A 124,940-nucleotide genomic window follows, 5' to 3' on the forward strand; every position below is an offset into this window, starting at 1 on the left:
CCCCTTCAGATCACTACGTTTGTATCTTTAGGGTAAATACCCAGTAGTGCGATTGCTGGGTTGTAGGGTAGCTCTACTTTTAACCTTTTTTTTTTTTTTTTAGGATTATATTTATTTATTTGACACAGAGAAAGAGAGATACACAGCGAGAGAGGGAACACAAGCAGGGTGAGTGAGAGAGGAAGAAGCAGACTCCCTGCTGAGCAGCGAGCCCGATGTGGGGCTTGATCCCAGGACCCTGGGATCATGACCTGAGCTGAAGGCAGAGGCTTAATGACTGAGCCACCCAGGTGCCCCTATTTTTAACTTTTGGAAGAACATCCATGCTGTTTTCCAGAGTGGCTATACCGGCTTGCATCCCGACCAAAGGAGTAAGAGGGTTCCTCTATCTCTGAATCCTCGCCAACATCTGTCATTTCCTGACTTGTTAATTTTAGCTATTCTGACTGGTGTGAGGTGGTATCTCACTGTGATTTTGATTTGTATTTCACTGATGCTGAGTGATGTGGAGCATTTTTTCATGTGTCTATTGGCCATTTGTGTATCTTCTTTGGAAAAATGTCTGTTCATGTCTTCTGCCCATTTCTTAACTGGATTTTTTTGTTGTTTTGTTGTTGTCCAGTTTGATAAGTTCTTTATAGATTCTGGATACAAGCCCTTTATCTGATAACTCATTTGCAAATATCTTCTCCCATTCAGTAGTTGTCTTTTGGTTTTGTTGACTGTATCCTTTGCTGTGCAAAAGCTTTTTATCTTGATGATATTTCCAATAGTTCATTTTTGCTTTTGTTTCCCTTGCTTTTGGAGATGTGTCTAGCAAGAAGTTGCTATGGCTGGGGTCAAAGAGGTTGCTGCCTGTGTTCTCCTGTAAGATTTTGATGGATTCCTGTCTCCTGTTTAGGTCTTTCATCTCTTTTGAGTTTATTTTTGTGTATGGTGTAGGAAAATGGTCCAGTTTCATTCTTCTGCATGTGGCTGTCCAATTTTTCCAACACCTATTGTTGAAGAGACTGTCTTTTTCCCATTGGATATTCTTTCCTGCTTCGTTGAAGATTAGTTGACCATAGAGTTGAGGGTACATTTCGGGGTCTCTGTTCTGTTCCACTGATCTATGTGTTTGTTTTTGTGCCAGTGCCATACTGTCTTGATGATTACAGCTTTGTAATAGAGCTTAAAGTCTAGAATTGTGATAGAGCTTAAAGTCTAGAATTGTGATGCCATCAGCTTTGATTTCTTTCAACATTCCTTTGGCTATTCAGGGTCTTTTCTGGTTCCATACAAATTTTAGGATTATTTGTTGCAACTCTGTGAAAAAAGGTGATAGTATTTTGATAGGAATTGTATTGAATGTGTAGATTGCTCTGGGTAGAATACACATTTTAACTATTTGTTCTTCCAATCCATGAGCATGGAATATTTTATTTATTTTTAAAGACTTTATTTATTTATTTGAGATAGAGAGAGAACACAAGCAGGGGGCAGAGGGAGAGGGAGAAGCAGACTCCCCACTGAGCAGGGAGCCCAATGCTGGACTTGACCCCAGGGCCCCGGGATCATAACTTGAGCTTAAGGTAGATGCTTAATTGACTAAGCTACCCAGACTGACTAAGCCACCCAATGATTTTATTTTATTTTTATTTATTTTTATTTTTTATAAACATATATTTTTATCCCCAGGGGTACAGGTCTGTGAATCACCAGGTTTACACACTTCACAGCACTCACCAAAGCACATACCCTCCCCAATGTCCATAATCCCACCCCCTTCTCCCAAACCCCCTCCCCCCGGCAACCCTCAGTTTGTTTTGTGAAATTAAGAGTCACTTATGGTTTGTCTCCCTTCCAATCCCATCTTGTTTCATTTATTCTTCTCCTACCCACTTAAGCCCCCATGTTGCATCACCACTTCCTCATATCAGGGAGATCATATGATAGTTGTCTTTCTCTGCTTGACTTATTTCGCTAAGCATGATACGCTCTAGTTCCATCCATGTTGTTGCAAATGGCAAGATTTCATTTCTTTTGATGGCTGCATAGTATTCCATTGTGTATATATACCACATCTTCTTGATCCATTCATCTGTTGATGGACATCTAGGTTCTTTCCATAGTTTGGCTATTGTGGACATTGCTGCTATAAACATTCGGGTGCACGTGCCCCTTTGGATCACTACGTTTGTATCTTTAGGGTAAATACCCAATAGTGCAATTGCTGGGTCATAGGGCAGTTCTATTTTCAACATTTTGAGGAACCTCCATGCTGTTTTCCAGAGTGGCTGCACCAGCTTGCATTCCCACCAACAGTGTAGGAGGGTTCCCCTTTCTCCGCATCCTCGCCAGCATCTGTCATTTCCTGACTTGTTGATTTTAGCCATTCTGACTGGTGTGAGGTGATATCTCATTGTGGTTTTGATTTGTATTTCCCTGACGCCGAGTGATATGGAGCACTTTTTCATGTGTCTGTTGGCCATCTGGATGTCTTCTTTGCAGAAATGTCTGTTCATGTCCTCTGCCCATTTCTTGATTGGATTATTTCTTCTTTGGGTGTTGAGCTTGCTAAGTTCTTTATAGATTCTGGACACTAGTCCTTTATCTGATATGTCGTTTGCAAATATCTTCTCCCATTCTGTCAGTTGTCTTTTGATTTTGTTAACTGTTTCCTTTGCTGTGCAAAAGCTTTTGATCTTGATGAAATCCCAATAGTTCATTTTTGCCCTTGCTTCCCTTGCCTTTGGCGTTGTTCCTAGGAAGGTGTTGCTGCGGCTGAGGTCGAAGAGGTTGCTGCCTGTGTTCTCCTCAAGGATTTTGATGGATTCCTTTCGCACATTGAGGTCCTTCATCCATTTTGAGTCTATTTTTGTGTGTAGTGTAAGGAAATGGTCCAATTTCATTTTTCTGCATGTGGCTGTCCAATTTTCCCAGCACCATTTATTGAAGAGGCTGTCTTTTTTCCATTGGACATTCTTTCCTGCTTTGTCGAAGATTAGTTGACCATAGAGTTGAGGGTCTATTTCTGGGCTCTCTATTCTGTTCCATTGATCTATGTGTCTGTTTTTGTGCCAGTACCATGCTGTCTTGATGATGACAGCTTTGTAATAGAGCTTGAAGTCCGGAATTGTGATGCCACCAACGTTGGCTTTCTTTTTCAATATCCCTTTGGCTATTCGAGGTCTTTTCTGGTTCCATATAAATTTTAGAATTATTTGTTCCATTTCTTTGAAAAAGATGGATGGTACTTTGATAGGAATTGCATTAAATGTGTAGATTGCTTTAGGTAGCATAGACATTTTCACAATATTTATTCTTCCAATCCAGGAGCATGGAACATTTTTCCATTTCTTTGTGTCTTCCTCAATTTCTTTCATGAGTACTTTATAGTTTTCTGAGTATAGATTCTGTGTCTCTTTGGTTAGGTTTATTCCTAGGTATCTTATGGTTTTGGATGCAATTGTAAATGGGATTGACTCCTTAATATCTCTTTCTTCTGTCTTGCTGTTGGTGTAGAGAAATGCAACTGATTTCTGTGCATTGATTTTATATCCTGACACTTTACTGAATTCCTGTATAAGTTCTAGCAGTTTTGGAGTGGAGTCTTTTGGGTTTTCCACATATAGTATCATATCATCTGCGAAGAGTGATAATTTGACTTCTTCTTTGCCGATTTGGATGCCTTTAATTTTCTTTTGTTGTCTGATTGCTGAGGCTAGGACCTCTAGTACTATGTTGAATAGCAGTGGTGATAATGGACATCCCTGCCGTGTTCCTGACCTTAGCGGAAAAGCTTTCAGTTTTTCTCCATTGAGAATGATATTTGCGGTGGGTTTTTCATAGATGGCTTTGATGATATTGAGGTATGTGTCCTCTATCCCTACACTTTGAAGAGTTTTGATCAGGAAGGGATGCTGTACTTTGTCAAATGCTTTTTCAGCATCTATTGAGAGTATCATATGGTTCTTGTTCTTTCTTTTATTGATGTGTTGTATCACATTGACTGATTTGCGGATGTTGAACCAACCTTGCAGCCCTGGAATAAATCCCACTTGGTCGTGGTGAATAATCCTTTTAATGTACTGTTGAATCCTATTGGCTAGTATTTTGTTGAGTATTTTCGCATCTGTGTTCATCAAGGATATTGGTCTATAGCTCTCTTTTTTGATGGGATCCTTGTCTGGTTTTGGGATCAAGGTGATGCTGGCCTCATAAAATGAGTTTGGAAGTTTTCCTTCCATTTCTATTTTTTGGAACAGTTTCAGGAGAATAGGCATTAGCTCTTCTTTAAATGTTTGGTAGAATTCCCCCAGGAAGCCGTCTGGCCCTGGGCTTTTGTTTGTTTGGAGATTTTTAATGACTGTTTCAATCTCCTTGCTGGTTATGGGTCTGTTCAGGCTTTCTATTTCTTCCTGGTTCAGTTGTGGTAGTTTATATGTTTCTAGGAATGCATCCATTTCTTCCAGATTGTCAAATTTATTGCCGTAGAGTTGCTCATAGTATGTTCTTATAATAGTTTGTATTTCTTTGGTGTTAGTTGTGATCTCTCCTCTTTCATTCATGATTTTATTTATTTGGGTCCTTTCTCTTTTCTTTTTGATAAGTCGGGCCAGGGGTTTATCAATTTTATTAATTCTTTCAAAGAACCAGCTCCTAGTTTCGTTGATTTGTTCTATTGTTTTTTTGGTTTCTATTTCATTGATTTCTGCTCTGATCTTTATGATTTCTCTTCTCCTGCTGGGCTTAGGGTTTCTTTCTTGTTCTTTCTCCAGCTCCTTTAGGTGTAGGGTTAGGTTGTGTACCTGAGACCTTTCTTGTTTCTTGAGAAAGGCTTGTACCGCTATATATTTTCCTCTCAGGACTGCCTTTGTTGTGTCCCACAGATTTTGAACCGTTGTGTTTTCATTATCATTTGTTTCCATGATTTTTTTCAATTCTTCTTTAATTTCCCGGTTGACCCATTCATTCTTTAGAAGGATACTGTTTAGTCTCCATGTATTTGGGTTCTTTCCAAACTTCCTTTTGTGGTTGAGTTCTAGCTTTAGAGCATTGTGGTCTGAAAATATGCAGGGAATGATCCCAATCTTTTGATACCGGTTGAGTCCTGATTTAGGACCGAGGATGTGATCTATTCTGGAGAATGTTCCATGTGCACTAGAGAAGAATGTGTATTCTGTTGCTTTGGGATGAAATATTCTGAATATATCTGTGATGTCCATCTGGTCCAGTGTGTCGTTTAAGGCCTTTATTTCCTTGCTGATATTTTGCTTGGATGATCTGTCCATTTCAGTGAGGGGAGTGTTAAAGTCCCCTACTATTATTGTATTATTGTTGATGTGTTTCTTTGATTTTGTTATTAATTGGTTTATATAGTTGGCTGCTCCCACGTTGGGGGCATAGATATTTAAAATTGTTAAATCTTCTTGTTGGACAGACCCTTTGAGTATGATATAGTGTCCTTCCTCATCTCTTATTATAGTCTTTGGCTTAAAATCTAATTGATCTGATATAAGGATTGCCACTCCTGCTTTCTTCTGATGTCCATTAGCATGGTAAATTCTTTTCCACCCCCTCACTTTAAATCTGGAGGTGTCTTCGGGCTTAAAATGAGTTTCTTGGAGGCAACATATAGATGGGTTTTGTTTTTTTATCCATTCTGATACCCTGTGTCTTTTGACAGGGGCATTTAGCCCATTCACATTCAGGGTAACTATTGAGAGATATGAATTTAGTGCCATTGTATTGCCTGTAAGGTGACTGTTACTGTATATGGTCTCTGTTCCTTTCTGTTCTACCACTTGTAGGCTCTCTCTTTGCTTAGAGGACCCCTTTCAATATTTCCTGTAGAGCTGGTTTGGTGTTTGCAAATTCTTTCAGTTTTTGTTTGTCCTGGAAGCTTTTAATCTCTCCTTCTATTTTCAATGATAGCCTAGCTGGATATAGTATTCTTGGCTGCATGTTTTTCTCGTTTAGTGCTCTGAAAATATCATGCCAGCTCTTTCTGGCCTGCCAGGTCTCTGTGGATAAGTCAGCTGCCAATCTAATATTTTTACCATTGTATGTTACAGACTTCTTTTCCCGGGCTGCTCTCAGGATTTTCTCTTTGTCACTGAGACTTGTAAATTTTACTATTAGGTGACGGGGTGTGGGCCTATTCTTATTGATTTTGAGGGGCATTCTCTGAACCTCCTGAATTTTGATGCTCGTTCCCTTTGCCATATTGGGGAAATTCTCCCCAATAATTCTCTCCAGTATACCTTCTGCTCCCCTCTCTCTTTCTTCTTCTTCTGGAATCCCAATTATTCTAATGTTGTTTTGTCTTATGGTGTCACTTATCTCTCGAATTCTCCCCTCGTGGTCCAGTAACTGTTTGTCCCTCTTTTTCACAGCTTCTTTATTCTCTGTCATTTGGTCTTCTATATCACTAATTCTTTCTTCTGCCTCTTTTATCCTAGCAGTGAGAGCCTCCATTTTTGATTGCACCTCATTAATAGCTTTTTTTATTTCAACTTGGTTAGATTTTAGTTCTTTTATTTCTCCAGAAAGGGCTTTTATATCTCTCGAGAGGGTTTCTCTAATATCTTCTATGCCTTTTTCAAGCCCGGCTAGAACCTTGAGAATTCATTCTGAACTCTAGATCTGACATATTACCAATGTCTGTATTGATTAGGTCCCTAGCCTTCGGTACTGCCTCTTGTTCTTTTTTTTGTGTTGAATTTTTCCGTCTTGTCATTTTGTCCAGATAAGAGTATATGAAGGAGCAAGGAAAATACTAAAAGGGTGGCAACAACCCCAGGAAAATATGCTTTAACCAAATTAGAAGAGATCCCAAATCGTGAGGGGGGAGAAAGGGGATAAAAAGAGGTTCAAAAAGGAAGAAAGAAAAAAAAAAGAAAAAAGAAAAAAAAAGAAAAGAATTTTAAAAAAGAAAACTAATAAGAAAAATATAAAAAAAGAAAATATATATATATTAGATAAACTAGTTAAAAAACATTAAAAAAGAAAAAGGTAAAAGTTAAAAAAAATTTTACCAGAAGGCGAGAAAAAAAACAAAAAATGAAAAAGAAAAAAATTAAATTAACTGCAAGACTAAAAAAAATCACAGGGTAAAAGCCATGAGTTCCGTGCTTTGCTTTCTCCTCCTCTGGAATTCTGCTGCTCTCCTTGGTATTGAAACCACACTCCTTGGTAGGTGAACTTGGTCTCGGCTGGATTTCTTGTTGATCTTCTTTCAGAAAGTGGTTGTTTTTCTGTTTCCAGAATTGCTGTTCTTCTTCTCTTCGATCTGCCGATGGATTTTCAGGTGTTTGCAATCTTTAGATAAGCTATCTAGCTGATCTCCAGCTAGCTGAAGTAGTCTCAGCCTGCTACTTCTCCGCCATCTTGACTCCTCCCCCAATGATTTTATTTTTAAGTAGTCTCCATATGAGACATGGGGCTCAATCTCACAACCCAGAGATCAAGAGTCGCATGCTCTACCGCCCAGCCAGCCAGGTGCCCTCGTGAAGTACTGTAAATCATCAGCTAAATCTGTAGGTTCTTCTTCAGACCTGTTCAACACAAAGACTTAGAAACCACCTTGGATTACAGAAGGACTCATTCTGCAGTCATTAGAGCCTGTCCCCTTCTGGTTTTGGGAAGCACCACCTCACTCATAAACACTCATTCGAAGACAGTGTCCTTGCCAGGAGTTTGTCACCTGACATAAGATGATGCCAACATCTCTTACTCATGCTCTCTCTTTGTTCTCTCAAGACACTTCCTCAGGAGCAAGGTTTTCTTTGAGTCAAGTTATCATCATCCTAATAACCCTGCTCTACACTGTGTCTGAATGAACATATCGGCCAAAACACTCTGCTGAAATACCAAAATTCCCACTCTTAGGAGAAGAGAAGGAAAGACACCAAGACTGAATGCAAGTTTTTGGTGCTTTCTTGATGCTCTAAAGTAGCACCATCCAATAGAAACATAATGTGACCCACATATGTAATCTAAAATTTTCTAGCAACATATTAAAAATTAAAAAGAAACAGGTGAAATTAATAATGTATATAATGCAATTCATTTGGCTTTTGAACAATATGGGTGTAAACTGCATGGGTGCACTTAAATGTGACATTTTTTCAATCAGTATAGTTCAGTATTTTCTCTTCTTCTATATTCTTCAGTATAGTTTCAGTATTTTCTCTTCCTTATGATTTTCTTTTCTCGGGGTGCCCAGGTGGCTTAGTCGGTTAAGTAGCTGCCTTTGGCTCAGGTCATGATCCTGGGGTCCCGGGAATGGAGTCCCACAGCAGGCTCCCTGTTCAGCGGAGAACCTGCTTCTCCCTCTCATTCTGGCTGCTGCTCTGCCTACTTGTACTCTCTATATGTGTGTCAAATAAATAAAACCTTTAAAAAAATCTTCTTTTAGGCTTACCCTATTATAAGAATATAGTATATAACGTACAACGCATAACATACAAAATATGTGTTAATTGATTGTTTATGTTATCACTGAGGCTTCCAGTCAACAGTATGTTATTAGTAATTAAGTTTTAGGCAGTGAAAAGATATACTTGGATTTGTGATGGCGTGGTTGGTGGGGGAGTGTCTGTGCCTCTGACCTCCATGTTGTTCAAGGGTCAGGTGTATCATTTCAACAGTCAATATAAAAAACAGAAAATGAGATACTTTACATTCTTTTTGCTTTTTGGTCCTAAGTCCTTGAAATCCTGTAGCATTTGATACAAACAGCAAACCTGGATGTTGACCAGCTACATTTCAGGTACTGAATACCCACATGGGACTAGTGGCTACTGTACGGGACAGCCCAGTCCTTGAGGCACACACTATAGTGAGGTTTGGGATGGATAAGAGAGGTCTTCTGTTTTTGTAAAGACTATTTTGAACAGAAGAAGTGTCTTGAAAGGAAAACAAGGCTCTCCATGCCCTATTTTTGACCCTGGGCTTTTGCAGTATAACTGTACAAAGGGGCCTTCGTATATTCCAGGAAATGGAGGTACCTCAGTTTGAAGACCCTCTTTTAAGATAGATTCTAGCTGCTGAAGTTTTGGGGAATGATGCAAAGATGATGAAATTATACATCCCGTATCTTCTGAAGAAGGCCTAGTCAACTATCCTAAAATGCTGGGCCGAGTAAAAAGAAAAAATCATGAGACAAAATATTAGCCACAAGATCCAGAAAGTCCTTGTTACTTTGTCAGCAATAGGCTGATATGATTTTTAGGGTAAGGTTGACAAGCTACCTTATCACAAGCAGAGGGTTTTGGGTAATGGTAGGGTGATGTTTTCCTCTCTTAACGTGATGGAGGTAAGATAAGATGTGAATCATCAACCTAACATCAGACTACTTGAGGAGGGGAAGCTATCCAACATATGCTATGGCACAGAAGTGACAAAGAATCTCTTCTTTGCCTTAATTTTCTTGGGAAACCACTACAGTTTGCCCCTTTGGGTTTTTTAAAAGTTCGAGTGTGCCACATGAATGATGGGCTTCCTTGCCAAAGGAACCCATAGGCTTGTCCTAAAAGACAAGTACAAGGAAGTAGTTTATGATACCATCTCTGTTTGCTTAAGGCTAAGGCTTAGGATGCGTAGGCTGCCAGGAGAAAATCCCACAGACTGGGTGGCATAAACAGCGGAAATTTCTTTCTCACAGTTCTGGCGGCTGAAGGTCAGGGATCAGGGTGCCAGTATGGTCAGGTTCTGCGGAGAGCTCTCTTCTGGTTTGCATACTGCTGACTTCTTGTATCCTCATCTGGCAGAGAGCAGAGAGGGGAAAGCAGACTCTTTCATGACTCTTTGAAAGGCCCGAATCTCATTCAGGAGGGCTCCAGCTTCCTGACCTCATTTGATTCATCTTATTACCTCCCAAAGTCCTGCCTCCTAATACCATCCTATTGTGAAGCAGGATTTCGACATAGGTAGGGGAATGGTGGTGTGGAGCACAAACGTTTAGTCGAGAACACCAGATATAGTCACTTTGGGGGTTTAAGTTTCAACATATGAATTTATGGGGGATACATTTCAGTCCAAAACAGATATTAAGGTTTGGAAGAGTATGGAATTTCATTTCAGAAGCTCTCTAAATAAAGTGAGATTCTCATCTGCCTGGATGATTTCTTTAGGATGAAATTCTATTTAGCTAGAGGCCAATGACTAGTCTAACATTTTCCAGAATCCCCCGTCTTTGTATAACATCACTCTGTCTGTCATCTCCTTATAAGTTTAATTTTCATGACAAAATAAATTTCATTATGACCCATGCTTCTCCCAAGAAAAACTCTTGGGGACAGTTTTGGGGTTTTCTAGGTAAATTAATACTGTTGCAAGATATTTTTTCTAATGAACTATTTCCCCTATTTTTTTTTTCTATTTAAAGTTATTCCTTTGAGTTTCAGAACTGCCAAAACATGGTAGGCCCCTCTGACCCCAATTCTGTTTAAAGTAATGAGCATGCCACAATCCAGGGGTATGCTGGAAAAGTGAATTAGAAGTTGGCTATTCCTGGAGTAGTTAATTTCTAAGTGAAACTTATAATATTTCCTTTCAAGCTTGAGAGGTACATAACCTATGAGATAAGAATAAACTAAAAAGTAATTTTCCTGTTAGTACTTTTGAAATTGATGTACATTATATACTTGAAGTCTTTTTTTTTTTTTTTTATTGCTATGACATTGGGAAATTCCATAGAGTAAAAATGGAAGGTGTTTTGACTTCGCTGTAAAATGTGTTTGTAGTACTGAAATTTTACTATGGATCCAAGTTGGCTACTCAACCAACTTGTACAAAATTCCTTACAGAGAATTCATCAAACAAGAAACACCCTGAATAGAGGGTTTGGCCCTGCTCCTCGTGAAGATATTATAAATAAGGGTTGCTGTTTTCCAAGAAAAGGAACTCAGTCTTTCATGAATTAACCATTTTAGGCAAGGCAACTGAAGGTAGTTACCTTAATCCAGGGCGATTCAAAATCTAAGTTGCCAAGTGTAAGGACTTACAAATTACAATGGCATCATGTAACTTTTAGTTATCGAATGAGGAATAAATCAAAGGAGAAGCCGGAAACTAATTGGGATTGTTCTGGTGATGTCATTACATAGGCTTTTCCATCTGTTTATGGACTTTTACAAAGTCCATACAACTTTTTACAAAAGTTTATGGACTTTTATTTTTATTTATTCATCTTGACATAAGAATAGGCTAGTTATAATTATTTCACAGTTCTTAGGTTTATCTCTCACAATTTCCTCTAAGAAACTCTATTTTTTAATTAGTTTAACACACTTGCTCTCTAATAATTTAGTCCTGTAATGTCAGTAAAAATTTACCACATCCCCAATGTGCATATATTAAAAATGTATGTGTACTTCTGTTTATTATGTATACTATAAAACATATACAAAATAGGAAGTTCAAAAAGGTTAAAGATGAAACATCGACATTAAAAATTTTCTATCTAAGAGCAAAATAAGAACAATGTAGGTAGATATTCATCATTATTTTGGAAAGTCTTGGTTTAACAGTTTGTGATGTGGTGATTTGATTTTTGCTATATAATAGACTTTATTTTTTGGAATAGTTTATGTTTACAGAAAAATGGAGAAGCTAGTACAGAGTTTCTATATACTCTACACCCAATCTCCCCTGCTGATAACATCTTACTTTTGTATGGTACATTTATTACAGTTAATGAATCAGTACTGATACATTATCTTTTTAAAGATTTATTTATTTATTTGAGAGAGAGAGCACAAAAGGGGTAATGGGAAGAGAGAGAGGGAGAGAATCTCAAGCAGACTCTGTGCTGAGTACAGAGCCTGACCTGGGGCTCAATCCTACAACCCTGAGATCATGAACTAAGCAGAAACCAAGAGTTGGACACTCAACTGACTGAGCCACCCAGTACATTATTATTAACGAAGGTTATAGTTTACTTAACTTTTTTTTTAAGGAAGGATTTTTTTGCTTCAGGATCCCGACCAGGACACCACATTACATTTACTGTCAGTCCATCTCCTTGGGCTCCTCTTGACTGTGTTAAAGTTTCTCAGACTCTTGGTGTTTTTGATGACCTTGACAGTTTTGAATAATACTGGTCAAGTATTTTGTAGGATGCCCCTCTAATGGAAATTGTAATCTGTCCAGTTTTTCTCATGACTGGACTGGGGTTATGGGTTTTTGGAAGATCACAGAAGCACAGAGCCATTTTCATCAGATCCCATCTATCATGGTTCCAATCGACTGACATGATTTATTGCTGAGCCCAGGTTACATGGTGACTTGTGACTCACAGAGAAGCATTCTTCCTCTAATAAGGTCCAGTACAGGCCAAATCTGTTTCTCAAAGGGAGAGTAACTTCCACAGAGGGTAGCAGGGCTTTAGTCCCAAATCCTAAGATTTGCCGTGTGATTCACTTATAAATGTTTGCCAAGGACTCTAAATAGTGTCTCTATCTGCCACTCCAAGCTCCACTGGGTCTACTGGGTCCTGTGACCCAAATGGCAGAGCCACTTGCACAATAGCCTGGACCCATGGCAGAGATTTCTCTTTTCTCACTAGGTGTTGGGCCTCTTCCTATAGTAGTTACTTCCTTTAGTAACAACTTGTCCTTCACCTTTAAAGTGCTATCTTGATGAATCCCATACTACTGGACCCCTAGTAATTGCCGTGAGGAAGAAGGCCCTTGAGTCTTGGAGGACTTATTTTTCCATCCTCTGATATACAAATATCTTACCAATATGTGTACAGTAATTGCTACATCCTACCTACCAGGGCCAATCAGCATATCATCTTCAATGGAACGGACTAGTGTGATTTTCTGTGGAAGGGATAGGAGGTCTTTGCAGACTAAATCATGACACAGGGCCGAAGAGTTGATATATCTTGTGGTGGGACAGTGAAGGTGAATCGCTGGCCTTGTCAGCTGAAAGTTAATTCCTTTCTGGTAGACTTTTTCTTTCAACAGGCATAAAGGGAAAAAGCATTTGCCAGATCAACAGCCAGGTCTTACATGATAAATCCACTCTAACATGTCAACTCCCTTTACCCCCAAGCCTTTGGATACCTTTCTCAATAGTATCCCAGGCAGTTCTGGCACTTCATTTAGTGTAGGCACTTTGGGGAGGATAGAAGTCAAGTGATCAGTAGAGTTTCACTCAAGTCCTTCTCATAGTGGGTCCAGGGGGTCCCTAAGCCCATCTTATGATTATGTTCCCAGATTTACATGCATAATAGAAAAAGACATACTCAGCAACCATTCAAACAAACTGTTAAACTTTTTCTAACCATTGGAGGTAACATGTTGTATCTAAAATATCTGATTGGTGGGCCCTTATCAGTAAATGCAGCCTGATAGAAATTTTGTAAGTCTTCATCTTGATATGTTAGTTTCCTATGGCTGCTACAGCAAAGGACCACAAACTGAGGGCTTAAAGAAACAGAAATCTATTCTCTCACAGTTCTGGAGGACAGATGCCTGAAATCATGTTATTAGCAGGGCCACACTTCTTCTTTGGGATCATCTTTCCTTGCCTTTTTCTAGCTCTGTGTATTGTTACAACACTCTAATCTCTGTCTCTGTCTTCATATGTTCATATATATATATATATATATATATATATATATACTTATATATATATATATATTTCTGCATCCTCTCCTATTATAAGCACACTAGTCATTTGATTTCTGGCCCACCCTAAGGCATTATGACCTCCCCTTAACCTCATCTACAAAAACCCTATTTTCAAATAGGTCACGTTGAGGTTCCAAGTGGACAAGAATTTTGGGAGACACTATTCAACCCACTATAATCCCACATCCTTAATAGCCACTGGGAATATAACTCCTGTACTCTTTTGCATGCTCTGAATATTTTTAGCATGTGTATTTTTCACAATTAAAGGAAAAAACCCACTCCATTGTTCTTTGCCTCAAAATGCAAATATTTTACCCCTATTTTTCCAGTTTTATTGAGAAATAACTGATACACATCACTGTATGAATTTAAGGTATGCAGCACGATGGTTTGATTTACATAGGTTGTGAAATGATTACCACAACTGGTTTAATTAACAACCATCATTTCATATAGATAAAACAAATTCTCCTGTTATTAGAATCCCTAGGATCTACTCTTAACAGCTTGGCTATGTATCATACAGCAGCGTTAGACACAGTCATCACACTGTACATTACATCCCTAGTATTATTTATCTTACAACCGGAAGTTTGTGTCTTTGGACCACTTTCCTCCAATATTCTTGGAGAAGAAATAGTCTTTCCATCCAATTTCTTCCTTTGATGCCCACTACTATCTAGTCTCCTCAAACTGGACTCCCCGTCTTGCCCTCTCCCAATCTCTTCTCTAACAAAGTCACCTTGTCAAATAGTCGCCACCTTCCAACTTTTAGCGAAGATCACGCAGAAGCTGCCTTCCCAGGCTAAGGAAGCTTTTCTCCACCTGGTCTCCAGCATCCTCCTTCCAGTAACACCCCCCGCACCCCCGACCGCTCCTCATCTTTCTCCCCGGAGATGAAACAGTTCGGTGTCTCCCGATCTCTGAGGTCTCTACGCACCTGCCCTTTGCTCGTGCTCCCCTTACATCCACTTTCCCTTCGGAGACCACGGCCCACACTGGACGCGCGGAGCCTGCGCAGCTGCACAGAACCAGTTCACCCCGCCGCCCTCACCGAGGGGAGGGACCTAACTCCCAGCCCTCGACAAGCCCGACCCCACACCCGAGACCAAAGCTCTCCGGGATCCAGGCCGGGTCGTGACGGAGCTGTCACTCGGGGAAGGCCAGGCAAGCCGCACATCGCTCGTCCGCCCACATCCTGCGTTCTGTGGTTGAGGAAATCCCGGCCGGCTCTGAAGCCCAGACTGCCACTGCAAGCTGCTCAGAAGCGCTGGCGCTCTTCACACCCGGGGTGGGCCTTCCTCCTCCTCACCGAGGATGCGATCCTTCGCTCGTCCAGCGTTTTCCCTCCCTCTCACGTCCCGGGCGGGCCCCAGCATCCAGGGACAGCCAGACGCGCGGGGAACTCCAGCGAGGACCAGCTGTGTGGAGCATGCGCAGTGCCCGCACCACGCAGGCGCCGTATTGGCCCGCGGCTCAGTTGGTGCAGCGACTTGCGCAGGCGCCGCGACGAAGGGCTCCCCGCCCACCCCTAGCGGGCCACGCCCCCTCATCGCGGGTCAGAGGCCGCGGGGGCGGGCGGGGGTGACGCGTGCGGAAGCGTCCTGCGCGGCCTCGGAAGCCGGCGGGCTGTAGAACGGCGGCGGCCGCGGCCGGGCCCCCCAACGGGAGGGGCCCCGGATCGCTCGGAGCGGCGGAACCGCTGTGGCGCCCCGGCCGCCGGCGGTCCCATGAGTCGGGGCACCATGCCCCAGCCCGGAGCGTGGCCGGGCGCGAGCCGTGCTGAGAAGCTGGTGCGGGAGGCGGGGGCCGCGTCTCCGGGCCCCACGAGAGCGGCGGCGCGGGAGGGCGGGAAGGCGGCGGCCGGCGGGCAGCCGCGGTCCGCGGTGCTGTGCCCCGCCGAGCAGTGAGTCGCGGGGCGCGGCGGGGGCGGGCGGGGGCGCGCGGCTCGTTCCCCTTGGGGAGGCTGGGCGTGGGCTGGCCTGGGCTGGGGGGTAGCCGGCCGAGAGCCCTTCGCACCCTCGGCTCTGGGTAAGGTCGGCGACGGAGTGGAACTCAGACACTCGTGTCCAGTCTTCGTACAGAATGTTTTCCCGCAGGGCCCGGGGGCGCACAGTTCTGGTCGTCCAGTGCCCCTGTTTCTACATCTGCATAGCTCTGAAGTTAAAAGAAAGCTCCAGGAACTTGGGAAACAAACCGGAAAAGCGTACTGTTCTAACTCAGTGAATCTTTCCTCCGACCTGGTTGGGGAAGTAAGGTTGCTTCTGTCACAGCCAAAGGAAAACTGAGCCATGCGACAAGTTGGTTCTCGAAGGGCAAGTCGCCGCTGGCTGAGCGCTCCACCTGTTGAACAGACTTTGGTCGGAGCCTGACCCAATTCTCTTTTGCCCATTAACGGCTTAACTAGCTGTCCCCCTCCCCCTTTATTTTTAGATAGGAAAGGCAGCGCTGGTTAGATCAGTTGTTTAGTGAATTGTGAGGAAGGCAGCCCAAACCGGAGGCGTGGATATTTTTAGCAAGGATCTGGGAGTGAGGTGCAGGCAGAATATAGACTTGAAGGCGAACTTTTCCTATGCTTTCAGGTTCTAGGCGCATGCAAATGCCTTTGAATTTCAGAATTGATGAAAGCACTCAGATAACCATTCTGACAGCTTAATTGGCTGGCAAGCTGAATTGTAAGGTGTGTTCAAATGTGATCCCCCTGCCCCCTTTGGCCAAGGGGTCCTTGGTGGGCCTGCTGTGCAGCTCGTGTATTATAATGACATTGATGTGCACAGTTCTTGACCATGGCTGTTGACCTTCTCATTTATTGAGCACCTAAGGCCTCTGGAATGGTATTATCCACACTTAGTGTGTTCATGGCTACTGGGAAAGATTTGGAGTAGGCAGTCTCAAACTCCTCTACCTATGCGGGTAACCTAGGTGAGTGAGGCTGGCCAGGTGTGGACCATGGGTTTCTGGAGAGCTGTGTCCATCACTGTTGGGGTCAGAGTCCAGGAGGTTCTACGTTCTGCTTACTGAATTTTCTGTATTTCAAGAGTCCAAATGTCCTGAATTTTTAATGAAATATCCTGATTTTTAAAGACTAGCATTTTGTTCTTTAACTGAAACCACTGTGCAGGCCCAGGTGGGAGCTGATGTTGGTTTGCTCTTTGGGTTAGAAAACGACCTCAGACTCCACAGAGGGTAAAATAGAATGGGTAGGGCGGGCGAGAGGGGGTGTCTTCTGCTTCTGCCCCTCCGCAGCCGGTGCTGGTTACTAACTGCTGCTGCCTTCCTCTTGCCCTGGTGGCCAGTGATGTAACTCCCTGGTTAGAGACCCTGCCCCTCAGAAGCAGCACCTTAGCCTTGAGTGGAGCATTCTAATGCCCCTTCTAGATGCAGAAACTTTGAATCTAGAACCATGTTTCTAAAAGTATGTATAGTTATTTGGCAAGTTTTTGGATGTGGTTTCCAGAGTCAGAACCTGGGGAAATAGGCCGTGGTGGGAAGGAGCACTCTTCCTCAATGAAAAGGTTTGAGACACACCCCTTAACCGCTGTCAGTAGATTTACAGACTTCGTCTGAGAGGAAACATGGGGGTGGGGGGACCAGCCTAGGTTTGTCATCTTACCCAGGAGGAAACTGAGTGGTGGATTCCAGAGGTCCTTCTTGACCAGGGAGACAGGGAGTAGGTTTCTGGGCCACGTTCCCTGAAGCTTCAATGGGAACATACCCATCGTTTTCTGGCTTTCTTAGCAAAACCAGGCAGAGGAACATGATTTATGACTCTCCCCTTACCTCATCTAGCTCATTTGAGAACCGGGGTTGGTTGGCATCCCCTGGACAGACCCTAAGGATGGCTCACAAGATGGCTTACGGTCTGATTTGAAGAAGTCTTAGGTCACACCAGATTTGGTTGACTTTTCTTGGAGCTTCCTCACTGTTTCTGTGAGCACACCTGCTCTGCACTATCCCCTGCTCACCCCGCCCCTGCATTTCAAACTGAGGCTGTGTCTGTTTCTTGCCCTTAGCTAAATAAGTTACCATTCCTGAGGACCAAAATGGTCCTGAGACATGGTCAGTGGCCAGGCTAGACGAGCTCAGGGAACTGAGAAGCATGACTACTTCAAGGCCGGTCTTTGCCTGCCTGATGGTGCAACATAGTTTGAATCTAGGGTCCATAGGCTTGTTGTATGTGGTGGGGAGCATATGTCTGTGAACCTCTCTGAAATGGAAGGTGAAATTTGATGTGTATTTCTTTTTCTGGGCGGAGATTCTGATGGGAGCTATGGATTTTCAAAAGGGCTGTGCACAACGAGTTTTTAAACCATTGTTCTTGGATGTTGCTAATATGCCGTTGCGGGAGTGTGTTTTCCCACTCGTCTCACTCCTTAGCTCCTGTGGGGTATGTTTGATGGGGTAACAGCCATTCCCTCATTCTCTTGCCCCTTGTCCAACCGGGAAGTAAAGACTGTTTCAAACCTCATGGTTGAGGATATCTGGGTTGTCCCCAGATACCTCTGGAAGTCACGTGGAATAGCACGAGCCAGTCATGGAAAGTCCACTCGCAGAGGGGGGTGGAATTTTGGCTTGGGTGCCGGTACTTTCCTGCATGGGATGTGTTGTTCACCCATCTCTACAACCGCGAAGTGGTGGAGAAAGGCTGGGTTGAGTGGCCTTTGCTTTTCCTCTACCTTTTTGGGAAGATACATTGGTGTCACAGTGGTTGACACTGTCTCACCAACACTGCCTGGGTGATGGGTCTTCTGCGATAGGCCAAGTTAAGCATGAACTGCAACGTTCGAGTTCAGAAAGCTGAACAAAGCCATACTTAGCTTTTTTAGACAACTAAAGGGAACTTAATGCAAATGTTCATAATGGTGAGAGATTCCAATCTGTCTTCTTAGTTTTGCATATATGTTAGAATTGACTTTTTTCATATTACATGTTGTATCAGAATTTGAAAAATTGGCTCTACAGAAATGTCTTGCTTCACTGAGCTCTGTGTTTTCAGTTGATAGCTTTTGTTCTTGGCAACAGTATAAGTGTCTGTATGTAGTAAGCATTTTAAAATTAAATTTTCAAACATTTTATTGTTATGCAGTTCTTTGAACAGAGCAAGAGAGATTATAATGTGGTCTGCAGAATCATATAATTTATTCAATCACATATATTGCCTCAGTATTAAGATATTTCATCTCTAGCTTAAAAGAAAACCAGAGCTTGAAAATACACACTTTAAAATAGCAGTGTGCTAAACTAAGAATTTTCTAAGTAGAATGTATTGGATTTTGGTTTTAAAATTTAACTCAATTATGTAATTGAGCCTGACTCACGTGCCATGGTCCACAAGAAATCAAGTCATATTTAAGACTTTGGCTTACTTTTCTAGCTATCTGTATGTTTTCTAGAAGGAAACCTTTTGCTGTGGTGATCATTTGAGTCTTTGGGTTTCAGTGGCCTGTTGAGTGCTAAACAGTAGACACTTCCCATCCCCATCCCAAGTTGACATATAAACACAAAAGTTTACTAAATTTCTGAAGCTGGTCAGTATCAACAATTTTTATCTTACAATGCATATCCTTTTTCTTTTCATTATTTCACTATCTTCCCTTCTCAAAACAAAAAATTCAAACCTCTAGTTTAAATATAATAAATATACAACAAACAAATAATACGTAAATATAAAATATAAATAAATATATCTGTGTAATATATAAATATTTTGTCACTTTCAGCCTTAATATTTTGATACTTAAACAGGTTAAAGCAATAGATTATTGAGTCAACTATTTTCCTAAGTAAAATTATTATTTTTCTTGTTCTCACCTCTCTCTCTCTCTCTCTTTCTCTCCAGCTGGTTGTCCTTATGTGGGATGACTATTTCATTTTGGCTGTTAAATATCTTCTTTTCTGACCATAGTAGTTGAATGTATTGCTTAAACTTAAAATTTGTTCTCTCTCCAAGAAATTACAGCTTTAGTATCATTTTTATGGTAGCCTTTAAAAGCCATATTACAGTTTCCTTAGTGGCCTTTTAAAGTTAGCAAATGTCCTTGGATATTGTCCTTGGTGGCCAGGGAAGTTAGCAAACATTTGTGTACAGGATCTGAATGAAATCTGGTTGTGGTTAAAGTAATTTGAATGCACTCGGGCCTCCCATTCACCCATTTCTGCTTTGCTGCTTTTGTGTATCTTGAATCAGTGCTTTTAATTTCCAATAATCTTCCTTTCTACTCCGTCTTCCCTTTGCATTTAGTTCTCACGTTGATTTCTTTTCGTTCCATTCCTGCTGGCCTTCGTGGGAATTTGTATGTGTACAAGAGAGGCTTGTTCAGAGAACTTCCTCTGGGCACTGGTGTTGCGCTCGCACTTGGGTTATTTTGCAGATTAAAAAGGAAGAGGACAGAGGTGGAGCTAAGTGTGCCTGCAGCGTAGCCACAGAATTCGCTTGAAGTATAGTTTTTAACAACACATAGATTCATAGTCTCTTAGAACTTAAGACCTGGAAGAGGAACCATGTACAGACCTTGTCTGCTCTTCTCACTTTGAAGATGAGAGAAACTAAGGCCAGGATTAGGGAAGTGGCTTGCCCAAAGTCATGCTTCTGATGATGACATCAAGAAAGTGGTTCACTTTGATGCTTGTTTTGTTGGACCAGAATTTCTCTCCTATTTGATAAAGCTAAGGAGGAGGCCAGAAGGTATAATGAAGTTAGTAAAAGAAGAACTAACATATTTAGTCACTTTTTATTTTAGGCATTTGATGTGTAGTCCCTGTGAATCTGGTTTTGGTTTCTTTTACCTCTGGCATGACAGCATACATTTTACGTGGAATCTCATGGGGGTCAGAGAACGTGGAAAGTACCTTTTCCTAATACGTTCCCTCAGCCCCACAGTATTTAAAAAAAAATGGGCACATCCATACCCATACCATTACCTTTATTTAAAGAGAAAAAAAGGAGTAAGAAATGACCATTGGGAGAATATTTGTTAATACTGTGCACCAGTGGTGTAGTTTGAGAACGGCTAACTTTTGGGAGAGCTCATATTTTACATGTGTCCTTTTTCACAACAGTCTTTTGAGGTGAGTTCTCTCACTGTCCTTTTTGTGGTGGTTAAGTTTAAGTGGTTAAGTTTAGGCTCCGAGAGGTATAGTTACTTCCCTTCCATGGCCACACAGGGCTAATGAGGGCCAGAGCGAGGAGTCGTTAAAAGCTGACCTTGTAACGTCGGGGTCCCTGCTCTAGCTCCGGCACTCTGCAGCCTCGTCACCCAGCCGCGTGTGTCCTGATGTCGTAGGCAGTGAGTCATTCCAGCAGAGGGAGTGGGTTGAGCCAATCACAGCTGTAAAAGCGTAGGCTAGTGTCGGTCAGGTGTTTGGACCGAAGGGGGGTATGTGTAGAGGAATCTTGGAATCCAGGCTAGCTGGTGGGTCAGGTCCACAGATAGACGTCGCTGCTTATTTGAGAGCCAGTAGAGGGTTTCGGTGAGGTGGGGGAAGGGGGGGGGTAGCAGATGGCTCTCAGTATCCCTTCATCTTTCTCTTATTCCTCTCGCCTCTTCTTCCTCTCTCCCCCTGCTGTGCTGAGCCTTGTACCGGGAGCTGGGCTGTCGAGGGAATTGGGAATGGGAATATCTCAGGTCGTTTGCTTAATTCCGTACTTGTTCCTAATCTTACTAACTCCTTCCTGTGTCTCCTGGCGCCTGGAGCCTCTGTCTGGTGTGCAGGGCAGGGCGGGCTGTGCAGCCATGGGGAGCAAGTATAGGGAATTGGGCATCTGATTACACTTAATGTGTACTTTGGCCAGTTTCCTCCTTTTCAGCTCTGGGGGTCTCCTGTACCCTGAAGAATGCTTGGCACTGCCAGTTCCTGAGCCCCTCTAGGGTTTTCTGCAGGTTTACCGTCTTAACTGTCCAGCAGATGTTCCTCTGCTGGCGTGGAGGCTTTCCTGTCCTCGGTCATTTACTGTTTCTTTGTCCCTTTTTGGACTGTTTGGGTCTTGTGGTTTTAGCAAAGATAGGTTTGGTATTTCTGTTTCTCCTCCTTGTCGAGTTGTGGCTTCTCATGAGGGGTAAAGGAGATATCTTTTTTCAGTCCTTGTCTGGCAGCTAGTGGGCTTTTCTATTCTTGTTCACTCACTAGATGGAACTAGAGACTTCAGGAACCTACTGTATAAGTACCAAGTCGATCAGGGTGGCGGCCCTTCATGTATGTGGGAGGGACGTGCTCCACGGAGCGGGGCTGGTTGCTGCAGTGTGGGCCGGTGTCAGGGAGCAGGAAAAGCCTCGGGAGGGTTTTCAGCTTTGGGGACTTAAAATGATGGATGGTCTCCTATCCTTGTTTTTAAAGCAGTGATTGTAAAATTTGCTTGTGACATAATCAAGCACTTGGCCTGCATTTCTGTGTAAATACTTTTATTAGTGTTGTCTCCATTCTTGGAACTTGATAGCATCGCGACGAGGCTTCATTGATAAGACGCATGCTAGGATGCTTACGAATGCAGCTGAGCTCCCGTTCACAGACCTTCCAGTTCAAGTGGCCTCAGAGCCACGCAGCCAGCGGAGTGATGTGAAAGTGTCACATTTAAATTAAGAAGCTCTGAAGTGAAACGATAGAAGCATGAGCGTCCAGAGTTTAAGATCCATATTTTATCAGATCATCATCATGTAATATGAAAAAAGCTACACTTTTCGTGTCTGATAAATCTTTTAAGCAAGTGCTTGTTGTAACGGGAGGGAAATGTCAGTGCAACACGTTTTTGAAATGTCTGATTTGGTGTGATTTCAGTGAGGAGGACATGTATCGTGACGCGGAAGAAATAGAAAAGGAGAAAGAATTACTTACACATGAAAAAGGGTTATCAGGTATGTTTGGAATCATTTTATTCATCCAGTTCTTACTGTTTATAGTAGGAAATGCAGTAGGTCGATATGGCCCTTTTCATAAAATGCTGGGATGTGCTTCCTAGGAAGCATTATGCGTGTGGTCTGAGCTGCGTCTGATCACTCATTTTGCTGGGGCCGGTTTGGGGAGTACTGTTTCTCAGGTTTTAAAATCGCAGCGCAGATATTCTCCCTGTGTCGTTTACATCCACATCACGTGTGCCCCTGTGAGGGTTTGTTCGCTCTCTTGACGCCGCCCTCTAGTTCTGTGATTTCCGTCCGTTCTTGGAGGGAGAGTTTGGAGTTGAAATGCACTTTCCATTTCAAGTGGAAGGACTTCTTGGGAAGCTGGCTCTGTGTGTCTTTGCACACAAATGGCCTTGTAAGAAAGAAGGATCCTGGGATCAGTAGTGGGATCTCTCTCGCTTCATGACCTTTTATCTGTGTTTCTGCTCAGTCACACCTGCTCTCGCCCCCCAGCTCCTCGGATCCCGCACCCGTGGGCCCGTTGCTGCGAGGAGGAGGCAGGTCCCCTGGCCGCCTCCACTCAGGCAGGGCCGGCTGGGCTGTCTGAGGAGAAGAGCCCCCTCGCTTCCCTGGCTGGCTCGGGCTGAGCCGAGGGGGGATGCTGCGCTTGGGGATCCGCCATAAATGACTCACAAGTGACATTTTCTCTCACTACCTGTGTAACGTACATGTTCCGGTTCGTTCTGAGCACTAGCTTGTGTTTGGTTTACGGTTCACAAAAATATTGTGTGTGTGGAGTTAGGAACATATGATATAAAGTAGGCTTTTGGGTCATTTTGAGGTTTTTCTTGAGTCGTCCTCACAATGACTTGGCGGAACTCTTGACTGGGGTAGCCCCGTGGACCAGCTTCTCTGTAGTTGTCCCATCAGGAGTTTTCCCGGGCCACCTGTCCCCATCCCCCATGGAACCGCAGAGGATGCTCCGTTTCTGCTGCCACCATCGCACCCCGTTCGTGACGACCTTGGAGTTGCTGTTAGTCATAGCCCTGAGGAGACGGTGCTGTGTGTCCCATTGCAGGGACCTCTTGCTTTCTCTGTCACTCTGCAGGTGCTCTGCTGTGGTTCACCCTGTCCTCGGGGGAAGCCCTCCCTCTGCAGGTGTGTCAGCGGCTGGGGGAGCTGTGTCATTTCCAGCTTTCGCCCGAGGTTGCACCTCAGTCCTTCTGGGGTCATTGCCCTTCCTGAAACAAGGTCCTTCCTGAAATAAGTGCTTCTGCAAGGAAGGGTCTGTTCGTGGGAAGCCCTGTTTGCTTGCAAATTGAGTCTCAGCTTGCTTTTTAAGAACTCCGGATGAGCAGGTTAATCTTTCCGAAGATAAGGCAGTTGACAGTTCTGCAGTCAGACTGATCCTTCGTAGATAATGTGTCCGTTTTTTCTGTCTTCTCTTTGTCTTCAGTATTCTGCGGTTTCTTTCTGATGTCTGTTGAGTGTGGACTTTTAAAAGCCTACTGCTTGAGGTCTTCTTTTGGAATCCCTCCATGCCTAGTTTTCATTAGTTTGGGAGAATTCGCACCATTATCTTCTTTTCTTATTCTCCCTACTTACTCGTTTCAGAACTCTGAGTAGATGTTTGCTCACCTGCTTCAGTCATCTGAGGCTCTTCATGACATGCTCTTTCATAGCTACATATTTTTAAATTATTTATTAGGGGCGCATGCATGGCTCAGTGGGTTGAGCCTCTGCCTTTGCCTCGGGTCGCGATCTCAGGGTCCTGGGATCGAGCCCCGCATCTGGATCTCTGCTTGGCGGGGAGCCTGCTTCCTCCTCTCTGCCAGCCTCTCTGCCTGCTTGTGTTCTCTCTTTCTTTGTCAAATAAATAAATGAAATCTTTTTAAAAATTATATATTTATTTGACAGAGAGAGACACACACAGTGAGGGAGGGAACACAGGCAGGGGGAGTGGGAGAGGGAAAAGCAGGCTCCCCACCAAGCAGGGAACCCAGTGCAGGGCTTGACCCCCCCAACCCTGGGATCATGACCTGAGCCGAAGGCAGATGCTTAAGGACTGAGCCACCCAGGCGCCCCTATAGATATTTTTATTGTGTAGCCTCTGTTCCATTCTGGGTAGTTTCTTCAGATCTCTTCTCTCTTTTTTTTTCATTTTTGGAGATGTTCTGGGGGCGCCTGGCTGGCCCAGTCAGTGGAGCTTGTGGCTCTTGATCTCAGGGTCATAGGTTTGAGTCCCACATTGGGTGCAGAGATTACGTAAAGTCTTAAAAAAAGACAAAAAAAGAAAAGAGATAGAGAAGTGCTATTTTCTCCAGATTTGCCTGGCTCTGTTTTTGATAGTTTTTTGCCCTTTGCTCATGTTTCTTGCGCCTTTTGTTTCGTTACGTATTTAAGACCTACTCCTTTGGGTCTCATAATTTCATTCGCTGAAAATCTTGGCGGGTCTAATTATGCTGGTTGCTGTTTTTGCTTACTTTTTGTTTTTCAAAGTTTGAATTGAAAGCTCAGCTTTTGCGTATCTGCGGAGGGCTTGTGCAGTTTGGCCTGAGTGGGAGGCTTCGGCCTTATTCCTGTTGGGCACCCACCGTGTCACCTACCCTGGGCCACATTATGTCAGTTTCTAAAATCGAGTTTCCAGGGTCTTGGAGCTCGTCTGAATTCCTGTCCTGACCCTGTATGAGAGCCAGCCTGTGGTTATGAATTCTCAGGGAGACTTCCTCTTTCCCAAGCCAGAGCCCAGGCCAAGGCCGAAAGTTTTCTTATGCTCTCTGTTAGTAAAAAAAAAAACAAAAACAAACAAACAAACAAAAAACAACAAACACTCTTCGCTAACAAAGATGTCCCAGGGTTGGCGAAACTATGGCTGCCTGGCCAAATTTGATGTGCGACCTGGTTTTAAAATAAAGTTTTATTGGAGCTTCTTTTTTACCTATTGTCTGTGGAGCTTTCACATATGGTAAAGTTGACTAGTTGTGACAGAAACCTTATGGCCCTCAGAGTCTGTGTTATTTACTCTCTGGCCCATTACAGGAAAAGTAGATTCTTGCCCTGGTCCACCCTTTAACCCTGAGTTCTGGCTTTCTGAAGTTCAGTTTTAAGTTCCCATCTTTCCAGGTTCTGAATCCTTGTCTTTGTCACCATACAGTGATTAAGGACCAGACCTCCTGGTTATTTGAGCTCCTGATTACCCCTCTGGTTTTTAGCTTCTCCTTTGGGGTTGTTTTGTTTTTGACATTTTTAATGTTCTTTCTTAGAAATAGTAACAGTCTGCGTAGTTTGCATTTAAACGGACGGTCGTATACTGTGACTGTCCTGTAGTCTGACGTTTTAGGTCGGGGCTGCCTGCCCTTTGCCTCCATCTTCTATCCTGCAGGAGGGCATGCAGAGGCTGTCGGAGCCCTTCTCCCCAAGAACAGCAGCGGGGCGGCATTTGAAGTATCATTTTGGTGGCCGCAGCTGTGTGGGCGTGCCGTTTCGCACTCCACTGCCGCCCGCAGGCCCCTCGTTCAGCAGGGCTTACGGCTTGTGGCTTGGCCTCCTAACCCGGTGAGGTTCCCCTGCCTCCTCCTCTCAGTTTTGAGGCGGTGGAGCTGCCCACCGCGCCCGCGGGCCAGGGCTTACCTTCGTGGGGGCAGGAATGAGGACTGCAGGCCAGGGAGCCGGAAGGCTGCACTTCGAGCTCGTGAGGTCCTTCTTGGGCTGGAAACGTGCTCTCTGTTCAGGCTCGTAATGCCTCCTGGTGGAAACATGGTCCCAGTGATGACCTCAGTTCTGGATATTTGCTCTTCCCCCTACTTTGTGGGGAGGTGAGTGAGAAGACACATGCAGGGAATTCTTCCTTCCGCTGAGTAGACCCTAAAAAAAATGTTTCTTAAATCTAAACACTGATGGGTCTGTATTTAGGATCGGCTGTGTGGCTCCAGTATTTGTGGTCTCTGCATAGTGTGCTTCAAGGGTGTGTGTCCCTTGTACGCCAGTCCTAACTTCCGCCGCAGAATTGTCTGTAACCTGCGAGGAGGACTTCATGCTCCTCACTCCATCACACCCTGGCCTGTCGGTGCCCGTGCTCTTTCCGTCTTCAGTCGCTTCCCAGTCTGTCCAGGACAGGATCTGGGTCTTCACTGCCTTGGTAACCCTGGTTTCTAGCTCAGTGCCTGGTGCATGGTAGACATTCAGTAAATATGTGTCGTTAATTTACGTCTTTCCTCAGGAGTAAGTACATTGTAAGGTACTTCTGTCTTTGTATCTTAATTTCCTTGCTAACATTTACTTCTTCAGTAGTTTAAAAAGGAAGTCAAGCTATGCCTGAGAATTACTTCACTTTTTTCCTAAAACACACATACCCGTGTGCGTGCGTGCACGTATACCACGAAGTCAACCCCCAAACCTTGTATGCTAAACAAAGAGAATCTAAAGCCCATTTATTTTATTACGTGATTTTTCTGATTGCAACTTGGATTTTAAACATCTTACAAGAGTCAAGTGAAGTCTGTAGCTCAGCTAACATTTAGAGAGCTTCATTAGTTTCTGGCTTATTAATAGTTTGTAGCCTTTTGGGATGGGGGCAGAGTATAAATAAATAAATACACATTTTTTAGTAGGTCTTATCTCTTTGTATAATGGATATAAAAAAACTAAGTAACAATCATTAGGTGTATTTTTTCATAGCTCAGACTCCTGCACGGTGGGTTTGAGTGGAATGATACGCACATCGTGTCAGTGAAGCTCCGAGCACTGAGGACACAGCTGAGATACAGAATAAACCCTTGGCCTCAGAGGAACTCGTGCTTTGCTGTGTTTGTGGATGTGGGTGGGAGTGGGAGTTTAGGGAGAAGTGGAGAAAAAGAAACATGTGAGGTGTTGATCAGAGCGTAGAAGAAAAACAAAACCGTGTAAGGGGACCAGAGTGAAAGTGTGTATGTGTGACATGATATATGGGTTTTGGGTGACGTTAGAGTGGAGACCTGTAGGGAGTGCCGGAGTCCGGCAGTATGTGGGAGAGGTCCAGGGGAGGCCACAGGTCGGGCCGGAGCAGTCAGTGTGAGGAACGGCAGGAGCCGAGGCCAGAGAGGCAGTGGCAGGGGGCACGCAGGACAGGAGGCCCCTGTAGGAAGTGAGGACATCGCTGCCAGTCCCCGGAGAGGCTCTGGAGCTCTCAGAACCCACGAGTGGTGGCAGTTGTCTGAAGTTTTAAACGCATCGCTCTGGCTGCCGCGTGGAGAAGGTGTGGTGACCCGGGAGACCCACTGGAAGAGCTCCGGGGAGTGAGGGGATGGTGGTGGGTAGTGGCGGGATTCTGGAGCGTTTTGGAATGAAGGTAGAAGGAGAGTAAGCTGAGTAAAGCAGTGCTGCTATTCTGATGGTGCTCTGTTCGTTGCTCACCCAACCCCCTTTTGATTCTTCTGCAGAGGCCAGGTTAAGTGTAGCTCCTGAAATGGACATCATGGACTACTGCAAAAAAGAGTGGCGGGGAAATACACAAAAAGCCACGTGTATGAAGAAGGTATGATGTCTAGATACACAAAGTTTCAAGTTTTAAAGTAGTCTGCATAAGTGATTACGTAATATGTCCTTTTATATTTTTAGATGTGGTTACAACAACTGTTCTTAGACTAGGTAAATATTGGTGTTCTAATTCTAGAGATGAGGAAACGGACTCCAAAGGTAAGGAGCTTGTTTCGAGTCACAGTGTTAATATAGGGCCAGCTTTAGCTGTTCAGTAACTCCTTTTCTTTGAAAAATACGATGCTGTGCTGTTCACAGTTGGGCCAGTCATTGGTTGTCCTCTTGGGGTCATTTGGGAATCTCTTTCTCGCCTTTTGTGTTAAAAGCATTAGGGATGGGACCAGCAGATGCCATCCGAACTGCTGTCCCTACCTGGGTCTGGTCTCCTGCCCTCCTGTCCGAGGGGCCTGGGCTCTCCCACACTTCCTGTGCAGAGGGATCTGAAACTACTTCCTTTGTTTAAGGTGTCCCTAGAGCTGCCCCTCCCGGTCCCATCACGTGATTGATGACTCTTAGGGAGGGACTCCCGTGAGGTGGTCCCGCTGTGGCTGGGCTGGCCATTGTTCAGCCGGGCCCCCTCCCACTACACGCTGGTCGAGCCCACCACCCTCTTGGTTCTGCCCTCGACGGACCCTGAAGCCAACATTCCTTAGTGAGTGGAACGATGTGAAATTGCTACTCTCTGACCATTTCTGAACTACAAAAACGGCAGTTTCGACCTAAAACATCCACCACCTCTTAGAACCTCTGCGTTTATCCTTTGCTCATTTTTCTCTTGGGACTATTTACATTATGAATTTAAATGTACTTCTTTTATATTAGAGACACTGACCTGTCATGTTTGATAGGAATATCTGTTTTGTTGTTTACATTTATATTGTTCAGGATTTAAAATATTTAAATATTTGTATATATCTGTGCTTTTCCTCAGAGCTGTTTTTATTGAAAACAGTATGCCCCTTTCACATGTCCTGCAGCGCTCCCGCCTGCCCTGAACTTGGCCGGCCTTCTGAACATAGTGGCTGCTGCAGTCTGAGAGCCCGTGCTAGCTTTGCTCCCTGCTGGGTCTGAGCTGTGGGCTGGCTGTGTCTCGGGCACTGGTAGGGAGCTCAGTCATGAAGTGCCTGGGACGATGATTGTTGACACTTGTGAGGCTGCCTGCTGAATGCGTAAATTCTGGCCACTTACAGATTTTCCAGACTTGAGTCCTGTATCAAACTAGATAACCAGGTGGCTGGATACCTAACATATGTTTTCTCATCTTTTCCAGAAATGCTTTCCCTGACTTCCAGTTTTATTTTATGATCTCAGCCTCTTTAAAGGATCTAACAGTTGGCACCTCAGGGTCCATAACTCGAAAGTATCTCTGAAGTTATCCACATCGTCCATATTTTGGAACTCACGCTAAAACCCTTTCTCTGTGATTTTAGTTTGAGGGAACGGTTTGGCCATGTCGTCGGACTCTTCCAGTGACCAAATAATCAAAGGCACATCATTGGACCAGGGTCACTTTGGGACCCATGGTAGTAATGAGAGCATCTCAGGGGCCTCAGTTTGGATCTCAAGTTCTTTTTTTGTCCCTACTTGTCTTACAGTTAATTTTGTTTTGGATATTCTTTTGGAAGTAAGTTTGTATAAACCCAGATTTAATTTTTGAAGTCTGAAATAGCACGAGTGAGTTATGCATTTGGAAAATGCAGTTCCGGTTGGGTCAGCCGTCGCCAGTATTCCCAGGGTGACCAGGAGTTCGCCCAAGGGAAAAGGTGTGTCACTGGCCTTAGTATGTTGTAGCGATTGGAGCGTTGAATGAAAGCTCGACTCACACCCACTGAGGTCATCCTATGACTCGAACCTCGAGAACAGCTAATAACGAGGGCCCAGTGCTTGCGCAGAGTCTGCATGGCGCCTACCCCCCGACGAGGGCCATGCTCCTTCCTTTGTGTAAGTGCAGGGTAGAAAGCAGAGTCTCAGGTGACGGTCACGGCGGAGCAGGAGGAGCAGAAGGGCCCTCAGAACGAGGCTAGTGCAGTGCAGAAGGCAGCAGGTTGATCTGATGCGCCAGCATAATCCCGCCAGAGAAATCCGGTTGTCCCGTGCCTGTGGCCCATTGTATGGTGGCTGTTTTCAGAGGATGCTTCACAGCGGTTCGTTTGGATGACTGTTCTGAGTCACTCAACATTTTCATGTCCTCGTTTTGCTTCCAGACCAAATGACACTTAAAATCCACTTTGTAAAGAGTCTCATAGAATTATCCAGACATCTCCTAGCATGTGGACTGTTTTTGCTATACCGTGGAAACTTGGGATTTTTACAAAAAATTTTTAAAATACAGAGATATAAACTTAGTACTTCTCTCTGTTCTTTCCTGTCTCTTCATTAGAGTTAGGGTCACTTTTAATGCAGATTAACCCCCTCAGGATGTTGGTTATCAGTAAGTGAGTATTATAGCAGTTGTTTAGAGAGGGACTTGTAACTCCTGACCTCGGGGTTGGCTAGTGTTTTCATAATATTTGATATATTTTATTAAATGGTAATTTGTAATTATTGGTCTTAATGATTATTAATGTTTATTAATCTTGATTATTAATAATCATTAATAAATGATATATTTATGTGTTCCTGTGTATTGTATCTGTTACATATGCTGATGTTTTATACAGTATTAACATTTGGTAATTTCTTTAGACTAGTAAAGACAGGAGTTAGAATGGCTTATGTGAGGGACTCAGCCAGCCTTGTTTTCATCCTTCCGGTGATCAGAGGCATGTATTTTCCCATAGGAATAAAGCTTTCTGTACGGTCTGAAGTCAGTAATGACCATTTTGAGTTCTTTGATGCTTTTACCCAGGGCTATGAGGAAGTGTCTCAGAAGTTCACCTCCATCAGACGCGTCCGTGGGGATAATTACTGCGCGCTGAGGGCCACGCTGTTCCAGGCGATGAGCCAGCCAGCGGCACTGCCCCCCTGGCTGCAGGACCCGGAGCTCACGCTGGTACGCTGCTGCCGCAGGTTTGAGTCCACCGTGTTTCCGATCGTTTTTGTGAGAAAGCTCCCTTCTCAGCCCGGGCCGGGTGCCGGTACTGTCCGCAGTGTGACGTCAGCATGCGGCTTGATTCGGTTTTGGGTGGCAGAGATGATTTTCCATAATAAAGTGACCAAGAATGATTGCAATGTACCAGAAGAGAAACGTGGTAAAATGTATTTGAACGGTTCTGCCGAATTCGAGAGCTGGTGTTTGTGGTCTGTAAAAAGCACTTCGGGGTTGTTTGGCTTCAGTGTTGCTGTCTGCAGTAAGTGCGCTGTACGCTGTTCATCTGAGAGTCTTGGCGGGGTTATAGAATGCACATTCTGTGGTTTCCGCTCCAGTTCAAGAAATGGGCACTTTCTGCTTTGTGCTAAGAGGATCAGTGTAGGGGGTGGCGCGTGTCACCCCGGGAGGGGCTTCCTGGGAGGTCAGGGTCATGGGATGTGTCCCGTGCCTGGCCTTAGTTTTAAATTGGCAGTGTGGTAGTGGTGCCCTAGGGTGTCGTGTCAGTGTGACTTGTGTCTATGACCTGTGTCAGATGAAGTCACGTGATAGGTTGGCTGATAGAATATCTCAGAGCGTCTGGTGGGCAGAACTGATAGTAAGACGTTCATCGGAAGAAAATTGGAAGCGCCGTGCTTAAACACATGCGTGCACGCGCACACACACACACACACACACACACACAAACACACCCACACACCATAGACATTAACAAAACCCAAGAGTCCTCACAGTGGGAGATCTGCCTTAACGGCAGCTTACAGAGGTCATCAGGATGAACTGATTGGCGGCTCACAGAGGCCAGCAGGGTGGATGGATGGCATGCTCAGTCTGAGCCCACATGGCGTGTGGCTGGCAGTGAAAATGAAGCCTTGTCTTGAACACGTCTGAACCACAGGCAGTGACCGTCCCATCTTGAGCTGCGCTGGTTAGACCCCAGCTTGAGGGTTTGTGCCCGTGTCCTCAGTACAGATGGGAGTGTGGCCGACATGATTCCTCTTGTTCGGGAACTGTTGAAGGAGCCGGGGTATTTGCCTGGAATCAAGATGCTTTTAGAGGAAGCTGGTTGTCCTCTAAGCCTGAGATTAGGTACACGAGAGGTCACATGGCCTGAAGGGCACAGGCCGTGGAGGCCTTTGCACTCTTATTCTCGTTCTGGCCCTTCTGCCGGTCTTCCCTCGGAAAGCCCAGCTCCGACAGGGGCCTGAGCATGTGCGTGATGGGACAGCGGGACTGGCAGAACCAGGCGTGCAGACGGAGGCGGGGGTGTGGCTAATGGAGGCCACGGTGTGCCCCTTGGTGGCAGGGCACCTGGACCACCTGGCCTCCGGAGTGGGATCTCCCCATCTCCAGTACTCCTTGTGTGACTGTGATAAGTAACCTCTTTACTATAAAGTATATATTTGGTAACATACTTGCTTAAGACAGGCAAATCAAGGGATACTTTATTGCTGCCAAACAAGACAGTCCTACAGGAATTGGGGGATGAAAGTCATTTCTTACTCATTTTCCTGATACATCAGAGTAAGATGTGTCCCGTCATAGTAAGTAAAACCCTGCGCTTCCTTCAAGCCCGTGCTACATTTTTTGTGTTAAAGATGGCATAGGCTTGCCATGGTAAACACTTGGGGCAGAGCCAGTGACAGTGGGTCTGTCCGCATTTACCCTGATCCTTGATCCTTCCAAAATGCCCAGGGCCTCCTCTGACCACTACCCCATGCCTGGCGACAGTCTTCTGTCCTGGTCGGTTGAGAGCACAAGCACCTTTTGTTATTGTGTGTCCATGGGGCTTCTAGAAGTGTGGGAATGCTGACCGCTTCCAGGGACACAGAAAAGTAGCTCTCAGCAGGCAGCTTGAAGGGAATCTAGTTTTGCACTATTAGGGCCTCCTGAATGGCACTGGCTCTACATTAACCCATCTCGTCTGCTTTTGGGGTCAGAGAGGTCCTGGGGCACCTAAATTTGTGGGTGAGTCTGGACTGAGAACCAGCGTCGGCCGGTGGCCTGTAGGCCGTGCACTTCTGGGCATCTCTTGACCTCATGGAGAATTTGGGCAAGCCCACAGAAGCCCTGCTTTGTCACTAAGGCACAGGCGCCCTTTAGCTGGCTGATATGCTTCTGTTTGCAGATCAGAATATGTTCTCTGTAGCATTTTGCCATTTTCCCTCTCTTCCAGAATGTCCTTGGTTTCAGAACATTAAAGGGAAAGAGGAAAGCTAGACTAAGAGAACTTCCCCTTAATCTGAGCTCAGTGAAAGAGACCCTTTTCCTGCCCACACTCGTCTCCTCTGGCCCGGCTTCGTCCGCATCCTGGGAGGTGGAGCTTTGCCCTCGCTGCCCATCTCGTCCTGCCCTGCTTGGGTTCCCTTGTCCGGGTCCCAGTCTCCGCATTTAACTGCACTTGATCTTCTGACCCTGACGCCAGCATTGGAGGTGGCTTGGTCTGACTGTTCTTAAACTTGAGGGCAGTGCCTTGGTCCCTGAGAGGGAGTGTCAGTCAGGGCAGGGATCCTTTGGTTTCCAGGTTTACCAGGTTATAGAGCGTCTCGATGAGCAGGCGATACCTGGGACAGTGTTTGTTTACTGGAGCTCTTTGTTTGTGAGTTATTTTGGGGGACACCTCTCTGTTACCCCACAGTCCTTTTAATCATGGTCAGGATGTCAAGAGTTAAAGACAGCTTCCTGGAGAAAGCAGTTGGTTTTATAGTATAGGCACAAATGAAATTCCATCGAAGCTAATTACCAACCTTATTTTTGAAATATTTCCAATCATGGTTTCTTGTTTAAATCTCGTTACCTGCTTAAATCTCTCTTATTCTGACAAAAGCCCCATCTCTTTGTGTGTCCTAGAAGAGTGGGTGTGTATGTGTGTTCTGTGTACCGTGACTCTGGAAAGCATTCAAGGTTAGATCTCCTTTTCTATTTTTGAATTAATCATTGCAAATGCATTATTCTTTTCTCAGTATTTCTTTCACACACCTCGTTTTTTGGACTTTCCCCAGGATCTCCACATCTCCCAGAGGCGTACAACCCTGAACTAGGTCATTACGCTGGCAACGGTTTGCCCAGTGTGTGGAAGGAACGAGGTTTCAGGGTTTCGCTGTACGTAGTTAGAACTTGGGGCTCTTCCAAGTGGTGCAGTTGTGTGTTGTGACTGCTGCTGGGGTACGTGCAAGGTCACGTGAGGCTCCAATGGTCTTCCAGGCTTCTCTCTACCCCACTTCTCAGCTGACCGTCTGGTATTTCCGCTCCGCACTCTTCTTTGTGCCCAGCTGTGATTTCAGCTTATCGCCACTTGGGGGCATTTTAGGTTCTGGTGATAAATCTGAGAACCCGAATGGAAGGTTCCCTGAAGAACCACCTACCTGTTGCGGAAATGCTGGGCGCTGTGGGCACGGAGCTGGGCTGGTGGTGGGGAGAGCGCAGCCACTCCCGACTTAGTGTAAATCACCGTCACCGCGGGAACTTTCCCGAAGAGCGGGGTATACATCCCTGCATGGTGCTGGCTTTTGCGGAAACGAGACCACCTTTGTTTCCCAGGATGGCTGCGGGTTGAGAAGCTGGACCTGGAGTCACCCTTTGTGAAGGGGCCTTTGGAGGCTTAGATTCCCTGGGAACTGAGCACAGGAGGCCTCATTTAAAACTATTTTTGACTGTGAGACAAGCCTGCGTTCCACGTAGGATGCTGTAGGAATGAATTCTTCTCTACTGATCGTTTGACTCCGTGGACTTTCTCTTCCTGTCTGAGTGTTTCAGCAGTGAAGGGACGTGCCTGTGCCCAGCCTTATGATGCATTTTCTCCTGACACACCCGGGACTTGGGGGAAGGCGGGTGTCGGAGTTCCCATGCTGTCATCCGTCCTGTTGTGTCCCAGCTTGCCTTGCAGACTCCAGATTCTGTGGATGATTAGGGGAAAGCAAAATAAAACATGGTCCAGGAAAAAAAAAAAAAAGGAACCGAGAAGGAGTAGCTGAGCTGTCAATTCTTTAATGAGCTGAGCCCCTGCAGCTGTTAACACCTTGTCCCACCCCCCCTTCCCTGCTGTGGTTTTGTCACACTGTACTGATGAGGCAGTTAAACTAGAGACACATTGTTTTTGTGAATATTGAAGCTTTTGAGGATATGTGGTAATATCGGAAGTTAGGCCATATTTTTCTAATCAGGAAAGAGTCAGGTTTTTACTTGATCCTGGACCATCTGTCCTGCCCGAAGCGCCTTCCTAAGTCGGGCTTTAGGGAGTGGCAGGGAGGCTGTCCGTGACCCCAGTAGCTACCTGGGTGGTTTGTGAAGACGTGTCGGGGATGCTGCTTTAATGTCCCCCTTGCAAAGTGCTGGTGGAATGTTCTGGGTGTGGTGGGAGCTGAGCAAGGTAGATTGTGCCTCTGTTATCTCAGCCGGAACCACCATGTCTCTCCAGCAGACAAACGTGCGGGAATTAATTCTGGAAACAAAGGTAAGTTTTGTAGGCTTTGTGGTTTTTGTGGGATCCTGTGGTGGATTTCTTGGAACGCTAACACCTCTTTTTCTCTCTGTTTCCTGATAATCCAGTTACCGGAAAAGCTCATAAGCAAATACAACTGGATCAAGCAGTGGAAACTTGGACTGAAATTTGAGGGGAAGAGCGAGGACCTGGTTGATAGAATTAAGGAGTCCCTCACGCTGCTAAGGAAGAAGGTTTGGAATCTGTAGTGTTTTTTCCTCTGGGAAGTGGAAAACTCTTACTCCTGATCGTCCCAGCAGACCACTTCTTAGTCCTCACGGAGTGCATTGCCAAATGTCCATGGCAATTTAAATGAACATAAACCCTTCCTGTGAAGTCTTTGGTAAAATCGAGAAATAACGACACCATTTATCATGTTTAGTGAAACGTTTGACTTTCTTAAAAGGAAACCTTAAATGTGGTCTTTGTTTTAAGTCATACTAACAAGTTCCGGGGTAGTCTGTATTTAGTCTCTATTTCTTAAGAGTATTATCAATGACGTGAATGCGTATTTATAAATTCTTTCCAACTATGTTCATGTTTTAAGTTTCTGTCCCTGTTTACTAGACTTGTTTTCATTTCTGAATGATTGTCAGAAATTTGTCTTCATTTTTTTTTTAAGATTTATTTATTTTAGAGCATGAGTGGAAAGGGCAGAGGGAGAGGGAGAGAGACTCTCAGGCAGACTCCCGCACTGAGTGTAGAGGCCAAGGTGGGGCGTCCTTGATCTCATCCTGAGATCGTGATTGGAGACGAAACCAAGAGTCGGATGTGTAACCGACTGTGCCACCCACGCATGCCAGTAACTTGTCTTTTGAAAAGTGTCCTGAGGGTTTCTCTGAAACAGAATTAGAGGGCACACTGATTCCCAGTGATTTGGTTATTAAAATACTCCATTTCTGGAGTACTCCATGGGTTTTGGAGGTCCTGCTTGGACACTGGCCCATGCGGACTGCTAGGTTGCTTGCCTTAGAAGAGCTTGAAGCTCTCCCACCAGGAACCCAAGCTGAGAGCCTGCTGATTGCTTCAGGCTTTGTAGATGGCGGGGAGCCTGGTAAGGAGGCATCAGCCGGCCTTCAGGAGTCCTTTAGCGCTTACCCCGGGTGTTGATCTGTTTCATCCAGTGCGGTCTGCCCCCCCGTTAGACTTTCAGCTCCATGAGGATCTGTCCTGCTCCTTCCTTTTCACCCAGTGTCGAGCACCAAGCCTGCCCACAATAGGCATTTGGTAAATACATTCTTTAGTGAATGAACTGAGGGCCTTGACCTTCTAGAACCTAGTTCTTATTTACAAACATAAGTGTTTCATGGAAAGTCTAGCAATTAAAAACTTGTGACAGGAGAAGGAAACAGGGATTCTTTGTATTCTCTTTGCCTTTTGGAATGGAGCATGGGGTTTACAGGGGCTGGGGACCCCAGGATCTAGGGTAGGTGAGAGCTGAGAGCAGGGCTCTGGCTTTGTGGGTGAACAGGAAGGCTCTTCAACTCAGCCATTGGTGACAGTTTCTTTTTCATCTCTTTTAAGGTCTTGTGAAATTGTAATTTTTGCTGTATTAGCTATGTGTGCTGTAAACAGATCCTTATTTTGGGGAACGGTTTAAGTGTTTCCAATTTGCGGTAACATTAAAATTATTTATTAGTAATCTAAGCCAGCATTACTAGTACTTCCTGTGTGCCAGGCTGTGCGCTAAATGTTTCACATGTTATTTAATTCTCCTAAGATGTTGCCATATTATCCCCATTTTAAAGATGAGGAAACTAAGGTCCCGATGTCTGTTAATGCCCAGCAAAAACCACCAGCTGCTTGGTAGCAAGGCCTTCATTCCATCCTGACCCGTAACTCTAGAGCCATGCTCTTGACTGCTGACTGGGTTTACTTCTGGAAAATAAGAGATGCTCCAGCTTTCAACCACATATAGTAGAGAATCCTGTGGTATAGTCATTACCATTAAAATTCACTGTTGAATTTAGAATTTTAATGGCTTTCTGAGAGGAGCAATAGTTACTGGTTATTCATAAGGACTAGTTCGTGTTGGTATCTCTCGTCTTCATTCACTTTAATTTAAAAGCACATGTATTTATAGAGTTTTCTCGTTCACTTAAAGTGTTCGCCTGTGTTAGCTGTATTCCTAGGACTCTGATTTTTTCTTAAGCAGGAGTCCATAAAAATTTCCTGCGTGGATGTATTCATTTGGAACTCCATGTATATTTTTAGGAAGTTGGAAGGATGAGTTCAGTAACCCTAACGTTCAGCGGCCCGCACAGGCTTCCTTGCTCATCTTCACTTTTGCAGGTTGGCTTGGTGCTTCTAGGTGCTAAGTGCTCCCTCCCGTAAGCCCCTTAAGGGGAGGTATAATTTTAGCTACCCCCCACCAGCTGCACACACAGCCCTCACACATGCACCTTATTCGCTCCTCCGGAAGTTATTTCCGATTGGTCCAGTTTCATTGTCTTGGAAGTTAGGGCAGTTGAAAGCTCCATCGCATGGCATCAGTGCTTCTCCTTAGTGCACTGTACTTTTGTTTCATACTAATGGGGGAGAAGCTGATTAAGGAATTTGTGTGGTCTACAGAGTACCATTGTTTGAGCTAGAAACTTGAATGTTGTGAGCATGGGTACATGACCCGTGGTCGCCTACTTTTGAAAATAATTTTGTGCTCGTAGTATGAAATATACCAGGGGTTTTTAGAGCAGGCGTTTAATTGTTACGTAACTTTCTTGTTGTAGTGGGCAGGCTTGGTGGAACTGAGAACAGCCGAAGCAAGGCAGATAGCTTGTGATGAACTGTTCACAAACGAGGAAGAGGAATATAGCCTCTATGAAGCTGTAAAATTTCTAATGCTAAACAGAGCCATTGAACTATATGATGATAAAGAGAAGGGAAAGGAAGTACCATTTTTCTCCGTGCTTCTGTTTGCTCGGGACACATCGAATGATCCTGGACAGCTGCTAAGGAACCATCTAAACCAGGTGGGACACACCGGTGGCCTTGAACAGGTGAGTTGTGCCTTTGAATGTGTTTTAGTCCGAAATGGCAGCTTTAATCATTAAACATTGTATCACAGCTTTTGTAGGTCAAGAATTGGAGCAGCATAGGTGTGTGGTTTTGGCTCAGGGTCTCAGGAGGGAGCAGTCTTGTATTGTTCAGGACTGCAGTCACCCGAGGGCTCGACTGGGCTGAAGGATCCACTTCCCACATGGCGCAGCACCCGGCTGCTGGCAGCACCCTCGGGGGTGGTTAGAAGGAGGGTTTAGTTTCTTGACACATGGTGGGCCCTTCCATAGCACTGCCTGAGTGTCCTTGGGAAACAATGGCTGGTTTCTCCCAGACAGTGAAGTGATCCAAGAAAAGGGCAAGGAGGAAGCCACAGTGTGCTTTACGATCTCATCTTGGAAGTTACATAGTGTTATATACACCATTAAAAACAAAGTCACTAAATCCATCCCATGCTCGAGGGGAGAGAGCATCGGGTCCCACCCACCTTATCAAGTGAGGAGGCAGAAGAATTGTGGGTCCATTTTGTAACCAGCACGTTGATTTCAGCCTGGACTTGCTTCCGCAGGATGCTGGATGAGATCAGCACCTTGCACCTGGCAGGCTACAAATAAATGCAGCAAAGGGTCTTATTATTTAATCATGGCAGCCAGAGATGTATTAGATAGTGTCCTTAAAAATAGAATTGGAGTCACCTTGGCCAGTAGAGACCAGCCTGCTCTGGGATCTTTTACACATATGCTAAGTTTGGAGTTCTGCACACAGACCCAGACCCAGTGTGCTCCTGTCCCCTGACACCACACCCACCCTGTCCTGTCTTTGGTGTGTGCGCCCTGTGTCATCTCAAAAAGCTTAAGTCTTTGTTAGTGGAGTAGCCAGCTACAAAAGTAGCATTTAAGGCTGTCCATCCAAAGCGCAGCCTCTGTGATATGTAGTAAAGGGGAAAGGCTCATGGTCACGGCCCGGTCAGGCAGGATTGAAATTGAAGAGGACCGCTTCAGACAGTATCTGCGCTCAGAGAGCATAGGCTCCTTCTGTCTCCGGAACGGCAGCCCTTCCCTTCTGTACAGAGCCTGGGGCACGGTGGTTTGCGTGTTGGACTGAAGTGTGTTCTTGAAGAGTCCTCACAAAATCTGTAATGGCGAGTCCCATTTTTAAAACATAACAGCTGTATCGGGATATACTTTACATACCAAACAGATGATCCTTTTGAAGTGTGCAGCCAAGCGGTTTTTAGTGTGTTTATAGAGTTTTGCAACCATCGCTGTAATCTAATTTTAAACTGTTTTATCACCCTAAAAAAAACCCCTATACCAGTTGGTACTAATTCAGCCTCTCCTAGCTCTAGGCAGCCACTAGTCTACTTTCTGTTTCTGTAGATTTGCCTATCCTGGAAATTTTGTAAAAGTGGAATCGTATAATATGTGGTCTTTTGTGGCTCGCTTCTTTCCCCTGGCTTCATGTTCTCAAGACTCGTCCATTTTGCAGCACATGTCCCGAACAGTATTCCAGCGAGTGGACAGACTGCAGTCCATCAGCTGACAGACGTTTGGGGTCTTTCTGCTTTCTAGCTACTATGAGTAATCCTGTTGTGTGGACGCATGTTTTCATTTCTCTTGGCTAGATACCTGGGATATACTTCTTTTGTTCTATAGTTGAAGTTCATGTAACATAAAATTAACCATTTTATTGATTTTTTTTTTTTAAAGATTTTATTTACTTGACAGAGAGAGATTACAAGTAGGCAGAGAGGCAGGCAGAGAGAGAGGGGGAGGCAGGCTCCCTGCTGAGCCCCATACAGGGCTCGATCCCAGGACCCTGAGATTGTGACCTGAGCCAAAGACAGAGGCTTAACCCACCGAGCCACCCAGGCACCCAAAATTAATTATTTTGAAGTATATAACTCAGTGGCTCTTAGTACGTATATCAAGTTCCAAAATATTTTTGTCACCCCAAAAGAAAACGTGGTACCTGTTAAGTAGTTATGCCTCATTATTATCTGTTTGATGATAACTGTTCTAGTGGGAGTGAAGGGGAGTCCGTCTCCCTGTGGTTTTGGTGGGCGACCGTCTGAGGACTCTTCATGTGCTCATTGTCTACTCGCATATCCTCTTTGGATTAATGTCTTTTCTGTTCAGATCCTTTGCTCAGTTTTCAAACTGGTCATTTTTTTAAAATTGTTGAGTTATAAAAGTTCTTCATATATTCTGGATACAAGTCCCTTAACAGATGTTTAGCCCACTTTTGTCGGTCTGCTTATGTGTGACAAGTGTGTAGAGAAGGCTGGGGGCCGGGCCTGCACAGAGGAGGAGAGGTTGCTGGGTGGCCGGGCCTCGAGCTGCCCCAAGCTCGGGGCTGGAGCAGGTGGCGAGCCACACCTGGCTTGGCGGCTTCCCTCCGCACAGCTCTCTGCTCTCTTCCCCAGGTTGAAATGTTCCTCCTCGCCTATGCTGTGCGCCACACCATTCAGGTGTACCGGCTCTCCAAGTACAGCACGGAAGAATTTGTCACCGTCTACCCCACCGATCCGCCCCTGGACTGGCCGGTGGTGACGCTGATCGCCGAAGACGACCGGCACTACAACATCCCCGTCAGAGTGTGCGAGGAGACGAGTCTGTGAGGGGTGCGCCTGGGCAGCGCAGCCTGGCCATGCGGCCGAGGTACACAGGCCACGCTTGGCTTGGGCCTTGGGCCTCCGGGTCTCTTAGAATGGCCTGTGGGAACTCTTGGGCCCTGTGAACCAGGCTGGACAGGGCTGTTCTGAGGACAATTTCTGATAGAATTAACCGAGTGTTTTCCCTCATCTTGGATGCAGTACGTTTCAGGGGCCTTTAGAGCACTTTGTGGGAGGTACAGACTGCGTCTTCTCCATAAAGCAAATCTCTGGTATCAGAGGAGACTCATTTTGGAAAGAAATGTGTTCTTTATGTCTCAGAATCAAACTCTTTTTAATTGTAAACTGGCTCTCCGTTTTTTCTAACATAGTAATTTTTTGTGTTGGTGATAATGGGTGTCTGTAGGCCCTTCCTGTGCACTTGAGCTTACGTGACCTAACTCTGGAGGGCGTCTGTCACCAGGGCAGTCATCACGGCCTCTGATAGTCTTGTTGATCAGTGGTTTGGATTTACATATTAATTAAAGCTATTCTAAACAGATTGTCTTACAGGAGATTAAAAACTGGGTCCAGAAAGGAGTTACTAAAAGGAGAAGGAGCCACACGCAGGAGGGATGCGATGGCACCTGAAACCTCTGACTGAGAACGTGACAGGCGCCTGAGGTCACGGCCGCAGCTGGTCTGGTGCCTCGTGCAGGTGCTGTGCTGTCAGCTGGGGGCACGGCTTGGAGCTGAGCTCCGGCGTCGGGCTGTGGATGATTCTCGGGCTCACAGGTGCGCCACTGGATAGTGAGAAGAGCGCAGCGATCCCCCAGGTCTTTGAGAGGAGGAAGCCAGGGCCCCGGACTCCAGGCCCTCTCATCTGAGCTCAAGGGTGGGGGGAAGGTGGGTCTAGGGCTTCCTGTGCCCTTTCCTCGGGATGTTTTTGAGGGTGCTGCCACTGCCAAGTTCGTGTTCCTGCCGGGGGGTGAGTCATAGCGAAGTGTCTTAGATTTTTCTTGAGTAAGGTGAAGCGGAAGCAAGTAGAAAATTAAGCACACAAGTGGGGCTGAGCGCATCGGTGTGTGATTCGATTTCGGGAGGCCTGAGGGAGGAGGGAGCGTACCTGTTGGTGAGTGATGCCGCCTGGAGGCCTGGTTGGAGTCATCCACGGGGGGCGTAGGCCGTGTCCATGGTTCCCTGGGACCAGACACATCGCTGCAGTGCTGTGTCAGCAGCTCCTGCCTGGGCTCCGCGTCTGTGAAGGTAGCAGCACCCTGAGGCACCAACCTTTATTTTATAACAGTTACAATCTTGATTTGGTTCAATTTAGTGTAGTTAATAAGCTATCACATGTTTGGGGGGAGTGGCGGGCCTTTTCTGAAGATTTAAGTTTTGCTTTATACTTAAAAATTAAAATTCTTTTGAGAAAACTCAGAGGACATACAAAACTATGCAGACTGTTACATGAGTATTTTCCCGTTACCTCATCCATGACCCCACACTTCGGGAGGTGTTCATTCTTCAGACTGTTTGAACTGGGTTTTGCTCTGAATGTGCTGAGTGCATTGGAGAGGCTCTGTTTTTCACTGTGAAACGTCATGGTGCCTTGAATAAGGAGGTGCCTAGAAGCCAAATTAAAGAAATAGTAATGACTTCTTACTGGCTTTGATGCTTCATTTTAGTATTTGTAATTGTACAACAGTAATGCTTACTGTTCATTCTTGAACATTTTTAAAGCAGTTAGTGTTTGGGCGCGAGGCAGTGGGGGTCTCTGTCCTCCAGGGGGTGCATTGAGTCTCACTGTTGGTCCACACCTGCTATTCAGTTTAATAATACTCGTGACCATCTGTCTTTGCATTTTGAAAATGTTCTAATCTTCATGAATTTGAACTGGATTTTTGGGCAGCTTAATTGTTTACATGCATACTTTTTCTGGTTCCTGTGTGTGACATTGTTAGAGCGTGTGGAAGTTGTGGTCTTCGGCACCACAGTGATGCCTGTTTGAAAGCATGCGCTGAAGCAGCTCTCTGACCCAGGGCCTTGTGGGACTCTTCGCCCAGCCTGTCGGACAGGCTTAGTGTGATTGCAGCATGGGGGAGGCAAAGGTTTCAAAGAAACAGTACTTTGGGAAATATAAGTGATTGGCTGGCTTTAAAAAATAACGTTTCTTCATTATAACATGCAACTTCAGTTGCCCACACTCTTAATGCCGTGAATCATTCCTGGTCATGGGCTGCTCGGGGGATAGCAGCAGAATAGAAATTGCATTGAGACCAAACCAGATGCAGGATAACTGATTTAGAGGGGCCTCTAAGATGATACCGTGTCCTAGGAAAAGAGAAAGCCGTGGTGACTACACTGAGCTTACTCATTCGCAGAGCTCACTGCAGGAGTTCAGAGATCTGGACCCTAGGGTCTCAGCAGAAAGATGGTCTCCGTCTTAAGCAGGCATGAGCTTTTTTAAGGCACATTTAAACCTGAAAGACTTTCCCTATAGCAGGTTCCCTGGAATTAACACTGCTTCTTCAGGCCCTCTTCTGGCTCCTTTCCTCTTAGGAGAAGAAGCTTAGCTCCGGCACACACTGGCACACACTGGCGCACACGGCTCGCACTGATTTCACTCCCGCACGTGCAACAGCGATGACCGCCGCCGTGGAGGACAAGAGGCCAAGGTGTGGGTTTGCCCTTGTGCTCCAGACCTAGGCAGGGTTTGACCTGAAGTGTTTGAGTTTCCTCTTCTTAGAATACAGCGTATCAGAAAATGTTCTAGACGCACCAGATGGGATTGGCCGTGCTTCCTTTGTATTTTGTGTTGGGCACTGAGTTAAGTGAGATCTGATGCAAGTTCTCAGGCATCGTCTTGGTATCCTTTCATTGCTCAGTTCCTTCCAGTTGTAGGGCTTCGCAGGTGAAAGTCTCAGGCCACACGAGTCTTAACACCTCTGTCAGAAGAAACATCTGTTGTGGGCTTTTGTGCCCTCCCCCCACCCTTTTTTGGAGGCTGTTTTCCCTCCTGCCCTGCCCCTCCCACCAAGGTGCTGTGTCGCTCCGTGTCCGTGTCCGTGGTCTGCTTCCTGCCGCTCTCCAGTCTCCGGGTCTCCCTGCGAACAGCTGTGCGCGCCACCTCTCCTGCCTTTGCTACTCCTGCTGTCCCTCCTGCTGTCACTGCCCATGCTTCAGCCTCCAACAGACTTACCCGCTGCCTCCTCTTTCTGATGTTAAAATAACATTTCGAATATTTCATTTTCTGTCTTTATTAAGCAGTACTTTGCAGGTACTCCCCCTTGGAAACCCAGAAGTATTTTCAGAAGTCTAAACCTCCAGGAATCCTCTCTCTAGGCTTACATAGAAATAAATGTCTTTTTTTTAAAAAAGCCTGTGCCTACTTAAAGCACAACAAAAAGGAGGTTCTCAGTGTGTGTGAGGTGCATCTGGGAAGTGTGTGAAAGGCACAGAACCCCAGATTGTTCAGGAAAAGGCAGGGCAGAGTCAAGTCCCTTGCAGAATTGGCAAAAGGAACAAGAAGTGAATCGAAGAAGGAACTGATTTTAGAATAAAAATGTCACTTAAAACAACAGGGGCACCTGGGCAGTTCAGTTGACTCAATGCCAGACTCCTGGTCTAGGCTCAGGTGGCTGCCCACACTGGGCTCCGTGTCGGCTACAGAGCCTACTTGAAGCCCAAAGGCCAAACATCAAATACCTGACGGACCTCCTGGCCCGTGTTACACATGGATGAACATCTGTGTGAGTAGAAGGACTTCTGTGCGTGGATTCTGCAAATCACTTTTCCTAAAACATATGAAGTTTCCTGTTCAATGCTTAACTCTTCTGGAAAACCCCGGTGATCTCTTCTGAGGAGGTCGAGAGACCAGGGAGCCGGTGCCAAGCAGAACAGACGAGGGCAGCTGACGATTAAAGCCTTTGTCATTCAGTTTATAATTTGATACCTGGAAAAGCACAAGACCAAATTGGTCCGGTGGGCTGTTGGGGGGTGCGGGGGTGCTGGCAGGGGACGGGTGCAGTAGGGTAAGGTTAGGGCCCTGCCCATGTGGGGCCGGTGCATGTCAGCATGTCTGCACCAGGTCTTGCTGGGCCCAGCAGCTCTCCGGAGGCCCGAGGGGACTTATCCGCTTGTCTCTTTCCATGGTCAGTTGAAGTAGTTACTAGGAATGGGGGAGCGGGTTAATTCGGTCTGAACTATAGATGTGTTCATTGCATTGAAGTTCCATATCAGCAAACCATTTGATCATATCACACCTCTGGTTCCCAGGCCTTCTGGCCTCCTATGTATTTAAATACTTTGAACGCTCAGGACTAGCCAGGGCTATTCATGGAGGAGAACCCCCGCTGGAGTTTGTCAGTCACGTTGATTTCTTGGGTCTAAGCCTGGGTCAGGAGCCAAGTCGTCAGAACGTGGTCAATAGAAGGAAGACGATACAGACCTTGAAATACCTGTGGTCTTAGCCGTCATTCTCCTAGTAACTAGGGATGGTTGAGCTTAATTTTGAACCTTAAAATCATTTTTTTGTACTTAGATTTTAAGAGCTTTTCTATAATAAGAAACGCCTTGATCATGTGCCCGTAAATGGTGCTAACACACGGTCCCCTTTCCGGGAGCCACCGCAGCCCGCGGGATCTGCGCTCGCTTCTCAGTATCCCCACGTGGGCACAAAGCCAAAATGAATGTATCCAGTGAGCTCCCGCCTCATTTCCGTTGTTTTTAGAGAATGTTTTGCTATTGTTACCTGCATCTTAGCAGCTTCTGACGTTCTGTGTTGTGGATTTGGAGAGGATAACGACCAACTCCTGCCTTTGGCAACGCGTCTTCCTTCCCCGGGGGCCCTGAGCTGGGAGGGCGGGGGGCATGGCAGGGAGCTCACCCCGGAGAGCCTGGCCCTGCTCCTCTGGGCCTGTTTAGCAAAGTTTGTTTACACTGTAAAATGCCAGATTTTCGAGTACCTGTGCTCGGAGAAACGCGCTCTTGAGGCTCCTGTCTGTGTGGCCGAGCTCCCCACCTGCGGTTGTGGGGGTGCCTGCCTGGGGGCTGAGGTGGGGTTCCCTCTGTGACTTCATGACTCAGGGCTTCACTGTGGATTCCCTTTAGTAAACCCAGCCACCGAGGGATGTACACATAAATAACCAAAAATAAACGTAGAAAATAAAAGATCAGAAGCCTGGCTTTGTTGCTGTGTTGCTCTGTTGCCTTTGAGGACTCCGGGGGACTCGGGCCCAGTACTGTGACTTTCTGTCCGCAGCCCTGGACGGGCCTGTGGTGCCCCAGGACTTGACAGTGCCAGATCCATCAGTCAGTGCTTTGGGGCACCCTGGCGCCTTGTTCCTGCCGCGGGTCTGGGTGCAGTGCCAGTCCTCTGGGCCGCCGTGGTGCAGTGAGGCGCGCACACTGACCGAGCCCCCTAGCAATGGCCCCGGGGGTCTGCAGAGCCAGGCCGCCGCCGCAGTCCTGACCTAGCCTTGGGTGCCTGCCCGGGAGAGGCCTGCGGGGCCTGTGACATTGTGGGTGCTCGCCGACGGACGTGCACTTGGAGCGGCGGAGTGGGAAGGACGCTGTCCGCACTGCGTGCGAGTTCGACTGCCCTGGAAGGTCCTCCCCCCGGAAGGCGGGAGGAGCGCGCTCCCAGAGGGGGTCCTGGGGTCGGAGAAGGGAGTTGGAGTCAGCAGAGCCCTGCCTTCCTGTGAGTCTGAGAACCGAGTCCGGGAGTCTGTTTGCGGGATGGTGCCACGCCGCTGAAGAACGCTTGTTGCGGTGTGCGTCCGTCAGCAAGCAGCCGCGGGCGGGAAGTGGGAAGCCGGAGACCTTCCTGGGATCACAGCAGCAGCAGACCGCGTTCCTCCCCCGCCACACCATTCGGCGGGCTAATCGACAAGACATCTGCTATAAATACACTTTGCCTCCACTTGCCTGAATCACGTGTTCTCAGTTCTAAGGGCCGTGTTTCTGGCATTTCTCCATGGCCTCCCACTGCCCTGCAAGCGTAGAGAAAACCAGGGATGCAGGCTCTGGGGCCTAGGAAGCCCTCAGAATATGTTTACCCCGTCAAATGATAAAATACCATCTGTGTCATCTGTAGTTACGATGGGTGTGTATTGCAACAGTCCGTTTTCACTTCTCTGTCTTGCTGGAGACCTTCTGGGCATTCTTTCTGTAGGGCGTCTAAATTATTGGTCTCCCCTTCCCACTTCTCCGACCCCTGCCTCTTGTCTGGGCACAGAGTGGGTGGCCTGGTAATCCCCTTCTGACTTTCTGGATCTGGAGGGTTCACTCTAGACTTCTGGCCCAGAAGAGGCAGAACAGATTTTGGCTTTTGGGGTGGAAAAGCACAGAGTGACCCAGGCTTCCCAGCTTCCCATAGTGCGTGAGGACTTTCTGGCCTTTCCCCCGCTCGGCCGCCCAGCCCTCTGCTGTGGCAGGGTGGCTGAGAAGTTTCGTGTTACGATGCAGCGTATTTATTATAGCCTAGGACAGTGGCTTCCACACAGTTCCTGCTGTCTCCCCAGATCAAGTAGTACTAGAACGTAGTTTAGGGCAGGTGAGATGCGCTCAGGTTGTGACATGCTGTGCTGTTCACGGGGGAGATGGCACCTCCAAAAATCTCAGCGAGAACGCAGAACACAAAAGGCCAACCCCACAGTAATTGTTGGCTAATGTGCCTGAAGATCACATCCTGATTGTGTCAGGTCATGAGGAATGTGCTATGCTATTAAGGTTTTAAAAATATATCTTTTAAAAGCATACATTTAATGCCCCTGAATAGGTCCAGTTTTCATAATCATAACTAGTGCTATAAATAAGCATTCTCATTCATGAACCTTTTTAGGCACTTCTAGATTCAACACGTATAAAGCTCTTGAAATGTATTTCCAAACCACCCTCCAAAAAAGTTGTAAGAATTTTCAGGCTCCCCAGGAGGTGCTGGAGGGCCTGCTTCCTTGTTCCCCCAGTGATACTAGGTGCGATTTCATTTTTAACTTCGACCATTCAGCAAGGAAAAAAGTGGAAAGAGAGAGAGAGACAACTAGTTTTAATTGGCTTTTGATTCTGGTAATGGTAATGGTATTTCCTAGATATTTATCGGTTCTTTGGATTTCTTTCCTGCTTTGCCTGTCCAGGTTCACCCATGACCTTAATCTCCCTCATTGAAGGTGCGCTTGAAGCATCTTGCAGCAGTATCCACTGAAGAGGTGCCTTCGATGGACATGTCCACTGGGGACTAGGGGCGCCGATTTCCTTAGGCCCCTGCCCACGCTGAGCTCTATTGTAGTTTTTGATCTTTGCTGAGTTGGTAGTTGGACATCCGGTTTGTGTTCCTGTACCGAGTGAGACTGAGCCTGCTTTTGTTTGTAGAAGCCATTCATGGGTCATTTTCTGGGAGCTCATGTCCTTTGCCCATCTGCCATACTTTCTAACTAGACTGTCATCTGTGAGGGTACCTTTGGTTTTTGTCTCTGTGTTTCACAAAAAGATTTAAGGGAGGAAACATTGAGAAGGGAGGGCTAACGGGTGATCACACATCCATGTGGAGCTCTTTTGATCGCAACTGACCGCTAGCTGGCTTAGGTCATCTTAGTTCGTGGAGGGCTTGATGTTCACCAACCAGAAGTGGGGTTGGAGGGGAGGCCCTCTCAGGAAGGGATCTGCTGTGCAAGTGTCCTGGGGTTAGCATATGCCAGGGAGGAAGGTACAAATGCCTTCTTTATCTGCAGAGTGCCTGCCCAGTTCCAAACTCCAGATGCAAAGATGAGCTGGCCCAGTCCTCCCTCCCTGTCCTTTCCCAGGCCCTCTCCCAACTGTCCCCAAATTTAACACAGCTCATGTGCATCTGAACGGCAGGACGGAATCACAGAGCAGTTTTGTCTTCCACTGTTCAAGAGTAATCAGTAGGAGAACTTCCCCTGCCCCTGGATGAAAACTCAGCTGTGGACATCCATGATTCTCCTGAACACCCCCAGATAATAAAGCTTGCCGGAGCATCCGGGAGGCACAAACCTTATGGTCATTTTACATTGCCCAGTGTGATTCCTGTTCAGAAGCTGGGATACCCCATCTCGTCTAAGAGTCAGAGCCACAAGTAGTCACTGATTGCCTCAACCGGCCCTCCAGCACTGGAGCAGGAGCAGACCCCTCTGCCCCTCCTCCGGCTCCCAGCTCAGCCTTGCGTGAGAACTTCCCTCGATGTGGCTAATCTTCTCTCCTCCCCACAGCTCGTCCTCCGTCCTGTCCTCCGCAGCTCCTCGGAATCCAGCAACCCCTCCAGCTTCCTTTTTCTAAGCCCTGTTCTCTAGGCGTAAGGTGCCGAGCTCCTCCCTGCCCCCGCCCCGCCCCAAATCACGTCTGTGCACACATCCCCAAGGAGGAGAAGGGCTCAGTATAACTCTGCAAAGAAACCGTCTCTACAAATGCTCTTTTCAAGTATGTACTCTGTTCTTTTACGCCCTCACAGTGGGTGTGGATGAAAGAGGGAACAGGGTTTGGAATGGGCGGGGCACGAAGACATCTGGACAGGAGGCTGGGCTCCTGCAGGAGTCCCGCCTCCCCCTCCTCCCCTTGTGATGCTGCTTCTCACTGGGTGTGAGCCTCCTCCTCTCTGGCTGGGCCCTGTTGACGACATGGAGCCCAAGCTCAGTCTAGTGCCTCTCATGTGAAGTGTGAGGTCCTCGTTACAGCAACCCAATGCCTAGAGTGAGAGGGATGCCTGGCTAGCTTGGAAAAGCAAGGAGATCAGTGGTGGGGAGGTGATCAGCCTGCTGGGAATGGTTGGGTAGGTTGTGTACTGCAAAACTCCAGGAGGTCTCATTCCCCCAGGGGGACACATGGGTCTGAAAGCTCCTGGGTGACCAGGAGTACCTGAGCTAAGCCAGAAGGACTAAGGATGCAGAGGAGGGACAGAAGTGACAGCTACCAGGAGAGAGAACTTGTGACTTGGTTGAGGGAAGGGAGGGCCATGGAGGAGGCTTCTGGGTGGCTGATAATGCCTCATCTAGACGGAAATCCAGAGAGGCAGGGACAGTGTGGTGAGAAAGTGTGCAGAGAGGCCCTGAAGGGCCTAGGCCCGTCTGGGACCCCTGGGAGAGGTTAGCAGGTCACTGGTCTGAAATGCAGGAACAAGTCTGGACTGGAAAAACTGCCCTGGGGATCATCAGTGCGTATTGGGAACTAGAGACAGGCCCGACTGGGTCGCCCGGCAGCACGCAAAACTGGATTCCCAACTTAGGTGGCAGCAGGCCTGGGGTGTGGAGGCCCATTTATGTTCTTTTCCAAAGAAAGCGGAATCCTGCAGCTGTGGCCACCCCAGCTGTAGGGGGAGGAAGGCGGAGAGCGGAGCGGGGCAGCATCTGGCAGAAAAGCAGAGCAGCTGGGGTGGGACATGGCCCTGTCTGACCCGTGAAGAAACCACATCTGGGTTTTTGCTTCACGAACCTGCACGCACGTGTCCTCACCGTGTCCAGGGGCTGGGGGAGACAGACTGCTGCGGCCGGCCCTCACGGCCCCCGAGCTTTGTACAGAAATCAGACGAAGAGAGGGCGGGTGGCATACAGTTGGGTATGAATCGTGTTTGTTCATTTCTGTCTTGGCCTTTGGACTCAAGGGTATCTGAGGTCTCTCAACTGAAGCCGAGATTGGCCGTCATTGCATGGTGGTTGTTCTTGGCCAAAAGCAGGCCGGCATCAGCGCATGTAGAGTCACTGGCTGAGGCCCAGCACACGCACCTCTCCTCGGCCCGCACCGCTGGCCATCGGGCTCTGCAAATCCTGCCGCCACGCTAGCTCAGAATGGACAAGGTCTCGTTCTGGAGCAGAGAAGGCTGACCCAGAGGCATCTGATAACTTGCCTGACTCAAAGCTAGTCAGCAGCCCAGATGGAATGAGGATTCACAGCTCGCGCGCGCGCGCGCGCGCGCGTGTGTGTGTGTGTGCGCTTTTCTTTTTGTGCAAAGACCTGTGTACTGAGCTGTGAAATTAGCACAGTATTTATTGGCTTACGTAGTCCAGATAAGAAGCCTGGAGCTCATGGGCTGACTTAAACAAACAAAGCCAAACTTCACCCCAACTCAGGTGTTGCCTTTATGAGTTGAAAAGTTTAATTTGGAAGAGGGCATAGTTTTCTCCATGATATTAATGTAAAAGCCCAGTAGATCATATCTATGAATATATCTGAACTGCCCCATCACAAGGGTAAACCTTTTGGACTGTTGCTACTGTTGTATAGCATGTGGGTGTAGGTGGTTTGGGATAATTTACAGATAGGCAAAGAGATGAGAGGCAGGTGTTTCAAAACCATGAACCATCTCATGGTTTATTTTAACAGCCTCTGGATTAAAAGCTCTCAGCCATCATAAATGAAGAAGACAAGTATGAACAGTAGAAGTCCTCTGCAGTGTGTGACATAGAGTGAAGGTGAGGAGAGGTGGGCAAGCTGCTGGGAATGGTTGTGCAGGCTGTGCACTGCAAAAACTCTGGGAGGTGTCATTTACATCATAGTCCAGGGAGACAGATGAGCTTGGAGAAGGCTCCTGTAGCATCTGGACCAGGAGCCCCTGAGCTAAGCCAGTGGCACTACAGAGGATGCAGAGGAGGGACAGATGGGAGAGAGTGACAGGAGGGAGAGCTGCTGGGGGTTAGCGGGACCTGATGGTGCAGGACAGGGGTGTCATGGAATGGGTTTCTGGGTGGATGATCACGTGATTGATTTCGAGCCAGGCAAGAAGACAGGCCACACAGCCTAAGTGCCATGAATGGCAAGAAAGGTATTGACCTCTTTGACTCAAAAACATGGCAGTGTTAGAGGTGGTAACAAAGAAGCATGGTCGAGCCAAGAGACCTGGGATTTTAACCCAAAGACATGGAATAAAGCAGAAGCAGCCTCAGGCTGGGCAATGGAAGTCTCCCAACCCTATTAATTACAGGTGTGTGATAAAACCCTTTCTCTCTGTAATCTCTCGTGGGAGGTTCAAAGAATGAGCGCCGTCACTCTTTGAGGTGAAGACACCACATTTTAAAGAAGAGTCATGCTTTTCACACAGTGATCGATAAGAACGAGAATCTCTTAGATGTGGGCAGGAGGGGGTTTTGGGTTCTGGCCTTCTTACTTTCCTGACACCTGTCTAAGCTGGGTATCCCCGTTCAAGAAGCGGTGGGGAGAAGCTGAGCCTCAGAGAAGTGGTTTCAATATTACCGCAATGCCGGGAAGTTAGAATTCATTTTCACATAGACTATAATTTGAAGCAATAGGTCACATTTAAATAAGGGAGTTTTGAGAAATAACCCAGCAGCTAGAGGGTTTAGCCACCTAGGCAAAGGCAAAATTTTAATGCCTCCTGTATGTTTGACAGCAAAGGGAAATGCAGTTAGAATTAGGAAACCATGTAATTGGGATGTATAAATAGACTGACAGAGTTTAGAAAATCAAGAAACTAAGAGCAGTCTTAGCCGGATGCCAGATCTAAGCTTAGAGTAAAATTAGAGTGTGAAAACCGTTTGACAACTCATGAGTGTGAGCTCCACTCCCCCCAGTAACCCAAGAAGGAAAGCATCTAGAAATTGGTTTAACCACGCAGAAAGTTCCATCTATTAAATACACATGCAGCACTTGCTCAGGTTCTGTGTGTATTTTATACTGACCTCTGCAGTCACTTCTGACCCAAGACTGTGCAAATGTTTTAACGTGAATGGTTTCCACGAACCCCCCCAGTTTTGATGTGAAGCCGCAGTGCTGGTCAGTGGACAGCCACGGCACGTGTCGAATGACTCCCCGCAGACTTCATTTCGTTAAAAAAAAAAAACCAAAACCATTCTGCCTCACTGCTAATGTTCAGATCTGAGACGAAGAAGGAGGTAATTTTATCTTTCATCCTGTCATGTGCTCCAAATCCTGGATCGTACACAGCGCGACGGCCCTGGAAGGAGCCTTAGGGGCTAATGGCATCAGCCTTTCCGTGCGCGGGTGACTGTGTGGCGGGCATGGTGTGAGAGCTCTGAGGGTCAGGCTCTAGACCCACGGCCATTTAAGCTCTTCTTAGATGGGTTAGGACCAGCTGGTCGGCATCACACAGAATCATTTCATGGGGGCCTCTGTCCGGATTCGGGAAGTGCTGCAATGAGCTCCTTGGTCATCCCGGCTCTGAATGTTTGTGCTTCGGAACATTATCCGGCAAACTGACCACAGCCTGGCCCCAAGGAGCTGTGTGTTGCTGCCCTGAGCCCGGGGTGGGGGGCGGCTCTGCGGTGGGGGGGTTGGGCGACAACTCGCTTGCTTTGTGATGGCTGGTCCACGCTGCGGGGACCAGGGGACTCATGCGGGTGGACACCTCATACCTCCTTCGTCCCAGCAGGCTGGTCTGAACTTCCCCTTGGTAGCTGGTCCATCCAAACCATGGGTCCCCCGTGCTCAGGGAACCACAGTCGGCTTGGCCGTGATGTTTCCCAACGCCAAAGGCAGCCCTTTCTCGCCCCCTGTGCATGGCTGGAGAACATCTGCCTCTAAACCCTCCGGGGCCAACCGGTCTCCCTGCGCTGCGGGATTTCCACGAAGCCAGATGGGCTGGTCTGTCCCCAGCGTCCTAAGGACACCACTTCTACTTCGGCCTCTTGTGCGATTCTGCGGACACACATGGGCTTTGGTGAGACTTGTTAGCGGAGGGCACTGAAGTTTCGTGACCCAGCTTCGAGGTCCCCCGTGCCCCACGCTGTCTGTGCAGGTGCCTGACCTGACGCAGCCTTTGAGGGACCCTGGCTGATCGTACGTGAAGCAGAGGGAAAAACATTTGGGCATCACCGGGACTTGGCAAGAGTGACTTAAAAACAACGCGGTGACCAAGCAGCCCACCTCCCCTTGGTCTGCTTCGCCCAGGCTGCTGACAGCTCCAGCCTCCCTCGTGGGAGGAAAGTCAACTCAGAATGTCCCCTCGACTGTTTTCCCCTTTCGAGATCAGACAGTAAGACACACACACCGCTTTTCTGACCTCTGAGTGGAGTTGGGGTTATTTGGATTACATAATAAGATCTCTCTCACTTTGAACATTAGCCCAGTGAATTTGAGACCTTAAAAGGTCTTTTCAAGGACAAGTGACAGGGCCTTTTGGTACATTTGTCTCTGGATTTCTTCTACATCCTGTTTTATGTGTGGTTTGATCAGCTGATGGATCGTGTGATGTTTTGCTCCTTCAAATGACAGAAATAGAGACTCAGAATAACCACACGGAGAAGCCTCTCGAATGTTTACCAAACACATTGCTCAAAAACATGCTTTTCCACGGTTCACATGCTTTTTATGAAAGAGCAGCGGGAGGGTGGGCGTGGGGAGCCACGGGTATCACGGAACTGGCCACACGTGGACCGCAGAGGTCTCCAGGCTACAAGGGGCCGTGTCTGCCGAAGCCCCGCCCGCCGACAAGAGGGGCCAGACCTCAAACACAAAAAGCCCCTTTTGCTGGGCTGTGCCTCGCTTTGTTTGGAAACTTCATTCCTATTTTTAGGGGTCAGCTCACCTGCAAAATAAGAGGCCAGAAGTCACAGCTCCTTAGAACGCAACAGCCCATGCTGTCCTGTGCATGGGTGTGCTTAGAGATTCATGGAAGTAGAAAGATTTTTAAATATAAGAACATATTTTTCAAGGTCATGTCATTGAATAACAAGACTATGAATACTTTTTCTCTTGCAACACAGCCTCTTGGGCTCTCCCACTTCAATCTGAATTAAGGAAAGAGACTGGTCAGAAAACTACTAAGTCTTCAAACCATTTTGTTTCTAGACACTAAGAGTATCAAAAAAAAAAAAAAAAAAAAAAGTTACTCCCCCCCCTTTTCTCCCGTAAGAAAAAAACCCCAAATGTGGAGCAATTAGGGTAGGGAGCTGTTGAGTTTTTTTTCACTTGTTACTTTATGCTATCTTTGAGGAACTTGTGTCACACTTGGGAAATGTAATGACTATTCCAACCCCAAGAGAGATCCAGAAAGGGCTGCCCATGAGGACTGCAGAGCTGGACCCTCGCTGGGAAGTGCTTTGGGGTTTGGAGAACTTTCAACCAGTTGGAGCTTGACTCTGGTGGAGCCCCTTTCTGGGCCTCCCTCTTCGTGGGCCCTGCCCTCTGCACCTCCCAAAGTTATTTATTGGTAGGACGCAAAGAGTGAAAAAGTATTTGCTACCATACCAAAGCTTTCCGTGGTCCCACCCCGTATATCCTAAACAACACCGAAAGCTATTCTTTCTGAGGGTATCAGCCATTCATGGACATCTCCAAAGCCAAGCCACGTGCTCAGGCCGAGCCCATGAAACAAACGCAGAACAAGAAGACCTTTGGGAGAAGGCGGACCCAACACAGGCAGCAAGGGGCCATGCCTGGCTTCCACCCCGTTTTGTAAACCAGTGCCCACCCTATGCCCAGATGAAAGAATCCCAGTCAGGCGAGAGGTTCTGGCCAGTAGGCAAACCTCTCAACAGGCCTCTGAGCCTCAGCCCAACAGGTCGAGCCCCGTCATGACTTTCCTGCAGCGAGTCTCGCCTGGTTCTTTCCCCTCACGGCTCGGGCATCCGATGCCCCGGGCCAGCAAGCTCCGAGTGGAACAGAGCACACGACACCTCCGTGCGTTGAAGGACCTGGCTTATGACTCTCAAAAAAAGCAAGGAGGCCTCTGTCCTGGAAAACCTTCAGTATAGAAAGACTGCTTCGAGCTGCCCCAACTCACTTCTCAGCGTTTGAAAACGACTTTGTGCCCCTGTCGTTTCAGGTTATATTTGTCTGCAAGGATCACCCAACACGGAGAAAGTCACGCTTGGTCTTTTTACAGTCCTTGACCTGTGACTTTCCCAGGCACCACGCCCTTCTAATTATACCTGTCCGCTAAGCCGCTGGCAAGGAAAAAGAAACCAGTGTTGGGGAAATCTGGGTTTTTTGGCCAGCAAAGTCAAAGGTGAGGCCCTCCTTACTCTGAAAAGTGGGATGGAGCCGTGTCGTGTGCCCCTCCCCCTTCCGACCGCCTTTCCCATCTGAGGGCGCCAACACTGTGTCCTGCCTTAGAAGCTAAGGCATGCGTGGTAGGCCACGAATGAAGTTAGCCCACGTGGAGGAACTGTGTGAGGGACGGCGTGCTTCAAGGCGGAAGGTATTGGACACGTCCCGCACGAGGTCTGTCACCATGGTCCGGGTGTGGGGTGGCTTCCCGTGTTCTCTGAGACAGTGGCCACCTATTTATGGCCCGTTCATCACCGACGGTGTCTCTGAGGTTCTAGCGGCACCTTCTAGTTGTGTAATGAAGGCTCTCTAGCTGAGCTTTCCCTGACTTAGGAAGAGATGGCTTTTTCAGTTTGATCTTCACGTTCTAGCCCCACAAGCATGAGATAGTCACACATGTTAAAAAATACTGCTGTTTAATTTTCTAGTCATGTACTTTTAAAAAGCTGATACAATTAGACATTTTTTTCCCCATCTTCTCAGATCTGCCCCTGAAACCAGCCGAGAGCTCCCCATCTTAATTCCCAGCACTCATCTATATGGAGGAAAAGTCTCTCAGAGGAAGCACATGAAAATCTGTCCCCATGGTGGACACACCCAAGGTCACTTGATGTCCGGAAATGTGAATGCAGCCCTGTGATGTTCATGGCTGACTTTATGCCCTTACATTCTTTTTTTTTTTTTTTAAATGAGGAACAATATGATTACACAGCACTGAAAACAATAAACACAAAAGGCTTGCCTTTTTCTTCCTTTTTTTCTTTTCTGCCCCTTCCAGTGTATATTTCCATTCCCACTGTTGTCTATGCCAGCTGACCTATTTATACCCCTGCCACCCACAATGAAAAATAGTTCTCTCCTCATTTATTGAGCCTTACATTTATATACAAATGACAGACTCTGTAAAACTGCTGTAAATAAAATACAATGTTCATCGATACAATACGTATCAACTGCAGGTCTGTGGAGCACACAAGCAATCACCGTATTATATTAGAGACATTTTATTGAAAATGCGAAAATAGGAAATGTATTATAGCCTAAAATAAATTACATAACATATACAGTATATATTTATATCTTTAAAATATTGTTGTGTTTAGGTTCTTTCCGTCTAGGAATTTTGACTAAATCAAGAATTTAGTGAACTGTGTCCATAATTTTTTAAAGAAAAAACCCGCTTTCCAAAACTTAGAAAAATATACTGCACTAAATGGATCTCAAATGTGTCATTTCAGGGAATATCACATAGTGACTTAGCTATCGCTTAGAAAATGTCTTGCTTTATCGTGTGGCGTGAAATTACCTGTCCCGCGTGGTTATGACTAAGAGCAGCGGAACCAGGTAATGAATCTACTTCGAAAGTTACGATACAGCAACCTGGCATTAGAATGCTAGATTATGACTTAAAGCTTCCGTTCACTTTTTTAAAAACTAAGAATGTGAAGTTAGAACGCTCCGTTTCACTTGCTCTAGCGCCATCTTCAGGAAAGGTGAGTGAAAAACAAGCCTTCGGGGAAAGTCATGCCTGAGGATGCTGACGTTTGGAGATGCGCGGTCCTGACAACTTAAAAAAAGTTAGCTCATGTGTGTACACGGCGGGACCTGAAAGGTGGGAGCTCGCTCAAACCTAGGAAAATGCCGGTGAGATGCTCTCGTTCAGTCCGCTACGCCCCTGGCGGCCCGAACCTTCCCACGGGAGGGCAGGCCTGGCCGTCCGTCCGTCCGGCCGCGCAGCCCGTTCACAAAGGCACCGGTCAGTGTGAACGGCCAGGCCGGCCGCCGCCCGTCGCGGACACTCTGCATGGGGGCGGGGGCCGTTGGCGGCCGCAGGTCGTGCGGGGTGGAAGGCCTCCGGGGCCGCGTCTCTCCGCACAGCCGTGTTCCCAGGAAGCCAGCCAGAGGGAGCCGAGCTGTAGCGTGTGGATTCGGAAGAGAGATGCGGAGGGACAGGGTCCAGGCCGGCCCTGGGCGGGGGTGGCCGAGGGCGCCGCTGGCACAGCCGCAGTCCTTTGGTTCCGAGTGGAGATTGTCCGAGGGAGGAGGAGGAGACACGCTGTTCTAGAGGCAGCGGCGCCTTCGGGATTTCGGGGGAAGCGGGGGCGTGAACTCATTGTTCTGTTCGCGGGCAGGAGGCGATGGCAGAGTCCGCTGTTCGGGTCCCCGCAGCCGAGTGGGCGCACCCCCTATGCCGCCGAGTCTCCGTGAGACCTTCATGGCGAGGCCTCTTCCCTGACCCAAACCCAAACCCCCAGCAGAAGCAAGCAAGCACGCCGGGAGAGGAGAAGTCGCTGCGCTGCCCCCTCGGCTGCCCTGCTGTCCCCGCGTCCCGCTCGCTCCCTAGTCGTTCTCCTCTCGCATTTCCACCACTTCGGTCCCCTCCTCTGCCGGCGGGATGTCTGTCATGGCCGAGTCCTCCCCTTCGGCCGCTGTCTCGTTCTCCATCTTCTTTTTCTAAACCCAAGAAGACTCATGAGTGTGGGGCTGGGACAGGGACGTGTCACTGCAGAGCCACGAGCGGGCAGCGGCTGCCTCGCTGCAGACCTGGGTCCCGGTTCTGGTTGGGGTGACGTCCCCGAGGCTGCATCTGATTCGCATATTCCTTTCTGTCTGGTTACTCGGGGGGCCCAGCGCTGTGCTAGACACTTTGGGGGTTCCTGGCTGCCTCCCCCACGCCCAGAGAGCACAGGCAGCTGATGGGGACCTGCCTCTGCACACCCCCCCCCCCCAATGGTGGCAGCACCTGGCGAGACACATGCAGACTGTGCTCCCTGGGGATGAGCTTGGGCCTCTCCCTCCCCCCAGGCCACCCCAGGTCCGTGTGTCTCTCCCACTCTGCTGGCTGGCTGTCCCAATTCCTGGTGACTGCGCTGCCATTCTGCCTGCCTTGCAGTAAATACCTCTCTGTGCCCTGACCTCTTCTCCTTGGGGATCAGGTTCTCCAGCGCCGCCCCCCGACCCAACCTGCCATTCTTGGCTCACTGGAGACCCTGTCATTATCGACAGCCTTGTATCACTGACAGGCCAGCTACAAGGACACCGTTCTCCACCTCTTGCCACTGCCCGCCCCCCCTTCCAGGCCCCTGTCCCTACAGCCCACGGGCCTGCTTGTCTCCTCTCCCTTCTCATCAGCTTGAATGAAATGCTCAGCAGCTATAATCACTTCTGTGCCCTGTGCCTCTTTCGTTTCATCTCATTTGTAGGTAAAACCCTGGTCTTGGTTGGGTCCAAATCTCTGCCAAGTTCAGCCCTCGCCACCCAGCTGCCGTGGCTGGGGTGTCGCACTGGGGAGCCCGGAGATCTGTCCTCGGCCCCTTCCCTACCCTCCCCCCAGCCACTAATCCTCTCCCTCCTGCTCCCTAAGCAGTCATAACCGTAGGACTGTATCCCCAAACAGCCAGGTAGCCCTGCAGGATAAACGAATTACGTGCCAGAGTATGGTGTGTGTGTGTGTGTGTGTGTGTGTGTGTGTGTGTTCACGCTCGTGTGCGCGGTGAGGAGCTGAGAAGACTTCCTGAAGGGCCAGGAGATCTGGGGTTGAAGAGGGTAAGGGATGTGCAGGGGCAGTCGGGGAGGGCATCCTGACCAGCCAACATCGGCTAGACCGGTCCTCCCTCCGCAATCAGTCCGAGTTTATAAGGACTTAGAGGACGGACAGTTTCAGCATTTTCTCACATGGTCAAAGCATTACTTAGTTTCTACAGTTTGTAGTTCTCCTGAGGAAACACTAGGATGCGGGACTGTAGCCATTCTCCGCCGTCTCTCCTGAGCAGTTGGGCCGCCTTTTGAGACAAGGCGGGTGTCAGGAAAAAATCCACGTAATAGTTGTAAGGAATAACCCACCAACAGCACACTAAGGTGTCCCCTTGCTATTGAACCTGACCTAGGACTGAGCAACTCTGGCCACGAGGGTCCCTCACACGCAGGAGGGGCCCCGAGTTCTGGTGAGCAGCGTGGGTCTAGCTGGGGAGGGCTGTGTGTCTGTGACTGTGGGCTCCCGCCCCTCCCCCCGCCGCGGCTGCCTCCTGCCGTGGGCCCTCAGGGGGCCACTCAGGGGCCCCTGCACCTGGGGAGGCTCCACGCCAGCACAGGTGTGCGGGTCTGGGGCAGGCTCACCTGTTTCCGATAGACGTAGCACGCGGCTATGGCGACCATGGTGGATTCTCCCACGAACCCCGCCAGGAGGGAGCCCACGCCCAGAGTGGCTCCGTGTACCCTGGGGATGAGAACACAAAGGCCACTGGTCTGTTAAAGCCGTGCCGAGGCACAGGGAGAGCGGAAACCCAGCGGAAGCCCAGGAAAGGTGCAGACAAGAGAGGAGCCAACTGCCCCCCAGCTCTGCGGGTAAGGGCTGCACCTGATACACCCCCCCCCCCCCACATGGGGAGGGGACCTGGAGCTCCGAGGTGAGCTGTCCCCCACTTCCCGTCCAGGTCTTGGCCCCACACTGCTGGCTGGGCTGTGGGCCATGTCCCTCTCACTCGTGAGCCCACAGCCCTTCCTGCCCTCGTCTCTGTACAGAGGCGGGAGCTCTGAGGGCGGGGGTCACGATGTCCTTCCTCCTCTGTGTTGCCCCTGCCCGCCCCTGCCGCCCGTAGCAGGTGCTCACTGAATAGGGTGTATGGGCTTGACCCCGAAAGGACGCTTCTAGAATGTTGCTGAGCTACCCTCCACCTACTGTCCGGGCAGAGAAAAGGTGTCACGATGCATTTCTAATTCTGGGTGTGCCTGGGGATGGGACATGAAGGTCAGAAGAGGCAGAAGGACCCTCGGCCCCGCGCCCCTCCCCCCGCCAGCCTCATACCCCCCCTGCCCCCGCCCAAGACATACCCCAGGTAAGGCAGGACCACGAGGCTGGTGATGAGGACAATGATCCGCAGCACGGAGCTGGGGGCCAGCACGAAGGTCTTCTTCAGAGTCATCAGCCACCCGGTGAGATGCGCCCTCACAGTGACTGAGGGGACACCAGAGGTCTGGTCAGCCATGCCTTGCTTCTCCGAGTCCTCAAGCTCTCCCCCGTGCCTCGCCAGCACACCCGAGCTCGTGGGCCCGGCAAGGCGGACCCAGCCTTGCTGCTGCAGCCCTGGGCTGGCCACCGCATCTTCCAGCCAGGGCTCCTGCCCCTGCTCCCGGGCCCGTGGCAGCCCCGTCCCTGTGGGCTCCCACCTCACTGCAGCCCTTAGCTTCCAGACAGACGGCTGCCGGCAGCTGCCCTTCTCCACGGCGCCTGCCGTCCGTCTTGGGCGGGACCCCGCCTGGCCCTGGGACGGTCCTGGCCTCCCTGCCCCTGCCGCAGCCCCCACCCCGCCCCAGCCTGGCCTCAAGCTCTGATCTCTCCTCTTCAGAAGAGAAAACACAGAGAAAAGCCACACTTTGCCGGAGGTCCAGCTGGACTGTGGGTGAGGAGGGAAGCGGGACCAGAAGGCCCGTCCTCCTGGGGGTGGGGGGACGTGGAGACTAGAGCGGGGAGAGGGAACGATGGGGCTTCCCTAGCTCCTTCCCAGGCACCCCGACCGCTGGCACCCTGCTCATCTCCGCTCCTTCCCCAACGGCCGCCCCGCCTCTGTCACTACTCACAGGGGCCTCGCCCGGCATTCCCTACAGGCTGCCTGTCCACCCCGGGAAGTGTGGGGGCAGAACGGGGTGCCCGGCCCCGGCACGGACGAGGGCTCTGGGCGCAGACACGCCTGTCAGGAGGAAGTGCCTGGATGATCAGACCTGATCTGCAACCACCGCAGGGGCTGTTGGAAGCTGTGGCTTAGTCCTCCCAGGGTAGCAAAGCCAGGCAGAGTCCCGGGGTAAAAATGCACGCCCAGGGGACATTCGGAGGAAGACACTCTTGTCTTCCGTCTCTGCGAGGCCCTGCCGGCCCGGGTGGAAGCCTTGTGTTTATGAGGCGCAGACACACACTTGGGCTTGGGCGAGGCAGAGGGTGGGGCCCCCGCTGGAAGGCTCCGCCGCTTGGCCTGAACCCTGCCGGCTGCAGACAGGTGGGACGTGACGGCTGGCCCGGCGCCCTCCGTGTGACAGAGACAGAAGGGAGTCCAGAGACTAAAAACCAGTCCAGTCCCAGGAGGATTTGTCTGGGACCCCCATCCCCCAACCAACTGAATGCGGGGAAGGAGCAGCGCATGCCTTCATCGCCAGCAGGGGGCAGCCTTGCTCCGGGGGGGGTCACCCTCCACGGAGTGGCTTGCCTGGTGTCCCCTTGACAAAGACCAGACACCACCCCGTGGCCACGATCTTCCACGCCTCCGTTTCTTCCACAGCTGGGAAGGTGACACCTGAGAGCCCAGCCTCCAGAAAGGCTTGCGTCCAAGAGCAGGGGAGGGGTGGGCTCTGACCCAGTGCAGGGATGGCACAGTGGCCCTGGCCTCCTCTAGCTCTGCGGCCCATTTCTTTCTTTCTTTCTTTCTTTCTTCCTTTCTTCCTTTCTTTCTTTCTTTTTTTAAAGATTTTATCTGCGGCCCATTTCTTAACTGTGGCTTTGTCCCTTCTGCCTTCTCAGCTGAATGGTTTAGTGGATTATTTGGACATTAATTTTTTTTTAAGATTTTAAGTCATCTCTACATCCACCATGGGACTCGAACTCACAACCCTGAGATCAAGAATAGCAAGTTCTTCTGTCTGAGCCAGCCAGGCACCCCTGGGCAATACGTTTTTGGAATAAATAATGACATGCACTTGGTATAGAACTGAAAAGGGAGGGAATGCAATACAGAGGTCTCTCTCCCAGGCCTGACTCCCCAGCCCCTGGTCCTGCTTTCCAGAGGAAATCACGGGTACCAGTTTGGTGAACTGCTTCCAGGAACAGTAAGTGGACACCCAAGCACTTACCATGGACTTGACACACACATGGACAAGCATGTGTGGTATGATTGTTACAGAAAAAGCAGCATGCTAATCAACAATTCTGCAGCCTGCTTTTCTCATTTAATAAGGAGCAGCCTCACCCCCGTATAGTAAACCGCCTCCTACAGAATCAGCCTGGGAATTTTCAGCCTGGCTTATTTTTGACTACGGACATTTTTCTCTCTGGCCATATGCCGTCTGGCCTCAGCCTGGCCTCCAGAGCCTTAAGTCCAGCAGTGTTCTTTGTATACCTGCAGGTTTTAGCAGCCTTTCTGCCTTTTTGTTTATGTTATTTTTTTAAACAGCATATTATAAAACTGACTTTGGAGCATACAGATCTAAGAATTTTAACACACGCACAGATCTGTGTAGCCATCGCCACGACCAGGGCACGGAACAGTTCCACGGCCCCCCTAAACTCACGCTGTCCCTTTGGGTGTGCTTTCTTTTTACCATGTCTGCGACCTTGTCCTTGAAGGAACAAACCATGTCTGTCCGATGTGCTTCTCGACCTTGCAGCCCGCTGGAGGACACGTTTGCCCCTTTCCGATCCACTGTGACCTTTTACCGTTTCGGTTTGGGACATCATCGCAAACATTCCCAAAGAAAGAAGACCTCATCGGGCACACGGTTAGGAATTTTCCTTTCCTTCTGTCTGTGCTTACCGGGAACCGGGAAGAAGGAGAAGATGCGCAGGGGAACGACGCAGAGCTCTGCAAAGGCGAAGTCCACGCCGATGATGTCGATCAGAATCTTCTCAGAAACGTTGGGCGTCCAGAACATCACGAAACAGAGCTGGGGGCAGAAAGAACAGGCAGCGAGGTCATCAGTAGGAGCGTCCACGAGTGAACCCACGTCGAAGCCGGTGTCTCGTGGCCCCGCGGAGTTGGAGGGAGGACGGGGGGCCAGCCCATCAGTCCTCCAGCGGCCGCCCTCTGCCTTGTTCTCACCTTCGACACTAGCCCCGCCCATTTGGCACAGGTGCCCCCAAGGGACCCCTGGAGGGACCCCGGTAGCGGGTGGGTGGCGGGCTAGTGAGGGAGACCAGCTGCTCTCACTGAAGGCGTAACTAGATCGCTAAGCGGCCCGATGAAGCCAGGGTGAGCGTGCTGTGTCATGGGATTTTTATGGCTTTCTCCCAAGACTGAGAAGTGACCCGAAAGCATCTGGCACCCACATCTGCATGCGCAGGGCCACCCCAAATCAGCGCATCTAATGGAAAAGGAAACAGTGAGACTAACATTGATGATGGGTTTGGGATCTTTTCAAGGTCTGGTTTAGAGAATGAGAGGCAGCAGCCACAGAATGTGCACCTTTGGAGAGCAGGCAGGCAAGGAGTGCACGGATTTCACAGAACCCCTCCCCTACAAAACGGCACGGGGTAGGGGTGGGGACTGAGTTGCCTCCAGCCGTTCCTGCCTCCCCCTGTCAGGAAATGTTGGCAACAGGCCCTTCTGGAAGTGGGGGTGAGGGCGGGGCCAATAGCAGGCCGGTGGAAAGTCTAGTTAGTGAGCAGCTTGGGCACAGTTGCGTCTGCACAGCTGGTGAGTGTGGCCCTGACCTTGGGAGGGCCCTGGAATGTCATCTCTCTGGTGTAGGACAGTTGCTGCCCAGAAACAGGGAATTAATGGAAGGATGACGTCAAAGGTCCTGTCTTTTCCTCTGATCAGCTCCCGGAACGCAGGAAACCAGCTGCATCCCTCCCGGGGAGAAGATCCAGGATTCTGGAGGCTGGAGGATGCTGGTGAGGCAGCAACCCCTCCCGTGCCGGACTGGCCACCATGAGGCCCACACGGGGGATTGGCGACCTCCACATGTGCATGGCTGCGGGTCGGCTTCTGATGCCCCCACCAGTGAGGAGACAAGCAGGGATCACCTCTTCACCTCTCTAAGCTGAAGAGGCTCAAACGGGGGGAAAAATTGGGGGGAAACAGAGAGAAAGCAGAGAGGCAGAGAGATGGACACACCCACGCGTTCGCATGCGCGCTCGCTCTCTCTCTCTCTCTCTCTCTCTCTCTCTCTCTCACACACACACACACACACAGGAAGGGGGAGAGAGAGGAAAGTCTCCCCCACTGATATTCTCAGAGTGATAGAAGATCCTGCACCCGTGATGTGAGGCCCAAATGGAAATGTTATTTTAAAAAGACATTTAAAGATCAAGAAAGTACTTCTGACAATTAGAAAGATTAAATCAGAAATAAGAAAATCCACAAAATGACAGTAAGATAAAGTTGAAGAAATCTACAACAAAGATGGAGCTGGACAAAGATACGGGAAGAACAGCAGAATGGGCTTGAAGAATATAAATCAAAAACCCATCGCGGAGCCCCAACATTCAAATCATACACGTTCCAGAAAGAACAGTGAAAATCCGAGAGCTGAACCACACAACTCTGAAGACCTTCGTGGGGTCCATCAGTGGACACAGCATCATGGATGAAGGAAGACCCCCCAGTAGAGCACATGCAATGCTGGAGGCAGAGACAAGAAGAATCTAGGAGCTCCCAGAGGAGCTAGAAAGCTCACACTGAGAGAAGACACGGAGCAGTAAGTTCGGGGGGGAAACGTTTCTATCCTAGAACTCAGAATCAATCGTGTTGGAAGAAAGACATCTTCACATGTTCAAGGCCTCAAAGAATTTCCTTCCCACACAACATTTTTTCAAGAAGCCACGGGGGTATCCGCTGCCAGAGCAAGGGGGGAGTCATGGATGAAGAAAAAGATACAGGATTGATCTCCAGAAAAAGTCCTGGGGAATCCCTGGGATGGGGTCAGGGAAGACCTCAGAAGGGCCGAGAACAGGCCCAGAGGTCAGCAGATTTGCACTGGCCGGAGGAGGAGACCCAGTGAGGAAAATGGTGAAAGTCCAGGAAAAACTACAATTTTTTTTTTTTTTTTTTTTTTTTTTTTTTTTTTAGAAAAGTAGGGAATCAGAGCTCAGCTGTCTAGAGTTTGCTACAGTTAGAACTCATCGAAAGAGCTGGGGGGGCGGCAGGAAGCTTTGGCAGTACAAGAGGGAGTGCTCAGGCCAGGGAAAAGGCTGTTGGTAACAATCCTCAGAGAACTGACTTTTGAACCTTCGTGTGTGCATAATTGACAATCCCGGAATTAAAACTTGTAATAACAGAACTTTGGGAGAGAATGCTAACCACCTGCCAAGTTCACCAAATATTTTCTCTCCCTTTTTTCAGTAGCAAGTGACTCTCAAGTGACTCTCTTTAAAATGAAAGTGAATACGTTCAAATGAATCACAATCATAAAAACAGAACGCTGACATTTCAGAATACCCTCTCCTTTAGTCTTTGGGCAAATTAAGTTTCATGGAATTAGGCTGGTCTCATTACCTATGTTGTCCTGAAGTATTTTCTCAAATACCTTGGAAGATCTATTATAAATATGTGCACCTTATAAATGTAATGGACATTTTATTCTATTAGTGCATTCTTCAGCATCTGGAAAGAATATTCCATTGCTTTTCAAAAGTGACAGTTGTACAATCATTCAACCCTCCTGCCTAATGCCAATTCTCACACCCCGTTTTTGACACGAAGGGAAAAGTACTTCCTTACGTCCAGCAACCCAGAGCTCCGAGAATTTATTACCTAGAGTCCCGGACAAGTGGCCTTGTCATCTTTTCCCACGGCAAAGCTGCCAGCCTGAAATGCTGAGATGCGCGCCTACAGCTCGGGGAGGGGGCAGGTGGAGAGAGGGAGGCAATTTCATGCAATTATAACTTCAAAATGACACTGAGCACAGGGCTGGGACACCATTCATTTCCCTGATGAAGAGACGGATCATCTGTCCTTCCAAATATTTTCCATTGCAGCAAAGCCGTAAAGATTAAGATAAGTGAGCATCACCCCAAGTCTGGACTTGCTTTGTGCCTTAGGAGCTGGGGAGGGCAAGCCATCCTGGGTTTTCCTGGTTGGGGGGAGAAACCTCGGGCATATTCTCCTAAAAACGTAGGCTTCCAGGAGAATTGCTGGCATGCTGTATTTCTACTCTAGCCTGCGGTTTTCTGTGAGATAATGCTGCACGTTGCAATCTCTCTGTGTTTTGTAAGTCACCATAAAGTCGCTGCTAGGTTTCAACAAACCCAGGAAAAAGGCGGGTGTGACCACATGTCCGAGACGGTGGGACAAGGTAGCGTCTGCGGCCAAGGCAGGTAAACCCTCCCCTGCTTCTCCACACGGATAATGTTTGTCTGGAAGATTTCACTGCCTTTGATGAGATTATCAGTAAACTGTTGAAGGAGGGAGTACAATCTGAGGACACAGCAACAGCCAGCGGGTCCCTGTCATCCGACACGTTTATACTCATCTCAGCCTGGACAGGGTCACCGTGCTGGTCCCTTGCAAACCAGACGGTAAGGTTTAGTGGGTCGCTAATAGATCCTCTGGGAGAGCGGCTGGATATTTCACTTCCAAAATCCACGATTTTGACTTGGACCCACGGAGCGACTCCGGTCTCCATCTGGTCTCCATCCGTGCCAAGGACCCCTTAAAGGTCCCCATTAAGGCCACATGCTGCCAAGGTGCCTCTCTGGAGCTTTCAGTCACATACACGAGAGCCTAGACTGGCTCTTCTAGAACAAGGAAGCTGGAAGCCATCAGTCTGGTCTGGGGCTTTAGCAATCCCAGGTAACGATTCAAAGAGAAGGAAAACTGCCTGTCTCGATGCTACCTTTCTTTTCTCCCCCAAATTTCTTCTTCTTCTTCTTTTTTTTTTTTTTAAGATTTTTTTGTACATTCATTTGAGAGAGAGACAGAGGGAGCCTAAGCAGGGGTAGAGGCAGAGGGAGAGGGAGACAGACTCTCCAGCGAGCCAGGAACCTGACATGGGGCTCGATCCCAGGACCAGAGGTCATGACTTCAGCCGAAGGCAGACGCCCAACCATCTGAGCCACCAGGTGCCCTTCCCCCCCAAATTTCTAAACACAGTCCCTTTGCCTTTGCTGTGCTTCCAGCTGCCTTCCAGCAAGCTCCTGAGAAAGTCACTATTCCCTGCATCGCCGGAATACGTGCGACTTAGAAGTAGGCGTGGCATTGGTTAAAAGCGGCCATCAATAGCGATCTGCCTGTCATTTTCCTCTTAGAATAACAACCAGATCACCTCTGACCAGCCTGTTTCCGAAAACAAGAAGCTTCAGAAGTTAACAAAGAACATTTCAGGAAAAGTGTCATTCTAATGAGTTGCCCAGAGGTGGCTTCCCTGGGAACAAGCCTTCCCAGTTGACCATGACATGCCGTGTTCCTCAAATATTTGCAGAGCCTAATGACATTGACTTTTCCAAACCAGAACACAAACCTAATAAACTATGGACAATGAACAGAATTTATTCTCCTTGGAGCAGGTGTGTGGTTGGCTTTTTTCCCCCCTGCAGAGCTTGCTGTCAATATTATCTCATTAGGAAGTAGCCAGCAAAATGGAACAACCCACTCAGTGCCCAGGTCTGGGTTTTTCTATTTATTCTCCAATAAAAGGAACCAGGGCTTCTTAGAAAAGTGGCTTTTTCGAAGATGAGGGCAGGAAATATACGAGATGATCTGCCTGGAGTAGCGTGTCAAAGGACACAGGAGCTCCCGATAGCTGGAGCTGGAACAGTAACACCAGAATAATACAGTGTTGAATTATGACCCACAGTATACAACAGCCACCCATGGATCCGTGCTGATTTAAACAAGTAGGGACAAAGCTCCCACACAGACTGCCACATGATTTATATTTTGGACGAGGCCTCAAGGGGGTGGTGCATACCTCCCCTTCCCGAAACGTGGGCTGACCACAGCCACTGCCTCCGAGAGACAGCGCCTTCCAGTGGGGAAGCGGTGAACGCGGTCTCGGCCAGGCCATCAGGCCGAGGTCAGCAGCGAGGAAGTCATGCTGATCGCACACATTCTCGGTAAGATGGGGGAACGGCTCTTCACTGGTCGGCTTCCTCCATCCAGACCCGTAAGCCTGGTCCAACAGAGAAAAACCGCAGACGCACCCAAACCGAAGCCCTAACGAGTATTCCTCAGACTCTCAAGGCCACCAAAAATCGGTTTGAGAAACTCTCAGAGACCCGAGGAGGCTCACGGACGGGAAGGCTCCCTGGACTATGGTCACGCTGCAGGGGCCTTAGAACACAGGAAGGACACGAGGAAAAAGCTGGTGAAATCGGAACGAGCCCTGGAGTTCACTTCATGGTGGGGTTGGCCTCTCGGAGCCTCGCACGGGCCCGCGGGGAGCAAGATGGAGTGAGGGAGCTCTCTGAGCTGCCTCCGCCACTTTCTGTAAACCTAAAATAATGCTAAAAGGTTATTGAAATAGAAGATCCGTGACACATTCCTCTTTTATTTGACAGACTGTAACTCTTTTTCTGAGGACCAGGCCACTGATTCTGACATTTCTATTTTGAACTTGGAAATACTTAGTTACGTTTCGAGATATACTCTTCTCTAGCAGAGCATGGACCTCTCCAGACAGAGCCTTCTACCTTGACGATCGCCCATCTCCTGCTTTTCCTTCCCTTTCATTGTATTAGCCTCTTTAGAAACTAACCACCACCGGGCCACAGCCCTCCCGTTCACAATCAGGACAGGAAGCTCCCGGCTGGTGTAGATACCACGGTCAGGGTTTGAATGACGGTGTGCCCCCAGAGGGGTGATCTGTTAGGCTGGCCTCCCCTGGATGTAGTTGTTCTGTGATGGGGGCAATATTTAACCTTTCGCTTCCAGATTTGTATAACGATGATCTAAACTATGACCAAGTTCCGCCGTGTATTAGAATCCTCAAACGGGAATTACAGCATGCTCAGAGGGCGAAGGAAGCCCTAAGCCTTACAGAAATTTCCCTCTTGGGTCTAAGACCCTACAGTCTGAGTCAGTGTGACCAGAACCACAGAAAAGGCATTCTCTCCAAGCCATGCTTCCTCACCCGCAGAGTCAGTCCCTGCCCTGCCCTGGAACAAGGATTTGGGAATGCGATTTGAAGAAGCCAGTTGCTTCTGTCAGGGTCTGAACGCAGAGAGCCTCTAAACCCAGCCACCGTGGCACAGCAGTGTCCGCACGTCCCGAGAGGGACCCATTCCGCAAAGAACCAGGCCAAGAGCTCTGGGTTTGACTTCATTTCCAGAAGCTGTTGACCGTGCCTTTGAGGAACACACAAAGCCATCTTCGTGACCCCAAATGCTCAGGAGGAGTAGCAAGTCGGAGATTCTGATCCCCGCAGCTAGAAAAAGGGAGACGCACGCAGCTGTTTTGAGTTAACGTGGTCAGCCCTGGGCATCATTCTTATTTGGAGATTTTACTTAGAAAGAAATTTCAATATCCTTTTAATTGGACTTAAGTCTCCACTGGGTAAGCCGGTGGTTAACCGGCAACCACACCGTGTCCACAGAGGTGGTTAGGAGCTTGGCTCCGGACCAAGGGCTTGGCGACTGTGTGCATTTCCATGCTGGTGCCGGCTCATTCCCCCAGTGCAGGCGACCAGACCACCAGAATGTCCGTGGCCCCACACGGAGGAGCCTGCCCTGTGCCTTCAGGGCCCTCTCGGCACCTGGCGGAGTCCACGGGATCAATCAGTCTTAGCCGCCGTTATCATAAAAGCTTTCCTGGGACACAAGGAAATGTCAATGGTGGAGTCATCTGTAGGCGGTGAGATTAGGATCGATTTTATTTTCCTTTGTACTTTCCTGTTTTCCACAAAGCACATGCAATCTTCTTCCTTTGTCAGAAAAACATTTTAGCATAAAAAGGACCCCTGTATCTGCTTCCCAGATCAAGTCGATATGTGCTAATGGCATGGGTGTGAGAAATCCTGATTTGGACGTGGGGGGGGGCAGCTTTTACAAGGTGGCTGCCAGTTCAATTTTCTTTCTTTCTTTCTTTCTTTCTTTCCTTCCTTCCTTTCTCTCTCTCTCTCTTTTTTGGGTAAGATTTTAACTATTTACCTGACAGAGAGAATGAGAGAGCACAAGCAGGGGGAGCAGCAGAGGGGGAGGGGGAAGCAGGCTCCCCGCCAACCAGAGAGCCCGATGCAAGGTTCGATCCCAGGACCCTAGGATCATGACCTGAGCTGAAACCAGATGCCCAACCGACTGAGCCCCCCAGCTGCCCCATGACTACTCGATTTCCATAACCAGTGTCCCGGGGAGCTGTGTCCCATGTCATGACATTCGGAAGGCACGCGGATTTGATTTGCTTGCGGGGGGAGGGGCGCCATCAGAAAAAGCAGGACCCTATTGGGTAGCCCATGCCTGTCTTGCCTGAGTCTTCAGGGAGAGCTGATGAAGGCCTGAGGAACATCATTTGGCCTTTTGATTCTTAAGATCAAATTGCGATGGCCATATGCCTATGGCAGGGATGGGTTGGGGTGGGGAGTTCAGCGAGGGTTTTGTAGGTCATGGTCATGGTTCTGGGCCAGGCAGGGGGGAAAGGGGGTGGAGAATGGGGGTGCCATGGTTAGCATATTGTGCTGACAGGCCCGCTGCTCTCTGGTGTTGTGTGAGGACTGACAGTGGGGGGGGGGCGCACAGGCAGAAGCAGGGAGCCCCGTCATAGTGGGGGGTGGGTGTTACCGTAACTGTAGTTACAGTACAGGGAGTTGGCGGAGAGAAGAGGAAGGGTCGGTTCGGAGGAATTTGCGGTTAGTATTAAAGGGAAGTGCTGGGGACAGAGGTGAGGCCGGAAGAGGGAGGGATATGGCTGGATGCGAATGAGCTGTGTTTCACGTCAGCCTGGAGCCCGGGGCCACTGCGGGTGCCCTTCTGGCCTGTCTAGTCCAGTTTCTCCCTCCCTTTTGCTGGCTGCCACCTGAGCTAGACGTGGTCCTTTGGAAGAGTTTCCCCAGTGCAAATAGTGAGCTCATGACCCAGCATGTTTTCAGGATGCCTCTTGAAACCAGCGTGAATCCCAGTTTTGAAGAAAAAAAAATGCCATCTTACTAGAGCAAGAATAACTAAAGCAGACACAATGGGTGAAAATAGCCAACGAGCCCCATTTCAGGACATCGGCATTGAAGAGGGTGACAGGGTGGGAAGGGGGGGCAAGCCTGGGGCAACAGCCAGAGGGCATAGCTGCCGACCTGCGGGCTGGCACTCTAGGGGAGCGCTGATCCACCCTGACAGAGAAGGGACAGCAGGGGACAACGCAGAGGGAGAGGACACTTTCGCAGAATAAAAAGTCACAGGCAGGGAAAACCTGGAGAGGAAGGGTCACGAGTATGACATCACTAGCCAGCGGGGAGGCGCAGGCCCGGCGTCTGTCAGGTCAGGCCGGCGGACAGCAGTAGGGGAACGAGATGGGGTAGACCGCAGCTGTCACAGAGACGCAGAACATGGAAAAGCGCGTCACAGAGTGTCTGTGGCGTCCCTGATAGTCTCAGTGTGTCTTGAGGACAGTCACACTTGTTACACATCTTCCCCAGCACACATTCCTAAGGGAGTCGATGCACAACCCCAGCGTGCGCACAACCCCCACCACCCTGCCCGTGTGAAAGCACAGCCGTGGTAAAAAGTTCATGTTCTTGGATGTACATTTTAAAGTCAGCTTTTTACAAGGATATGAAAACGGAATCATCCCTGCCATCATTTCGATGGACTGAAACTGCCCCATTAGGACACCCCATCAGGACACTCAGTACCCTTCGCCCAGAGCAAAGCCCCAGCTCCGAGCAACTCGGAAATGACGCACTTCCTACAGCAGGGGGCGCCATGCACCAAGTCTGCAGAGGGCGTTCCTGTTAGCTGCAGAATTTTTCATTCTTTCCCATTCTTGCCCGATTGGAAGAGTATTTAGAAAGTTCCAACCCAAGCTTCTGCTTAGCCTTAATTTTCCGTTGGCTGTTCACAGTCAAACTGAAACGTGCTCAGGGCTGGGGGCAGGGAGCCCGGGGAGCTGTTTGGTGGGTGGAGAGTTTGAGCTTTGCAAGATGCAGAGCTCTGCGGCTGGACCTCGGTGGTGGCTGGGGCACAGCCGTGAGAATGTACTGACCTTCCGTATGCAATGTATGGATGAATGTAATGTACTTTAACACTTAGAACTTGAAAACCTTTACAATGTTGCTTTTTTCCCCCTTCTAACAATGTTGCTCTTTAACAATGCTAAGTGTTCCAGAGAGGAGAAGAGAGTTGGGGGAAACGGGAGGGGGAGACAAACCACGAGAGACTGCGGACATGGAAAAACCAACTGAGGGTTTTGGAGGGGAGAGGGTTGGGGGGGTGCTGGGTGAGCCTGGTGGTGGGTATTGTGGAGGACACACATGTATGCGTGGAGCACTTGGATGTGGTGCATAAACAATGAATTATGGAATACTGAAAAAAATTAAATAAAAAAAAAAGATGTTAAGTGCTCCACTGGGCGCATTTTACTGCAATGAAAAGACCTTTTTATACTGTCATTTCATGATGAAGTTTTTGGTGGAATTTTGGGCACCAACCGTCACTGTTTTCACCTCCTCAGAGTTCTTCCCAACAAACCAGTAAGCCCCACAAATCTGCAGGGCCATGAGGATTTCCTTAAAAAGCAGATGCTGGCGAAAGTGGGAAGGAAAAGCGGAGCTTCGTGGGAAGGAGCAGCTCTTACCCCTTCTGATCACGCACCAAGAACCTTCTGTCGCTACACACTGTGGGGCAGCGAGGGAGAAAGCTTCGAATTCAGTTTATTTACCTTGGGTCCTTTTTGTCCTCCCCATGCACAAGAGGGTCATTTTCTTCTCCCGGATAATGTGAACAACGGGCGGGCAGTGTCCAGGCGCGGGGGTGGGGCCACCAGGCAGAACAAAGCCTCAAACAGGCCGTCCTTGTTGGGGACACAGGGTCAGCATGGTACTGTGGCCAGAATAAGGCCCGTAGTGTCCGCTGCCCCGATGGCCGAGGGGCGGACAGCCCGCAGAGAAGTTCAGCAGCAGGAAGGTGAGACTGGGTCACTCTCATGAGCTAGATGTTTCAGTCTTTGAAGACAGGGCCAGCCGGATAAGGTGTCACGGGACAGTGGGCTTTCCCTGGTTTGCCTGCTCAGATTCGGCAGCGCCCTGGCACACAGCCAGACGGGCTTTACTGACATGCAGCCCTGAACCGGGCATGTTCCGAAGCAGGAATTCTTGATGCTTACGGGGTGATGTGCTATGCGACCCCACGAAGCACCAAGAGGGGAGGAGGGACGTGCGGCCAGAGCATGTGAGGCCCTCCCCTCTACACGTGGAAAGTAGATGGACACGGGACATGGGAGCATTCATCTAGAGCCCAGGATGCAACACTGGCCCTTAAATAATGCAAAATGGCTCCTAACGGGGGACACGGGAGCAGTGGCCGGCAGTGCGGGTCATGGAGATGTCCCCAGCCTGCAGGCAGGGCACCTTCCTTCCCCAAGATGCTGCTTTTTCTGCCAGCAGCACCTCGGACCCAGAGAGCAGCAGGTGGCCAGAGCCGGGTGCTGGCCGGGATTTGGGATGCTCTATGTATTGATGGGGACAGCGACTTAGCTTCCAAAGGGAGCTGGAGGGACGAGGAGGCAGAGCCGAGCTCCTGTTCGTAGCTTTAGGATTTGTGCTTCCTGGGGACTTATCTAGTGTGAACAGCATAAGAAGTATTTCAGGATCATCTGAACCTCACCGAAAGGGATTATCTCGCACGTCCCAGAGAAAGCACCGGTCTGCTTCCTTCTCTGACGCTGCTCTCTCGATCTCTGCCCCTCCTGGAGGGACCCTCGAGGCCTGAAGCCCTGCAGCTTTAGGATTAACATGTTTTCAATACCAGATATCTTCGCCTTAAATTCTGCAGTGGCCTCCAGCCCTTGACGGCCTCCATGTCTCTCCAGGCTTGGGGCTCTGGAAGGCAAGGGTGGCAGAGGCAGCCTGGTGTGTTGCGATCCCATGCCTGATTTCTACAGACCACTCCCTCGGTCACTGTTTGTGCATCAGCCTCCACCCTAATCCTTCCCGCACAAGGCTTGTCTCGGGAAGCTGGGGTCGGAGATGGAGGACAGCCTCCGGGATGGGACTCTGGCCTGCCAGGAGGAGGAGGAGGCTCACATGGGAGTGAGGGACTGCCCCCCACCTCACCCTCCCCCCTAGTAACCGGGGACAGTAAAAAAACAAAAAACAAAAAACAAAAAACAATGACCTAAAGAAAACAGATTTCAAATTTTGTGGAAAAGAGGTAAGACCGCGTAGTGCTGGGGCTTCTGAAAGGGGCCGGAATGCTCTCCAAAGAGAGACGGCCTCACACACCCGGAAGAGAGGAGAGCACACAGGCACCTGCTTGCACACCGATGTGTTCGCTCAGCCCAGCTTTCCCCGGCTGCCCGTCCGAAACGGCCTCCCCCTCACGCTGCTGCCGTTCATTTTTCTCTACAGCACCCTGTGCACTTTGCAGAGGGGCCGTGAAAAGATAGATTGCCTTCCAGATCCCAGGCCACACCAGTATCGATCACTTTATAGAGCAGCAGGTGTGATTAAATTAAGGATCTTGAGATCAGATTATCTGGGAATGTCTGGGTGGCCCTAAACATCACATGAGGGCCGGGGAAAGGGGGGGTTCAGGCACCCACAGAGAGGGTGGGGTGACGCGCAGGGAGCCAGAAACCGGAGTGCCGTGGTCCACCAAGGCAGCCGCCTCAGGGAGCTGGGAAGCACAAGGACCAGGCCCTTCTCTGAAGCCACAGGAGGGAGGGAGCCCCCAACCCTTTGGCAGCAGCCCTGTCCACTGAATTTCGGCTTCTGGCCTCCAGAACGAGAGAGTAAACTCCGGTGGTTTTTTAAGCCATCAGGTCTGTGGTGATTGTTGCACCAGCCAGAGGAACGACCCCGAGGCCCGACTCCGTCATATCCGTGCCCTGCCTGTCTTCTCCAGATGAGAAATCCCACGAGCAAAGAGACTTGGTGTGTTTACTTCCCCGTGGAAGCCTCAAAGCCGGGCAGGCAGCAGGGGTCCAGCCTGGTGGAAGGCTCGCCACCAGCAGAGCCTCGTGCTTCATTCCAAAGCTCAGGCTTTGGACAATGTTTGCCATGCACACGTGTGTGGCTTAAACTCTTCCCATGCGGGCACGTCTCATATTTGGTTGGTGTCTACAGATATACTGGACTTCTGAGCCAGAAGACTGAGAAACATCGATTTCTCTTGCAGGGTCACAGCAGACTGTGGGGTGACAGACATTTCTGAGCTGGAGGGGGCACTGTCTGTACCCCGCCCTGGAGCCTGCAGACAGGAAGGTGTGATGGGACATGTGAAGAGCTTTCCCGGGCCTCAGGGAGAAAAATGGTGCATGCATTATACGTCTTGTGTATGCGTCATGTCCTTCTATAGAAGATATGTATAAATCGATCCAGATGCTGATTTTTGCTGAAATGCCCCCAAAATTCCCATGGAAATTTGGAAGGATAGATTAGTAAAACTAGAAAAATTCACAGATGCACTCACTGGCATCCAAGGTACCCAGAGCTGCTTGTTTACATAGGCAGACATTTTATGCTCCCTTGGAATCCTGTGTGTCTGGGGACTCCCCGAGCACGGGAACGTGCTCTTGGCTTACAGCCTGCCTGACTCGAGCTAAGCTGAAAGGTCTTACAAGGTGGGTATTTTTATCATCTCCTTCTGGCAGCCAGGGAAGCCGAGGCTGTTTCGGATGACCTTCCAAGCTGCCCAGCACGTGCAGGGAGGAGCCAGTATTTGACCCCAGGCGCTGGGACCCCAGGGACACATGGGTAAACACCACACTCCGTGGCACTGAATTCCAGCTGGAGGTCAATCCCTCTCCCTGGCCCCCTGGCCATTCAGTGAACACGCAGCCCTGCCTCCGAGCCCCTCCCGGAGTTGTGAGGCTCTTGAGCTCTCCGAGCCCCATCCGGTAAGAGCCGTCTCTCAGGGACGATGAAAGAGAGGCAAAGGCCATCCACCGTTACCTAAAAGCGACTGCACTTTCCAGGTCACCTTCCAAGTCCACCTCCAGGGGCAGGGGAACGGGAAGAGGCAGAGCCATGACATACCTGTGTGACCTGAGTGTTTTTTGATTGTTCCCATTTGTTCCCGGGTCCTGTGGTCTCCGGCGTCGGTAAGCACACAAAATGACCATTTAACGTGCGAACTGGTGTCTAATGTCCTCCATGTGCTCATCTCACACACAGCTTGAGGTACACACGTCTGCGTGGCGTTCTTCGAGATCACGGAGATATTTGCCGCCGGCTTTGCTGACGCCCTACGTATCCTACCAGTGTCAATCAAGAGGACACCCAGAGTTTCGGGCCAGCGGGAACACGCACACGCTCAGGGCCCCACGCGCCTGGTGCTGTGTGAGCGCGACTGCGGTCAGAAACCCGAGAAGCCGCGGACCTCAGCCGCGTGCTGTCCGTGCATCTTCTTGTGAACGGCTGTCGGGAGGGTCTGGACGGGCTCTGACTGTCAGCGGAGACTAATAAAAACCGCTTGAAAGAACCCCAGAGAGTCATGAAAGAGGACTCCTCCACGTCTGAGAATGAATCCCCACTGGGTTACTTTGCCATTTTGCCGGAGCAACAGTTCACGACCGTCATCTTACTCTGATCAACCTGCTGTTGCGCCAGAAGAGCCTGGGGCAGCCTGGGAAGCACACCAGGGATGCGGGGCCGGCCGGGATTCTCGGGCCGATGGGGACTCTGCCGCACCCCCAGGTGGGGACCACCGCATCTTACCGGGACGTGTGCTCTCTGCACAACACAGGTGTGTTCAGACCCGGTAAACCGAAACTAAGTAATCTGTATCATTTTGTGCCAAATCAGATACCATTTATAAGATCCGAGGGGGAAGAAGTGGAAGTATCAACGTTCTGAGAAAATTTGGGGGAATAAATACGATTGAATTTGTTCCCAGGGAAGCGGGAATGTGTTTTGGCTTCCCAGTGTTCGTGACGGAGGGCCTGGTGCAGAGGCTCTAGGTCATTCGATTAGTGGAAAGCAGAACAAAGCCAGAGAGCAAAGTTACCTAAATTGAACACGGCTGCTTCTCCTGGACGCTGGGATGCCAACACCACCCCGCCCCTCAAGCCCCAAAAAACCCACATCAGCAGAGATATAGTTAATCACATCAATCTGGGACCATCCTGTCCCCACGAATAATACTTTTATCTTACACGGAGAATTGGGAAATAAAAGAATAGAGATGTCTTATGGAAACAGTAAGTGGGGAGATTAAAAAGAAAACAAGTTGTAGAATCGTTACGTTTGGCTGATCAATTCACGTGGCCTTCAGTGACTACAGGAAGATTCTTTCTTTGGGAAACAATGTGGTGTGAGTTCCCCAAACCGGAAGGCTTAGGGCAGCTCGAGGTTCTGGCCTCCCAGGCCTGGAGTCCAGCAGTCAGGGGGGCAGTGCCGCGATCAGTCTGCAGTGTGTGGGGACGGTCCCCTCCAGGCCTGTCCTGGCTTTTGGCCGCAACACATGGTCTGGATGCCCCCCCCCCCCCCCCCGTCAGACCAGCAGTCCTACTGAATCAGAGTCCCCACACCTTCCTTACTCACCTACTGGGAACGCATCGTAACCTATTTCCAAACAAGACCTATTTCCACGTTCTGAGGGACGGAGAGGGGTCTAGAACTTCAATACAGCAATTTTTGGTGGACACAATTCAAGCCATGAGAGTTCGGAACAGACGATTCAGGGTTGAAGGCAGAGTCACACTTTCCCTTTTTACTACCCATGATGTCAAAAAAGCAAAGCTTAGGAGGATCTGGAGTAAAAACCTATTTTAAGTTTTTAGAAAGAACCAGATTCTCCAGTAGTAACAGCTCCTGCCTAGAACCCTACTGTGTGAGGCAGTGCTGTCTACTGGTACCTGGTGGCAACCTTCTCTCCCCACATTAAGTGACGGCAACACACATGTACACACCACCAAACAGCCTCCGTTTGTTGAAGATGAGGGAGGCCAGTGGGGTATACTCTGGAGACCCCGGCACAATCCCAGGACCTCGGCAGGGTCTGAATCTGGAGTCTCAAAGCCACCTCTGGAGAATCTGGGAAGACGCTCACTCTATACCTGCCTTCCTGAAAGAGGCCAGCTCACCAAAAACTGGAAAAGCTTAATTGGCCAACTGACAATCTGTCAAATTCACTGGTTTCTTAAAAATTTGTCTTTTTAACTCTTCTAGAATTTATAGTGATTTGTACTGGGAGGATAGGCAGGGCCCTGGGGTCTCTGGGGCCTTCACATCCTCCTGACCTAGCTGTGTCCCTCACCTCTGTCGCTACTCCATTTTGCCTTGACTTCCAACCTCTCTGTTCATTTTCTAACCCACAGTCTCTCCCCCTTCTCCTTCTGACCCGCACTCTTCATCTTCCCCTCTTGTCTTTCTCTGGATTAAAGGGATGCTGGGTATGATTGTATAGGTTGTTCACTGCACAAAAGTACCCGCCTAGCTCTGCCTGCCAAGATCCATTTGGACAGATATCCATTTCCATTTTGTAGAAAGGTGATTGGGGAGGCCTCATCAGCAGCCAAGCCTGTGCCTTGCACGGATTCTTCTCCAACTCTCTTGCAGCAGAGAGGCCGCCCTCTTGGCACTTGCTCCCCAAAGCTAGACCAGAAAGAAGCTTAAGAGAATACCAAATGTTCTTAAAATGCTATTGTGAAATCAAAATAGAAATTGGTCAACTAAAATCACTAAGGATGTTAAGACTTCTCCATTTAATTTGATTAAGTTTAGAAATAGGTAAAGAGGGGTGCCTGGGTGGCTCAGTGGGTTAACCCTCTGCCTTTGGCTCAGGTCATGATCCCAGGGTCCTGGGATTGAGCCCCACATCACGCTCTCTGCTCAGCAGGGAGCCTGCTTCTTCCTCTCTCTCTGCCTGCCTCTGCCTACTTGTGATCTCTCTCTGTCAAATAAATTTAAAAAAAAAAAAAAAGAAAGAAATAGGTAAAAAAAATATCTGGAGTGGATTGGCAGTTTGATAAATTTAGCAAGTCAATCCACTGGCTTCACCAAACTGGCCTAGCACCCAGGAATTGAAGTCTATTGTCTATATATCAAAAGGATTGTTGAGAAGACACATCCTACCCTGGTTAGTGGTTCCTATTTTACCCCTAAATCTAGAACCTGGGAAGGACTCAGGGTAAATCCAGAGAGGCTAGCTAATAAGAGGGTGAGTTTCTGCACAGTTGGTATTATCAGTGCCTTTCCCCAAGAGGAATGAATGCTGTTCCTGCTTCCTGACTGCAAACTCATCACCACCTCCTCCAGCTTGTGTTCCCCATTGTTTTCTGCTAGAGAAACAGCCTTTAGTACATAGTGATTATCACTGGGCTTCACATCAGTCACAGCAGTGATGGAGACCCGGGCTCTAGCAGAAGGTTCGGGGCACAACCAGCCACTGGTTCGGATCCCAGCACCGGCTCAGCCTTGCTGTAGGCATGGTTGATGGCTGCTCTGCCATGTGCCCTCTTCTGTGTGGCCACCACGCCACAGGCTCTTGCAATGCAGCCCACTATCCAAAGTCTTCCTTCCAAATTGCTTTAAGCTGTGTACGTTTCCGAGCCGGGTGTTCCTTTACTCCAAACAGCAGCTGGGCCGTCTGTAGTCATCTTGCTAACATGGTCTGCATCCATGTCTGCTCCTTTGCTGCCACAGAGGGGACCCCAGTTGACCTGACAGTTCTACCCTTTTGAAGCTCATCTCTTGAAGGATCTAAAGCTCCCCCTTCCCTCCCCCTCCCTGCCGTCAAACGGGACCATCAGCGCTTCTTCCTGAAGGCAGCTCCGAGAGGCCGAAAGGAAGATGCTTCCAGAGTATTTGTCCTTTTCAACTCTACCCGCCTCCTCAGCCCCTCTTCACAGACGTTTGCTGCCTTCCGTGAAGGAACACTCCCAGATAAGCGCATGAGGCAGAACCCACTTTTGGAGTAGGATAGAAACTCTGAACTACATTGCGAATCCATACCAGGGTGTGAATAACGCTGTGCATTGTAGCATACTGGAGTATTAGTGTCGTATTAACCATCGAGGTGACACAGCCGTATTTTTCACAAGCCAAGGTGGATGTTGACCCCCAAAATGTCAGGGCTCCAAGAATGAGCCCACTCTGATGGAAAGATGGATTTTGTTGTTGTTGTTGTTATAGACAGCACACATTTTCTCTTTAAAAAGAGTCAGCATGCCTGGGTCTGTAGAATCTCTGGAGTCAGCTCTTCTCAAAGACCCAAGGAGAAGAGCCAGAGAGCCCAAAGAAGCAGAGCGCTAGAGAATGCTCTGATCCCAGTTGATGTACAGAAGGTTCTGGAACCATCAGAAAGCTCAGAAAGCTCAGAAAGAGTCTGTATGTAACCTCATCCACTGGAATAAAAACAATGTGCACTGCTCTTGAGTATTTCGGTGGCCTTCGGTGATGTTAGTTCCCCAGCACTAAGAAGTCTTAAAGTTAAAAAAAACAAAAATGGGGGGCACCTGGGTGGCTCAGTTGTTAAGTGTCTGCCTTTGGCTCAGGTCATGATCCCAGGGTCCTGGGATCGAGTCCTGCATCAGGCCCTCTGCTTAGTGGGGAACCTGCTTCTCCCTCTCCCTCTCCCCCTGCTTGTGTTCCCTCTCTCACTGTATCTCTCTCTGTCAAATAAATAAAATCTTTAAAACAAAACAAAAATGGACTGGAGAGGAAAGGACCTCTTAAAAGTTTTAAAAGTCGGATAAACTGAGGGCGAATAAAGAGACTGTCGTTCACCGGGGTGGGTACCATTGGTACCTTTGACTCAGAGGTGAGTCTTAAGTGGCGGTTTATTGAGCACCTCCTTTATCAGACAGGACGCTTGGCCCTGGGGGTGGATGGAGGCTACGTCGCACACCCGATGTGGGCACTTCAGAGCCTACGAGGAGCGACAGATGTGAAGACTAAATACAGAAAGTGCTACAAAAAGGAACGTACACATTATAGTGACAGCTTAACATTTAATTTAGGAAAGAAAAACCAGAAACCAACCCTACACCTGAAACTAAGGTAACATTGTGTGTCAGTTATACTCCAAATTAAAAAAGTCGCTTACAGGGGTGTCTGGGAGGCTCAGTCAGTGAAGCGTCTGCCTTCGGCTCAGGTCATGATCCCAGAGTCCTGGGTTTGAGCCTCATGCAGGGCTCGCTGCTCAGCGGGGAGTCTGCTTCTCCCTCTTCCCCTGCCCCTCCCCCTGCTCAAGCTCTCTCTCAAATAAATAAATAAAATATTAAAAAAAAAAAAGTTGCTTACTTTCCCCCTATGTCTTTTAAGGTCAATCCTGTGGCTAACTTGTTGAACCAATGGACTGAACCACTGCAAACGTAATGTATGTGAGACACTTCCCAAGCAGCTAACTCAAATACTCCTGTTTTTTGTGTGAAAGAAACCGCCATTTCAAGCATGACGCCCGCGTCTGGAGGCTCAGGGCCAGAGAAGGGTTCCTACCTGCTGAAAACTTCACAGTTGTGACAAAAGGGCCCGGAGAGCAGGCCTGGAGGCTGGCTTCTGGCAGGTTCTGTTCCAGGTGCTCGGGTGAGTCACTAATCCTCTCTGAGTCCCCTTCCCCTTCTAAGAAAGGAAGGGTTTTGGCTCGATTGTCTCCAAGTTTTTTTCCAAGGAAGGACTCTGAGTCTCCATTTCTGTGGGGAAAATCTACCCTGACACACTCCAGTTACAGGAAGGAAGACGCGAGTAGAATAATGAAATAAATAAAGTCTTCATCTGGGAAATCTAGGCATTTTTCTAAGTTATCACCATTTCAGAAACAAACCAGTTGCTTGTCTCAGAGCGACAGATTATTGCCCGCGCACCAGACCAGAGAAGAAACAGCCTCAGACCCAGGCTGGTGGAGTTCTCCATCCGACTCAGCTGTAGCCGGGCAAGAAGTTTAACCGGAGTGAGAGCAGACAGCGGAGGTCAGACCCGGATCGCCGAGCCAGTGACAACTAGAAGCTTCTGGCGCTCAGTGAGGGATGAGGGCCAAGTCACAGAACCTGGCACTAGGTTCAACTCAACTTTTGACTTCCAATCATTTCCCATCGTCTCCAAAAGCTGAGGTCTGTTCCTGGAATAGAAGCCTTCTCAGCTTTTTCTAAAATACTCTTTTAAACAGTTTCAAGGCTGCTCACTGTTTTCCTAATATTTTAGGGAACTATGGAAAAACTTGCACACCATAGAGAAGTAACACAAATAGGGGAGCAGGGTTTCTGGGGTAACCGACGACACAGGCGCGCTGTTGGGAATTCCTCCTGGGCGAGGTGGCACAGAAGGTGCTCCTGACGCCCCTCCCCCGCCTCCCCCAGCAGAGTCAGGAGGGAGGGACTGACAGGAGGGGCAGGTTGGGGCAAGGGGCTGCTGAGGACGCAAGGTCACGATGGGTGACATGACCGGCTATTAGTCTCATGTTGCCCTTGTTACAATCTATTCAGGCGTAGGATCCGTGGATCAAAGATTAAGTCATGAGCTTTGGAAAAATATCCATCAAAGGTTTAAAACGAGCTTAGGGCTCGATGATAAATAAGGATCACCATCAGGGCTCATCAAGCCAACAGTTCTTGTGACGAAAGGAAGAGGGGCCAGAGTCACCGTGTTCCTCTCATCAGCGTAACCAGCCCTTCTGCCCTGGTTTTCAATGACGAGAGTTGCACACCCCTGGCATTTCTGGAACATACTTGTACTTTATAAACAGAGAATTTCTACAGGACTTAGGAGGAACTGCGGAGCCCAACAACAAAGAGGAAGACTGGACTGAGTTCAAAAGACCCGCATTTTGGGGCGCCTGTGGTCGCTCAGTTTTTGGACCTCTGAGACTTGATTTTGGCTCAGGTCACGATCTCAGGGTCATGAGCTCGAGCCCCACGTCATTGGATCCCGCGCTCAGCTGGAGTCTGGGATTTTCTCTGAAGTCTGGGATTTTCTCTCTCTCTTTGCACCCCTGCCCATGCCCGGACCCTCAAGTGCGCTCTAAATAAATAAAATCTTAAAAAGAAAAAAAAAAAAAAAGAGAGAGAGACCTGCATTTCTTTTTACCTCCTTGTCATCTCCACCTTTAGAACTCAAAGGGCATGGTCTACACTGTAAGTTTGTTTATGAAAGTGCTTTTCTTTCTGTTTTGCTACTATAAACAACCTTCAATTATATACCATGTGCTTTGGGCTATCGACCATGTACACATTTTTTCCAAGTTTCTTGAACAGTATTTTTTACATTGAAATTACCCATGGGGATGGATAAAGAACGCGTGTTGTTTATGTAGGCTGTGCGCAGAGCGCGGGGCTGTCCTTGGGGCTCACGGCTACGTCCGCGAGAATGACCCAGGGCCTGGGATCTTACAGGCCAGCAGACGGAAGCAGCGTAAGTGGGATGGGGGGAGGAGCTCCTACTGCGCTAACTCAAGTAACACCAACTCAATTTGGAAGAGGGTCAGGGATGTTTATACGCTTGACTCTGAATGTTGAAAATGGGATCAGAAGTTATTCAGTAAGACAAGAGTACTGTTAAAACAAAAGGCAGGGGTGCCTCGGTGGCTCAGTGGGTTAAGCCGCTGCCTTCGGCTCAGGTCATGAACTCCGAGTCCTGGGATCGAGCCCCACATCGGGCTCTCTGCTCAGCAGGGAGCCTGCTTCCTCCTCTCTCTCTGCCTGCCTCTCTGCCTACTTGTGATCTCTATCTGTCAAATAAATAAATAAAATCTTTAAAAAAAAAAAAAAAAAAAGCAAACAAAAGAACTTTGCCTTTTTTTTTAAAAAAAAGGCAAAGTCTGCCTTCTTTCAGCATGTTAGTAGTCCCCAGACCTGCCAGAAGTCTACTCTTTATTCCTAGATTCAACGACCTCCCTAAGGAACGACTGTTCATATTTTGGGTTGTTAATTAATTCCGTATAGCATCACAAGTATGGAGCACAACAGTCCTCCCTTTAAAATGGCCATTCCCCTTTCCCAAAAACAACGCTGGCAGGGGGCGTGGGGTTGTCGGTCTCTCCCCTTACCGTGAGTGATAAGGCCATGCAGACAAACGTGAACTTCTTGATGTGGGCCGCGGTCACGGTGTTGCTCGTGCTCACCAGTTTATTGCTGGGGTTATTCTAGGGGGAAGAGGAGGACAGGTTACCCTCGGCTGACCACACATGCCACTTGAAGAATGTCTTGTTTTGGTTTTATTTGATGCGTCTCAGGTATAGATGTCCCCTGACAGCTGGGAAAACGGCTGTCACTTTGTCTCTCTCAGGCAGTGGTCAGGTTGCTGGACGTGAACATGAACCAGAGGAAGTCATAGATGGACGCCGGCCAGGGTCTCCTGAATGTGCGCTCCCCTTGCCACCGGGCCCCCACCGGGCCCCCACCCAGCCTCGGCCAGGGTCCCAACCTGTGCGGCCCCTCCTGGTCACCTGACATCTCCTCGAAGCCACGGCTCCCCTCTGGGACCCCATCCTCCCCGCCAGCAGACCGGAAGGACGGGTGGGCATTCTCAGTCCTGCTTGCCCTGATGCTGACTACCCCCCTCGGATTCCAGACAGAAGCTCTTGCTCTGCCCCTAACACCCGTGGTGTTTTCCCATTTCGTGCCTTTGCTCCTCCTTGTCCCATTGGATCTTCTAATTTTCAAAGCCCCCTTTGGAGGGCATGTCAGTGGCACAGCCCATCTGTTTCTGAAAGCCTCTCTGATCCTTGACTCCTAACTGCCCTGGGGTCCTGCTTGCGGGAGTGCTGGTCAAGCCGAGAGCTCTCTGGGCGTGGGTATGTATTCGGGGGGCAGGCATGGAAGCCTGTGAGGCAGGCACTGGCTCTCTGGGATAAAGGACTGTGCCCCTCACCCTACTCTTTCCCTCCTGCCACTTAGCATGATCTTTCTTGAGTAGAGAAGGTGCCCATCTCTGTTAACGCTTAATTTTAAGCAAAGAGTGCGGACAGCTCAAATGTCCTCTTGCATATTCCCGAGGCTTCCTGAGACCATCCCAGCGCCACCGTGAAGCATGCCCACCACCTGATCAGACAAGTGTCTGGTCCCTCACCATGAAAACCAGCGGAGGAAAGAGCCCCCCACCTCTATTCGGATCCAGTCAGTCCCAGAGGTGACCGACAGAAGCCAGCCCCCAGCAAGTGGCTTGCGTCTCTCTGAACAAAAGACACAGAGGCAGAGCGCAGACAGGTTCCACTCGGAAAAGAGCTTCTGACAGTTCCTTTCCTTTGGAGGCTGCCGGAGATCTCTCACATCCCTTCCCCATGATGCCTCCAGCACAAACATCTGGTCAAGCCTATGTTTTCCTAAGTCCAGCCTCTAAAGTGAATCTGCTTTTCTCAGTAACAGATTCGGCTGCCTCAGTGAAGTGCAAGTCACGGTAGGTGCATATCTCCATCTCTCTGGCCCTGGGGGACCCGTGAGAGAGGTGCCCAGGGGGCTCACCCCAAAGAATCAAACAACCTCAAAGCACTCATGTCACCTGTGATGGGACAGCAGGGTACCATATGTGTCACCTGTGGTGGGACAGCGGCATGTGCCACACGTCACCTGTGATAGGACAGTGGTGCGCCACATGTCACCTGTGGTGAGACATTGATGCATCAGCCATGTCACCTATGGTGGGACAGCAGCATGCCCCATGTGTCACCCGTGGTGGGACAGTGGTGTGCCACATGTCACCTGTGGTGGGACAGCAGGGTGCCAGAGACCCCCAGGTGTGCTTTCATTTCAAAAACAGTGCGTATTTCTGGCAGCAGTGTTGGAATAAAGGAGCATGTATCATTAGATTGGCAGGCGTGTTTCGCTTTCTTTGCCCAATGCGCTTAGACGCAGACTCTTCTGCAGATGATAACTGAACGTCGGAGAGATTATGTACGACTGCGAAATGCTCCTAGTGGATATTTAGCGAGAACCGTCAGAAGTTATGCAAGAAATGTCAAATCCCTTATTCTGGAACGCACAAAGAGGCTAGGATTTCCATTGTCAGTGCAGCCAACTCTGCAAGTCCGCACAGAGGTGTCTCAGATTTGGGTGAATAGACAGCATTCACACGGACGGCTCGGAGGCGCTCCCTGGAATGCCCAGAAACAAAGAGGGAGGCTCCAGAAGGATTCTGTGTGACCGCAGTTGCTGGCGAGACGTACGCTCGCTACAGGGGTTGCTTCACAGCACCTAACCCGGGTGATCACGGGCAAAACCAAGTTTTCCTTGGATGCTCCCCGTGAAACCGTACAGTGCTGTATTGCTATTGTTAAGTGGTATTATTTCAAGGTAGCCAAAAACATTCCAGATGAGACTTTCCCAGCCAGGAGTTCCTAATATTTAGTATCTGCTGTTCTCCTCTAGGTTTATTATATAATCTGATTCTCCAAGAGCTAGAAATTTAGCAAAAAGATGTATATCCATCTCGGTTTTCTAGGATTTACTTCTATGTTCATGTTCCTTAAAAGGAAAGCAGCGACGTCTGCTCATAGATGGGGTTAAACTCATGCAAACAGGGACTGCCAGGAGAAAAGTCTGCTGGGGAGTGCCCTGGCTCAGGGTGCGAGGTGCAGAGGAAACCTCTCTGGGGCTCCACGCCACAGGCTGTGCCCTCTTCCAGAAGCCCACAGACAACCACACATTTGAGAAGCCGGATGCTATGTGGAGAGAGAGCGCCCCTTACAGCTTGTGGCTGGGCCTTGCTTTGTGGACTTCCCGGGCTTCTGGATGCCCACGCGGATCTGGCAGTGGGTGGGAGTGAGGCGAGGAGGGAGCCCAGCCTCAGCCAGCCAGAACCCACGCTGCCCGAGCGGCCAGAGCTCATCGGCTGGGGTCCCTAGCAAAGAGGCCGCCTCTCCTCATATCCCAGGGCTCTTGTTGGGATCAGATAAAATGGCTCTGAGCTGGTTCTACAGAAATTCAAGGCAAAGGGTTGATGTGAAAAATACAAGTGCAGGTGTGTGCTTCTTTCCTAGTTTTCATTTCACTGTATTTTTAAAAAGATTTTATTTTTTTATTTGAGAGAGAGAGCACAAGCAGTGGGGAGGGGCACAGGAGGGGGAGAAGCAGACTCTCTGCTGAGCAGGGAGCCCAACACGGGACTTGATCCCAGGACCCTGAGATCATGACCTGGGCCAAATGCAGACACTTAACTGGCTGAGCCACCCAGGCACCCCCTTATTTTTCATTTTAAAACATTGTATAGGGGTGCCAGGTGGCACAGTCAGTTAAGTATCTGACTCTTGGTTTTGGCTTAGGTCATGATCTCAGGTTGTGAGTTCGAGCCCCGTGTTGACCTCCGCACTCAGCAGAGTCTGCTTGAGTTTCTCTCTCCTTCTCCCTCTGCCCCTGCCTCCTGCTCACTCGTGCGTGCTCTCTCTCTCTCTCTCTCTCTCTCAAATAAACAAATAAATCTTTAAAAAAATTGTACACTATCTTTGGTGCTTATGTTTCGCTATAAATGTCTACAGGTTCAAGTCATTAAGCTTTAATGATAAAGGACATTAGTTCAACGATTGGTAGGACAATGCCTATCTAGCCACAGGCTGCGAGTCTGAAGGGTTGTGTGCAATCAGCGGCGGGGACAGAGCTGTGGTTAACAGAGGCTTTCAGTGGGGATAAGTCCGCTGCATCCAAAGAAACCTGGACCCAGGCCGCTGCACAGACAGCTTCGGGGGGCATGGACACTGCGTATACCGAAAGACATCCATCCAGAAGCTTAGGACCTCAAGGACTCAATCCTGTCTATACCTTTACATCTGCTATGAGGTCAGCAAAACATTTGTTTAATTAAAAAAAAAAAAAAAAACAACAAACCACAGAAACAAAATCCAATGTAATAAACTTTTTTGAGATTATATTTTCCCCTTGTAAAAAACTTAATCATTTCTTAATCAGAATTACCTACAAGTGAATATCATTTGGAGGGCATTAGAGGATTGACATGAAAGTAAGCTTCATGACTTCTGTTATTTTCTGAGGGAAATCGTCCACAGTGACGCCTGACGCCCCCCCAGGACCCACCCCACATTCATCTTACAGAGGGAGGTGAGACGGGGAAACATCAGCATGTTCTTCATCCGAGACGCCTGTCTATCACAGGCTAATTTTAAAGCGAGTGTTTCCGACACCACGCCGCACAGGTGCTCACCTTGTCAAAAGCCGGGTAGACAGCACGGATTTCCGTCAACCAGCCATATGGCATGTGACCCACAGGGTATGTGGCTGTCAAAATCGCCACTGCCTACAAGAGAAAGAGCCAGCAGTTAGTGTCGGCGTCCCAGGGAGCATCTCCAGTAGCCGCTCTTGCCACAGGCCAGAGGCAGCGGTCTCGGTGCGGCCACCCCAGACGGATCACTCCACACTGGGCGAGAGGCAGTGGCCGGCAGCAGGCGGGACTGAGGGAACGGGGAGCGGCAAGTGCTCCACTGCGACCACGGATGGGAGTGGGATCGCGAGCCTGGGCGTTGGCTGGACAAGCTACGATTTGAACCCAGGCCCACCAGACCAGGGACCTTTGCTCCTTCCATTGAGCCAAATGGAACCCTCCAGTCTAGCCCAGTTCTGGAGTCCCGAACTGCGATTCTGAGCCCTTTCTGCTCTCCAGGTTGTCTTTGCTTAGGGTTCATGTCTACGCCTCATTCCTCTCCTTCTGGGTGGCTGGCAGTAGGCGCTAGTTGGTGGCTTTATGGTTTTCTCCTTCTGACTCAACTCACTTTTAATCTGTCCGGCCAGAATAGCCCAATTTTGATTTTTAATTTAAGAAAACTAAAGAAATATTTCTTGTGGAAACCAAACATATCCTTCCGTGAAAATGAGAGTTTCTCTTCTTATGCAAATGAAAATGAAGGCGAGTGAAAACAAAGCATCAAACCCTACATTTTGGCAGAGTTCAACTCTAACTGGCTAGTAAAGGAGAAGTACAGGCTTCATCTATTTTCATTAACGTTACACTCATGCCTGGAACATGGGGTAAGTCCCCAGCTGGGCGAAAACACTACTGTGTAGACCCAAACCTTCCCTTGGTCACCTTCCAGCTGCGTGAAGCAGGGACCCTCTCAGACCTCCCTGTCTGTTCCTCCAGCAGAACCATGGGAATGATGAGATCCATCACAAAGGTTTGCTGGGAGTCCATGAAATGTGCATAAATGGCGGACACGCAGTAGATGGTCAATACACGTCTGTCCTGTACCCTACACGCGGAGTCTCTATGCCACTGAGGTCATTTACCTTGGTTTTTCTTTTCTTTTCTTTTTCCTCTTTTTCAAAGGGGAAGATGGAATGCCAGCACACAAGTTAATGGGGTCACATACGTTTTTTTCTGAGCAACTTAAACTGCTGGTGTTAACTGAAAAAGCTATTGGATTGTTAAGAACCACCCAAGATGACCTTCGTGATCCAAAACACAAAGTCCAAGAACAAAGTGAGGCAGGAGAAAGCGTCCTGCTTGTGATTTATGTGCGTCCCTTTCCAAGCCCACATGAGCTGCTTCCCAGGACATGGAAACTGGCAGGAGATTCCCGGCTGGAGACACGCCGACGGCGCATCCAAGGGCGACGTGGAAAGAGAAGGCCCTAATGAGCAGCCACCGGCCTTCCTGAAGGCTCAGCAGTTCCAGAGACGGAATCAAGTCTCCGGAGGGCAGCGGAGGAGGAGACAAATGAAGTAACTTGATTTGTTCATACCATACTTGAAAGATGGAAAAAATGATTCAACTCTTTCTTTGGAGTAGCTGCCAGTTTCCAGATAAATTTCTTGAGCTGCGAGTGAGTAAATAATGGAGATCCTCATTTGGGGGAGGGCGGACTGCCAAAGCACTCAGAGAGCCATGATGGGCCAGGGTGTGGGGGGAGGGGCGTACTGCCGGAAGGCGGGGCAGGAACAGGTGAGAGCAGGTTGGGTCGACATGGGGGCCCTGGGCCTCCTGCTCTGGGCCTGGTCACGTCTGCTGCTACACGGCAGAGTCCGTGGTCTTCGGCCACCACAATGTTGGCATCACTCTGACTCCACAGGAAAATGGAAAGGCCACCGGACGGGAGTCAGAAAAATCTGGATTCCTCGACCAGCCCGGCTTCTTGCTAGTTTTGCACCCTTAGCCTTGTGCCCATGCCTCAGATCTGGTCAACAAGAAGGCTGAAGGCGATGTTTCCTTCCATATTCATAGAAGTAAACAGTCCCACGATTCTAAGAGCCTCTTGGCTTCTGAGTGTGAATGGTCGTCCATTACGATACCACAGAATTACCTGAGCTCTCTAGGTAAATCGGAAACAAGTCTGTGTCCACTTCCCTACCCTCCGGCCCCATTCTTTAAAAGGTGACCACAAGTGCCCCCAACCCTAGAAACCACCCTACCTCAGTAGCTGCAGAACTACCACCAAGGTCCCGGGAAACAAAGAGGTTGACGATTGGCCTACTGATCCTCTGTGTGGCCAAGATGAGCGCCAAAGGCCACCAGAAGCTCAGCATCTTTCTTATGGTCGCATCTCCCTGTGTCAAGAAATGGAGATACAAACTCACTAAATTCTAGAAACAGAACAGAAAAAACAATTCAGAGCCAAAGCTTTTCCTTTTGATGTCAATAATGAGTCAATTCATTGTACTTAAAAATAATACAAGGAAAAGCCTCTGTAGCCAAGCCAATTCAGATTAAAATAAAACGTACAGTGTTATTAGAAATTAACTCAGACAGCTGGCAATTTACCGTGAAATCAAAGCACACATTTAAGTTTGATGGATCCAAATCACTCTTTTCCAAACAGGGCAGTTCTAACCCAGAAAGAACACAATTCCATGGCCTGGAAAACAGGCTGGAAATTGGTTTTTGTTTTAATCACCAAACTGAACTTAACTCTCAGAAGTGAAAAAAAAATTACTATAATTTATTTCTGCAACCAGTTGGGTCACAATTGTGCCTAATTATTGAGGTATAAATCTATTACCAAGGTTCTTATTCTGAAAGATCTGACGGAAGTCACGTGAATGTTCAGAAGCATAAAAATGAAAGCATGGTCAAGAAAAGGTGATTTATTGAGACTTCTACAAAACCAAAAGGTGTACAATCTTTAAAGGCTGGCTTTCATGATTTAACTTCGGTTTTGATTCTTCAGAGGGTAAGTCACATCGTGGAACCATGCCAGCCACTTTTATCTCCCCTTGTTGGCGGCTCAGGGTTCAGAGATGGATTGTCACCATTGAGACCCTTTTGATGTGGATGTCCTAGTGATGGAAACAACTAGATCAGACTTTATTGACAGCCCGCCTCGGATCGAGGTAAGTGGTCAATACAGTTATTGTTCTGTATTATGCCAAGAGTAAGCTGTGCTCAAAGGCAGGATCAGAGGGTGGAGTGTGGGGCCTTCTTCAGGGCTGCGTGGAGTCGTGCGTATCGGCAGCCCCACAGCTAGACGGAGACCAAGCCCAGGGACGTCTGGTACCGATGGGCGGGGTCAGCATATACATGTCAGATCCTGCTTGCACTGATGCTGAAACAGTGCTCGGGCCAGTTGGGGAGGTTTATACCCTGCTGGCATCTGACTCTACTTCTGTCACCTTCCAGGAGGTGGGGGAGCTTCTGAGACCCCATCACTGTCTTCCCTCCCTGCACTCCGAGGTCTTGTATCCTACGTGCTGTCTGGGCTCCCGTCTAACTGCTGCTTCTGTGTCGCTCTCATCTACGGGATGGGGCATAATGCAGCTGCTTGAGGGCAGAGAGCAGAGTTCTGTGCTGCCCATGGTGGCTACACTCTCTGCTCACACCACGGGAGGCACCCGAATGAGCGACCGTGTCTGGCCAAGGTGGAAAGTATAAAGTACAAACAAAGTCTGGGGTCCTGCTGTGAACTCAGAAATTATCCAAATGCAAGGTTAAATGGGAGCTGTGGGCCCCCAGCTACTTGTTGATGAATATACAGAGCGACTTACTGTTGACAACAGGGGGTATGAAGAACCAAAACCGCCATATCTACTCCTCAGCCTGACCTGACCCACTGTGCCTCAGTTTCCCTATATGCAAACAAGGAGGCTGCACCGTGACCTCTCCCAAAGCCATCCCCCCCCCCCCCCACTCTGTGTCTGCCTCTGGATGTGCCCTGGTGCTGGACATCTCAGGGCACAGGCTTGTATACGGGTCTCCCATTTCCCAGAGGGCCATCCCCGGATGCACAGACAGGCCGTACCCCCAGCTCCGGTCCGCTCCGGTCGGGGATGATGTCGTGGATGTTCTTGTAGTAGCCCAGGCACAGGGTGGTGCAGCGCACGAGGGCGCCCATGTACAAGGACAGGATGGGGATGAGCAGAGGCTCTCTGCATTCCAGGTGACTGTGCAGTAGGATGGCGACAAACACGACCTGGAGGACGGGAAAACAAAGACATGTCAGAGGGGAGACGACAGAACCCGTCAACGGGCGTGCCTGCTGGCTGCTGGCACCCTGACGAGGTGGGCCTCCGAGTGAAAACCTCAGGGCAGATGGGAGGACAGGAGCTGGGGCCGGGGCTCCGTGTGTCCTCAGGGCAACAGCACACAATCGCTTTGCTATATTCCCCTCCAAGGCGCTTTGATTTTTTTTTTTTTTTAAGATTTTGTTTATTTGACAGAGAGAGAGAGAAAATGCACAAGCAGGGGGAGTAGCAGGTGGAGAGGGAGGGAGAAGCAGGTTCCCCAATTAGCAGGGAGCTCAATACGGCGCTCAGTCCCAGGACCCTGGGATCATGACCTGAGCCAAAGGCAGACGTGGGCTCCGCAACTGAGCCACCCAGGCCGGCCTTTTCTAAGACTCTTTGAAGGCAATGATATATCTAGTTACGATCTCATTACAAAACATCTAGACACTTTGTTCCCCAGGCCCCCAAAGATGTGGTAGAGTTTTACCCGCTTGAGCCTGGATCCTGATATGCACATGTAATCCACAACGAAGGCCCAAGTCCACAAGGAAAAAGTAGTGGTGATCAGTGGCATATACAGAATAACAGACATTAACATTTGTAAGATGAAGTTTGCTAAAAATGCTGCGAAAAGCACCAGTGTCAATTATTACAAAACAAAGTCAATTAAAGTTTAAAATACTAACTTAAAAAGTGGAAGAGTTCAAAAAATAGAGTCAGGAGAGATTAAAATAATAAAGTATTAATCTCTACTGACTGTATAATCTCTGAAAAAATTTAACAAGTATTTAGCTTTCCTGTCTATAAAAGTCCGAGGAGCAGCCCAGCCTCTATCGAGCCATCCGGGGATTCACACATTCAGAAGACCACTGAAGACAGAAGACCACAAAAATTAACTAATGGGGAGGGGGATACTATTCTGGAGTTCCACTGACTTTTAAAAAAAGATTTTATTTTTAAGCAATCTCCACACCTAATGTGGGGCTTGAACCTACAACCCCAAGATCAAGAGCTGCATCCTCCTCTGTCTGAGCTGGCCAGGGGGCTGTGAGCTACCGTGACGTTAATGGCCAAATATCCACGGAACAACAGGGATGCAAAACACACCACCACAGAGTGGTCCTGACCCATGGAGGCTTAACCCCAACACTGCAGTCCCAAGGAATCGGCGATGACCGAAAGTTGAAAAGGAAGCTGGGGACCGAGCATGACGAGCTGGATGAGTGCATTCGGTTGCCGGAAGGAACAGAGAACAGCAGGGTTATACAGACTTGTGAGCGCAGTAGAAGTATCACTGTTGGAGGTGGTTTGTTTGCAATGTGGGCTGCGTCTTATGCCAGCTGTCATTCTCGAACCCAGTACACGAGGCCGATTCGGACCGGGAGCCTCAGGCAGGGCTTGGCCGCATGGACACAACCAGGCTGCAGCTGCACCGACGACGTGAGCAGACACCAGTTGGGGTGGTGCTCACACTCCCGCTCCTGTTCCTCCAAAACGTTGCGGAGCCCACGGATGAAGTCAAGATGCCCGTAACTGGCCCTGTGCCTGTTCCTTTCAAGTGGGACAAGTAGAAAATGCCACTGAAGATGCGGACACAACCTGGGGAAGTCTCGCTAGGGACATACAGTATTAGGAACGGAGGACCGGGAGTTCTGTGATGGGGCCAAGATGTGTGGGATGTGTCTAATGCCTCAGAAGGCTCAATGGAGCCCCCAGGCAAACTCCCGCTTGAGTGTCTCAGCAAGCTGACTGTCCGTCGAGGGTCTCAGCAAGCTGACCATTCAGCACACAGAAACCCACAGTGGTAACAATGACGACCGTGCATAAAGGCTGAAAACTCGCTGTACAAGAAAGGAATACATTGAGGACTGAGCCCTCCACGGCCACATCCAGGAAGGCTCCCAGAGCCGTCAGGATGGCCACGTGAGATGGAGGCCTGCTGGGCAGGGCCACGGAGGAGGATGCGGTTAAGAAGAGAAAGGGGGACACGAGCCAACGAGACGTAAGTGTGGTGATGACAAGAAGGGGGTGGGCTATGCAGGCCCCAGGGAGGGGGATGCCCTGGGCCAGTGGCTCTCCCCAGCTCCCCATTTAACAGCTCGATGCCGTGGGGCCCAGCACCCATCACAGAGCTTCCATCGTCACTGTGGATGGTACTACTCATCAGTTAAAATAGGGTCTTCTGCATTTCAGTCCAGAATTATGATGTTGAATCTGGTATTACCACCAGAAACATCAGGTGATTCTCCGAGGAGGAACCTACTCTCCTTGGTAAGGATTTTCCCCAGGAGAGTCTGTTCTGCACAGGCCCTGTATGCAGTGCCCGAGAGCCCAGAGATAAACAAGATCGTCGCAGACTCTCCTCCGGGAGCTGACGGTCCAGTGCAGGAGTGGGCTCGTGAACCAGACAGGGACACTGAGGAGTGTCCACTGCGGGGGTGGAGGCAGCGAGGCTTTGCTGGGATGGCCCGGCTGCTTCGAGGGAGGGCACCCCGGTGCCACCTGAATCGAGACCTGCAGCCCCGGCTGGGTGTGGCAGGAGTCCGTGGCAGGGACGGGACGTGAGGCAGAGCAAGTCCTCCTGGGCAGAGGGGCCGAAGCAAAGAGCCCCATGAAAGGGTCCTCTGCCACGCCAGGGCCCTAAATGGCGTGCCCATGGAGGGGTGGCAGGAGCGAGGGGCCGAGAGAAGAGTGCCGGGCCGGCGAGGAAGCACGGGCCAAGGGTCTTGAACGTTGTCACCATGACCAGGATTTTGACTGTTTATCCCAGGAACCCCGGGAAGCAATGTTTAAAGCAGCTTCTGAGCAGCGTGGCCAGAATTTCCAAGAGCAGAGATCACTGTGGCCGCAGAGCGGGGGACGGAAGGAAAGAAGGAGGGGCGGCCCAGAGCAGAGGCCAGTCGGGAGACCTCTCTGGCGGTCCGGGCGGGACGGGGCTCCTTCGGACCCGGGCGAGGGGGTAGTAATGGGGAGCAGAGAGCACATCAAAGATACACCCGGGATTAAAATCGAAAAGGCCTGGTGATGAAGAGGATGGTCCCCAGGCTTCTGACCCGGTGACAGTGCCACAGGTTTGCTCAAAACCGAAACACTCGATAGAGAAGGTATGAATTTGAGCTTAGGGGGCGCCGAGAGGCACACGGGAGCACGAAAAAGCTGCCCTTGTGGTTCTGTTAAAACGGCAGGTGGGTGAGCACGTTTACGCGTCAGGAGAAACGACCCAGGGCAGAGACAACAGGTCTCGGAGAGCCAGCTGGACCCCGTTCTTGAGAAAGTGCAGGTGGAAGCCGCGGTTCTGGGCCAGAGAAGGGGGGCGCCTCGTTTCCCAGAGTGGGGGGAAAACGCAGATGACGCGGGGTTAGGAGGCAGGCTTGTAGGTCTGGGGGCCAGAGGGTGAAGAAATCGGTGGCTTCGACTTTCTCAGGGCAGTGGGAAAGGAGCTCGGCTACTGGGAAGAGGGAGGAGCGGAGGGACCCTCTGACGCAGCTACTGGGTCAGCTGCGGTGAGTGATGAGCGTCGATGCAGGGTTCCATCAGCTGCTTGACTTTCTGGGCACAGGTGGTGAAAGGTGCATTGTGGGAGATTCAGGAGTGCGGCCTGGCCGGGAGGCTGAGATGAAAAGCCAGCGAGCCAAGGGACTGACAGGACGGCAGCAGCGCTGCTGAGCTGGGAGGGAGGCCTCCCGTCCCGGGGCGCTGGGCTGAGTCGGGAGGCAAGGGCTAGGACAGGAGGTCCCAGTAAGATCCAGCAACGCCCTGAGATCGTGCCTGCGGATGCTGAGCAAATATTGACCAGGTGATTGTGAAATACAACAGAAACAGCAATATTCTTCATAAATTCTTTGGCAATCTATTGGAATGTAGCACTATTTTATTTTTAAAGGTTTTGTTTATTTGACAGAGTGAGAGAGGGAGCACCAGCAGGGGGAGCAGCAGAGGGAGAAGAAGATGGAGCAGCAGGCTCCCTGCCGAGCAAGGAGCCCCATGCAGGGCTCGATCCCAGGTCCCCGGGATCATGACCTGAGTCGAAGGCAGATGCTTAACCGACTGAGCCACCCAGGTGCCCCTAGGACATAGCGTTCCTGACAGTATTGGTGGCACAGAAAAGCATTACTGCACAGGTAAACCAAACCAAGAGAGCTTCCTTGCACTATGGTGAGAGATCAGTTAGCTTAGTAAAATTTTTTTTAAGGATTTGATGTATTTATTTATTTGAGAGAGAGAGAGGAGTAGGCAAGAGCTGGAGGAGAGGCAGAGGGACAAGCAGAGCCCAAGGCTGGGCTCGATCCCACGACCCTGAGATCAAGATCTGGGCTGAAACCAAGAGTCAGACACTCAACCGAAAGAACTACCCAGGCATCTGAAAAAATGGGAGTTGCCACTGAAAGGCTAGGCATTATAAGCTACTTGCATTTTACCATTGGCGATGACATGCTATCTCTCTATACCAAGGTGGTATTTGCAGAGGACTTTGCCTGAGACCTGTCTACTCACAAATTCGGTATTGAACAAAATGCTTTCAAGAAACAGAGGACTAAAACTGGGGGTGGGGGAGCAGGGTAATAAAAGACTTAGGAACGAACATCGCATTTATTCCTCCAAACTTTCAAACTACAAGGTTTAAAATAACTACTTCACCAGGAATAGCTCGGGGCCAGATGGTACTGAATCCAGCTCCCGTCTCTCTTCCCAACCAGATCTGATCATTCTGCACTTGCGAGCCCTCCCAGCAGGCACCGGCCAGGACGGGGTTTAAAACTGAGAAGGAAAATGGCCGTAGGCGTGCTGGCAAAGCATTTTTCAGAAATCTGGTTTTCCCTTCTACTCCTAGATGCTCACTATATCTATCTCCGGCAGAGTGAAGTTGTGTTTTGTTTGTTTGCCCTTAAGAAAACACACATCTATAAATATTCCCTGAGTTGCTGATGCCAATGTTGGAAAAGAGAGGTGCGGCCTTAATTTCAAATTAACTGATTAGAGTGAATAAGGCAGTTTAGTTCATCTCTCAGAGGATGGATAAAAGTAAGATCAGGACAAAAATCTCTAATAACTCACAAAGAAAATTAACAAAACTATATCCAGAGAGGACGTGAGCGAGTGTCCAGGCATACGCATGTGTGAGCAAACACACACACACACACACACACACACACACACATGCACACAGTGTTAACAGGAATTAATTTAAATTACTTTCAATAGTGATTCTTGGAGTAAATGCAATTAATTTGGAAATGTAATTGTTGGTCTTTAGGGAGGTACTAATGGTCTGACAGTAGATTATTTCAAAAAGGTGGCCACCAGACTAGCTTGTATGATGGGGGGAAACCAGGCAGAAATGCATGGAAATGCTCATAGACTGGAACCGAGAACTGGGAAAGGAGCTTAAAAATCAGCCCATCCCCCCTCCTCTGTGAAGAAACGGTTCTCCCGAACCCCTGATTGTAGGAACTAGGGCTGATTTATAGATTACGGGAATTACATCTAATTTTCTGCTGAAATTTTCATGCAGGATCCTGAGTGGCAGAAGAAAGGAAGTAACGTGGAGAGCTGGGGCTGCTGCCAGCGCCAGGCTCCACAGAAAGGGCAACGTCGGCCTTCCTCTCAGAGCACGTCCAGCCTCCTGGCTTTTGTGAAATGTGGGCTAATGACGCAGGAAGGGCAGCCGTGTGTGGCGTCTACACGAGAAACGACATGGAAGAATTCCCAAGAGCTCCCTCTAGAGCCAAGGGACAGACCGTGTATTGGGAGACCACACGGGGGACCAAGTGTGCCCCCAGCTGGTGCCCACTGACCACCAGACACATGTGTGCTGGGACCCGATGGCCACGTCACAGGCGAGTTCTGTAAGCCTCAGGGCCCACACATCTGACGCTGAATGTCAATTCCTACCCCCTCCTTCTCGCAGGGTTAGACGTGCGTCTCCTACAAGAGGTCTCATGCTCCCCCCTGTTCAACACACCTTCCCTGATGTCCACGTTCGGCTGGAGTAAGGCAGGAAGGCCCCCGCAGAGGGAATGCACGTCAGCGAGGCAGGAGGGGGCTCCGGGGAGCTCCGATGGACACACAGACCGTACTTACCTGAGCGATGACATCGGAGATCGAGGCACATCCCACCAGGAAACTGTATTTGTGTTTGAGGAGAATGCCAGCATGGGTCCATGCCTGCCGGGATGAAGAGAATCTGGCATGAGAGACACCGTCGGGATCAGATGACTTCTGGCCGTTAGGATTTACTGGGCAATCCGGAAATAGACTGCTACAACCCCCCACCCCCACCCCAGAACCTTCGGAGCCCAGGACAAACCTTCCGTTGGTCAAATGATCATAACTTGGCCTGGTGGCTAGGTCCGCGTTAGATTTCTAAGTGGAACCAGTGACTGCACAGGATTTACTTAGTACAGGTGGTAAGGCGGACCAGGGCACTCACTAGCTTTCCTGGCAGGGAAGCTAGATGGATACCAAGAACGGAGGGAACACCCTCTCTCTCTGGGGCAGCCGGAATGACAAGGCAGAAACATTCGCCCTCTGCGAGGCGTGTCATAACGAGGGCTCTAGCTCGGTTCCGAGTTATTATAGTCATTACAGGTTCTCATCAAACCATGAGGGCTCTACTCTTTCCTTCTCTTCAAGTTGGGGCAGGATCTGATCTGACACTTTGCCTCGGGGGGAGCAGACTATGGAAAGCCCGGGGGGCCGGTGAGTTTGGAGGTCTGAAGTCCAAGGCAGAATCTGTGTGAGCATCACCCTTCTGACCCGGAAAGGCCACTGTGGACCGACACGGCAGTAACATTTCGTGTGAGCTTCACGCCATCAGACAAATACGATTTATTCCCGAGGTCTCTGTCGGGACTCCTGTACAGTAGCTGCCCCATCTACTTCCTCCCTCAGCTCACAGGTCTCAAGGTGCCAGACATGGAAAGAGACGCCAGCTGTCGATAACATTTGCAAACAGTGGCTTGTGGGCCCCTTTGGTTGACCAAAGCCATCGGGATGATCAGCTTTGTGGTTTTCAAACATTCTCTCTCTAACCAGGGGTAGGTGTGCAGGGGTGTGTGCTTGGGAAGATGACCTGGCTTTTTATCAATGTTCATTATTTTGTTTTTCACGAACGGTCTCTTACTGCTGGGTCTTTGGGGGCTGCTGCTGATGAAACAGAAAAGTAAAGGGTGTTAATCCCCAATGTTCTGGTGTTACGCTGAGTTTTAGAAACTCTCTCCCGGCAAAGAAATACAGCTGAAGGGAAATGGAACATAGGGCACACGGATTCGCTTTTAGTCCCAAGTCCCTGAAATCACGTATCACTGTAATTCTTCTGTGTGTCCACAGAGCCCCCATACAGATGGGGGCAGGCCTCAGAGCAGTATTGGGCCTCTGTCTAGGAAGTTGGGCTTCTACTGTTTCCTGATTCCAAGCACTATGGGGCGCCCTTAGGTCAGCATGGGGCACTGTTAGGGAATCCAGTTCTAGGAAATCAAGCCTCTTTGTCCTTTTTTTGGGAGCATGTGTCAACTGCCAGGGTAAATACAGAGTAAATTTCTTACTTGGTGATAAGTAAGAAAAAGAAAATCCAGGTACCAGTGCTCTGATGGCCCAATTCTTCCACCAACCCTGCCGCCACACCAACTGACAATCGGAGCCTTGGCGTGAAAACTGTGAGTTCAAGGTCACCATGCAGACTGGTGGGAAGCAGTCAGAGGTTCCATGAGGCCACGTCCATAAGCTAACTGCAGGCGGTATAGCAGTCCTGATACCATCGGAGAAGGTGGACCACTCGCAGTTGACCTTGGCTCATTCCTCCAAGGATGTGGGGGTTGGCCTCACCTTACTGTGGATGGATGCCCATTTACCTCACGCATCTACAGTATGTGAAACTTGAGGGGCGGGGTGCTGAAAAACTGTACAGACGAACGTATTTTTAAGTCTCCCCCCCAAAATAATTTAAAATGGAACCTAAAGAAGAGGTTTATTTCCCAGCATTGGACATTACTGACGATGTGTGTGTGTGTGTGTGTGTGTGTGTGTGTATAAAATACATATTTTTATTTTGGTTAAATCTCTTCTATAATTCTCAATAGCACAGAGGAATAGAGAAAAAGCATTCTCTGAGAACTCTCCCGTATCATGACAAAGAATTTAATCTATGGAAGTGAGCCACCCTTAGTAATGTAGTAAAGCTGGGTACTAAAGTCATGAAAGCCTATCCATATTTTCCAGAGATTCTCATTCTAAAATGCTTTTGGGTACTTAAGCCACACAAATGGTGAGTTTATCAGAAAGCTGTCCTGATCCCTTGATCCTGACTATATCAGGAAAGAACTTTATATTTAAATACAGCTTTCAAATAGGCTCTCTTGCCTCTTGCTAGAACTTTGTGGCAAGTACGACGATTCTCATCAAATAAATGGCCAAGATAGGCCGGTTACGAGTCTGGGGCCAGCTAGAAACCTTCTGTACTGCTGGTGGGCTTATAAAATGATAGAGCTGCCACGGAGATCAGGGTGAGGGTCCCTCAAAAATTAAACATAGAATTATGATATAATCCAGCAATTTTACTTCTGGCTCTCTACCCAAAAAGGATTAAACAGGGAGCTCAAGGAGGTATTGTATACCCATGTTCATAACCCATTATAGAAATAGCCAAAAGGTAGAAATCACCCAGGTGTCCACTGATGGAGGAATGGATGAACCAAATGGGGGTCTACGGCTAAAATGGTAAATTTTAGGTTAAGTACACCATCATTTTTTTTTTTTTTAAAGAAGTGTCCACAATTACTCACCATTGCATCCATAAAAGGGAAGGCAGCGAGATACAGGAAGGCCCGTCTCGTTTTGCTGCCCACAGACTCATCCACATGGTGCAGTTTATTGATAATGTAGTAGCCTAAGTCACTATAAGCTGTAAAGGGCCAAAAAACATACAGAACAATATTTAGAAAAAGTTATCTTTTAAGCTTTTCATCTCAAAAGTGCAAAAACAATGTTAGATGTAATATTTGGGTTTCTTTCTTTCTTTCTTTTTTTTTTTTTTGGTGTAGAAAAAAGAGAAAATTAGATGAGCAAATGCAAAAAAGATCATGTCCAATCTTACCCCTCTGCTCAGCAGGGGTCCTGGTGAATGCTCTGGGTTCTAACACCCCAGCTCTTTTATGGGGATGTGGTGGGCGCGTGCTGTGGGGTATGTGTGTGTTTTAACATAAACGTGGGATCATTCCATATATATATTCTTTTGTAAGCCATGGCCATCTTTCCGTGATTTGCTCCCACATTTTAATGGTTGCAATGAATTCCTTTTTGTGGGTTTACTCGGCATCAATTACTCAATCTTCTATTATGCATTTAGGATGCGTCCATTAACTTGACATCCTGAAAGGGCACTTGATGGATCATTTGGAAGCTAAATGTTTATATGGAGCAGTACTTACTAAGAGGAAATTCCCAGATGTTGATACACCTTTCTTTTTCTTTTCTTTTCCTTTTTTTTTTTTTTTTTTCAAGAGAGGAAAGGGAAGAGGGAGAGGGAGAGGATGTCAAGCAGACTCCTCACCGCGTGCAGAGCCTGACCCAGGGCTCAGTCTCATGACCCTGGAATCATGACCGGAGCCAAAACTGAGAGTCGGATGCTTAACCACCGGTGTCCCCCGGGTGCCCCTGTGAATATGTCTTTTCAATAAAAAAATGGAAAGCCTTTTCACCGCTTGCGATTTGTTTTGTTTCACCCTTTGGGAGGAGCGTGCTGGTGTTGAACTGACACAGAGCGAATGAACTGGCAGCCGCAGGACAGATACAAAGGAAGGAAGAGGAAGGTCTTTCTAGCGGATTAGCTGGGCACTCTGGCAGCTGCTGTCAGCAAAGATGAAATAAACTAAGAGATTTTCACCTCATTGATAGATGATTAGACTATATCGAAAACCAACAATCTTTGTGTTTTCATACCGTTTTACATGGCGGTTTAATAGCACCGTTCCTGCTGTTTTCATTTTTCTATAAATACGAATATTAATGCAGTGGACAACTATAAAGCTGCTTTGAAGTCGGAACAGAGACAGAATGCAGCGAGAGTCTCATTTTAGGTGAATAATAAGATCCTTCTCTCCACTTCAAAGTGTGGGGGATGACTTGGACCCCTGTGAACTAAGAAGAAACTGATAGTAAAGAAAGAAGCTTCCACTCCTTTTCGGCAGATTAGTCCTGCCTCGTGAGAACTTACAGTCAAGTCTTCAGTATGATCTCATGGATATTTACATGCACAAGTGGGAATCCCAGATGGGGAAGGAAAGCGATTTCGAGACGTGGGGGGTGTGGAGCGGGCAGGACATCCCGAGAACGGGGGGATGGGAGAGGCCCTCTAAGGAGGGGCAGGGGGAGAACCAAAAGGTGAGCCGCCAGGGGAGCAAACATGTCAGATGTGGGGCGTGGTGGGGCCAGCCGAGCCACTGAGGCAGCGAGAAGGGAAATCCAGGAGGGAGTGTGTCGCAGGGCAGAAAGAGCAAAGACCTGGGAAGTTGGGACGAGGAGGACAGGACGCAGCTGTGAGGTCCACGCTGGGATCCGAGGGCGCACAGACGAGATTAGATGAGCAGATTAGAGAAAGCTTGACCTGACCCTGGGAGGCTCAGGGGAGGGGCAGGGCGGGAGCCCCACAGCCCACCTTCCCCGCCTGGTGCGAGGCGCTCAGACCCAGGGAAAGCGGACAGATGGAGACTCAAGGCCCTGGTGAAGATGTTCCTTAAGCAGGTGAATGGTGTACTTGGGGCACTGAAACCCGCAGGTTTTGTCTCAGAGTTTATTGTTGCTGCTGATCACGTGTACATTCGTTTCATTCAGCCGGGAACCAGCCACTGTGCTGGAACCTGCCAGGGGGGGACTCATCCCCAGCCCAAAGACTGTCCCACCCTCGCGGACAGAAGCTGCTGGCAGGTCAAGGCAGCCGAGCTGGCTGAGACGGGCAACGCCGTGCCAGGGGCGAGAGCCGGGCAGCTAGGAATAGCTCATGGGCTGAAATTCCAGGGTCAAGGTTAGAGCCCACAGACAAGGCCACGGAGTGCACTTGACGGACTCTGAGAGCAGGGAAGGCCGATATCTAGAGGTGAGACAGGATGAGTGAGCCCTGTCCCTGGGGACGGCAGAATGTGACCTTCTTCGGTGACAGGGTCATTGCAGCTCTAATTAGGAAAGATGAGGTCACACTGGAGCAGCGTGGGCCCCCAATCCGATGTAACTGGGATCCTTTTAAGAAGGGGAAATCTGGACCCAGAGGTGGACACACACGAGGAGAACGCCTCGTGGATGTGAAGGCAGAGATGGGGGGCGGGGGGCGGGATGCGTCCACACCCCCAGGAAGGCTCAAGGTTGCCAGCAAGCCACCGAAGCTCCCAGAGAGTCCCGGGGTGGGCATCAACCCCGCTGACAGCTTGAGCGTCCAGCCTCCAGCCCTGGGAGATGATACATTCCCCTTGTCTCAGCTCCCAGTCCGTGGTGCATCATTAGCACAAGCCCAGCAAAGTCACACAGGCGGCTTCTGAGAACGGGAGAATTATTTCCCGGGAGACTCTGGGACCCACGAGTCTGAGCTGCCGAGAGCCCGGCGTGCCATCTGCTTGTGAGGCCCCGGACGGCACAGAGATCGATACGTATCTGCTTCTCTACCTTCTGCAGATAGACCTCAGTGTACCTACTGATTAGAATATTTTAGTGAAAATGTCAAAAACAGTGCCTCTCAGCGAGAGGATAAGGAAGACGGACTGAAGGAGGCTGGGTGGGGAGCTCCGCGGGCCAAGCTTTCTGACTCTGCCTCTCCCGCCCCTTTGCGCTCCTGTGCCCTTGAGCGGTCTCTGGCCGGAGCCCTTGGCTGGGGGTAATTTGTTGAAAGTGCTTTGCACAGAGTCCATAATTACCAGGCTGGCTGCCCTAACATTCAGGGACGGTCGACTTCTATCAACTGCCCCACCTCGACCGTTCTGAGACAGCTTCTATTCCTTCTGAAGGGCAGAACACTCAAAAGAAAAATTAAACAAGGCTTCTGAACAAGACGTAAACAGATTTCATGACGTGACCACAGCAGGGAGGACTCAGGCCTGACCTTTTTGTAGGCAGACAGCTTTCGACCCCACCCAGGGAGAAGAAACCAGAAGGGCCATTCAAATCCCCAGCTCTTCTGCCCTGGGCCCATCAGGGTGACCGACTCTTTCCAGAATGAGTGGTTCTCAGGCTTGCTCACCTAATAGTTACCCGTGCCTGTTGCAAAATGCCTCGAAATATTAACACTAATCAAGGCAAGTCTATACACCTCTTTTCCTCTGGGAATTGAGGGGAAAGCCTTCTTCTGATTCTAGTAAGAGAATAATACGTGCATTTCCAAGAGGTGATTTGAGAACCTTTATTCTCATTCAAATTCCTAAGTTCCCATGCTTAAAAGTCTTAAAAGTATTCCTGCGACCCTGGTGGCGGGTATTAAGGAGGCACACATTGCATGGAGCACTGGGTGTGGTGCATAAACAATGAGTCCTGGAACACTGAAAATAAAAATTAAATTTAAAAAAATAATAAGGAGGGGCACCTGGGTGGCTCAGTGGGTTAAGCCTCTGCCTTCAGCTCAGGTCATGATCTCAGGGTCCTGGGATCGAGCCCCACATCGGATGCTCTACTCAGCAGGGAGCCTGCTTCCTCCTCTCTCTCTGCCTGCCTCTCTGCTTACTTGTGATCTCTGTCTGTCAAGTAAATAAATAAAATCTTAAAAAAAAAAAACAATAAGGAAAAAAAAAGTACTACTGATTATGCCATGGACTTCTCTGTTTACTACTAGGCTTTTCACAGAGGCAGATAACCTGACCCCCTGTGTTTCTAATGAATCATTTCAAAAGTGTGTGTGCTTCTATGGCTGATATTTAAATCACTTCCACACATAGGGTCGAACAACTTTTATGCATAAGGCACTGTGCCAGCAAACCCGGCTGTGCAGAGGCTGCGTACTGGCACGGGCATGGGACACAGACATAGGACACCCCTCTAGAGTCCCCATTGTGCAACCGTTATCTGGAACATACAGGTGTGGGAAGTACAAGTACAAGTACAAGTACAACCTCGAGCTGTGATCTTACTGTCGGCTCTGTCTCTGTAGCCGGTTTTCCCATTCCAATACCGCATGATATCTTGCTTCTCTCTAGAGATGTGCCTTATTTGTATCTGAATTCCCAGGATCTGCCCACTGTTTGCCACAGAGTCAGTGTTCAATATATACTGATTAAACAAATTCATGAATCCATCATCCCCAAAGAAGTGACTGGGGTAGACCGATTGCAAAATGTCCCCGATTCTTCTCTCCTGCCTATATCCCTTCTCGGCAATATTTCATGGTTCCTCTGGTGCAAAGCTGGAGTGTGTTTCCCTACCGCCTTGAACCTGGGCTGGCCTGGGATTTGTCTTGGTCGGTCACGCACGGTAACAGTGATGGCGGCCACTTCCAGTTCTTGGCCTCATAAGGCCTTGTAGGCCTCTATCTTCTCACTTGGGGTATTGCCACAGCTGTCCACACAAGCTCAGGCTGCTGGAAGAGAGCCCAGCTATCCCAGCAGAGGCCATCGGCCCAGCCCCTGCTGGCTGACAGCCCCCCAGTGAGTCCCGCCTCCTGATTCTCAGCAGAGCACAGAGGCATGAGCACAGTGAGTCCAAAAGAACCGGCCAGCCAGCCCCTGGTCTGGTGAGCAAGAATAAATGCTGTGTTTTGAGTCACTGAGTATTGGGGGGTTTGTTACAGAGCGATACGTTTTGAGACTACGCTAAAACTATTCTTGTCTAGCACCCTTGTTAGTTTCAGTGATACCCACGTGTACCCTTTCCAGGATGGGTCTGTAACCCGTGAATAATGGAAACGTTGTTGGAGATGGGAAGACTAACAATGGACCCACTCTAGAAGTTACTGGAAGAACCTTGGAACTTGCTCCCCTAAGCGGTGCTCACTGCCCAGGCTGCTCTGGAACATGGAAGAGGCCTTACAGGTCACTTGAGAATCAACTGTGTAGACCAAGAAAACAGCCACAGCCATGGTTTCTCCATCTGTGTGAATTAGGTGCACAGATACTACTAACTTCATGCAGGTGAAATTTACCTGGACCCAAATTAACCAAGTACATGGTCAGCAAGCTTTCCTCTTTTACAGATTAATTAAGAGGGGGATGTGGGAGCACACCTACATCCTGACCACTGGCCTAAATTAAGGTTTGGTCTTGGCAAACCCCAAGCCCTGCAATTTAAAAAAGTGGTGTCTCACAGATGAGCCCATAACAACAGGAGCGGCCACAATTTAGCTAAAATGAGACACTTATTGGCAGCTGCCCAACAAAGACCAAGAACCAAAAGCCAGAATTACTCCCAAGGCTCCTGCAGTTTGGATACTGAGAGCCAGGCTCTGGTGCAGAGAGAACAGACACAAACTTTTGGGTCAGTAGATCTTCTAGAATTCCAAGAATCTGCTTAGAACAACAGCTAAATCCACCCGGGATGTAGAACCGTTTTGATTCACACGTAAGATTTTATAATTGTTTTAAAATGGAAAATTTTAGACTGGACTTGAAAAATGATGCTGATTTTCATCTCGATGACCACATGTTCCTCACTCCAGTTTCAATGACACAGGACGCTCAGCTTTGTTCTTCTGTGATGTCTGGCGCCCTGTAATCAGCTATTAGTCCCAAAGCCTTATTCAACTATGACTAAAGCAGGGAATGTAAGGCTTATTTAAGAAATCCAAATAAAGAGTGATAGCAAAGGGGAACTAATTTACCCATTTCGACACAAATTAATCTAGACCTACTCATTCCACATCTGGAATTTCTCTAAGGCATGTACCATCTTTGAAAGTGACTTAGATCCAATCTAGCTGCAGGACGTTTCTTCAAAGCACATCCACAAGTTAGTATTCAGGGCGTGAGCTGAAGGAAGAAGAGCATCTCCTCTGAACCCCAGGCTCTGAAGCTTTGCGCCCAAATTAAATGATCAATATCAACACTTTGCCTGAAAATCTGGCCCGTGAGTAGCAGCCTCTCACGTTTTCATACTGTTCTCAGCACAAAAGCTTGTGCTACATTTGAGAGGAAAACCAAAAGGGGTCTCATGGCATTTACCTTCAGATTCAAGTTTGTGTGAGCAATCATTAGCTGCCATCTGAATACACCATTAATAGTCTGGGTTCATTTCCCGGCTCCTTTATTCACCACTGACATTCACGGAGCTCATACAGCTGGTGCCGTTTGGGAGGTACACAATGGATTTATGAGGTGTTATTTCACGGGTTTTATGCAACTGGGCCCAAATAGATGTGACACTCAATTTTCATGCCCGGTAAGCTGAGCTGTTTTAAAGCCAAGGAGCTCTGAAGTCAGGCTCTTACAGTTTAATTGCCCCCCCAGGAGGTAGCAGAAGCAGGACTGAGGCTCCAGAGGAAGTCCTTTTCCAAGGACTTTCCATCTCTCCACAGGTCACTGTACGTATGATATAGTTTTCTTATTTTTTCATGGAAAGAATGTTATGCCATAGCATTTCGTCTCATCTTTGGATAAAACAGACTAGTGAGCCCCTAAAATAAGTTAACTTTAATACCTACAACAATCTGTTTTATTTATTTACTACATAAAATGATCATTTGTTCTCACTGCTGATAAGCATCAATCTTAATAAAAACCATTCTGTTTTTATTTTTGAGTCTGTGTCATAAAGTGTGTGCGTCTCTAGGAAGCCTGGGCCATTTTGTTGACCTTACTGAAGTCACTTCTTCTCCAGCACAGGGCTTGGGAGTCAATAGTAGAGCTTCCCAAAGAAAACACATTTTCTTTTCCTGCGCTAGGAGCACAAACCTCACTCCTTTCATCCCTTGAAATTTTCACGTCAAGTGTTTTAATAACTACCAAGGAAATCACGTACCACAATAAATGCATTCAAATGGACAGAAAGGCACAGGAAACCTCACGTGGGCGGCAGCGGCCTTACCTATCAGGGTGTGAAAGACAGCAGCAACGGCGCCGGCCACCACCATGCACAGGACGGCTTTGGTCCTGTCTCGCTTGCTGTTCACGAACACCAGCCCCACATTCTTGAAGTCACTCATGGGACCCGTGAAGAACTTCATGAGGGAGTACGCCAGCCCGTAGCTGGCCAGCATTTCCACTGCATCTTCCTTGACTGCGGCGATGCCTCGGTTCAAGGCCTGTGGAGGGGGAAAGATAGGCCACAAACAGCATTAGAAATGTCGTCCATCTCCAGGGACTCACGCCTCCGAGATAAAAGCTCAGCAGACAGGTTTCTATAGAAACACTAAGCAGCTTATAGGGTAAAGCTCACTATAATTTGATAAAAGTTATTAGTTTTCATTTTCATCCATATTAGCTTTGGTTCGAAGTAGCTTCTTGAAGGGGAGACACCTGCCCGTTGGGGTGAAAGTCTTAGAGGAAAAACCCAGCAAGTATTTTATGTTAATACCAGAAAACAATTCTAGGCAGTTGTGGTTAAAAGCTTAACATGTTAAATTTTATTTGTGGGCTGAATTTCTATAACAGCAGCAGGCATTCTAGAAATGAGTCAGATGCTTCGTGTGGAGTGGGTGATGGTTTCTTTCTTTTTTTTTCTTTAAGGAAGGGGCGTGTGTGCATGTGTGCCTGTGCAAGTACATGGGAGTATGCACCCATAACTTGAAATACCACATATGTGCTATGTTGGTACCCTTCCCAGCACAGAGCGAAAGCTACGAAAAATGCAATGAAGGAATATATTGTATAATTGAAGGATGCTATTTGCCCAATTCTTACTGTATTTTAACTTTCAATGTTAGGACATCACCTGTTCTTTAGGAACAGGAAACTGATCAAGGCGGAGAGCCGGCTTTCTGTGTAGTCATAGACTTGTAGAAACAGGATGTAGTGTAAGCACGGACAGTAAGCTTGGACTGCCCAGACAACTATTTCAAAGAGGCACCCACTTCGGAGGAAACTATCATGAATAAACCCATGGCCAGCCATGCGACTTGATAAAGAGTCAGGCTACCTGCCGCTCCACTAAGGCTCCTTTGTTTTCGAGATCTTGGTTGATTTCATAATTGTCCATTTGCGCCACTTGTCTCTTTCCCAAGAGCTTCAAATTCTTGCTCTTATGTCTTAAATTCACCAATAAAGAGTAAGCCTCTGAAACTCTGGGTCCGCACCCTTGACTCCAATAACAGCAGGATCCCAGGCCTGTGCAGGTGTGTGCTTGTGCGTCACTGATGTAGCCCAGGTGTCCTGTGCAGCTTCCAGGCCTTGTAAGTCATAAACTTTTTTTTTTCAAAGTTTCCTGATGGCTGCTGTTGAAGGGTGTCCTGCAACCATAGTAAGATCCACAAGGGCCATCCCAGTAGTAACACTGATTCTGAAAGGGAGACGTGTCTGAGGGAGGCTCACCGAGGCCCATGTGAGGGCCTTAAGGCATTAGGAGCCATGGTATTATTATTGATAGGCTGAGATCAGAACAAAACAATAGACTTTACTTTTTAGAGCTGCAAAATGGAGCAGAATGTGCAAAGTTGCTATCCTCCCTCTGCCCCAACACATACAACTTTCTCCACTATCAATATCCAATGCCAGAGGGGTACATTTCTACAGTCAATGAGCCGAAAATATATAATGACAACGTATCCATCGTTATATAGTTGAACGTTCCATACAAAGCACTGTTAGTAAAAAAAAAAAAAAAATGTATAGCAAAATACCAATGTGTAAGATGGTTTTAGAAAAACCTAGAAGAAAAATATCTAATAGCAGTAGGAATTTAGTATCATTCTTTTGACAAAGTTGGTATATTAAAAGCTAGTTTTCGATAGTTGTTTCCATTTGGATGTCTAGTCCTCTTCTCCCTTTCCCCCCAGTAATACCTTAAAAATTTCCCAAAGAACCTTCTTAGCCTTTGTGGTGCATGCCTGCCATGGTCCCTTCCTTAGAAAAGATTTTCCTTCTAGCAAAGCTGATCTAATAGTTGAATCCCCTAAAGCAAAACAAAAACCAAGAAGCTCCATGATAATAAATCCTGTGTTCAACAGGCACCTCTAGTCAGAGGGTCCTGTCGTGTGTCAAAACGCATCACTGGATAATCTTCCAAATTAATTATTTTGGACCTTACGCAGGGATGCTGTTGGTGTCCCATGCAGACCCTCTACTGGGCACCAGTCCCCAGGTGCCAGGCGGGAGTTGGTCACTAATGGCTCACAGCTGCCTCCTCCTCAGGGAAATTTGTCCCCAGCCACTTTGGGTTGTTTGAGCCACATCTGAGCCCCAGGACGCACACAGCCAGGGACTGGCTGACACAGGGGTACAGAAGATCAGCTCCCTGCCTCAGGACGGGCTGCTCTGGTACAATCCACACTCCAGAGCTCCCTGGGGGACCAGGAGGAAGCCAGTCTCCAGTGGAGACCAGATCCTCGGTTAACTTCTCCCCACCCCCCAACTCTCCCCTCTCCCTGCAACACTTCACTTGCCCGAGAATTCCCCAACACCGGTTCCGCTCCCAGAGACCCCAGCTTAGGACAGCGTCGACAGCGTCGAAGTACGTTTCTCGCAGACACTGAGATCAGTGTCTGGCTCGGTCTTTTTCCTCCCTGTCCTTCCCCAACATCTATGACCGCAAATGGTTTAGATTTTATCGCCAAAACACTTGTTGACACTTAAGTGATAGCCATTATTGAGCATAGGGTGAAAAGGCATACAGGAGGGCACCTAAATAACATAGGATTAGACTCTCTGCGTGTCTTGTTGGCAAAATATTACTCTTGGCTAAAAAGACGTCTGTCCTGCCTGGAACACCACTGCAATGCTCTCTTGTTCCACCAACAGGTCCCTGACAGAGTCCTAAAGGCAGGGCTGAAGCAGGTGAGAGGTGGGGAGGTGGGGGTTGCGGGGAATGACCGCTCGGTCAGCAAGACTGAGCGTGAACACTCCACTTAGCTCAACAATTACGGTAGTTTGAGGAAAGTGCACAGGGTTTAAACGCACACAGACTCGAGGGGACGTGCTCCCATCACTTAACTACTGAGTGGCGTTGGCCCAGGTGCTCATTCTCACTGAAACAACCCGGCTGATCTCAGATGGATGGAGTGTACAGGGAACCAGTGACCGGCCTGGAGGAGGCACTTCAAAGCAAGGATTTGTGTCTGTTTTGTTTACCCTCTATCCCGGCCACCTCACCACCTCCGAAACACTCAAATATTTGTTGAAGGAATGAAGTATTTTCTACTAGGAACCTTCATGTCCATATTAATTTTTATGAATGCTAAAAAGTTGCATTCTGATTCTACGATGTTATTACTTGTCAGATATACCGCTGATTTAATGTTTTAATGGCCACATTAAATGTATACAGTGGATGAAAAAATTCTAATTTCAAGTCATATTAAAAGGCAAGGAAAGAAGAACTTTACAATTGAGGGCATGTGCTGTATTATTAGCCGTTTTATTGTTCTCATTTACAGTAAGTATTTCCCTCAATTTGTCTACTTCTTTATTCCCTGATTTTCTTTTGGTCCCCCAATAGATTTGGTCCCCGAATAATAACTTGGTCCCCCAATAATAAGTTACGTGTAGCCCATCAATCATCTCGTGGGGTTTCTTTCCACACTTTTGGACTTGGCTGTTCTGCCCCATCCACAAGTAAACCATCTATGTAGTTGATGGTTTCATCTGCACACTTAACTTTTAATCCTCCTGGAATTTATGCCATGAGATAGGGCTCAAAATTCATTTTCCAAAGAAATAGCTTATTTCTTCAAAACTGATCTGCATGAAACACCGATTGCCCATTATTGGGGATGCTTTCTTTCCAGTAATTCATCCTTCCAGAACCTTCCGTTGCCCGCTGTTTGTTTCATCTGTCTCAACTTGCTTCCCTGTTCCTCGTCACAAGCGCGCTCATTACCTGACATTAAGTGGACTCTTCACTTTCTGTCTTACTGTCTCTCTTCTCCATGTGAACGTAAGTTCCAGGGCACACAGAATTTTGGTTCACCATATGTCCCCAGACGTGCAACGTGAGGGGATCCCACACTGGTCAGTGTGTGAAAGAAGGAAGTACCACATCCACAAGCAGTATAAACACTCACAGCGACAGGTGCCAAAGAAACGGAATAAGCTCATGAACCGGGACTCCGTGGAGAAGCTCGTTCCGATGGACTAGACGAGGAAAGCCCTCCAAGGATGGGACAGCTGAGCTAACAGTGGAGCCGAGGCCCCAAGAACAAGAATGACCCGGTTGGATGAAGAGCTGCCAGAAGGCCGAGGGCTACGGGAGGGCTTGCTAAGGCCAAGTAGAAGCCAGCAGGAGAGTGTGTGTGCGTGTGTGTATGGGGGGAGGGGCAGCACATAAAGTGAGTTTGGAAAAGCAGGCAATGCTGAGATCGCTCCAGGTCATGGTCAAGAGTACGTGTCTGTTCTAAGAGAAGTGGATCTTGGCTCTAAAAGAGCGAGGGTCTGAGCAGAATTGGGCAGAGGCTCACGCTGGCGGTGGCAATGAGGGCGGGCAGAAGCACAGTCAAGGGCCTGTGGTCAGCCAGGGAAGAGAGGAGATGGTTCGCGCCAGGACGGGATAGCGGAGATGGGGAGAAGCTTTCTGGAGATCACGGACATGGTGGGCCTGCGGACAAGGGAAGAATCGAAGTTGACTGTTGAATTTTCTGGGTTTGAGCCACTGCTTAAATGATCCAACTGTTTCCTGAGCTGAAGAGACTGGGAGAGGGAGGAAGACGTGGGGGAGAGAACGCGAGCGCGCCATCTCGGTGTCCCCCGTTGGGTCTGAGATGCCCCTTGGGATTCCGAATGGAGAAATCCGGTTACATGGTTGGCTAGGTGAGTCTGGAGTCCAGGAGAGACATCTGGGCAGGGGACATACATTTGGAGCCCATCAGCGTCTGGATAGTATTTAAAGGCAAGAGACTGAACGAGATAATCTAGACAGGATATAGATAGAAAGGGGTCCAAGAGTCAGCCCTGAGTCTCTCTAGAAATAAATTTAAACCCATTCAGGAGGTGGCAAGCTCTCCGGGTGACACAGGCCTTGTAACTCTGCTGTGGCTCAGCATGAATGAGCTCGATGGTACCGTTCTTGGCCGTGGCACTCCCGAGGACTGTTGTGTCTCCAGCCAAAGAACTGTGTGTTCCAGGCAGAACAGCTCGCAGCCACGGCAGGGAGAGAGGCACAGTTATGAGCTGGAAGTTTAGCTAAAGTAGTGAGCGAGAGTCTTTGGAATGAATTGGGCTTAGAGTCAGAATTCTGTCCTAACTATAGAGGTTCACTTGCTATTTAAAGGCAAGTTTCTAAACGTGCGTGAACTTTCCACAGTAAAGACACTTCAGATCAGAGCATTAAAGTATTCCAACCATCGTGAATATGACCCTTCAATCACAGCCCGGTCGTGGTCTCTGATGGCATAGCTCGGGCCCTTCCTCACCCTTTAGATCAGTGCTCTCTACGCTGTGGATGCTCGGCACCATGGGATGTCTGACTTACAAACACATTCGCGACCAGAAGGCATTCAGTGGGTCCTACCTGTCTCAGTCTCCCCCAGGGTCTGCCAGGTTCGTGGTGCTCTGTTGCCTGATATATTTTTTTTTCTCCCAGAAAGTTATCAAAGCTACAGGATATTAAAAAGTAAAAAACAAAAAACAGAACCAAACAAAACAACCCCCAGGGAAATGGCTAACAAATCCCACATGTGATCTCCTGGATATGAACTGTCTTAGATCCTTAAACCCTACAAGAGAGATGAAGCCGGGCTCTAGAGACCAGCAACATCTCCATACTGCAGGCTGAGATTCTCAGGCCAAGGGTCACCAAGTCACTCTGATCCTGCAGTCATTTCCGGGCAGTGTGACGGCAAGCACTCCCTGCTAGCCGGGAGGACCGCTGTCTCCCCTGGGGAGCAGGTGCAGCACTGGTGCACAGCTGCCTCCCTTCGGGGAGATGTGAGGCCCTCTCTGTTTCTCCCACTCTATCTCTTGAAGCTTCACTCGACTTTCTTGACTTCTCCTCGGCTCCTCCTGTTTGTCCTTCTTTACGGTGCTCTGCATTGCAAGGTCACCACTTTAACCACACCATGTCGATATCCGCAGCTTACTAATGCAAACCTCTGACCCCAGATTCATCAAGTTATTTACCTCTTCCCCTCTTTGTATTTACAGGCTTCCACTTGGGCTCTGAGGGCGGCTGGAGCCAGGCCCACGGCAGGGACCGCTGGCCGCCATCCCACTGGCCTCCGCCCGCCGCCCAGCTCTTCGCTGCCTCGCCAACCTCATCTTTCCTGTTCCCTTCTCTGCACCTCTGTCCTGCCTCATTCCCTCGGACTCAGCAGATAATTTCCCCTCTTGCTTCATCTGGAATATGGAATCCATCGGAATTGAAATCTGGGGGGGGACCTGGGTAGCTCAGTCGGGTAAACGTCTGACTCTTGATTTTAGCTCAGGTCACCATCTCAGGGTCCTGGGACGGAGCCCCATGTTCGGCTCCACGCTCAGCACAGAGTCTGCTTGTCCCTCTGTCTCTGCTCCTCCCCCTGCTAACATATAAATCCCTAAATAAAAATCTAAAAGAAAAAAAAAAAAGAAATAAAATTTCTTGTTGCTTCTCTCCCTAAAACGAACCTCGACAAAATACCTCTGCCCAAACCCTTCCTTACCACCTCTGTCCTGTTGCAATGGAAAGCCCAGTCTGACCAGGGTGTTGACCTGGGCTCTGCATTCATGTCCCTCCGACCTTGACAAGAGCCCCCGGCCTCCCCTGTGGCTGGTCCAATCCTTGCTACAGGACCGGCTCTTTCCCATCAACACTTACAGATGCACCGGTGCTTTCCATCTTAAAAATAACCCTTCTCTTGACTCCTCGCTTCTTCTAGTTCCCACGTGCTTTCTCGCCTTCCTTTGATAGACAACTTCTCTGGAGCGTTACCTTCTTTCATTATTTTCGCGTTTGCTCTGCCCGTGGACTCCTCAGCCTGTGGGAACAGCAGCTGCCCGAGGGCAGGCGTCTCACCCGCATCCACGTCAACACATAATGGCAGGTTGGAGGCACCCCTGAGCCCTGGCTTCTGCCTTCCTCCCCCCCCTCCTCCAAAGGCTCTTCCTGCTTAAGCAAACAGGCCCTTTTCTGTTCTCACCTTCCTGACCCCTCGGCGGATCTGACCCCGTTGGCTGCTCCCTCTTGGAAACGCTTTCCCCCCTTAGCTTCGGTGGCATCGAGGTTTCCAGGTTTTCTCCCCATCTCTCCCCTTTAGCTTTTCTCCTGATGCTTTGTCTTCCGGGGGCTCCTAAATATTGGTGTTCCCAGGGCTCTGCCTGGGCGCTGTCCTGTTGCCACTCGCGCTCCGCGATTCCACCCTCTGCCGCAAACCTCTGGTGCTTTCTATCTGCTCAGAATTCTCCGATCCAACTCTCCAGACTTCCTAGACTTCTCTTAAGCTCCAAACCCACACGTCTCCGCTGAGGGTCCCACTGATGCCTGGCACACTGCGCTTCCAAAACCGAGTTCACCATCAACAGACTACGTGGGTCCCCGCGGCCCCCTCCCCTGGGGCTCGAATGCATGTGCCCAGGGTTCCCACCCAGGAGGTCGAGGAGTGAGCTCCCTGGATGCCTTTTACCCCGCGCTCCCACAGATCTCGTGGTCCCGTCACGTCTTCCCCAGTCACTCTAGCATCTGTCCAGTTCTCTCTGGCCTCGCTGACGTGCCTTGGGTCAGGTCCCTGATGGCCTTCCTGTCCCCAGGCCATCCTCTGACCCTCCACATTGTGGTCAGATCACAAAAATCCAAATGACTAAAAAAAACCAGCCAGTGTGCTTCAGGGCTGCACCGTGTTCACAGACCATGGTCTCCATGCTCTAAGGGTCTGTAAGCGTGCCTGGCACATGGCTCGTCAGCATCCAATCGCTATCTGGGCCATGAGTGAATAGGTACAAAAGCCATTCGTGATCTGACCTTGCCCGGCACTGCCACTTGCACTGTGTGCTTTGTGAAGCCTACACTGACCACAGTTTTCTAGATCTATCATCCCTCTCTCATCCGAGAGCCCTTTGCTTACGCTTTTTCCTCTGCACAGACTCACCTCTACCCGCGTCCCACCCATGCACCTGGTCAACACATCATCAGTTGAGGGGCCGTGGTCTCTGGGAGCCGTCCCGGAGCCTCCCCCCAGCTCCACGCCCCGCGGCCACCTGCATGGACCGGGGAACCCCTCGCGGCACCCAACACGGGGTCCCGGGCTTGCCTGTTCATTCGACCCCACGTCTCAGCAGACGACCTGAGGCAGGGTTGGGTTTACTTCTGGCCACTTCTCCCACATCCACTCAGCACGCCTCATGCGTCACTGAAAATCAGTCTCTGACTAAACACACGTGTTACTTGTACATACAGCTTGCACGGGGTCATTCATGAACAAAACCCTCCGGCTGCAGGTTGGGTTTCTGGCTAAATAAAGCTATTTTTGGTAGAACTTACGTATTTAAATATGCAAATTGATGACAGGGGCACTGTACATATTCTTGTCGTTCTGGTATTTTCTCATGAGACAGGCAGGGACTTCTGTTGTCACCTCTATCATGCCTCACTGGGCACCCAGCAGGTACTGGACAGGGGCGCGCTGCTTAACTGCTGACAAACAGACATCAGGAGGAAGTGAGCGACCCTGGGCCACATGACTAGCCTCTTAGCCTTAAGCAAAGACTTTTTCTGTTTCCCTTCCTTCGCGTCCTGTGGATGTCAGCAGGGATGGAGGACAGATCTCTACAGGGCCAAATCCTGTAACAGAAGTCAGCTGCCACGAGAAGGAAATCCAAAGCCAAAGAGCAGCGAACCTTCTTTGACCCCCCCCTGGACAAGCGGAGGAGCCTGCCGAGAGCTGGGTGCACCCCCCACATGACCAGTCATCTCCAAACTGTGAAAGATGGGAGCTTGTAGGGGCAACAAGGCTCCGAGAGAGGAGGCCACAGAGGTCAAGAAGTGCCAGGGCTGATCTGGTAACTGACGTTCACGGGGAACAGGCAAAAACACGATCATACTGCTCTTAAAGCAACAGCTTTTCAAATTCTTCCAGAAAAAGGTGTTGAGTTGGAAAATGGTATTATTCCCTGAAATAGCAAGAGATTAGTATATGAAACACTGAAATTCTTTTTTTTTTTTTTTTCTTTTAGGAAGATGAATACTTCCTTCAATGCCTCATCCTGGATTAGAAAAATGAATGGGACACTGGGCTCGGTAATAATTCTCTCTTGCTAGACTAATCTTTTTGATAAAAGACTGTTCCTCTGTCTACAGCTTCAATGATCCTGTTACACCTTTCATGACATGAAGCAAACTCGCTATTGTTACAAAAGATCCAGTTTAAAAAATCTCTCTCAAACCCAGGTTTCTCTGAACATGGCAGTTTGTGAAAGCGTGGAGAATTCAGAAGGACACGTGTAGGCAAAGCTACCTGTGGGGAAGAGCTTCCTTCAGTGTCATGGATAATCAGCACCCTTGGATTTCAATCCTCTCAAGGAGTCTAGCTTCTTGTAATTTTCCACTGTTATTGTTCTGTTTGTATTTTAAAAAGTGGTTTGGGTTAAATTAGATCATTTGTCTTCCCGGTAATTTTCCAGCCATGTTTTATTTTCTCAAGGATCTATACTGCTCTAAATGAGACACCCGCACTCTGTTTAGCTGGCACTCCAGCCAAGAACTCGACACCCACACACAGGGTTGTGGTTTAAAGGGACTAGCAGTAAAATGAAGCCCGGTCTGGCCTCGTCAGCAGTCAGTCATTGCCCTGTGCAGTGCTGTCCATATTTAGTGCTTCCTGAAAACACAGAGACAATACAGGGCAAGTCCAAAATATGACACTGGCTTTTTCTGTCACTTCCCACACCTGCAGAAGAGTTTTAATAAAGACTAGAGACAAACTACCCAACAGGTACCAGGTATGACTAACTCTGGGTTCTCTTGTTGCTTTTTTCAGAATCTCAGAGGAAATTAAAAAAAAACAATTTTTTTTTTTTTTACTTTTTGGCCTCTTGAATGGAATTAAGTTAGTTCATTAAAAGATAATCCTTCGGTGTTGCAAGACCGTCTTCAAATCATTTTGATCCTTCATTTTAAACACGAAGCTTCTTCACCTGGCTTAACTTAACTTGGATTCAAAATGGCGGGAGGCTCGACAGGGAAGGAATGTTACCATGGATTTCTCGTGCACTTTAAAAAAAACAAAGCTTCATGTGCCATCTAACTACTTATTTCCCAGCTTGGCCTCACATCTTTACTATTAGGGAAACTCCCAAATTTCCCACACATGTTTCTATACTCATAGAGTCTCCTGGTCTCCAAATGGTGGTATTTCTTTCTTTTCTTTTCCTTTTTTTTTTTTTTTTTTTTTTTTTTTTTAGATTTTATTTATTTATTTGACACACTGAGATCACAGGAGGCAGAGAGGCAGAGAGAGAGGAAGGAAGCAGGCTCCCTGCTGAGCAGAGACCCCCCAATGCGGGACTCGATCCCAGGACCCTGGAATCATGACCCGAGCCGAAGGCAGAGGCTTTAACCCACTGAGCCACCCAGGTATCCCCAAATGATGGTATTTCTTGATTAATATCTCAAGATTGTATCCATTCCACTTTAGAACAGAGTTAAAAATACTTTTACATTAATAAAAAAAAACAACCCACAACAACTCCATGAGCAACAGGCTGGAATAGGAGATGAACTTTGGGGTCTGGGAAGTCCCTTTGCTAACTGTCCCTACCTTCTGTCCGCCTACACACACACACCTACCAACCCTGCTCACATGCCGAGATGCTTACTCTCTCCCTGCCAGCACAACCCCCTCTTCCTGCTTGGTGACAGACTGTTCCTCAATCGTTCTGGCACCTTGCACTTGTCTGCGGACCTCTGGACCGCTCAGAAGCCCCGTTCCTCTTTCTGACTCAGCTGCGACGCTCGGGAGCCCCCTCCGTTCGTTGCCGTCCACGCCAGTCCAGTAACGCACTTACACTAACAGAATGACACGTGAGTGGCTATTTGCATGTAGACCTTATAATGGAAGCCTTATAACTTACAAAATCCAACGACGCAACCGTGATGGCGAAACCACCCCAGCAGCTAGCGCTGACTGAGTGCTGCTTTGTGGCGGATGCTATTCTAAGACCATTACTCCTCCCCATCGCTCTGGGAGAGAGGCACTATTATTTCCCAGCCTGTCGGTGAGGAAACCGGTCTGTGGAGAGGCTCAGTCACTTGTCCGGGGTGACACTGAGCTGCGAAAAAAATCCAGACAGCTTCACTTCGGGCTGTGATCCTAACCATCACTCCGTCATGCCGACACCAACTCTCTGTCTTTCACAGGGAATCAGAGGCTGCAGTTGGTACGAAACGCTTACTTGAAACAGGCTTAGCTGGTCGGGTCAAAGAGAACTTCTGGATAAAGACTCTTCTTCTGAAAAATTCTGAAGACCCTGAGGTAAAGACTAATTTTTCAACAGTAATGTTGAAAGGCTACAAGTGTGTAGCAAAGGCGACAAGTGTGCACGCGGAGGATAAACGGAGTGAGGTGAAGTCACCATATTTATCTGGGTCACGTCAAGGAAGTGCAGATACAGGAAATGGGGCCATGTGTGTCCCGCAAGAGGCACTCCGTGGTGTAGTGGAGAGGACAGAGGACACCCGTGAGTGCAGCCCCACGTGTGCTGGGTTACGACGAAGCCCAGGGGCTCCCTCTGTCCTCCCCGGCGCGGTAGGAATGCCGAGAGGCTCTCAACCGTGGCCTTCTAAGATGTGGACAAGGATGCTCATGGCTTCTTCTAGACAAAAGAAAAGGCATCATCCCCGTATCTTTAACCCGTTCGAGGTTTCATTGGCTTCTCAGCTGTGGGATTAATGTATTTCTGCCTCAGGTTCAGTGATGACTCACTGCTGGTGTTTACAGAGTGGCATATGCCAAGTTCTGTGAAAGATTTTGGAGGTTATGGGCTTTTGATCGGATTGCTTTTAGGAGGTGAGCGAGCTAGTAAAAAACTGGTCATTAGCCCTGGGTGTTACACAGAATCGATGAATCACTAAACTCTACTCTTGAAACTAATAATACACTCTATGTCAACTACCCTGGGTTTAAATTTTTAAAAAATGGCCATTAAACACGCCAGTGCAGCCACCCCACGCGTGTTCTAAGCCAGTGCCTACACACACACATGCACACGCACGCACACTGCGAAAGGGATCTCCATGAAGTGGGCAAGAGTTAATCGTGACAAAGCTATCCTCTGTGTTTGCTTTCCGTGTGCAAGCAGGTTTGCCATGACCTCCCCATGCTCCCACTGCTATTACTAGTTTAGATTATTGGCCTGATTTATGGTATTTTACATGAAGGAATACCATCTCACTGAGTGAACTGCTTAGAACACAATACAAGACAGGACAGACGGTATCACTGTAGCCCAAGCAAATCGAGAAAGAGTCCAATGGCCTCGTCAATGGTAGCGGGGATCAAAGAATTACAAACCACCCCGAATTTATTTTGCCTTTGCAAGAATAACCATGCTTTATGCCTAATACTTTTTACCTAATATAATAGAGTAATGAACTATAGAATAATGTAGATAAAATTAGTGTTTTGAAAATTTCTAAACTAAACAAAGAAAAACAAGTAACTTTTTATAACTTACTACTTCATGCAACTAATGCATGAGAGAGTGAATGCTCTCACTGAGTTTGGTTCCAAAAATCCAGAGTCTCTATATTCCAGTTTTGTATCTTGGGAAATCCGAGTAGCCCAAGGACTTGTCTTCTTCAGCATTTTCACCTACATGGACGAGGAGGACAGAGGGGACCCAGTGAAAGGAGACATCTGTCCCTTCTCCTCTTGGCCTTCAGAGCCAGGAAGGATTCTGAGGCCATAGACGGCGTAGCTGTGATTCATTTAGGCACCATTTATGGGCCACATGAAGCCTCTTATGTATGCGGTATGTCAGTCTTGAATGTGCCTTCATGCATTCTCTTATTGGTTTTATTTCACATTTTGAAAAGATTTTATGTATTTATTTGAGAGAGAGAGCATGGGGGGGAGGGGCAGAGGGAGAAGCAGACTCTCCACTGACAGGAAACCCCCTCCCCACAAATGCGGGGCTCCATCCCAGGACCCCAAGATCATGACCTGAGCCGAAGGCAGACACTGCACTGACTGAGCCACCCAGGCGCCCTGCACAACTGGTTTTGTCTAACAAGGCTGCAAAAAACAGGGCCCGTTCTGAAAATTCCCACCCTGCACACAAGGAGACGGAGGCTCAAAGAGACTCCGTGACTTGCTCAAGGTTCACGGCTGGTGCGCGGTACAGCCCGAAGGAGAAGCTCGTGGCACGGTGAGCGGGCGCTGGGGTCCTTCCACGCCAGACTGAAGGCGGTGGGGGAAGGGCACCCCTCCACCGTCAGCAAGGCAGGGAGGGAGTGTGGATGGCCCCGCACAGAACTGTGTCATTCCCTGACCAGTTAGGGCTGAACATATTACTGGAGAAAATCTTTAATTTTAGGTAATGACTATTTGGTTTGGGGAACTGGGGCGCACTTACATAAAAGGTATGTGAGGTTCAGTCAGAACCTCCTTGAGGCTTTTCCCTTGGAAAGCAGGCAACAGCAGGCTCCTGGCTGTCCAGCGAAGCTGCTATAGGCACAGGCCTGGTCAGCCTCTACCTGGCAGTCTGGGCAAAGAGGCCGGCAGGTCAAGTAGCTCCAGAAGCTTCCAGGGAGATCCCTGCCAGGGCCCGGGAAAGGCATCTGATAAGGCAGTGTGGCTCCCAGCCAAGGCCCTAATGATCCCAAAGGGGAAGATCTGTGACGAGCTGTGGCCACACCTGACCCCAGAGAGGTCTACGGGTCACACCCATGCTCTGTCCGTGGCTCGTGGGTGAGGAACCTTCCGCATGTGGTGGGCAACTCATGAAGGAAAGCAAATGAAGCATAAGCTCAGGAAAAGACGTTCTAATACAACAGGAGTCAGGGAAATAAAAAAAGAAACAAGACTACCATCACATTTAAACAATTTGTGACGATAAAATTCAGGGCTGATGAAGGTGTGGCCAAGGGAGGGAAATCTCATCCAGTCCCAGCCACGACGTCCACTGCTATAATCATGGGGCCAAGCAATATGTCAGGAGGGACTGAAATTTAAAATATGCCAACTCCTTGATCCAGCAATCCCTTTATAGAAAGCTATCCAGGGGCACCTGGGGGCTCAGCTGGTTAAGCGTCTGCCTTCAGCTCAGGTCATGATCCCAGGGTCCCGGGATCAAGTCCTGCATCCGGCTCCCTGCTCAGCAGGAATTCTGCTTCTCCTCTCTATGCCACGAGCATAGAACTAGAAAGAAGCCCACATGGCGGTAAGTAGAAGTAGACTGCACTTAACAATGTAGTATATTTTTACTCCATTTGAAAACTAAAAAAGAAAGACCTTCAAAAATGTGTAAAGATCTTTGCATGAGCAGAGAGAAAGCAGATGAGTGATATACACCAAACCGTCAAGACCGGTTGTTTTAGAAACGGTTAAGATGAAGTGGGGCAGGAAGGGGAAAGCTGTTAACTTTACACACACACATCTGGAATGTTCTACTTACAACAAAGAGCCTGTTACTCTTACCATTTGAAGCAGAAAAAAACCAACCTCATCAATGCACACAAAATAAATAAAATGCCAACTTCTTAGGGAGCAAAGCTGACCGCCACCCTACAAAGAAAATGTTGGTATGTTTTTGTCATTCTCTTTCGGATGGTCAGCTGTGATGATACCTCCTAGAAGAATTCCCCTTGTTAATTTTGCTTGAAAATGCCATGATTTACGATATATTTTTTTTAAATGATAGTTTTGAACATATGACTGAATCCCAGAGGCTGTGTGCTGGCCAAAAGTCCCTCACCATTCTCCAAAACCTAGACTTTTGAGCATGAGAAAAAGGAATTTTCTGTTTCACTCACCCTCCCGCTGTCGCTTAAACCCTCCAAGACCTACTTTTTTTTTTTTTTTTGAATTTAGCACCTAAAACATGATTTGTTTCAGACCAGGTAAAACAACAATTATAACCCAGTGCTATTAGAGCAAAAGGCAATTAACCCAGGCTGCGGGTCAGAGGAGGGTTCCTGGAGCCCTATCAACTCCACAGGCTATCAGTGCTCCCTGGAGAGAGCCCAACTCGAATGTCTCCGCTGTGCGCTTTCTTAATCCCCATCAAAATACCAGCTCTGCCTCTTGCCTTCTGGCCATCCTCAGCGATCCAGGACTTTCTTCCTCTGGAGCCCTCTGGAGCCAGTCTTAGCTATACAATGGTTCCTGGCATAGGCTTATCTTCATCTATTTATTCATAGAACTATTTCATTCATTCAAACACACTTAGTGAGCCGGGTGTACTTGCCAGACACTACGCTCTTTACTGACCAATGTCCACAATCGGGCTGGCAAACGGACCACGAAGCATTTGTGGTCACAATGTCCTCCTGCACACTGACCAGGAAAGAGCTCGCTGTCAGGCAACCACACCACACTCACTAGAGGTATCTGAATCTGTTGGTATCCCTCAAAAACCCTAGAATTGCGGGCTTAGAGGAATAGCTTACTCACTGGTTAACTGTAGCAAGGATTAGGACACTGTTTAGATTTTATGTATTTATTTGAGAGGGAGAGCGAGAGCGAGCGCGCACAAGCAGGGGGAGCAGCAGGCAGAGGGAGAGGCATGCACAAGCAGGGGGAGCAGCAGGCAGAGGGAGAGGCATGCACAAGCAGGGGGAGCAGCAGG

At 48.7% G+C, this 124,940-nt stretch overlaps 2 protein-coding genes across 3 annotated transcripts; one reads left to right on the forward strand and one right to left on the reverse strand.

Moving 5' to 3' along the window:
• Nucleotides 1-15,225: 15,225 nt before the first annotated feature.
• OTULIN (OTU deubiquitinase with linear linkage specificity) lies at nucleotides 15,226-42,736 on the forward strand. 2 transcript variants are annotated; one of them, XM_059416924.1, is made up of 7 exons: nucleotides 15,226-15,537; nucleotides 22,404-22,480; nucleotides 27,883-27,977; nucleotides 30,828-30,971; nucleotides 35,556-35,681; nucleotides 38,214-38,483; nucleotides 40,907-42,736. In XM_059416924.1, exons 1-7 carry the CDS (start codon nucleotides 15,362-15,364, stop codon nucleotides 41,099-41,101), a joined length of 1,083 nt encoding a protein of 360 aa, XP_059272907.1. In that variant the 5' UTR covers nucleotides 15,226-15,361; the 3' UTR covers nucleotides 41,102-42,736. The 2 variants fall into 2 exon arrangements, with proteins under 2 accessions (XP_059272907.1, XP_059272908.1); XM_059416925.1 differs by having other exon boundaries at nucleotides 15,406-15,424.
• A 13,707-nt stretch (nucleotides 42,737-56,443) lies between these two features.
• On the reverse strand, nucleotides 56,444-109,339 carry ANKH (ANKH inorganic pyrophosphate transport regulator). The gene is made up of 11 exons (XM_059416926.1): nucleotides 109,126-109,339; nucleotides 101,922-102,040; nucleotides 99,223-99,306; nucleotides 92,937-93,107; nucleotides 91,114-91,248; nucleotides 88,913-89,005; nucleotides 84,810-84,905; nucleotides 63,562-63,691; nucleotides 60,875-60,998; nucleotides 60,161-60,260; nucleotides 56,444-58,498 (listed from the first exon to the last, which is right to left on the reverse strand). Exons 1-11 carry the CDS (start codon nucleotides 109,295-109,297, stop codon nucleotides 58,385-58,387), a joined length of 1,338 nt encoding a protein of 445 aa, XP_059272909.1. The 5' UTR covers nucleotides 109,298-109,339; the 3' UTR covers nucleotides 56,444-58,384.
• Between the last annotated feature and the right edge of the window lie 15,601 nt (nucleotides 109,340-124,940).

This window comes from Mustela nigripes, chromosome 12 (genome assembly GCF_022355385.1).
Source record: "Mustela nigripes isolate SB6536 chromosome 12, MUSNIG.SB6536, whole genome shotgun sequence".
Lineage (NCBI taxonomy): Eukaryota > Metazoa > Chordata > Mammalia > Carnivora > Mustelidae > Mustela > Mustela nigripes.

Bases quoted from the DNA above. Each gene is read 5' to 3' on its own strand.
- OTULIN (XM_059416924.1), top strand. From the start codon at position 15,362: ATGAGTCGGGGCACCATGCCCCAGCCCGGAGCGTGGCCGGGCGCGAGC. The intron at 27,978-30,827 runs GTATGATGTCTA...GCTTTTACCCAG, and splicing joins AAGCCACGTGTATGAAGAAG to GGCTATGAGGAAGTGTCTCA. The intron at 35,682-38,213 runs GTTTGGAATCTG...TTCTTGTTGTAG, and splicing joins TCACGCTGCTAAGGAAGAAG to TGGGCAGGCTTGGTGGAACT.
- ANKH (XM_059416926.1), bottom strand. From the start codon at position 109,297: ATGCTGGCCAGCTACGGGCTGGCGTACTCCCTCATGAAGTTCTTCACG. The intron at 102,041-109,125 runs GTAAGGCCGCTG...GGCCCTTTACAG, and splicing joins TGTCTTTCACACCCTGATAG to CTTATAGTGACTTAGGCTAC. The intron at 84,906-88,912 runs GTGAGCACCTGT...TCTTCCCCCTAG, and splicing joins TCTACCCGGCTTTTGACAAG to AATAACCCCAGCAATAAACT.